Source organism: Mobula birostris, chromosome 4 (assembly GCF_030028105.1).
Source record: "Mobula birostris isolate sMobBir1 chromosome 4, sMobBir1.hap1, whole genome shotgun sequence".
NCBI classification, from domain to species: Eukaryota; Metazoa; Chordata; class Chondrichthyes; order Myliobatiformes; family Myliobatidae; genus Mobula; species Mobula birostris.
Genome location: NC_092373.1, coordinates 73,485,173 through 73,607,068, shown reverse-complemented (window position 1 = coordinate 73,607,068; position 121,896 = coordinate 73,485,173). Strand labels below are relative to the sequence as shown.

Here is a 121,896-nt window from a genome sequence, read left to right as displayed (position 1 = left end):
AGTTCGGGAACAATGTACTCCTTAGCTGTGCTGGCCAGTTTTTCTTTCTGCTGTAATCTCACTTGCTGCACGCACTTTCTGTATTCATGCAGTCGTTTACTCAGTCGCGCACGGCAACCATGTACTCTCCATGTTTAGACACAGAACACTTAACACTGAGCAGTAAAACACTAGAACATTGTATTCGGAACACTCCAGCACGTGCGACCAGCTCACTAACATCACTTCCGGTCTGGGGTGAACCAGCTGCATTGCCTACTGGGAACTGAAGTTCTTTGTTATGCACACACATTAATAACACACATAACTTTTTCAATTCGGCTCTCTGCTTCACTTGATCAAACCTTAGGTCTTCCCTTGCTCTTGCACCCGGGCTCCACGCAGACTCTGACTTGCCTCAGTGCAGCTGCATCAAGTTGCCTCCAAGTCTGCCCCAATAACGTCCATACGTTATTGCCGCTCATTCGCTGCTCTCTGGCCAGGCATGCGCAAACGTCTTGCTCTTCTGAGACTTCAGTCTGCACTGCAAAAATATCAGGTCGTACGGGTGGTTCAAAAGTTCATCTCCAACCAGAAAGATGCGGAGTATTGTTTGCAGTGATCACTTACCGGAAAAAGTGTGATTAACAATGTGTTGAGTTGCTTTCTTTGTTTTATTGGCCACCAGCAAGTAGACGCTGAACTTCACCAGTGCAGTCTTCAACTAACAGCAGTAGCACAAATGCAAAGATGGGCTCTGTTTGTTGGTGAACACAATTACAACATCAAATTTAAGAGAACAACTAATTGTGGAAATGCTGATGACTGTCCCATTTACTCCTGGATAAGGAAATACCTGAAACATTTATAAAAGAAGACACTGCTCTCCAGGTACATATTCTCCCTCATGCAAATCAAAAGTTGATTCAAAGGGAAACCAGAAAAGACTCCACACTGTCTCAGGTCTCTGTGGCCACCCAAAAAGCTGGAATGTGTAGCAGAAACTCAAGTTCTGCCATTTTTACCAGTGCCGAGTTGAACTTGCCCTATATGTGCGGTGCCTTATGTGGGCATTGACAGTTGTATCATCCAAGCTGAGAGGTAAGCTGTCGGAGGAGCTACATGCTAGGCATCTAGGTATTATCAAAATGAAAATGTTGTCTCAAAGCTTTGTCCGGTGGCATAGATCAGCAAATCCAGCAGTTTACCATGTTAAGGAAGCCAACACATCCAGAAGATGTCAAGATCATCTCAGAGAAGAAAGAAGAAAGGTGCCCAGGACTGTCAGAATCAATCCCTGCAGACCCACAGTCACCTCCTACAACCACCACAGAGAAGACCCCAGAACCTGAGATTGTTTCACAGCCACAAATAACCATCTAACCATATAACAATTACAGCATGGAAACAGGCCATCTCGGCCCTTCTAGTCCATGCCGAACTCCTACTCTCACCTAGTCCCACCGACCTGTACTCAGCCCATCACCCTCCATTCCTTTCCTGTCCATATAGCTATCCAATTTTACTTTAAATGACAATATTGAACCTGCCTCTACCACTTCTGCTGGAAGCCCTTTCCACACAGCTACCACTCTCTGAGTAAAGAAGTTCCCCCTCATGTTACCCCTAAACTTTTGCCCTTTAACTCTCAACTCATGTCCTCTTGTTTGAATCTCCCCCATTCTGAATGGAAAAAGCCTATCCACGTCAACTCTATCAATCCCCCTCATAATTTTAAACACCTCTATCAAGTCCCCCCTCCAACCTCTATGCTCCAAAGAATAAAGACCTAACTTGTTCAACCTTTCTCTGTAACTTAGGAGATGAAACCCAGACGATATTTTAGTAAACCTCCTCTGTACTCTCTCAATTTTATTGACATCTTTCCTATAATTCGGTAACGAGAACTGTACACAATACTCCAAATTTGGCCTTACCAATGCCTTATACAATTTCAACATTACATCCCAACTCCTATACTCAATGCTCTGATTTATAAAGGCCAGCATACCAAAAGCTTTCTTCACCATCCTATCCACATGAGATTCCACCATCAGGGAACTATGCACCATTATTCCTAGATCCCTCTGTTCTACAGCATTCTTCAATGCCCTACCATTTACCATGTATGTCCTATTTTGAATAGTCCTACCAAAATGTAGCACCTCACATTTTTCAGCATTAAACTCCATCTGCCATCTTTCAGCCCACTCTTCTAACTGGCCTAAATCTCTCTGCAAGCTTTGAAAACCTACTTCATTAGTCATAATGCCACCTACCTTAGTATCATCTGCATACTTACTAATCCAATTTACCACCCCATCATCCACATCATTAATATACATGACAAACAACATTGGACCCAGTACAGATCCCTGAGGCACACCGCTACACACCGTTCTCCAATCTGACAAACAGTTATCCACCACTATTCTCTGGCGTCTCCCATCCAGCCACTGCTGAATCCATTTTATTATTTCGATATTAATGCCTAACGATTGAACCTTCCTAAGTAACCTTCCATGTGGAACCTTGTCAAAGGCCTTACTGAAGTCCATATAGACAACATCCACTGCTTTACCCTCGTCAACTTTCCTAGTAACCTCATCAAAAAATTCAACAAGATTTGTCAAACATGACCTTCCACGCACAAATCCATGTTGACCATTCCTAATCCGACCCTGTCTATCCAGATAATTATATATACCATCTCTAAGAATACTTTCCATCAATTTACCTACCACTGACGTCAAACTCACAGATAATTGCTAGGTTTACTCTTAGAACCCTTTTTAAACAATGGAACCACATGAGCAATACGCCAATCCTCCGGCACCATCCCCGTTTCTAATGACATTTGAAATATTTCTGTCAGAGCCCCTGCTATTTCCACACTAACTTCCCTCAATGTCCTAGGGAATATCTTGTCAAGACCCGGAGACTTATCCACTTTTATATTCTTTAAAAGTGCCAGTACTTCTTCTTCTTTAATTGTCATACTTTCCATAACTATCCTTCTTGTTTCCTTTACCTTTCACAATTCAATATCCTTCTCCTTAGTGAATACCGAAGAAAAGAAATTGTTCAAAATCTGCCCCATCTCTTTTGGCTCCACACATAGCCATCCACTCTGATTCTCTAAAGGACCAATTTTATCCCTCACTATCCTTTTGCTATTAATATAACTGTAGAAACCCTTTGGATTTATTTTCACCTTACTTGCCAAAGCAGCCTCGTATCTTCTTTTAGCTTTTCTAATTTCTTTCTTAAGATTCTTTTTACATTCTTTATATTCCTCGAGCACCTCATTAATTCCAAGCTGCCTATATTTATTGTAGATCCCTCTCTTTTTCTGAACCAAGTTTCCAATATCCCTTGAAAACCATGGTTTTCTCAAACTTTTAACCTTTCCTTTCAACCTAACGGGAACCTATACCCTCAAAATTTCACCTTTAAATGACCTCCATTTCTCTATTACATCCTTCCCATAAAAAAAAATTGTCCCAATCCGCTCCTTCCAAATCCTTTTGCATCTCCTCAAAGTTACCCTTTCTCTAATCAAAAATCTCAACCCTGGGTCCAGTCCTATCTTTCTCCATAATTATATTGAACCTAATGGTATTGTGATCACTGGACCCGAAGTGCTCCCCAACACATACCTCTGTCACCTGCCCTATCTCATTCCCTAACAGGAGATCCAACACTGCCCCTTCTCTAGCTGGTACATCTATGTATTGCTGCAAAAAACTATCTTGCACACATTTGACAAACTCCAAATCATCCAGCCCTTTTACACAATGGGCTTCCCAGTTTATGTGTGGAAAATTAAAATCTCCCACAATCACAACCTTGTGCTTATTACATATATCTGCTATCTCCTTACAAATTTGCTCCTCCAGTTCTCGGTCCCCATTAGGTGGTCTATAATACACCCCTATAAGCGTCACTACACCTTTCCTATTCCTCAATTCCACCCAAATAACCTCCCTAGACCAGTCCACTAATCTATCCTGCCAGAGCACCACTGTTATATTTTCTCTGACAAGCAATGCAACACCTCCCCCTCTTGCCCCTCCTATTCTATCACACCTGAATTAATGAAATCCTGGAATATTTAGTTGCCAATCACACCCCTCCTGCAACCATGTTTCACTAATAGCTACAACATCATACTTCCAGGTATCAATCCAGCCTCTAAGCTCATCCACCTTTCTTACAATGCGCCTAGCATTAAAATAGATGCATTTAAGAAACTCTCCACCTTTTACTCTCTGTTTATCCTTAATGGAGCAAACAACTTTGTTATCTTTTTTCTTCCTTGTCCCCTACATCTTTGGTCTGAGTGCTCCTGATCTCTGTCACCTGCCTATCCTCCCTCACACACTGTCTACTAGCTTTCTCTATTTGTGAACTAACCTCCTCTCTCCTAGTCTCTTTAATTTGATTCTCATCCCCCAACTATTCCAGCTTAAAGTCACCTCAGTAGCCCTCGCAAATCTCCCCGCCAGGATATTGGATCCCCTAGGATTCAAGTGTAACCTGTCCTTTTTGTACAGGTCACACCTGTGCCAAAAGAGGTCCCGATGATCCAAAAACTTGAATCCCTGCCCCCTGCTCCAATCCCTCAGCCACACATTTATCCTCCATCTCAATTCCCAGCTACCAAGCAGAATGACCCCTTGACAGGAAAGACATAGTCCCACAAGAGTAAGAAATCATCCTCAGCAATTAAATCTTTAGGTCTGAATGTAACAATTTAAAATTTACGATGTGGTTTATGTCTGTATAGTAGTTGTTATATAGTAACTGTGTATATAGTTGAGATACTGAGTTGGAGATTACAGTTAAGCAGGGAGGAATGTTGTGTATTTAATATTTGTGCTGTATTGTAGATATGCTGTACTGCTTTCTTAAGCATCCTTTGTTGTTTACATAATTTATTATGGGTTAAATGTGACTGGCATACATCATTACACTACCGCCTTGTATGAGCACACCTCACTAAAGTAAGAATGAAGTAAATGCATTATCCCCGGCTCCGTGTTTTTCTTTAGCTTAGTTTGTGGAGTTGCAAAATGTAAGAGATACCCTCTCAGCCAGCATCACCACCTTTTATATTATTCAGTTTCTCTTTCATCTTCTTCCCAACACAGCCATTCTCTTTATTGTCTCTATTTTTCACCCTCCCAGCAAGCTAGAATGTACTTGGCCATGTTAAGTAAGCATCCCTTGCCACACGTACGGTCTGACCTAACATGTATCTCCGGCGCTTTTTGATCATCATTATGTTGAGTGTACTGGAACACACAGTTATTTTGAAAGCCCATTTCTCATGGGGCTGATTTATATTATGCATTGAGGAGACTCATATCTTATACCAGTTAAATGCTATAAAAATAATACTGTTTATAAAGTCACAATATACGAGGGGTCATTGATAACTTTGTGGCCTAAGGTAGAAGGAGTCAATTTTAGAAAACCTAGCACATTTATTTTTCAATAGTCCCCTCCTACTTGTACACACTTAGTCCAATGGTCGTGGAGCATACAGATCCCTTCTTTGTAGAAGTGGTCCACAGCAGGGGTGATTGATAAGTTCATGGCCTAAAGTAGAAGGGGATGAGTTATTAACCTTAAACTTTCTGCATTATCACTCAAAGAGTTGAACTGCATGTGCATGTAGCGAGAGCATCTTGGACCTCCAGGTGGTCCACAGCAGGGGTGATTGATAAGTTCATGGCCTAAGTTAAAAGATGAGTTATACAGCTCTCGTTACATGCACGTGCAAGTCTGATAGCTTGGGGGAAGAAACTGTTACACAGTCTGGTCGTGAGAGCCAGAATGCTTCAGTACCTTTTGCCAGATGGCAGGAGGGAGAAGAGTTTGTATGAGGGGTGCGTGGGGTCCTTCATAATGCTGTTGGCTTTACGGATGCAGCGTGGAGTGTAAATGTCTGTAATGGTGCGAAGAGAGACCCCAATGATCTTCTCAGCTGACCTCACTATCCGCTGCAGGGTCTTGCCATCTGAGACAGTGCAATTCCCAAACCAGGCAGTGATGCAGCTGCTCAGGATGCTCTCAATACAACCTCCGTAGAATGTGGTGAGGATGGGAGTGGGAGATGGACTTTTCTCAGCCTTCGCAGAAAGTAGAGACACTGCTGGGCTTTCTCGGCTATGGAGCTGGTGTTGAGGGACCAGGTGAGATTCTCTGCCAGGTGAACACCAAGAAATAAGTGGTTGCTGGGCAGTGTGTCTTGTTGGGCTGGAAGGGTCTATTTTGCACTGTATCTCTAAATAAAGAATGAATAAATAAAAAGCATTCATTAACTTGTAGAGAAAGGGTTCAAGATAACGTAGATGTACATAGAGGTGAGGAGAATTTCACCTGGTGACAGTTGAGCGTGAAATTAAGCAATCAAACTTACTACTGTATAAATTTGAACCCCCATCAATTTGAGTTCTCCATTTGAGAAGAAGGTCACACTTATCACTTCTGTTACTTAGCTATCCGTTAAGTTTGCTGAAGGGTTCTCAGTCAACTATATTGTTTGATTGAAGGAATAGATAATCTCAGCTCCTTGCCTTTTGTAACATCACAAGTCATGTTGTGTTGTTGTTGTGGCACCATTCAACCAGATTTTCAATCTCCCTCCTGTATGCTGATTCATCACCACCTTTGATTTGGCCAATAACTGTAGCATCATCAGCAAACATAAATATGTTACTGGAATTGTACTTAGTCACTCACTCATAAGTTTGAAGTGTGTAGAACAGGGGGCTGATCACACGGCTCTCTAGTACACCTGTGCTGATGGTGAATGTGGGGAAGATGTTGTTGCCAACCTGTACTGACTAGGTCTGCCAGTGAGGAAATCAAAGATCCAGTTGCACAGGGAGGTACTGAGGCCCAGGTCTTGCAGCTTATTGATGAGCTGGGGGATGATAGTGTTGAATACTGAGCTGTAGACAATGAAGAGCATCCCGATGTATGGGAGATGTAATAGCTGGAGAAAGTGTTACTGTGGAGAGGGGCCCATATTCACACTATGACCATTCCCACTCCCTGCCTGTGATCTAACCCTGCATTTGGTTCTAACTTCCAAATGGCTGCGCACCCCTGCGGTATAGCCATAAGGCAGTGATAAAACCAAAGGCATCTACAGTGAAGAGTTTTGTAGGCAGACAGGTGAAAGAAAAAAAAACAATTAAGCAGAGATCAGCACAAATGGGCAGCCAAAATATTGAAGTCATACTGTGAGTTTTTAAGATACATGGTTAGCAATTTAGTGCAAGGTTTGTTACTTGTTTTTATGTGAATGACAAAGACAAATTGTAGGCTTCATCATGCATGTTGATGACACCATTGCATGCACGCATGCTCAGGAAGTGACAACTGCTCTAAGTGAATTGTGTCCAGAGCTTTCAGTATGTCGAATTACCGGGTGAGCAAATAGTCTTTGGGGTACTGCAAGTTTGTGGCTTTATTGAGGCTTTGCTGCATGCTTGAGTGCTCGATGGGTTGGATGCCAATGCCTTTTTGCTGGTGGGGGTGGGTCATTGCTCTTTTGCTGCTTATGCGTAGTGGTGGAAGTTGGGGGGTGCGTTGGGGTTCCAACATTTAACTGTCATTTATTCTTTGGGGCACTCCTCTGTTTTCATGGATGTTTGCAAAGAAAAAGAATTTTAGGATGTATATTGTATAAATTTCTCTGACATTAAATTTACCTATTAAATGTACTTATTGAAGCACATGCTCCAGTTTCATGGTGGGTGAACTTACACCAGAAATGGACATAAACTTTTTTAAAACTTGAGGAAAATTATTTATGTATTTCACACATAGGTGCAAATAGGCACAATTTTTTGACAATGATCTTTAAACTATGAAGTCATTTATTGTTACAAACAATGAACTTGTTTGAATTTTTAACTATTATTATTGCAATGTCACCCAGTTGGGGAATATTGGGGACCTTGAGAATAGTAATCTACCATTCAATAGGTGAAGTAGAGTCAGAATAACAAGATATTCAGCTCAACTGGTCCATGCAATATCAGCCTCTTCCTTGTGATACCAGTTGCATATATTCATTCCATAACCCTCCAAATACTCTACTCCATCTACTAATCTATATGCAACATTTGAGAGCCAACTATACCTGCCTTGACCACTTCCTCTGTTAGCTTCTTTCAGGTACTCACTAGCTTCTGAGTAATGAAGTTGCCTCTCAAGTCTCTTAAATAACTTCTATTTTGCCTTCTATTTGTTTCTGCCAGGAATGGACTCTTATTACAGGTGAAAAGATTATGACTATCCATCTTAAACATACTGTACCTTATGAACTTGACATCCTTCATTCTCCCATTCTCCAAGGAATAAAGATCCAGTGTGGACGAACTTTTGCTATAACACAGACTCTCTAGTCCAGGTAGCACCCTCAAAAAAGTTTTCTGCGCCTTCTCCTGCTTGGCAATGTCTTTCCGATTATAGGTTGACCAAAATTGTATACATTATTCCAAGACTGGCCTCACCAATTTATATAGCTGCAGAATATGACTGCCTGACTGATAAAGGCCAGCATGATAAATTCCTTCACCACCCTGTCTAGTTGCATGGCTACTTTCAATGATCTGTGCATTTGTTCTTCCAGGTCCTACTGTTCGATAACATGTCAATGCTCTGCCACTCACTGTACAAGTGTAACTCTGGCTTGAATATCCAAAATGCATCACTTCACAGTTATCCATGTTGAAATCCATTTGTCATTCCTCTGCCCATTTCTCTAACTGATCAAGATCTAATTGTAATCCATTGTGACCTAGTTCACCATTAAGACCCCCTAATTTAATATCACCAGCAAACTTGCTAACCATGCCACGTTCATTCCTGTCCAAATCATTTACATAATGAATGCATAACACAGGACCCAACACTGGCCCCACTCTTCACAGGCCTCCATGTTAGAGTATTACCATCACTCTCCGCTTCCTATCAAGCCAATTCTGAATCCAGCTCATGAGCTCCAAATCTCATGCAACTTAACCTTCCAGATCAGCTTGCCTTGCAGGACCTTAAAAATGTCCAGATAGACAATATCTACTGTCTTTCCTTCATCTATGCCCTTAGCTATCTCTTCTATAAACTCCAAAATATTCATCAGACATGACCTTCTGCTCAAAACCATGTTGATTGTTCCTGATCACCTCTTGATTATCCAAGTGATAGTAGCTCTTGTTCCTCAGCATTCTCTCCAGTGACATTCCTACAACTGAAGTGAAGCTCACCAGCCTATTCCCTGTGTTTTCCTTGCTATACTTCTTGAACAGTGGAAAAATAATAGCTACCCTCCAGTCTCCTGGAACTTCGCTAGTGGATAACAATGAAGCAAAAATTTTCAAGGGCCTCTGTAATTTTTTTCTTGGCCTCACATAATGTCCGGTGGTGCACTTGGTCAGACACTAGGTATTTCCCACCTTAATGCCCTACAAAGCTGTAAATACCAAGTAGAGACATTGCCTTGCTTTCTTCGTAATTGCACTTACATGCTCAGCCCGGGACAGGTCCTCCAAAATAATAACAGAAAGGAAAAAAGTTGCTGACCCTCTCCACCTCTGATCCTCTGATGAAGATTGGCTCATGGGCCTCTGGTTTCCTTCTCCTGAAGTCTATTATCAGTGGTTCAAGAGGGCAGCTTATCACCGCCTTCTCAAGGGCAGCAAGGGATGGGCCATGAATGCTGACTTAGCTGGCAATGCTCACATTCCGTAAATGAATGAAAAACAGCTCCTTGGTATCACTGACATTGGGTGAGAGGTTGTTGTTATGGCACCACTCAGCCAGATTTTCAGTCTCCCTCCCAGATGCTGATTCATCACCACCTTTGATTGGGCCTTTTATAGTGGTGTTGTCAGAAAATTTACAATTAACTGACAACAACATGTAATTCTTCACCTATCTGCTCCTCAGTTCTTACTGACTATCGGAGGGGGGAGAGGGGACCTGAGGGGAGTCTATGGTACAGCCCTATCAAGGTGAAAATCCCTTTCTTATTTCTAAGTTCTACCTAAATGACTTAATTAGGTGATCCCTCTAGAATATCCTCTAAGCACTGTGTGATGTTGTTGTTTATCAAAAAGGCAACAACCCTTTCCACTTTTACCTGTTCCTGTGTCACGCCTGAAGCATTGGTATTCCAGAACATTGAGCTGCCAGTCCTGCCCTTCTCTCAATTATATTTCTGTTCTGGCCACAATATCCCAGGCCCTAGAGGCAATCCACAACCCCCTCCCCAGTTCATCTGCTTTTCTTGTTAAACTATGTGCATTGGACAGATGTAAATTAAACCTGTGGTCCTATCCACCCTTTTACACTCATTAGTTGTTGCATGTATCCTTGTCTTCTCACTGACTTTGTCCTTAGTCTGAACCCCACTTCTCTCCTGTTAATCAGTTAAACCTTCATCTGACCTATCTTCCTCTTCCAGGACTTGCTAGCATGTGGCAGCAGGAGAAATCCTGAGATCACTACCCTTAAGGGCCTGCATTTTAATTTCTTACCTAGTTCCCTATACTCATTTTGCAGGTCCTCATCACTTGTTCTGCTTTTGTCATTTGTACCAAGTGTACAACAACTTCTGGCTGTTCACCCTCCCCCACCCAAGAATTTTCAGCAGCTGCTCAGATGCATCCTAGAGCCTGGCAGCTGGGGTGGAAACACACCATCCTAACACTTCTTCTGCAGCCACAGAATCTCTTGTTTCCCCCTCACACTATTGAGTCTCCAGCCATTCTCACATGTCTGACTCTTCCTTTTCCCTGAGGCGCAGGGTAACGGTGCTAGAGACCTGATTTTTGCCATCAGCCCCTGATAAAAACATGCTCCTGAACAATGCCCAAAGAGGTATACCTGTTTGTGAGGGGAATAGCCATAGGGGAACACTGCACTAACTGCCTACTTTCCTTATTTCTGGTGGTCACTCACCTGTTTGTAGGCAATACCTTAGGTGCAACCACCTCACTAAAACACTTGTCAATGAAGCCTTCTGCCTTTCAGGTGCTCCTGAGAACATCTAGCTGCAGCTCCAGTTTCTTGACTTGGTCTGTCAGTAGCTGCAGCTCGGTGCGCTACCCCTAGATATAGTCATCAGGAAGACAATGAGGTGACAATGAAGAAGACAATGACTTCCCACATCTTGCAGGAAGAGCATTCCACTACACGAACTACCATTTCTGTCTGCACTGAATCAAGGTCTAAGGATCAACAACAAAATAAAAGCTTACCTGTTTATACCTGTGCCTTCTCTCTCAAGGGCTGCCCTCACTGCCAATTCCTGCGGCATTTACTACACCCTTGCAGTCTAAAGCCTCATCTTTCCACTCTTACATTGGCCCACTCTAACAATGAGCACTCAGCTTCTTCTTGCAGACCAACATAAGGTGCATTACCACCACCTACTAAGTTGGAATGTGAAGTAAAGATACAGGGTGTATATCCCCTAAATTCCCACCCCCCAAAAAAAACTCCTCAAATAATATCGAAAAGCCAAATATGCATTTATATATATTACATTGTCAGTGGTATCCTAACAAATGTTACATGTGAAACTTTATCATCAACTCTTGTTGAAGAGATTTACCATATAACTTGAGATCAATGGTGGGTGTAATGTTCCTTTTAGAAAAACAAATAACTTGAATCTTTGCAACAGAAAAGTTAATTGATGTCCCCATCGCTCTATTTCATTAATAGCTGCCTGCATTTTCCTAACTATGTAATTTATATTCCTGCCTCTCTTTAACACTGCACCATCATCAGCATATAACAATCTGGAAATGTTAAAGCAACATATATGAAAATATCATTAATCATAATATTAAAAAGGAGTGGGCTACGCGCACACTCTCCTGTGGAGTCCCATTCCCTATGTATCTCATACTTCTTAGAGAACATTGTTCCCACACTTGAGATCAATTGTGGGTGTAATGTTCCTTTTAGAAAAACAAATAACTTGAATCTTTGTAACAGAAAACTTAAATGATGTCCCCATTGCTCTATTTCATTAATAGCTGCCTGCATTTTCCTAACTATGTAATTTATATTCCTGCCTCTCTTCAACAGTGCACCATCATCAGCATATAACAATTTGGAAATGTCAAAGCAACATTTACGAAAATATCATTAATCATAGTATTAAAAAGGAGTGGGCTACACACACACTCTCCTGTGGAGTCCCATTCTCTACGTATCTCATACTGATTAGAAAACATTGTTCCCACACTAACTTGTATCTTTCTATCACATAAAAAATCTTGAATCAAATTGAACATTCTACCACCTATTCCCATCTTTTCCAGTTTAAGCAGCAATTCTTGTGTCCATAACACATCATAAGCTTTCTCTACATCAAAGATAACTGCTACCACTGATTATTAACATGGGTCTTACGAATATCAAATTCCGAACTTAACATGAATACATGGTCATTCTCTCTTAATGAAATCCAGATTGGTGAACAGCTAATTCTCCACTACTTTCCACAAAATACGAAAGCCTTGCTGTAACCATTCATTCCATTATCTTACGTACATGTAAAGTTAGCAAAGTAGTTCTATGACCGAAAGAATCTGATTGATCCTTACTAGGTTTCAATATAGGGATAACAACTGCTAATTCCAGGAAGGAGGAAGTCTCCCTTCAACACATATTTTATTAAAGAATCTCAAAACCAATATAAGTTTTCAATCCGATAACCATTTTAACATATTATAACAAATATCATCTTTCCCAGGTGATATCTGACCAACACCATTAATAGTCCTGACGAAGGGTCTCAGCCTGAAACGTCGACTGTACCTCTTCCTAGAGATGCTGCCTGGCCTGCTGTGTTCACCAGCAACTTTTATGTGTGTGCTTGAATTTCCAGCATCTGCAGAATTCCTGTTGTTTGTTACCATTAATAGCCCTTTTATTTCCAACAATGTAAACTCAACGTCCAAGCAGGAACTGGAATATTGTTTTTGCTCGATGATCTGAGGATTACTTGCCCAAACTACTTCTCTAAAGGACCTCTCTTCTTTACTCAAAATGGTCAAACTTCGAACACCGGCATATGTTTTTGCTAGTAATTCTGTTTTTTCAGAGTCAGTAGCTGCAGCACTGCCTAGCTTTCCAAAAGCTTTATTTCCCTCCTTCACAGCTCCTTTACATTCATCAGTCCACCAGGGAACAGCAGTCCTTTAATTATCTCCCAAAATTCTGGGAATTGATTCCTTACCTATTGAGCTGAGTACAGAGCACCAGGATTATGACTCAACTCAATACCATCCAAGACCAAATAAGCAGGAAATCTACTTTCACATAAATCATCAAATACATCCCAATTTGCCTTTTAAAATCTCATCTGGGGATATGAAAACCTTTCTTCTGATACATTGTACAGATAATGGGGAAATTATCACTCTCCACCGTTGTATCATTTTCCAGTTACTCACCCTTGATAAATCCTCAAACCTATAGCAGAAACAGTGTTATTAAATAGATTTATCCTTGTACATTTACCATCATCCAAGCACACAAACACTTTTCTTCAGATAGCCTTCCACCATTGTCCCATTCACATTTGTGTCACTACAAACCAACATTGTACAATGAGCATTAAAATCCGCACACCATTTAACCTTCCCATTTCCACACACACTTTCCGATATATCATGCATTAAACTTCTACAAAGGGTATAAAATTTGTTATCTATACCCAAGTTTCAACCACAATTGACTCATTAACAACCAGAAGCTTCAAAATTCTACGTGCTGTCTCACTTTTGACAAATGTAATCAGTCCTCCTCCATTATCCATTTTCCGATCGTGTCTTATATCAACATAACCTTGTATCTTAAAACTTCAAGAAATTTCAAACAGGTTTCCAGTACACATATAACATCACATTTATTTTTCAATAAATTTCTTGAACTATTGACCATTGGCTAGAAATCATTCCATTGTAAGATTAGAAAAAAAGCATTAACAAACCTCCTTTGAAGTCGAAACATTATTTACTCCTCTAAAGTTAAGTATTTAATCTATAGATGTTTTCTATATGAGGGCAGATTTCAGCAGTAAGCTACAGTTCTCCTCGGAAATTACCACCACAATCTCTGCCCAGACATGGTACTGTGATCCATGGCCACCAAGAAAGTCCTCCTCATTGAGTTAACCATCCCATGGGAGGATGGTTAACTCAAGGCTGCCCATGAGCAGAAGAGGTTGAAGTTGACTGGATGACCATCATCTGTCCTGTGGAGGTAGGATGCCAGGGCTTCATCAGCACATCACCAACAAGGTTACTCCATGATTTGGCGGTGACTGGAGCACCAGCCAGGAGGGCCCCCAGAGAGTTGGCTGAAGAGGCAGAAAAGGGCAGCTTTTGGCTGTGGCTGAGAAGGAATGACAGAAATTGGGGGACTGACTAACCCCATTGGAAGCTCCGGGGGTGACAGGGAGATGTCCCTACCATTGATCCGCCACCAGGAGATGTACCAGGGTGAAGGGAGCAAAACCTCAATGAGCGGTTCTCCCTGGCTGATGACCATGCACCTGACCTAAGAGTGCTGTTCAAGGTGGGGCAGGCAGCAATGGCAAGCAGGAAACAGCTTCCTGTAAATTTCATTAATTTTGTTTCTTCTCTGTCCTACCTTTAGTTTCTGCTGTACAATTTACCACATCTGCCATGAAAGTGACAAACTTTAGCTTATCAACAGCAAGCCTTCTATTATACAATTAAGCACTTTATACACTGTCTTTATACTAACTGCATTCTGAATATTAATAGATTGCATTGACACTGTATTGTGTAGAGCCTCTGCATTTGATATACCGATTTCCTCCCGAACACGTTCCACTTTCATGGCTGTCCTATAAGCAAGACATATTACATAAGTAGAGCTATGTTCCCCTGCTTTCCTTCATAGTTGCTACAAGTTATCCTAACGCCTGTTCCCCACCACATCTTTCACACCTCTTTTTATCGTTACACACACATGACCAAACTTGTGGAATTGAAAATATCTTAGAGGGGTGATACATAGATTTGAACCATATAACTCATACTGTATAACTTAAATTAATACTACCTGGCAAATTTCTCCATCAAATTTAATCAACGTTTTATAAGCTATCTGTTCTAAATCCACAATGAAACTCTTTCAAATTTTTAACATCCACAACTTTTCCCCTGACTAAATTATTTATAACTCGGTCCATGGATACATTTAGAGGTACTCCAGAGATTACTCACCAAAGCCACAGTTGTTCAATATAATTTCTTGGTGTAACTTTCCTTCTTCCCACAGCTTTTAACTCCAAATCTTTCTCACATTACTAACTATTTTTGCAAAGTACTAAGACTGCCCCATCTATTAAGATCTTGCACCCACAATATCACCTAATGCTTTTTTAAAATCCTTAGTTAATCTAATTGGATTGATATCAGAAGCAGGTACTCATTCAAAACTCAACAAATCCTTACCCTCTTCCTTCCTTCTTATATTTAAGTCCTGTCTACTGCCTTCGTCACTGAACAATAATCCACTACAATCCTCAATTGGTTGCTTATTTTTCCATTTCCCAGAGTTTGTCTTCCTCCATGCAACTCATTTCACTCAATACCAGCTCCCATTCGCTACTTCTGCCTTCCCTGTCACTTCCTATCATCTGTACACCCTCCCTTCCTGAGGGAGAACTCCCAACAGCTGGCTCAGTCCTTTTCTCCAACTCTAATCAATAGCCCCTTCAGCACCTTGCCACCAGCAACACCTGTCCACTCACAAGGGCGAGCTTGCAAGGCGGACAGTCAGATATGTGACATGCAGCTGATGAATCACTGATGTCACAAAGGGCCACTCACCAGAAAGTCCCGAGAAATACTTCTTTTAAACTTTTGCAACTCTCTCTTCAAGTCCCGGATCCTTTTAAAGGAAACTCGCCAACGAGCAGAGGACAGTTAAATATTAACAATGCATGTCTATTCACAGGTCACAGTCACAGGTCACTGATAGAGTTATCCAGTAAGCAAATTTGCTTTTTTTGTTCTGGATTCTTGCATCAGTAGCTTCTTGTGTCAACAAATTTAATTAACAAGGGAATTACTCAATAACCCCCATTCTATCTGGATATATAGGCCAATTCTTTGGGTATATTTCAGGCAGAGGTTTATAGATTCTTGGTTAGTCAGGGCATGAAGGGATACAGGGAGAAAGCAGGAGCTAGGGGCTACGGGGGGGAAAAGGATCAGCCGTGAATAAATGGTGGAGTAGACGCTGGGCCAAATGGCCTATTTCTGATCCTATATCTTAAGGTCTTATGATAAGGACCATTTTATTTCCACACTGATCTAAATTACGATGGCAAATTATCCAAAATGGAAGTTCGAAAAGCTAATAATTTTGACAAGTGGCTACAAAGAACTAATGCTAAACTCTGAAAAAAAATGAGAGATTTTGCTGGTTGTAACTTCTGACCATCTCCATACGTTAAAGCACAACAACTTATTTTCAGTGAGTGGGAGAGTGCATCTACTCACCATCAACAAACAGGATGGTACTTAATTCTGTGTTGTAGATGCTGCTCTGAATGATTTGATATACTGTATTTTAGTGAGGTGCTTCTTTAGGTGATTTAATGAACACTACAATGCAACTGTACTTACCAGTTGTCACACACAGTGCAGTATTTAAAAGAAAGGAATTGCTTCGGCCACTGATGTACAGTTTTGTATAAAATACTGATAACGTGGGCCAGCATTGATACCTACTTGAAGAATGGTACTTAGAGTGACCTTGGTAAAACAAGAAGCAACAACTAATTATTATGCAGTATCCTGTTACACTAAAGCATACACTTTGTTAACATTGTTTGTATCTACATGAGGATTGCTTACAAGCCCTTCATCTATTACCTAACTTGAATTGAGAAGGCGATGGTGGGTGACCTTCTTGGACAACTACTGTGTGTTTGGTAAAGCTATTTCTATGCTGCTGTTACATAGGGAATTCCAGTAATTGGACTCAAAATATTAAAATAATGACATTATATTTCTAACATGATGTTTAGATTGGTAGAGAAATTAGAAATGTTCTTATTTCCATGTGCACAGTGCCATTGATCTTCAAAATGGTAAAAGATGAGATTGGGCAAATGCTGTCAATCCTTGGTGAGTTACTGTCATTGTTGAAGGCACACCACCCAAGATCTATTTTCACAGGCAAGGGATGGCATCTGAATTCTTTTTATTATGAAGGAATATAGAAACAAGGGTTTGGCATCTTAGGAATTTATTAGGAGATTGGTGATGAAAGAATAAAAAATGATAATTGAAAATAGCTAACAAATATAAAAATGACACCCTTAGATTTTAAGGTAAACATACCTTTAATATGACTTTTTTGTTTATGTTCTTCAAATGCATTGAATTACTGTGCAACATTTTGTTATCATAATGAATTTTGGCATTGGTAGGAATCAGAATCAGAATCAGAATTGGACATATTATCACTGACTTATACTGTATAATGTGGAATTTGTTGTTTTGTGGCAGCAGTATAGTGCAAAGACATCAAATTATTATAGATAAATATAGTGCAGAAAAAAAGGAAGATGCAAACATCAGGATGCTCTTTATTGACTACAGCTCAGCATTCAACACAATCATCCCCTGGAAACTCAAAACTCCAAGACCTGGGTCTTGATACCTCCCTGTACAACTGATGCTTGATTTCTTCACATGCAGACTGTGCTTCTTCCTATAGATGCTGCCTGGCCTGCTGCATCCCACCAGCATTTTGTGTGTGTTCATGATGCACAGGCTGCTGTGCTCTTTCATGAGGATAGACTCTAACCTCCCAAATTTACAACTACAGTAGTGAAATTGCCTGTTCATTTTGTTCTCTTGTCAATCAGCATAGGCTGCTGGTCCCTTCTGGTGTGTAACTGGCAACAAGCAGGGGTTAAATTAATGTCCAGGCAGGGATAGTTTACAGACAGTGTGCAGTTAACTAAGGTAAGAGAAGCCTTTGAAGAGCATAGCTTCCCTTGCACAGCAGGGAGCCATTTGGCAGACTAAGGCACGATAAGTTTGTAAATAAGGGATGCAAGTCACATACCAACTAAGGGAAATTAGTAATGTCAAAGTGGTCAGTTGTTCACTTGTAGTTTATATTGACTATTGACTCCTGTATTGTTGCAGTATGAATTGTGATTGATTGTACAAATAAGAGATTTGAACAAACACAAGGTTACTCATTGGTCAATAACTGTACACAACGCGTCAATTTCTGTACAAAAACGCAATTTCTTTGTACAAACTATGGAACAGTGTGGTGGCTGGGGCTATGCTGTTCTCCTTGTGCACAAGTAAATAAAGTGTGATTGTGGAATGAATGTGAGTTTCCAAGAGTCCAATTAGTTGGTGACAGCCAGCACTTCTGGGTCTCAGGATAGTTGAGATCATCCTCTAAGGCCTTTTCAGCTCCCTCTCTGAAATTCATCAGACTTCCACCAAACACATGGCACATAGGGTCAGGCAAAGTCACACTGCAGAGAAGAAATCTGAGAACATATAGGGTGAAAAGATTTTTTTTTAGTGACTAAATACAGCTGCCATAGCAGACAGCTATAGATTGAAGGCATGCTGATTGTGTCGTGTTATTGGGTTTACTCTCCCAGTTATGTTGTATTCCAAAGGGAATGCTAATAACATACTCAGTTTATGGGACAATTTGTCTGTCCTGAAGGCTTTGTGTCTATTCGTTCACCACTTTCCTCACTGCATCTTATGGATTCCTGTAATTTAATATATTTTACAAAACATTAAACACTTGAAACATTTGAATAACACCTGAATAAGCTCACAAGGTACTAAAGAGTGGATGATCGTCTTAAAAGCACTAATGGAAGAAGAGGAGTGAATTGGAGGATGAAGGGAGGGTAGGGGTCTTTTTTATCTTGAATGTCTGTTCAGGAGGTTAAGAGGCAGCTTTGGCTAGATCACTGGTCCAAATCAGTGTTATACAATGATAGCAGAATCTGCCTGCTTCATATACATCTGGTGAAATTTCTTTACGGATCCAAATATCATGAATATGATATCTTTTTTGTTGGGGAGGCCAGAAATTTATAGTCCATCCCAAAATGCCCTGGAAAAGGTAGCGGTAGACAATCTTTTAACTATTAGAGTCATTTTGGTGAAGGTACATGAAGCTTTTGGGTAAGAAATTCCAAGATTTACATCCAGTGATGATAGAGAATGACAATCTATCATGAAGTCCAGTGTGATTCATCCTATGATTGTGGATGCACAGGTCAGGTGTCATATTAGACCTCCAAAGACAGTTTCGGAGGCCAGTCTATAGATTATAATATGTTGCATTTCTACAGAATAAGGTGCCACATTTTATGCATGTCATGCTTATGTCAAAATTCCATTCAACAACTTGATCATGAAATGTTATTCTTCAGAAAAACAAACTCTAGATTACAGAGCCAACATTTTTTTCACTGCATTTGAAAATGGGGAAAAGTTTGTGGAACAAAATTATTGCTTGTTTTTGCTGATTTGATTTATAATTCAACAACAACAGGCTTTGAGTTCAGTGAAATTTGTTAATAGTGGGTCCCATTGGAGTAATGTAAGAGGCAAATACACCTAACTAGGTTCTAGTTCAGTTTTCAAAATCCATCTTGACAATTTATACTAAACTGAAAAGATCGTATTTAGCTTGATTATATGTTATAGCTGAAGATCAAACAAGCCATGGAGAGCGGATTTTCCCTGAATACCAACTATGCTTTGCTGAATTAATATCTTTAAATCTGCCACAAGTAATTACTTGAATTTATTTGCAATGAAAATTTGCTTTAATATTTGCATCAGTTGATCACCTGTAATATCCTGGAGTTTTTTTTAAGGTAACAGTTGTATTCAAGAAATGTTGTTGCTGAAGTTTACTTCAGTAGCAACTCTACAGATTTAATTAAATGGATGAAATGGAATATTACTCTATTCTAATATTGTAGTTATGTGACTGTAACCCCAGCATTGTTCACTTTCTCTCATTCAGAATGTGAATTAGAGTTTTTGTTTTCAATACATTTAATTGAGTTGCCCAATTGCATGCATTAGCAGAATCAAGGAATCTGACATTGAGCCAAATGTATGCATCAAATTATATTTTAATACAATGTATTTAACATAGCTTTAGTTTAATTGACAAGGCAAAATATCCCATTACATATTAAAATACTGCAGTAAGTGAACAACTACTATATTAAACAAAATTCACACTGAAATAAATTACAATGTGCTCTGAATTTCAATGCATTTCTATGGAGTCTGCTGAAAATGAATCCATTCTCTACACATCAGCTTGAAATGCCAAGTATTCCAGCTACAAGTGCTAAAGCCAAATGAAAATCATTGCTTTACACTCTATCAAATTTGTTTGTTGGCTTCTTTCACTGGTTGTAATTGAGCCTTTGATTCAAGGATAATTGTTCCAAGATTAGCTCTTTTGATGGTAACACTAATAAAAGATCACACGTAACATTTAGCAAGCTTTTGGAAAACAAAATACGTTCAATGGTTTTCATTATACAACAAAAGTACTCTCAGCATTATCATTCAGAAACACCTGCAAAAAGCCAACAAACCAGCCTTAAGAATGAAATATAATGATTTTTTTTGATGATAGGTTTTTATCATATATATATATTCTAACAACATAATAAATCCATTTGTTTACTTTTCTTTCACTATAAGCCATTTAGTTTACAGAATGTTAATACTTCTTTTACAATTTATGGTCAACCTGAAAGATTAACTTTTTTTTCCCCATCCATAGACGCTACTTGACTGGCTGAGTGTTTCCAGCAATCTTTTTCATTTTAATTGCTGATACAAATTAATTGCTGACTAATTGCTGATTCTTAAGCTAACACATTTTGCAGTTTCCACGAGAACTTGAGAAGTTCCTTACAAAGTAGTGATGAAGTGCTTTGGACTTTCCAGCAGAAATAACTATATGCTGTCGTGTGGTATTCACTACAGCACATAGCTGAAGGTGTGAAACTTCACTGGGTAGGTTATTTACTTGTACTGTTTTAATTGCTGTCACAGTGATCTTCATTTGCAGTTGTTCGTAGAATTCTGGAGGTCTTTATGAAGCTTGTATTGTTGTAGTTCTTTCGATTGGTGCGGTGATTTTTTTATAGTCTTAGAGAGACTTTTGGAGTTTAAATCAAGAGGCAAATTCTGGCAGGTCAGAAGTGATTTAAAGCATTTGTAGAACTGGATTGGTTGAAATAAATGAGCAGAAAATCAAAGTAAACATTCAGAAATTTGATTATTGACAGAAACTACAGAATAATCAATTATACTTGTGAAGCCAGCTAGATTTATAATGAGCACATAATTCAATCCTTTAATTCTCGTAAGTACACATTTTACATTCACAAGAATGATTCTAGCGTTATCTTGATTTATCACTTTTTTTAGTCTTTATTTTATTCCCAATTGAAATCAGCCCAATACTGAAAGTCATCTCTTCTTCAAGCCTACGTAATCCAACTTTTGTGCCTGTAGCCAGGTCTATTCAAGGGTTGAATTTGCTGATCTTGCTTACTTCTCATAATGCAACTATTTGGATCCTTCTTACCACCATTAGGTATTGAGTTACTCCTTCTACGCTTTTCTCAACTTCTTCCATGCTAATCAGTCTCTACTTGGAAACTGAGTTTTGTTACATTGAAAGTGAATCTGCTACGTTTTCCATAAACACAAATACTGTACTGATATTTATATGATTATACTTAATTCAATGAAATTAAGTATTTGAAATTAAAGATACCTATTGACCCCAAGCTTCAAGCCCCCACTGGAGATAAGGTAAACCTAAGCAAAGAAAAATCAAATTCACTCCCCTCAAATGGAAGAACGATATCATATAAACTTTACTTTCATATTCAATTAGAAACTGAACCAAATATCAAAGAAAGTTTTCAAATAGTACAGTAATCACCTAAATATACTACTGTTAGACTGATCCTGTAAAGAATATTTTTGAACTGGAATAGGTACCCCAAAGTTGATATAATGAGTAAATAACTTAAAACATTAAAATGTTCAGCAAATAGATAACATTCCTCTTTTAATAGTAGTTCGCTATTCTCTTATCATCCCAGGAAAGCAGATAAAAATAGTTTTGTTAACAATGACTGAAATTTAAATATTGTGTTTAATCATAATATAAAGGAAAATAATTATTTTATTTGAATATCATAAATAGTGGAAAAAGAACTACAATATAACACAACATGGAAAAAGCCTTTAGTTTCATTAACTTTCTGGTTACTTTATGAAGAGTAATTCAGTTAATTTTGTTGTAGGTTTTGATTTATGTACCCCCCTCCACTCATGTTAAATTAACTGACCTGTAGTAACCACATATGACCTTCTCTGCTGCATTTTTCTGAACAATGGTGTAATACCTACAATTCTTTAGTTCTCTGTTTTCATCTCTGCAGTGAAGGACCAGAGGAGAGTAATCAGCACACCTGCCATTTTTGCCCTTATTTTCTTCAGCAATCCATCCTGTTTTTAAACTGCCCGATTTCTAGTGCCTTATGTTTATCTATTTTATCTCATGTTAGTATTCCAGTAACCTCATATCAATGGCAAACCCCTCTTCCTGGGTATAGAGCAAAATGTTAATTTAGGGCCTCAGCGATGTTGAAATCTCCTTCCACCAATTGATTCCTACATTAATTTGCCATGTTACTCCTTTGGCAACCCTAATATTTCCCTGGAATTGTCCATATATTGTTGTCAATCTAATCTCATACTGCTTGTTTGTTGCTAATATATATATATATATATATATGTACTTCTACCCTCCTAGGTCTCACAAAGCTGTTTTTCATAAGTAAGAACGATCACTCCAGCAAGCTTGTTCAGCTTTTTATAAGAACAATGCATTTTGTTTCATATCCCTACAATTTTCCTTCAAGAATTTAATTTTTGAACTTAATTTTTGGAAATCAGTGAGACACTCAAGTCATAATTATTCTTTGCATGTAAAAATTTTTCCTCATGCCACCTTTGGTATTCAATTGGTTTAGACCCTTCTTTATTTGGAACATTTCTCTTGAATCACCTCTCAATCTTCACAGTTCAGAGGATAACAGTCCTAGTTTTTATAATCTGTACTTCTAAGTGCAAAATTGACTTGTTGTCTGTTTCATTATATTCCAATGTCTTTGGCTGGGATATTCGGTTTTGATTGCTGTCCCCTGGTAACAATAAACCTGGACTTTATTGATCCTTAAGGACTATATATTGACCTACCATGTGTTTTCTTGGCAGTTATTTGACTACAGTTTTCTGTGGCTCAGAACCCTCCTCATTTTGTTTACTGAGGCTCAGAACCCTCCTCATTTTGTTGCAATGTGCCCTCTACCCCCTCCCCTTTTTTCTTTTCTTAGTCAATTATTCATAATTGAGGATGAGTGATTCTACTGCAGTCAACACCCTGTGAGTAATTTCTTTAAATGTGAGGTAGGGTACTTCATAAGATATGTAGGAGCAAAATTAGGCCATTTGGCCCATTGATTCTGTTCTGCTTCTTTTGAACCCTCTCCAGTCTCAGCACATCCTTCGCTAGATAAGGAACCTGAAACTGCTCACAATATTCTAAGTGAAGCCTCATCAGTGCCTTATAAAGCCCCAACATTACATTCTTGCTTTTATGTGCTAATCTGCTTGAAATTAATTTGCCTTCCTCACCAACTCAACCTGCAAATTAACCTTTATGGAATCCGGCATAAGGACTCCCAAGTTACTTCACACCTCAGATCTTCTGAATTTTCTCTCCATTTAGAAACTAGTCTATGCTTCTATTTCTTCTACCAAAGTGCATGGCCATACACTTCCTGACACTATATTCCACCTGCCGCTTCTTTGCCCATTCTCCCAATCTGTCTAAATCCTTCTGTAGTAATATTCCTCAACACTACCTGCCCTTCCACCTATCTTTGTATCGTCTGCAAATTCAGCCACAAAGCCATCCAAATCATCGATATATAAAGTAAAAAGATCCCTGTGGAACATCACTAGACACCAGTAGCCGACCAGAAGAAGCTCCCTTTATTGCCATTCTACCTCCTGCCAATTAGGCAGTGCTCTATCCATGCTAGTATCTTTCCTGTAATACCATAAACTCTTAACTTGTTAAGCAGGCTCATGTGTGGCACCTTGTCAAAGGCCTTCTGAAAATCTAAGTATTTAACATCCACCAGTTCTACTCTGTTTATGTTGCTTGTTATTTCTTCAAAGAATTCCAACAAAGTATTTTCCCATAAAGAACCATGCTGACTATGGCCTATTTATCATGTGCCTCCAAGTACCTCGAAACTGCATCCTTAATATTCGACTCCAACATCTACCCAACCACTGAGGTCTGACTAACTGGTCTATAATTTCCTTTCTTATGCCTCTCTCCCTTCTGTGGAGTGAATTGAACTGAATTGAAATTACTTCTATTAACTACATTCTTCATATACATGAGGAGTTAAAATCTTTAGGTTATGTCTCTGTCTAAATATGCAATGTGCAATTTATAGTAATTTGTAATAAATAGTATGTACAACAGGATAGTCAGTATAACATACAAATCCAATTGAATCAGCATGAATTAATCAGTCTGATGGTCTGGTGGAAAAAGCTGTCCTGGAGCCTGTTGTACCTGGCTTTCATGTTGCGGTACCATTTCCCAGATGGCAGCAGCTGGAACAGTTTATGGTTGGGGTGACTTGGGTCCCCAGTGATCCTTTGGGCCCTTTTTACACACCTGTCTTTGTAAATGTCTTGAATAGTGGGAAGTTCACATCTACAGATGCACTTGGCTGTCCGTACCACTCTCTGCAGAGTCCTGCGATTGAGGGAAGTACAGTTCCCATACCAGGCAGTGATGCAGCCAGTCAGGATGCTCTCAATTGTACCCCAGTAGAAAATTCTTAGGATTTGGTGGCCCGTACCAAACTTCTTCAACTGTCTGACGTGAAAGAGGCGCTTTTGTACCTTTTTCACCACACAACCGGTATGTACAGACCACATGAGATCCTCAGTGATGTTTATGCAGAGGAACTTAAAGTTGTTCACCCTGTCAATCCCAGATCCATTGATGCCTATAGAGCTAGCCTGTCTCAGTTCCTCTTGTAGTCCACAATCAGCTCCTTTGTTTTTGCGACATTGAGGGAGAGGTTGTTTTCTTGACACCACTGTGTCAGAGTGATGACTTATTTTCGGTAGGCTGCCTCATTATTATTTGAGATTAGACTAATCGATGTAGTGTTGTCAGCAAATTTAATTAGCAGATTGGAGCTGTGGGTGATGACACAATCAGGGTTATACAGGGAGTAAGTGGAATGACATTTATAATTTTCTAGTCCTCCAGAACCATGCCAGAATCCACTCACTGCAGGCATCTAGAAATTCTATTCCATTGAGTCACTTCTCAGCTTAATTGGCTATATGTCATTTTTCATAATTAATTTTAAATATGACGCTATATCTGTAATGGAACTGAAGCATATGATCCCCCAGTTCTATTTTAAGTTCACAAGGCCACTTAACCACTCCTCACATTAAAGACACCCTCCAAAGAAAATGGCTCTTCCACATGAGAGTTAATGCTTGACAGCTGAATCTACCTGAATTTATTATTAAGGAATATCAATTCCCTTATAACTCATTAATTCGCCTTGAAATCCCACCGACAGATAACAGAGAGCAGCAGTGAGAACAAGTGGGTGATTTTTAGGGTATTTTGAAGATCTGAATCCAACTTGATTCCTGTTCTACATTAAATGTACATTTATTTCTGTTCTACATTTATATTACGTATATTCTAACTAAAAATATATTCTCAGATTTAAAATTCTAATAAAAAGTAATTAGTTGATTGTTGAAAATGGTCCCAACGGCAGTTAAACATCAAACAATGCATTATTTTCCCTGAATCATTGACAATTTTCTGTTTCTTGAAAACCTGAAGAAAAAACTGAAAGCAGACGTTTTGTTCTATATCATGCTATCTGCCAGACGTACAAAAACCTTTATACCTCTAGTTGAATCTGTTCAATGTTACTCTTGTGATAACATAGAGCGGTGGATGTAGTATATATGGATATTAGTAAGGTATTTGTCAAGGTTCCCCATGATAGGCTCATTCAGAAAGTCAGGAGGCATTGGATCCAGGGAAACTTGGCTGTGTGGGTTCGGAATTGACTTGATCTTAGAAGACAGAGGGTTGTAGTAGATGGAGCATATTCTGCCTGGAGATTGGTGACCAGTGATCTGTTTCACAAAGATCTGTTCTGGGACCTTTCTTTCTTTGTGATTTTTATTAATGAAATGTATAAAGGAGTGGAAGGGTGGGTTAGTAAATTTCAGATGATACGAAGGTTTTGTGGTATCATAAGTAGTGTAGAGATTTGTCGTAGGTTAAAATGGAACATTGATGGGATGCAGAACTGTGCTGAGAAGTGGCAGAAAGACTGCAATCTGGAAAAGTATGAAGTGATTCACTGTGCAATGTTGAACTTTAAGGCAGAGTAGAAGGATACTCAACAGTATGGAGGAACAGGGGAATAATGGTGTCCACGTCCACAGTTCCTTCAAAGTTGTCATGCAACTGTGCAGGGTAGTTAAGAAGGTGTATGGTGAGTTGACCTTCATTAGTTGGGGGTTGAGTTTCAGAGACACAAAGTATTGTTGCAGCTCTATAAAGCCTGGAGTATCGTGTTCAGTTCTTGTCCCCTCTTTACACAAAGCACGTGCATGTTTTACAGAGGGTGCAAAGGAGATTTACCAGGATGCTGCCTATATTAGAGAGCATGTCTTATGAGGATAGGATTGGTGAGGCAGGGTTTTGCTCTTTGGAGCAAAGGAGGATGAGAGCTGATTCGATAGAGGTGTACAAGATGATAAGAGGCATAGAACGAGTGGACAGCCAGAGATTTTTACCAGGATGAAAATGGCTAATACAAGGGGGACATAATTTTAAGGTGATTGGAGGAAAGAAGGAGGGATGTCAGGGGTAGTTTTTTTTTACACAAAGAGTGATGGGTGCATGGAACGCACCACCGAGGGTTGCGTTAAAAGCAGATACATTAGGAACATTTGAGAGACTCTCAGACAGGCACGTGGATGAAAGAACAATTGAGGTCTATTTGGGAAGAAAGGATTAGCTAGTTAAATGTTTGGCACAACATCACGGGCTGAAAGGCCTGTATTGTGCTGTTCTGTTCTATGACCTATGTTTTATGATCCAGGCTCTGTGTACATGCCCCTTACCCATAATACTGCTAGTACTGAAATAAACACATTTCAGCCTATCAGTCCAACATGCTTATCACCCCTTGCAGACCCTCCTTTTTGTCTTGCCTGTCATACCATCTTTCTTGCACTCAATCCTGCCACCCATTGCCCTATTGCTATGGAGGGTTATGTGGGAGGGAAGGGTTAGATTGATCTTAGAGTATGTTAAAAGGTCGGCACTGCACCATGGGCCATAGAGCCTGTATAGTTCTACACTGTTCGATGCTGTATGTTCTATGTTTAAAAGTCAGGCAGTATTTGCGAAATCTAAGACCTCAAGTCAATAATTGTTTATCTGAACTGGAAAATAATTGGGACAGAGTAACAAACTGTGATGATGGTTTGAAGCCCTTTCTGATTTTCCTTAGCCAGTGCTCTAGTAAGAGCCAAGGGACCCTCTAATTAGTTATTTACCTAGCTTCTTCCCATGATCCACAAGCTACAGGTGAATTTATTCATACTTTTTGATATTATATTTCATTTATTCAACATTCTCTTTTCCTTCCCTTGAAATTTTAAGGATTTTATGGTGTTGCAGACAATTTAGTCGATCTTCCAGGTTATCCCATTGACACTTTGAAGAAAGAACTCAGTTTATTTCTGCTGGAGAGGCTGTTCACCTTCAGCTTCCCTTGAGTTGCTTTGTCCTGGATGGTGTTGAGCCTGCTGAGTTGTTGGAGTTATACTACTCATCCAGGCGAGTAACGGGTTGACTTCAGTGTTACTAGCACTGTTTGATGCCACATCCAACAGTGGCTGTCTGAACTGTCAAGGACAGTCTCTCTCACTTTACTTCTCGAAAACAATCCTTTGGTCCATATTTACAGGGAAAAAAACGTTTTGAAGTTTGTGGCCAAGAATTCCTAGTAAAATTCAAATTGGGCAACAGTGAAGAGATTTCTGATGACAGGATTCTCAACTCCTCCTTCTACCAGTTTGTTGATGATGAAGTATAGGTGATATCTCGGTTACATTTATCCTACTTGTGATGAACAGTTCACAACTGTTTCTATTAAAAGACTGAAGCCCAAAAATCAAAACAGATGGGAATATACAGAAAAACAGCACATTGATTCAGCAGTGTATCATTGAAAACATTCGTATTTAAAACTGAAAAATTGGTTAAATGTTGCAGCCCTCAGTGAAAACAGCGTGGGACATACTAAAGTGCTGGGACATAGTAGGATTAAGGAGGAGGCAATGCTGAGTCTCCTGAAAAGCCTTAAGGTGGATTAGTCCCCGAGGTTGATGACATATATCCCAGAATATTGAAGGAGCAAGTGAGGAGATTGTTGAGCCTTTGACAAGGATCTATGCATCCTCTCTTATAAGAGGTGAGGTTTCAGAGTACAAGAGAGCAGTAAATGTTGTCCCTTTAGTCAAGAAAGGAAATGGGGACAATCCAAGTAACTATACACCAACCAGCCTCAGGCTAGTAGCAGGGAAGATACTGGAGAAGATACTGAGGGATAGGATGTCGGCACATTTGGAAAGGCATGAGCTGTTAAGGGACAATCAGCATGGTTTGTTAGATGTCCGTGGCCAGTGTTGTTCCACAAGGATCTGTGCTGGGACTTCTGTTGTTTTTGGTATTTATCAGTGATTTGGATGAAAATGTAAATGAGTAGATTAGTAAAAATTTTTAGATGACACCCATATTGGTAGAGTGGATTGCTGGACAGTGTAAGGGACTATCAAAACTACAGTAGGATATAGATCAGTTACATATATGGGCAGAGAAGTGGCAGATGAAGTTTAATTCAGGCAAGTGTGAGATGTTGCACTTTGAGAGGTCATATCGAAAGAGAAAGTATATAGTTAATGACAGGCCTCTTAATAGCATTGACCTAAAGAGGGATCATGGGGCCTAGGTACAAAGTTCACTGAAAGTAACTACACAAGTGAATAATATTGCTAAGAAGGCATATGTAATGACTGCCTTCATCGAACGGGGTGTCAAATGTACAAGTAAAGAAGTCAACTATATAAAACTTTAGTCAGACCATACTTGTAGTATTGTTGTGCTGTTCTGATTGCCCCAGCATAGGAAGGATGTGGAGAATATGGAAAGAGTGGAGAAGAGTTTTACCAGCTTGCAGCCTGGATTAGAGGATACGAGCTATAAGGAAAGGTTGGAAAATCTTGAGTTGTTCTCCTTGGAGTGTTGGAAGCTGAGGGAAGATCTGATAGAGGTGTGTAAAATTATGGTAAGCATAGATGGGGTAAGTAGTCTGAATCTGTTCCTCAAGTAAAAAATGTCAAACACCAGAGGACATGTTTTTGAGGCTAGAGCAGGGAAACTAACAGCAACGAGTGGCAAGTTTTATATTTAGAGACAGGTAGATGCCTGGAAAGGGTTACCAGAGGTAGTAGAGAAATCAGGTAGTTTGGTGGAGTTTAAGAGGCTTTTAGATAGACACATGAATATGAAGGAAACGGAGGGATATGGATGATAAGGATGAGGCGATTAGGTATAAATTGGGATCGAGATATTGCAAAACATAATGGGTTGAATGGCCTGTTCAGAACTAGACTGTGCTATGTTCTATGTTCTAAAACAGAGTTATACCTTGGTCTACAGATTTCTGATGGCCACAGCAAGGAATCCTAATGAAATAAACTTTCCACACACTTAATGTCAAATATCAACTTCAAGCCTAGAAACATAGAAACATAGAAAATAGATGCAGGAGTAGGCCATTCGGCCCTTCGAGCCTGCACCGCCATTCAGTATGATCATGATTGATCATCCAACTCAGAACCCTGTACCAGCCTTCCCTCCATACCCCCTGATCCCTTTAGCCACAAGGGCCATATCTAACTCCCTCTTAAATATAGCCAATGAACTGGCCTCAACTGTTTCCTGTGGCAGAGAATTCCACAGATTCATCACTCTCTGTGTGAAGAATTTTTTCCTAATCTCGGTCCTAAAAGTCTTCCCCTTTATCCTCAAACTTTGAGCCCTCGTTCTGGACTTCCCCAACATCGGGAACAATCTTCCTGCATCTAGCCTGTCCAATTCCTTTAGGATTTTATACTTTTCGATAAGATCCCCACTCAATCTTCTAAATTCCAACGAGTATAAGCCTAGTTGATCCAGTCTTTCATCATATGAAAGTCCTGCCATCCCAGGAATCAATCTGGTGAACCTTCTTTGTACTCCCTCTATGGCAAGAATGTGGGGGACCAAAACTGCACACAATACTCCAGGTGTGGTCTCACCAAGGCCTTGTACAACTGCAGTAGTACCTCCCTGCTCCTGGTCTGGAATCCTCTTGCTATGAATGCCAGCATACCATTCGCCTTTTTCACCGCCTGCTGTATCTGCATGCCCACTTTCAATGACTGGTGTGTAATGACACCCAGGTCTCGTTGCACCTCCCCTTTTCCTAATCAGTCACCATTCAGATAATAATCTGTTTTCCTATTTTTGCCACCAAAGTGGATAACTTCACATTTATCCACATTAAATTGCATCTGCTATGAATTTGCCCACTCACCTAACCTATCCAAGTCACCCTGCATCCTCTTAGCATCCTCCTCACAGCTAACACTGCCGCCCAGCTTCGTGTCATCCGCAAACTTGGAGATGCTGCATTTAATTCCCTCATCTAGGTCATTAATATATATTGCAAACAACTGGGGTCCCAGCACTGAGCCTTGTGGTACTCCACTAGTCACTACCTGCCATTCTGAAAAGGTCCCGTTTATTCCCACTCTTTGCTTCCTGTCTGCCAACCAATTCTCTATCCACGTCAATACCTTACCCCCAATACCATGTGATTTAAGTTTGCACACTAATCTCCTGTGTGGGACCTTGTCAAAAGCCTTTTGAAAATCCAAATATACCACATCCACTGGTTCTCCCCTATCCACTCTACTAGTTACATCCTCAAAAAATTCTATGATATTCATCAGACATGATTTTCCTTTCACAAATCCATACTGACTTTGTCCGATGATTTCACCGCTTTCCAAATGTGCTGTTATCACATCTTTGATAACTGACTCTAGCATTTTCCCCACCACTGATGTTAGGCTAACCAGTCTATTACTCACCGATTTCTCTCTCCCTCCTTTTTTAAAAAGTGGGGTTACAAAGCCACCCTCCAATTCTCAGGAACTAGTCCAGAATCTAAACAGTTTTGAAAAATTATCACTAATGCATCCACTATTTCTTGGGCTACTTCCTTAAGCACTCTGGGATGCAGACCATCTGGCCCTGGGGATTTATCTGCCTTTAATCCCTTCAATTTACTTAACACCATTTCCCTACTAACATGTATTTCGCTCAGTTCCTCCATCTCACTGGACCCTCTGTCCCCTACTATTTCCGGAAGATTATTTATGTCCTCCTTAGTGAAGACAGAACCAAAGTAGTTATTCAATTGGTCTGCCATGTCCTTGCTCCCCATAATCAATTCACCTGTTTCTATCTGTAGGGGACCTACATTTGTGTTAACATGATTCAAGCGTAAGTCTACTCGTCTGTACTGCAGTAATGTGCCATCACCAAGTATTAAGAATTATCAAATATGTCTAGTTGAGGAATTGGGGATATAAAAAAAATAGTTTTGAACCTATGTAACCTCTGGCTAAAAGAATAATTGAGACTGAATAGGAATTTTTGAGCTGAAGTAAACTCTGTCTTCAGCACTTAGCTAAAACCGGCTTATACTAGTTATACCTTGGTTTGCAGAGAGACATTGAGAATTTGATAACATTGTACATTGTACCCTTGTTTGAGTAGGAGGAAGAGGACTCACCGATGAGGACAGGAATGAAGATCCATCTGTAATTAAGTCAGGGCCTAGCAAAGGGAATAACTGATAAGGACTGGACAGCACATCCATTTGTAATTAAGCCTTGATCTAGCAGACTCTCTTATCTGTCACTCTAAGTTTCGCACCAACAGGCTTGGTGGGTGTACCAGTTCAAATGACATCTTGCAACAGTAATGTATGGGGCTTACTATGTATAAATATACAGCTGTAACTGGAGAGAGTGGGTCCACTTGTAAGATGGTGGCAGTACTTAAGTGCCTTCCCTCTGACAACTGGGTCTGAAACTCCTGCAGGAGGGTGCGCAATAAACTGTGGTAACTGTAAGAAGCTGGTCTCCAGAGTTTTATTCAGATTCTACTTTAACATAGCTTGCCAGATTGATTAAATATGTTGCCTTCCTTAGAATAACAGTAGTGTAGTTTCATCCTCACAAGAGTACTGATATGCCCTGTCATCTTGTCAAGCCACTGTAATATAAATACATTTAAGATTGTATTAATTGCCTGTAATACAGAGGTTACTTAGCCAGATGTACTACCAATCACTGTTACACATTTGCACAGCATCACTGTAATGCAGTCTCCATCCTGCAGCTGGGAGCTCATTCCATAAATGATACTTTGCAGGCAGACTTCAAATACCGCCCAGCTAGTTATTCCTCATGTGTTGAATTGAGACTGTAAATGTCAGCAAACTATTTGCCTGCAGATTCAGCAGCTCAGTCAAAGTCAATCCTAATCTTATTCTGCTATAGCATTCAGGCTGCAATCATTGGGAAATGATCGGGAGAAGGAATCCTGTAGCCCAGCTGCATTTCTGATTTTTTTGGAGTCACTCTTCCTGTCCTTTCTCCAAAATGTTTTGCAACACCAAGATGCCACATATCAATGAATATTCAGACCTTACTAGTAAGTTGTCCACAGGACATTACAGTTTCCATCTTGCTTTTTTGATTCCCCCCTATTTTGAGCTTACGGTAATATTCTAACCTCATACCTGCTCCATCACAGATTTTGCCTGTTTGGATCATTGTTGCATTGCACATTTCTGCTTGCATAAACCATTCTTTGTCAATTCTTGGTCTGATTAGACTAATGCTCTCACAGGCAACCCTCATCCTGCACCTTTTGTAAATTTGAGCTCATCTGAAGGAATGTTGTTTAAATCCTAAAGCTCACCACATTTCGTCTGTGCATTACTCTTGTTAATACTGATTTATTGTCAAGCAACACTTTTTTCAAAAAATCCTTATTTTCATTGCCTTACTGGGCCTTCTCCTACCTTGTCTCCATTTGCTACTTCAACCCTACAATCCAGCAGGATTAATTCCTTAAACTCTAGCCTCCTACTTATCCCAATTTTAGTTGCTCTATAAATTGCATATTCCCTATGTTCTAGAATGCCTTCCCAAATCTCTCAGTTCTTTACTTCCCCTATCTCCTACATATGTTCCTGATAATGTAGGTCTTTGGTCAGGATGTTGCCCTTCTAAATACCACCTAAAGTGGATTTGTGTTAGAATTTAGCTCATAAGTGTCAAAGGCCATACAATTAAAAAAACAGTTATACAATTAAGAATAGTGTTGGCCTAAAACACAAATGCCATTAATACAACATGAGCTCAATCGTCATGAAGAATTGGCTAAAAAAGTATTGAATGGTTGTATCTTTAAACATGCAAATTATGATGAGACAATGGATAGCAAACAAAATTAGATCTTTGTTTCAGAAATTTAAATAAGTTAACTTGACACCTTAATACTAGTTATAGGCATTACTGAGGAGAAAAGAATGAGAAATACAGCTTATATCCATAGTATGAATGCCATTTCTTTGAAATTCATGCACACCCTGCCATACCCATTTTCAATAATGTGCCCGATACCATTTTAGCTGGGCAACCTTTTTGCTGCCCAGCCTCCTCACTTTCAACTACCAACATGCCAATCTGGTTCCTAATTCATTAAAATTTAATTAAACCTATCTTAATGAGATTACAAGAGTATTTTATGCAACTCTATTGTACCAGTGCTGACGTAATTATAAGATGAAACTTAAAATACAGTTTCCAGTAAGAGCTGAGAGAGCCTGTCAAATAGACATGAAAGATACAAACGGAAACTGAAGCGAAAAAAAAGCAAAATTCTAGAGCAGGCATTCTTTTGTGGACCCAGAATATAAAAGGTTGGGAACCCCTTTTCTAGTGGAATTCAGAAGATCAAGCAGCATTTGTGGAGATTGAAGGATAGCCAATATAATGGGTTGAGACAAATGCAGGGTTTCATCACGAAATGTCTCCACAGATGCTGCTGACCTATTAGGTTCCTTCAGCATTTTGTTTGTTCCATATTCCAGCATCTACTATTTCTTGTGTCTCCAAACAGAATTTAGGTTCATTTGGTTATGATTATACTTGATTTCTTACTTGTACAAAATTCCTTCTCTTTAAGACTGGTGGCCAAAATAAGCGAGGACTAATATAGATTGACGTAGGTTTAAGACTAGTTGGCTAACAGACAGAGAATAAATGATTTTTTTCTGCTTGACATGTTCGTAATAGGTAACAGAGTCTGTAACTGACCCTCAACTTTTTATAATTTACAATAATTATTTAGGTAAAGAGGCTGAAGATATGTTTTAATTTTCTGGTAACTCAAAGAAAGAAAGAAAAGTTATGAAAAAGATATAAGAAGATTATAAAATTATATACATGAGTTAATTCAGGGAGGCAAGGATCTGGCAAATGAGTATAAAGTGGGAAAATGTAAAAGTTCCATTTTGGCAGAATAAGTAAATAAAAGCATGTTATCTAAATTGTGATAAGTAATAATTCATAAATAGCTATTGTATAAATATAGCAAATATTTAGAAATATTAACAATATTATTGTTTATTGCTCAGGGAATTCAGTACAAAAGTAGGGAAGTTATGCATTCTGGTAGGACATTTGTTTAAGAATTGTAATAATGGTAGAAAATGTGAAAAGCAAGCTTAGAGTGCTGAGTGGCTGCAAGTTGTTACTTTATGAGGGATGGGCAGTGTGGTGCATGGAATACAATCTGTAGTATACCAGTTGTTGACTAATGGATTTTGCTGATGTGTTAACAGACACCGGCCACGTGGGTAGATCAATAAACATTTTTTACCGCACAAGCACCATGCCTTGAGAGTACCAGCTCTTTCATTCTTGGTCATCTCCTACTGCCACTGTTTTGTCTCAGAACTTGGTGGCATACTGGCCCCAAGCATTTCAGCGATCTTCTTTTGTGATCTATCTCTTCCACCCAATGAAATGGTGTGTCTTCTCTCATGTTTGTTTTAATATTTTTCAAACACTAAGGAGTACAAAAGATTCCAACAATTAAGAAGGATGTGGGGGCTTTGGAAAAGGCTTCCCAGGATGCTGCCTGGATCAGAGGGCATGTGCTCAGGGACCATTCGGACAAACCTGGGTTGTTTTCTCTGGAACACCGGAAGCTGAGGGGCGGCCTAATAGAAATCTTCAAGATTATGAAAGGTATAAATAGAGTAGAAAACTGGGATTTTTTTTTCGGGTTGTATTGTCTCAAACGAGAGGGCATGCATTTAAGATGAGAGGAAGTAAGTTCAAAGGAGATGTGCTGGACAATATGTTTTTACACAGAAAATGGTGGGTGTCTGGAATCTCTGCCAGGGTGGCAGTGGAGGCAAATACAACAGAGACATTTACGTAGGCATACAAAAGTGTAGAATGGAGGAATATGGACATTTATATAGGCAGCAGGGGTTAGTTTAGTTGGTATTTAATTTCTAGCTTAATTAGCTGGGCACACTTGTGGAGCAAAGGGCCTGTTCCTGTGCTTTTATATTCTACGTTGTAGTCAATAATCATCTATCCCTTAAGAGATGTAGTTAAGATATGAATAACCACACAACGGTTTCAACTGATGTGCAGAACTTATTTTTCTAGAATAATCATTAGTTGGTCTAATGGGGAAAACACTGGGTTTCATGCTACTTAAGCATTCAAGTCCATGTCTGATGGCATTTTGGAAAATCTTGCACTTGGGCAAGTAGAATTTTGTTGTTTTTTTTTTACATTTTAGTTATAATTAGTCAATACTAGAGTAAGAATCAAATGGATCAGCATCTTGCAACAACCATGAGACCTTCCCTGAAGGCAAAATCACAATATTACAAAAGAATAACCTGCAAGTTACTCAGTAATCCTACTTTTTAGTAAAGGCTACAAGAGATAATTGGAATATAAAATTCCAATAAATCCTTGCTTTTCAGTATGTTTTTTTATTCGCCTTGTAGCATCATTTCAAATAGCAAGTAGAAGTGTAAAGCATGGACACGAAACAGCACTGATACTCAAGATTACCGAAATTCCTTAGCATTTTATAAGTACTTTAGGTTCAAGATGGCAACCAGAGAAAGAATAGGGATCAAAATGGACCTGTCTGCATGGAATAAGAAGATGTGGATGAGGTTTTAAATGAATAGTTCTCAATAGTGTTCCTTATGGAAGGGACATTGCTGTTGGAAAATTCAGAATAAATTCTAAAAGAAATTATTACTGAAAAGGAAGAAGTATTAAACGTCTGAGGGTACCTCTACATGGACCATACTTGGAATGAAATCTTTCAACAATAGAGGCAATCCCATCTTGTAATTTAAGCAGTGAACTTTTTAAAACTTTCCCTTTTCTTGAAAGTAATGGAATGCATACTGTATACACTATATCATGCATATATCTACAATGACTCAGCCCTTTAAACCAACTCTGGAAAACTAGAATTACATTTGCCATTTCCAGACAATTCCGGTCTTGACTTAGTAAGTAATGAAAATATATAAAAATAGATTTCAGTCACAGGTACCTTTTAAACCTTGTTAAGCATTATCCTGTTTGTGTGTTTGTAATCAATTAAAAATTTGATACAAATTTAGAAAATCTGAATCAGCTTGAAAAATCATTTCTACCTTATTGAGTCGTACCGGACAGAAACAGACCCCTCAGGCCACTTTGTCCATGCTGCCCATCAAGTATATCAATATTCTAATTTATCAGCATTAACTAAGAATTAATGTCAGTGGTTTCTGCATTTGGCTGAAGGTTTAATAGTCCAGTTCCTTCCTTCATTTCTTTCGTTTTAACTTAGTCAAGGAATATTGCATGGATCTACTGGTGATGGTGAGAATATGAACATTACCCAGACGAATGAACAGAAAGATAAACTGACTCAGAATTTACACTTCTAAAGATTTTCCTCTTGCCTAACCTTCATTAATGAACAGCTTATTCAATAAATTTTCATATTGGGATGAGGACAGGGAGCAACTGTTTGACGTGGTAAGTGATCAAAATCTACAATCTGCTAGAAACGGAATTATGGGGAAAAGGCAGCATTAAAAGCAAGCAACACAAAAAAATGCTGGTGAGCACAGCAGGCTAGGCAGCATCTATAGGAAGAGGTACAGTCGACGTTTCGGGCCGAGACCCTTCATCAGGACTGTCCCTCTCACTATAACTTATTGCCCATCCCTTGGGTTTCTCCCCCCTCCCCCTTTCTTTCTTCCTAAGCGTCCTGTCCTATGATCCTCTCCCTTCTCCAGCCTTGTATCCCTTTTGTCAATCAACTTTCCAGCTCTCAGCTCCATCCCTCCCCCTCCTGTCATCTCCTATCATTTCAGATCTCCCCTCCCCCTCCCACTTTCAAATCTCTTACTATCTCTTCTTTCAGTTAGTCCTGATGAAGGGTCTCAGCCCGAAACATCGACTGTACCTCTTCCTATAGATGCTGCCTGGCTTGCTGTGTTCACCAGCACTTTTTGTGTGTTTTGCTTGAATTTCCAGCATCTGCAGATTTCCTTGTGTTTGAGCATTAAAAGCAAGCATACTAAAGAATACAAGGGACTGGAGATACATTGCTCTGGTTAGAAATTTGAATTGTTTTCGTTCTGAGCACCATACCTCAGCAAAGAAAGAATGGCTGAATTCAGTATGCATGCTAACGAGTTACATTATGACAATAGGTTGTCTGCACCAGATTTATACTTTCTTAAGCAAGAAGATTAAGGTGGATCTAAGTGAGCAACTTAAGGTAGGTTTGCTTTATTCTGAGGCTTTGACATCAGCCGCTAGATTAGCATTAATTTCCTATCCCCAATCTATGAAATTATTAGTTTCCTCAATCATTTTGTTAAGAGCAATGTGGTCCAGAATCAGCGCAGGGTACTCCAGGTAGGATCACCACATTTCCTTTCTCCGAGGCCCTGGTAAACCAGTTGACTTACTATTAACATCTCAGTTTTATGTGTAAACTTCTGACGCTACTTTTATGATTCCAAATGAGCAGCTGAGATTGAATTTGCAATGAAGCTCATGTCTCTCGATCAGCAGTCCAGGTTTCTAGTCATCTGAACTGTGACTTTCCACTGAGCTATCATTGTTCTTTGAAAAATGGAGGGAAATTATTTCTTCTCCTGGAAAACCAAAATTAAAAATCCCTAAAACTAAAATGAATGCTAATATTGCATTTGCCTTCCTCCCTGCAAGTTAACCCTCAGGGAATCCTGCATGAGCACCTCCAATTTGCTCCCCGTTTAGAAAATAGTCTACGCCTTTATTGCTTCTACTGATGTGCATCACCATACATTTCCCTACACTTTATTCCATCTACCACTTCTTTGTTGGTTCTCCTAATCTGCAGACACTGGGCTTCCTCAACACTGCCTACTCCTCCACCTATCTGGCATCATCAAACTTTGCAACAAAGCCATCAATTCCATCATGCAGATCATTGACATATAACATGAAAAGAAGGGGCCCAACTGCAGAATACCACTAGCTATGTCAACTAACCAGAAAATGCTGGTTTGGAGGAAATATAAGGACTCCTTTGTCCTGGTGAAAGCCAGTGATAACCTTGAACCAAGTTTCTCAAATACCTGTCAAGTTTAGGTCAATTGAAATGTAGAAACTGAGATTTTTGTTAGCCAAGTTGTACAAAACAAAGGCCTGCAATTGGAGTTATTTAGACACAATCCAGCCATGAACTTAACTGAGTTTCAGAACAGGTTCAAAGTACTAAATGGCTCTTCAGTTCTAATGTTGCTCTTGCCAATAATTAGCTGTTACCAGTCGGACATAGTCAGTATTGGTGCCATTTTCAGCTATTGGCCTAGAAGTCTTTTCAATTTACCCTGTGAACATGTTAGCACCTGGCCTGACAGACCATGCCTTTAAGGTGACACTAATAATCCATGTCTTACCATGATAAGAATAGTAACATGTATTATTAATGTTTCATAGGTTTACCTCAGGCAATCACAAAATACGATTGTTGCGAATTCATCGCCAAGATTACATCACATTCACGGATGGCTGGAGTGAAGGACCATCCCTTTGAGGATTTAAGACCATGTCTACAAATTGAGGAAGTTATAGGTAAAAGCTAACATGCCTGTGACTTGTTCCATGATACAAATTACAAAAGGGAAAACACATTCAAAAATATCTTACCCGTCTGTTCATAAATACATAGATAATGGGGTTGTAGACAGTGCTGCTCTTTGCAAAGATTGAAGGAATAATGCTGGCAGATGATGAGATCAGGCCAGGATGTCCTAAAGTAGCCACAAGAGCCACAATTCCATAGGGTAACCAGCAAAGCAGGAAACAAATTACCATACATGTCACCATGAACAGCACCTTGTACTCCTTCCGTCGTTGTATGGAGTTGTTTACTCTTATCTATAGAGACAAATGTAGCAAACATTTAGCAGAAGAGCAGAAATAGCATAGGCTTGGTCCAAAGAACTATATTCCAGAAGGTAGCTGCCTTAACATCTTTGATATTTGATGAAATACTGCATCGAGAATCCAGAGTAAAACTAACATCAATAGGATTCAAGGAGAAAACACTCTACTGGTTTTAGTCAAACCTCACACATAGGAAGAAAACTGGAAAATACTGGAAATATTTTGTATTCTGGAGATCAGAACAGTCAGTCAAATTTCATCAACACTCACACAGTGGACGTTGGTTGTGGTTCTTGATTAGCCAGGGCATCAAAGGGTATGGGGAGAAGACAGGGGAGTAGGGATGGCTGGAAGAATTGGATAAGCCCATGATTGAATGGTGGAGCAGACTCAATGGGCTGAATGGCCTACTTCTGCTCCCATATCTTATGGTCTTATGGCTGTTGGAGATCAATCATTCTGACCCCTGGACATCATTTTGAGAGTGCATCAGGGCACTGTGATAACTCTAGCCATCTTCAGCTGCTTTATCAATGTCATGCCTTTCATTATATTAAAAATGGGGTCACTGCTGACTGCACAATGTTAAATTACATTTGCATGTTCAGAAAATATAGCAGTCTATGTTTGCATTCAGCAACCAAATATGGTCTGAGAAGTGAGAGCAGAAAAAAAACTCACAAAAACTCAACACCATAACTACCCGTCTGACATTAATCCCCCACCCTAAAAATTCACTTCTACCATCACTGTTCCAGCATGGTGTAGCTGGTACCATAGATGAATTTCTCCACAGCAGCACTTCAAGGCAGAAGAAGCAACCAAGTGGAGTTTAGAGGAACAAGAGTAAGACTAGGCTATCAGGAAGTCAGGAATATGACTTACATAAATCTAAATAGGAATTAAAACTTCTAACTCATTTGTATTAACCAGAGGAGATTTATTTTAATTACTTTAAAATAATTATTTCAAAATCAGGTTAAATATCACCAGCATATGTCATGAAATTTTTTTTACTATATTTTTTGAAATATATGATAAATAAATATAGAGAAAAAAATCTGAATTACATTACACATATATATGTCTATTAATTCATTAAATTAAGTAGTGCAATAAAGTAAAAAGCAGTGTTCATGGGTTCAGTGAACATTTAGAAATCAGATGGCAGAGGGGAAGAAGCGGTCCCTGAATCACTGAGTGTGTGCTTTCAGAGTTCTGTACATCCATCCCGACATTAACAATGAGAAAAGGGCATGTCCTGGGTGGTGGGGTCCTTAACGATGGACACCACCTTCCTAAGGCATCGCTCCTTGAAGATATCTTGGATGCTATGGAGGCTAGCGTCCATGATGGAGCTGACTGATCTTACAAGTTTCTGCAACTACTGCACAAGTGTCTTGAGCAGTAGTCTACCCATACCAGATGGTGATGTAGCCAGTCAGAATGCTCTCCACATTTGTAGAAGTTTTCAAGTGTTTTAGTTGACAAACCGAATCTCCTCATACTCCTAATGAAAGAATAGCCATGGTCTTGCCTTCTTTATAGCTGCATCAATACATCGCGTCCAGGTTAGATCCTCAGAGATATATTGACACATAGGAGCATGAAGTTGCTCACTCTCTCCACTTCTGATCCCTCTATGATGATTAGTTTGTGTTCACATGTCTTACCCTTGCTGGAGTCCACAATCAGCTAATTGGACTTGCTTACGTTCAGTGCAAGGTTGGTGCTGCGACACCACTCAACTAACTGGTATATCTGGCTCCTGTGTGCCTTTTCATCACCATCTGAGATTCTGCTAACAATGGTTGTATCAACAGCAAATTTATAGATGGCATTTGAACTATGCTATTATTTAATTATTTTATTACAGTCTATCTATTGACATTGCATAGTTGTGAATCAGAATTCTGAATAAATAATTAGTACACCTAAATGTTGTTAAACATGCAAAATGTTTATTACAGGGTCTCAGACACCACCACTCCTCTATCTACAGTCCTCTATCTATATCTTATTTTCCATGTCTTCCACAAAGGATGAATCATAATGTAACCATAAAAATCTATGTTCATTGCTGATCCAAATATTATGGAACTAATGGCCATCTTCAGATATTTACTTGGCAACGCTTCATAATGTTGGTTTATTTAATATAACATCTCACCAGTTCATTTATTTATTTCTGCTTTGCTGCTATAAATAGGATGCCATCAAAACCAAACAGTTCTGGAAATACCTGCGAAATTTGACATTGTTAATTGGGCTATATTATAGAACACCCAACACTCTAAGGGATTTAGAGGAACAAATTTGTCAAGAGATCACAGACTTCTGCAAGAAACATAAGGTTGTTATAAAAGTTCAAAGTACATTTATTATCAAAGTATCTATACATTATACAACCCTGAGACTTGTGTCCTAACAGGCAGCCATGAAACTAAGAAAACCTAAAGAAATCATATTAAAAAGAGTCGACTGTGGTCGGGTGCTTCCAGGGTGCTGCATCGGCAAGTTTGCGGCATTGGAGGTTCGTGGCAGGGAGAGTTTTTCTCCCTTCTACCGTCTGCGTGAGATGATGGGACTTTCGGGAGACTTTGAGACTTTTTTTTTACCGTGCCCATGGTCTGTTCTTTATCAAATTACAGTATTACTTTGCACTGTTGTAACTATATGTTATAATTATGTGGTTTTTGTCAGTTTTTTAGTCTCGGTTTGTCTTGTGTTTCTGTGATATCATACTGGAGGAACATTGTATCATTTCTTAATGCATGCATTACTAAATGACAATAAAAGAGGACTGCACAGGGATTCTAACATCCTACGGTTTTATTCCACAACAAATGCCTTACTTAAGCCCACAGATCAGTGTCCACATGCTCAGTTGATTATAAAAGAACAATGCCTCACCACCAGTCATCCTGTTAACCCAGGCATTATTTTAGGACACCACAAACTGTCCCTCAGGTCTTTTGGGGCCGTTCTGCTGTCGACAAACTGATGTAACAGTTTGAGTGAAAATAAATGAAACTGTCTGGAATGCCTGTGTCTAGAATCCTGATCTTTAATGAGTTATAAACCAGCAGAGCATGTTAACTGAAGGGATTGTTTTGATTAGCCAAGCTAGCAATTGTTATACTGTTGGGGTCTGTGAATGGTGAACTCCCTAGAACTGCAGAACAGTAGGGCAAACTGTGTGAACTACTGGGGAAACTAGATCAGGGACAGAACAAGGAGGCGTGACTAACTAGGCAAATGGGCAATGTTAGTAGGAGAATTAGCATTGCCAACCTGTGCCGTCACAGTGTTGCACTTCGGTGGGACAAACCAGGGGAGGCCTTACACAGTGAACGGTAGAGCACTGAAGAGTATGGTAGAACAAAGGAATATGGGAATACAGATCCCTAATTCATTGAAAGTGGCATCTCAGGTAGATAGGGTTGTAAAGAAAGCTTTTGGCACATTGGCCTTCATAAATCGAAGTATTAAGTATAAGAGAGGAGATGTCATATTGAAATTGTATAAGACATTGGTGTGGCCTAATTTGGAGTATTGTGTGCAATTTTGGTCACCAACCTCTAGGATAGATGTAAATATGGTTGAAAAGTACAGAGAAAATTTACAAGAATGTTTCTGGGTCTGGAGGACTTAATATAGAACATAGAATAGTACAGCACAGTACAGGCCCTTCAGCTCACAATGTTGTGCTGACCCTCAAACCCTGCCTCCCATATAAGCCCCCACCTTAAATTCCTCCATGTACCTGTCTAGTAGTCTCTTAAACTTCACTAGTGTATCTGCCTCCACCACTGACTCAGGCATTGCATTCTACGCACCAACTACTCTCTGAGTAAAAAACTTTCCTCTAATATCCCCCTTGAACTTCCCACCCCTTACCTTAAAGCCATGTCCTCTTGTATTGAGCAGTGATGCCCTGGAGAAGAGGCGCTGGCTATCCACTCTATCTATTCCTCTTATTATCTTGTACACTTCTATCATGTCTCCTCTCATCCTCCTTCTCTCCAAAGAGTAAAGCCCTAGCTCCCTTAATCTCTGATCATAATGCATACTCTCTAAACCAGGCAGCATCCTGGTAAATCTCCTCTGTACCCTTTCCAATGCTTCCACATCCTTCTTATAGTGAGGCGACTAGAACTGGACATAGAACTTGAGATACATGGAAAGATAGAATAGGTTAGGAATTTATTCCATAGAACAGGGAAGATTGAGAGGAGATTTAATAGAGGTGTCAAAATTATGAGGGTATAAATAGGGTAAATGCAAGTATGTTTTTTTCCATGGAGGATGGGTGAGTCTTCAACTAAAGGTCATGAGTTAAGGGTGAAATGTGAAAAGTTTATTGGGAATGTAAGGGGAAATGTCTTCACTCTGAGGGTTGTGAGATTATGGGAATGAGCTGCCAGTTCAAGTGGTGCATGCGAGCTCAACTTCAATGTTCAAGAGATGTTTAGACAGGTGTACTGTATGGATGGTTTGTGTATGGAGGGCTATGGTCCCAGTGCAGGATGATGGGAGTTTAAATGTTTTCAGCATGGGCTAGATGAGCCGAAGGGCCTGCTTCTGTGTTGTACTTTTCTATGACTCACAACAGAGACTGTCTTTCACAACCTGGACTGTCCTTTACAGTATGGGTTACAGTGGTCAAGGACACTGAGGGTATGGTTAAGGGAGGCCAAAGTTAAAGGATTGCTTTGAATCAGTGGACTCGACCATATTCAGGAATTCATCTTCAGATGTGAATGAGTATTCCTCAGTTATCACTGATTTCAAGATGTGTGCATGAGTGTGTGTGCCTTCGAGACTATGCTGGACATTCCAAAACCAGAAGCCACGGATGAATCAGGAGATTCGCAGTCTGCTGAGGGCTACATCTGTGGTGCTCAAGACCAGCGATCCAGTACTGTCCAAGAAGTCCAGGAATAATCTGAGGAAGGCTAACTTAAGAGTGAAAAAGCATTTCTGGGAAGTTAGAGACAGAATCTGATACACGTTGGTTATAGCTTGGTTTGCAGGCCATTACTTCCTATAAGGTGAAACGTAACATCATGAATGGCTCTGAGGCTTCACGTCCCACTGAGCTGAGCGCCTCTTATGCATGCTTTGAAAGGGAGAAAAGTATACCTCTGTGAATCCCTGCAGCATCTGGCTACCCTGTGATGTCTGCCACAAAGGCCAGCATCACAACCCCTACTAGTCGGGCCCTGATGGCATACCCACCAGGGCACTGAAAACCTGTGCCAACCAACTGACTGCAGTGTTCGAGAGCATCTTCAATCTCTCACAGCTGCAGTCAGAGGTTCCCTCCTGCTTGAAAGCAATATCAATCATGCCCAGTAGCATTCACACCTACGATGATGAAGTTCTTTGAGAGTTTGGTCATGGCCAGGAGGAAATCATGCCACAATAAGTCTACAGTGGATGCAATCTCATTGGCTCTCCACCTGGCCTAGGACCACCTGGACAATATCAATACTTACACCAGGCTGCTGCTCATCGATTACAGCTCAGTGTTTAACACCATCATCCCTTCAGTACTAGTCAATAAGCTCCAAAGCTTGGGTCTCTGTACTTCCCACTGCAACCAGATCCTTGACTTCCTCAATGGGAGAGCACAGTCAATGCAGATCAGGAATCACATCTCCTCACTGACAATCAACACTGGTGACCCTCAAGGGTATGTACTTAGCCCACTGCTCTACTCTGTCTATGACTATGTGGCTAGGCTCAAAACAGCTCAAACAGCAGCTACAAATTCATTGAAAGAACAACTGTTATTGGCAGAATCTCATATGATGAGGAGAAGGCATACAGGAGTGAAATGGATCAGTTGGTTGAGTAGTGTTGCATTCAAAGTCAGTAAGACCAAAGAACTGATCTTGACTTCAGGAAGAGGACATCAGGAGAACACACATCAATCCTCATCAAGAGATCAGCATTGGACACTTTGAGCTTCAGTTTCCTGAAGATCTATCCTGGGCCCAATATATTTCATTAAAAGTTTGAGGAACTTTATTATGTTACCAAAGCCTCTAGCAAATTTCTATAGATGTACCATGGAGAGCATTCAAACTAGTTGCATCACCATTTGGTACAGAGGCGCCAATGCACAGGATGGAAAAAGCTGCAGAATGCGGCAAGCTCAGACTACTCCATCATGGTCACCAGCCTCCCCACCATCGCCATCTTCAATAGGCGATGCCTCAAGAAGGTGGAATCTGTAATTATGTCCTCACCTCCAGAACATGCCTTCTTCTCGTTGCTGGCATCAGGAAAGAGGTACAGGAGCCAGAAGCCACACACTCAACATTTCAAGAACAGTTTTTTTCCCTTCAGCATCAGATTTCTGAACAAACTGTGAACCTATCAACACTACCTCACCTTTTGCAACATCTATTTATGCCCCACCTCCCCCTCGTACCCCATCTGTTATTTATTTATATACATACATTCTTTTTCTCTCTCTCATTTTTCTCTCTCTATCGCTCTCACTATACCCCTTGCCCATCCTCTGGGCTTTCCCCCCTCCCCCTTGTCTTTCTTCCTAGGCCTCCTGTCCCGTGATCCTCTCATATCCCCTTTGCCAATCACCTGTCCAGCTCTTGGCTCCATCCCTCCCCCTCCTGTCTTCTCCTATCATTTTGGATCTCTCCCTCCCCCTCCCACTTTCAAATCTCTTATTAGCTCTTCTTTCAGTTAGTCCTGACGAAGGGTCTCAGCCCAAAACGTCGACTATACCTCTTCCTAGAGATGCTGCCTGGCCTGTTGCGTTCACCAGCAACTTTGATGTGTGTTGCTTGAAGTTCCAGCATCTGCAGATTTCCTCGTGTTTGCATCTATTTATTTTCATACATTTCTTATTGTAACGTAGTAATTTTTGGGTGTTTCACTGAACTGCTGCCACAAAGCAAAGAAATTCACAAATATATCAGTGATCATAAACCTGATTCTGATTTTGAAGATGATGACTCACTCCAATTTTTCAAGTGAATTGAGAATGGCTCATAATGCTGACCCTACTAGCAGCAGCATAAGTGAAAGATCAGCAGATAAAACAATAGCTTAGCTCTTTGCTTTGATCTGTGAAATTAATTTTAACTCACAGTGATTTATTTAATGAAACTTTTGGCTTAACAGATGTTAAGTTGTGTACACTTAAGGAAATGGACATTCTGATCTCCGGTTTGCAGATCTCTGTGCTCTTAGACTTGGTTCAATGCAAAACTTTGTACCTGTAGTAACATAGCAATGGGTGAATATGTCCCAAGGGGTGATGGGAGAAGTGAACAATGCAAAGACGAGTTGCTTTGCCACTAAAATATACATAAGAAGTTGACTGTGTCCGAAAGAAATCCTTGTCCAAGTGTAAGATTGGTTTGTGCTACATAGTTGTTAATGATCTATAAAATGAATTATGGATTTAACATGTGTAGCTGAAAAGTTCAAAAGCCTTTGAAGATTATACCAATTGTGCTGTCATTGATGTAATCAAAATTTCCTACTTCTTGCTACTTCTCACTGGAGACATAAATTCTGTCTGGTTAAAATTCATCTGTCAACATACAGATGTCAAACTGCCATAAATATTGACTTTAAATGTGCTGACAGCTGTAACTTTGTGTCCACTTGGTATAACACTTCAGGAAGATCATGAGCTCATGAAGGTTTTGGATTGAAGTGATTTTCTAGAATTGTTCTCAAGATAAAGGAATTACAGAAATAAGTGGAGAATTAGGAAACTGAGTTCTTCTGAAAGCCAAAAAGACTGAGTTGTGATTTGGTATGGATGTTTAAAATAATGAAGAATTTACCTAGAGTAAGCAAAGAAAAATAGTTTGTAGCACAATAGTACAATTAGAAAGGGGAAAGAAACAATTAAGGTTTTCACAAAAATAAAGGAACTGTGATGAAATATATTTTTATTCAATACTTGGTTCAAATTTGACCAGAGAGGAGAAATGGTATTGTTGTATTAGTTGTCTGGTGCAGACTCAGTGGGTAAAGTGGCACTGAGAACAGGAGAAACCACAGTCTCCAGATTTATCACTTACCCTGTGTCCTTCTCAGCTCCTGCCCCCTAGATGCCATCTTGTGTGGAATAAAACTGTTTAAAACTTCATCACACAATTCAAATTTGGGGTGAACTCCAAAGCCTGAAAGCCTATCAAAGGCTGCCTCATCAGATTCCCTTTCAGATTCCCTATCTCCCTTTGAAATCTATGTTAATATAATTGTGAAATACCTTGTAATTAATTGTTAATATAATCCATACATTTTCTAAATAATAAACATACCACAACCTTTACTTTTGCACATTTTAGAGCTTTGGCATATTTACATTGTCAGTGTTTAAAGTTACAGCACTCTTACAAATTGTAGCAATGAACACAGAATCGAAGTGAGTACCTCATTGTTAATAAACTGTCGGCCCATTGAATGCCAACACCATCTAGTCAAAGCATTTTACTTTTGCCATTGTGCTTGTCAGTTGTCTTGACTGCCTAACATCATTTACTTGTGTTGTGAGCTATGGTTTGTGTTTGTTTGATGTGAAAAATTCCATATTCTGACTTAATTTATTACAAAAATATTTTTAACTTGCCTCACAGTTTTCAGGTTATGTAAAAATTCCCTGCTGAGGGCAATGGTTGGGCTGTATGGCTATGAAGGAAAACAAATTAGAGGGAACATTGACCATGGTTGACAGCAGAAGTCTGGACATGGCTGAGAGATTGGGACTCTGCCTTGAGATCAGAGGAGTCAGGTCAACAACAGCTGCTCTTTCCATCAGAAAGGCAGGACAGGATTATTCATAGAGAATATACAGACATTTCTGTGATATCAGAGACATGAGGCACATGTGGCAGGACAACCAGCCCATAACTGACTACAAGTCCATCCTGTGTGTTATAAACAGTGACACTTCTCTTCCTGATGGGCTATATGTTTTCTCATGCTGTGTCCGACACACAGAACGGCATGGCGGTGATGAAAGCCCCCCTTCACCCCCCCACACCTTTCCCGAGGAGCAGGCACACTGTCTGGCCACAGTTGATCTGAAGAAGACCCTAGCCAGGGTCAAACCACATAAAGCTGCGGGGCCCGATGACATATTAGGTTGGGTGCTGAGGGAATGTGCAGCCCAGTAAACAGAGGTTCCAACAGGTATCTTCAACATCTCTTTGGAACAGTTCACTGTCCCCTCAGGCTTCAAGGTGACCACCATCACCCCAGTGCCCAAGAGGTCATCAGTAACCTGCCTCAGTGGTCATCATCCAGTGTCATTGACCTCAGCAATGATGATGTACCTGATGATGAGTAGCTGTTTATAGATTACATTAAATCCCAACTTCCTGCTGTATTGGACACTTTCCAGTTTGTTTGACACTCAAATCAGTCCATTGATGATGTTATAGCCTCTGCACTCTACTCCATCCTGTCCAATCTAGAAAAAGGTGTCTCATATGCTAGGATGTTTTTATTAGCTTCAGCTCGGCATTTAATATGATCACCATTCAGAAGCTGGTGGGTAAACTGTCCTCGTTGAGCCTCAGCCCCTCTCTCTGTAACAGGATTCAAGACTACTTGACAGAAAGGCCACAGTCAGTCCATGTTTGCAAAAACATGTTTGAGCTCACTGCTGTTCACACTACTAATGAACGCATGACTGCATTGCTAGATGCAGGTCAAACGGAATCATCAAGTTCACTGACCACACAGCAGTGCTTGGCCTCATCAACAATGACAAAGCAGCTTACAGAGAGGAGGTAGAGCAGCTGGTAGAATGGTGCAAGCACAGCAGCTTGACTCTCAGTGTGGAAAGGACCCCAGAGATGTCTGAACGTTAGGAAGGTGTAAGCTGACCACTCCTTACAGCTTATACCTGGCTCCTCTGTGGAGTGCACGTAACAGACAACATCACCTGTTCCCTCAACACCACCTCTTTGGCCAAGAATTCTCTGCCCTCTCCCTCCCCATTCCATCCAATTTTTACAGGAGCACCATTGAGAGTGTCCTGACCAGCTGCATCACGTCTGGTACGGGAATTGCGAGGTGTCTGACCGCAAGTCCCTACAAAGTGTTCTGAGGACTGCTGAGGGGATCATTGGGGTCTCTCTTACACCTATTAGAGATGAAAACACCCAGTAGAAAAGGAAATGTGTTAGTAGGATCTTCTACACGTAGTGCCTGACCCCTGGCCTAATGAGTGTTTCTGTTTTCATTCCTGATCTTATAGCCTGGGATTAATCATGTGCCTGATTGTCTGTTATCTGAAAATTATCACTTATTAGCTCACAATAGTTTCGATTGTTTTAGTACAACTGCTCTCCTGTTATAACAACTCTTCATTGCCTCTTTAGAAGTACTGCATACCGACAACTCACACTGTACAATTTAATCCTATATACTTGAAGTAACCTTAGATCCATTACTTGAAACTGATAATGATCATCCATATTTCTGGCAGGGAAAAATAATTCTTGACAGCATGTGGAATAAATGTGACTTCCTTGCACATCACAGAATCATAGAAAAGAACAGCACAGAAACAGGCCCTTTGGCCCATCTAGTCTGTGCTAAACCATTTCAACTGCATACTCCCATCAACCTGCACTGAGATCACAGCCCTCCATATCCCTACCCTCAATGTACCTATCCAAACTTCTCTTACATGTTAAAATCAAGCTCGTATGACCTCAGGTTGTAGTCCCTCTCAATCTCAGTGGAAAGAGCCTGCTTGTGTTTACCCTATCTATATAACTCAGGTCTCCAGTCCCAGAAACATCCTTGTAACTTTCCTAAGTACTCCTTCAACCTTATTTGCATCTTTTCTGTAGGTAGGTAACCAAAACTGCACACGATTCTCAAAATTAGGCCTCACTAATGTCTTGTACAAATACATAACTTCCTATCTCCTGACTCAATACTTTAAGGTCATTGCTCCAAAAATATAGAACATAGAATAGTACAGAACAGTACAGGGCCTTTGGTCCACAATGTTGTGCCAACCCTTAAACCCTGCCCCACCTTAAATTCCTCCATATACCTGTCTAGCAGTCTCTTAAATTTCACTAGTGTATCACCACTGACTCAGGCACTGCATTCCATGCACCAACCACTCTCTGAGTAAAAACCCTTCCTCTAATATCCCCCTTGAACTTGCTGCCCCTTACCTTACAGCCATGTCCTCTTGTACAGAACAGTGGTGCCCTGGGGAAGGGGCGCTTGTTGTCCACTCTATCTATTCCTCTTAATATCTTGTATACTTCTATCATGTCTCTTCTCATCCTCCTTCTCTCCAAAGAGTAAAGCACTAGCTCTCTTAATCTCTGATCATAATGCATACTCTCTAAACCAGGCAGCATCCTGGTAAATCTCCTCTGTACCCTTTCCAATGCTTCCACATCCTTCCTATAGTGAAGCGACCAGAAATGGACACAGTACTCCAAGTGTAGCCTAACCAGAGTTTTACAGAGCTGTATCATTATCTCGCGACTCTTAAACTCTGTCCCTCGACTTATGAAAACTAACATCCCATAAGCTTTCTTAACTACCCTATCTACCCGTGAGGCAACTTTCAGGGATCTGTGGACATGTGCCCCCAGATCCCTCTGCTCCTCCACACTACCAAGTATCCTGCCATTTACTTTGTACTCTGCCTTGGACTTTGTCCTTCCAAAGTGTACCACCTCATACTTGTCCGGGTTGAACTCCATCTGGCAATTCTCAGCCCACTTCTGCATCCTATCAATATCTCTCTTCAATCTTTGACAATCCTCTACACTATCTACAACACCACCAACCTTTGTGTTGTCTGCAAACTTGCCAACCCACCCTACCACCCCACATTCAGGTCATTAATAAAAATCACAAAAAGTAGGGGTCCCAGAACAGATCCTTGTGGGACACCACTAGTCACAACCCTCCAATCCGAATGTACTCCCTCCACCACGACCCTCTGCTTTCTGCAGGCAAGCCAATTCTGAATCCACCTGGCCAAACTTCCCTGGATCTCATGCCTTCTGACTTTCTGAATAAGCCTACTGTGTGGAACCTTGTCAAATGCCTTACTAAAATCCATGTAGATCACATCCACCGCACTACCTTCATCTATATGCCTGGTCACCTCCTCAAAGAACTCTATCAGGATTGTTAGACACGATCTGCCCTTCACAAAGCCATGTTGACTGTCCCTGATCAGGCCGTGATTCTCTAAATGCCCATAGATCCTATCTCTAAGAATCTTTTCCAACAGCTTTCCCACCGCAGACGTAAGGCTCACTGGTCTATAATTACCCGGACTATCCCTACTACCTTTTTTGAACAAGGGGACAACTTTTGGCTCCCTCCAATCCTCCGGTACCATTCCTGTGGACAACGAGGACATAAAAATCCTAGCCAGAGGCTCAGCAATCTCTTCCCTCGCCTCGTGGAGCAACCTGGGGAATATTCCGAAAGGTCCCGGGGATTTATCCGTCCTAATGTATTTAACAACTCCAACACCTCCTCTCCCTTAATATCAAAATGCTCCAGAACATCAACCTCACTCATATTGTCCTCATCATCATCAAGGTCCCTCTTATTGGTGAATACCAAAGGGAAGTATTCATTGAGGATCTCACTCACTTCCACAGCCTCCAGGCACATCTTCCCACCTTTATCTCTAATCAGTCCTACCTTCACTCCTGTCATCCTTTTGTTCTTCACATAATTGAAGAATGCCTTGGGGTCTTCCTTTACCCTACTCGTCAAGGCCTTCTCATGCCCCCTTCTTGCTCTTCTCAGCCCCTTCTTAAGCTCCTTTCTTGCTACCCTATATTCCTCAATAGAGCCATCTGATCCTTGCTTCCTAAACCTCATGTATGCTGCCTTCTTCCACCTGACTAGATTTTCCACCTCACTTGTCACCCATGGTTCCTTCACCCTCCCATTCTTTATCTTCCTCACCTATGATCTCAGCACAAAATTGCTTCAGCTTGATATTGTTCATACTTCAGTTCATGAAAAGTATAGTTTTTCCTTTGATTAAACTTATATCTGGCCCTATTTCACTGGTATAAGGTGTCATTTTTGTGAGTAAGAACAGAACCATTTGCAGTTTAAATGTCAACCTCATTATTGGGGATATGACTCAAACCAAAATAATTGCAAATCATTAGGTCAGATCAAACATCAGATAAAATAAAATAACATAATATGCAATTCTCATCTGGATCAAGGTTCTTTCAAGGTAATGATATGCAGTAACATTTGAATGAAAAATAAGTAGCATATTTATCTAGAACAGTGATTTCCAACAGGGTCAGTTATGAGTCCTAAGGGAGAGATAGGGGAAATAGAAGTTGTCGGGGTGGAGGGGGCCTTCAAAATTCTTTGCGGGTGTGGTAAGCGGCATTCTAACTTGAGGCATGAAACCTGACCCACCTTTTCAACTCACTGCCATCATCAACATCCAATAGGCGTTCCCAGTTTGTGTTAGTTTTTTATTTTAATTTAGCCTTGTTAATGATGGATACATACATATGGCATGACGTCTATGATTCTGAAGGCAGTGAAGCTTTGAACTCTAATCCTCATAAGAAACAGAGACTACAGAAAGTGAGTCAATACAATGTTACATACCTGGCATGTGGTTTTATTCCATTCCCGTCAGATTAGTGACGCCTTATGTGTCTTATTTGTAATACTGTACTGTCTAATGAGGCCATCCAGATTGCAGGAACACTTCCATAAAAGACACCTTGAAAAATCTCCTTAGATATTGCTCAGTTCCAGAAGATGAAAGAAGTATTTGAGAAATGTTGCACGCTCGAGTCATTTGCCAGGGAAGCTAAAAATGACCTTGATAGTGCTCTCATTGCTTCTTATAACATTTCCAAAATTATAACAAAGTGTGGAAAATCTCATACAATTGATGAAAGATTAATAATGCCTGCTGTATCAGAAGTGCTCACCGCTCTTCTCAAAATGGATGCCAGTATTTTAAAATCAATTCCTCTGAGTAATAACTCTGCAGCTCATCATATTGATGAAATGAGTGAAGACAAAGAGCATCAACCATGCACAAAGCTACAAAGAACAGAATTTGGGATACAATTGGATGAATCAACTGTGTGAGACAATGAGGCATTGTTAATGACATATGGAGGGTTTATCAAAAGTGGAAAAGTTTATGAAGAGATTGTCTTTTGTAAAGAGTTAAAAGCAAACATCAGTGGAAAATCAATCAGTGAAGAGCTCAAAATATATATTGAGGATAGAAGTATTCCGATTAGGAACATGATTTCTTGTGCAACAGATAGAGCACCAAATACAACAGGTTGCCATGTGGTTTAGTGGCATTTATGAAAAAAGAAATTCCAAGTCATTGTGTAATTCATTCTCAACATCTCACAGCCAAAAACCTCAGCCAGCAACTTTTTTCAAGCATGACTCTTGTAATATCTATTATCAACAAAATTAAAGCTCAACCATTAAATAGCATAATTTTTCACCAGTTATGCCAAGATAACGATGAAGAGTTTGAATGCTTGCTTTATCACACTGAAGTGCGTTGGCTGTCAAAAGGCTTAAAACGTTTCTTTGATCTTTTTGATACTGTGATTGAATTTTTGTTCAAAGTTGACAAGAGCTTGGGAAACAAGATTGAACTTCTTCTTGGAGTTGTGGCATTTCTACCCGATCTGTATGACAGAATGAACATTCTAAACGTGAAACTGCAGGGTGAGAATTTCAATTTAATCTAGACAAAATGTGCAGTATTTTATCAATTTTATCAGAAAATTAGAAATATATAAGCAAAATATTGGAAGCAGAATGTTCTCACAGTTTCCCTGCTTTGGAAGTATGGCACTCTCTTTCACAGATGGTGATTTGCAAGAGTATTGCTTACACCTGCAGAAGGATTTTCAGAATTGATTCAAGGATTTGAATGATCTGGAAATTCCAGATTGGGTAATTAACCAATCTGTTTGCAAGAAACAGGAAGAGAGCTTGTAAGAGGGAATTATTGAAGTTCAGAATGATGAAGAAGCAAAACTGCTTTTCAAAAATGTGAATTTTGTGGTATGTGGCTACACAACAGTGTTTTTAGACAGGAACTGCTTGGACATTGTTACACATGGAGACTTAAGGCTTTTGCTGTCACAACTTGAAGCAGATATTTCAACACTTGCTAAAAACCATCAAGCTCAAGGATTAGATTTATATCAAAGCTGCTATACATCGCACAGGTACTGTGTAAGCCAGGTTTAAAGACAAATAAAAATTTAAAGCAGAATCAATTTTCTCATATTAACATATGGTAGACATGTTTTTACATTATGGGGATGCTGGAAAATATATTATGCCTGAGAGGGGTGTTGGCAGGTATGATGGTGTTTTAGGGAGACATTGAGCTAAAAAAGGCTGGGAAACACTGATCTAGAAGTTTACCTGCACTGTTTTCTGAATGAAAATGTTATACTTTTCAGGGACAGAAGGTGTTAATGGGGCAAATTTCTTGCTGCTGCTGTTAACGAGACACACAGATGACAGCTCATCTTCCATTGCTTAAAGACATATCCACATAACACCATCACTAGTTATCAGAAAACTTACTTTTCCATGGCTGCAGCAGAGATTACTGAGGGCAGGAAAAGAGCTCTTAGGTTTATTGAAAGGAATTTCAAAAGTCTTTCTCATCACATAACCTGCCAGAGAGGTGTTCTTACCTTAAAAGGTAGGACAGGTGATTAGAGACCAGAGTTGCAAATATTATATTCAACAAATCAGATAGTTTTCTTAACATCCTGCTCAATTATTTCTCTGCAATAGTTGTTGACCAAAATAGTTAGTACACTGATATGTTTCTCAGGAGACTTGGGGTGGCATGGTAGCATAATGGTTAGCACAATGCTTTACAGTACCAGAGGCTCAGGTTCAATTCTGTTTATGAGTTGGTCCATTCTCCCTGTGACCGCGTGAGTTTCTTCCTGGTACTCCTGTTTTCTCCCACAGTCCAAAGACCGACTATTTGGTAAATTAATTGGTCATTATAAATTGTCCCATGATTAGGCTCGGATTAAATCAGGGGGTTGCTAGGAGGCATGGCTCAAAGGGTCGGAGGAGCCTATTCTGCACTGAATCTCAATAACTAAATAACTAAGAATTTGCTGAAGTATCTTGCAATACTCTACCAGTTTCAACATTCTCCTACAGAGGAAAATAAATAATTTAAGGATACAGGTTAGAACAGAAGCAGACAACTTCCCTTTAACAAATGAGATTTCCTTTCGAATAGGAAATTTTTGGCTAACCTCATTAAGCTTACAGAGCCATCCAGGGTCAGAGTCAAGTGTTCCCTGCAGGACATGGATATAGTCAATGCCTGCCTGCAATGTAAGCAAATGTCTGTGCCCATTCTGCCTGCTCCTATGGGCTAAAGGAAAAGTGGATGAAATCTTCTCTGAGGAAGGATTTAAGGTGATCTCCTGAATGCAGCAATATATGGTCAGTTCTGAAATTCTGCAGAAAACTGTAGTAGCAACCTGGAAAAATCCCAACAGTGGAAACTTGTAAATGAAGGTGAGCTGGTCCCATGAATGCTTGCAGCGTCTGGGGGGTGCTTTTTGCATGGCCATGAAGGAGAGTGATAGCTTAAGACAAATGCCATGGGGAGGAGGGGTCAGTTTTGGTTGCAATAAAATGTTGAGGGTCGGTCTTCAGTCCAAACGATGTGCAGAGTAAACTGGATGTGCAGTGTGCAGCAGCCTGACTTTGGATGTATGCTTATCACGGTTGGCCCTTTAAATAACATTGTTTGTGACTCTTCAGCATTAGTCAACTCATTGAGTATCAAAGTTGGGATGTCATGTTGCAGTTGTACAAGACACTGATGAGGCTGCATTTGCTATATTATCTTCAGTTTTGGTCACTCTGCTCCAGGAAAGATGCCATTAAGTTGAAAAGTGTACAGAGGAGATTGCCAGGAACCAAGGGATTGAATTATAGAGAGAGGTACAGCAGGTTGTGACATTTTTGCATATGAACCTAGGAAAATGTGAGGTAATTTTGTAATAGTATATCAAATTATGAGGGGTAGAAATAAAGTGCACACAGTCCTTTCCTCCTGGTTGGGAAATCAGGAACTAGAAGGCATAGGTTTAAGATGAGAGGGGAGAGACTTATTAGGAAACTGAGGGATAGTTTATTTTTACCCAGAAAGTGGTAAATATATGGAATAAGCTGTCAGTGAAAGTGAGTGAGGCAAGTACATTAACAGCACTTCAGAAGGTACTTAGTCAGGTACATGGATATCAAAGGGTTAGGAGGATCTGGACTAAACACAGGCAAGTGAGACTACTGTAGGTGTGAATCTTGTTTGGCACAAACCAGTTGAGCCAAAGGGTCTGCTTCCATACTGTTTAACTCTATAATTATTCAGCCAAATATAGTTACATATCTTACAACTGATAAATTTTGTAAGTTGCACTACTGCTGATGCAATTTGGTAAGATTGGCACTGGGGAAACAGCTCCAGGAAATAAGAAAATATTGTACAATAGTGATCATATGATATTAAAGTGATTTTCAAATGCTAGTTCAGGAAGATATGAACTATCATGGATGATCTAAGCCAAAGGGCCTCTTCATCTATGCCATATAACTCTATGTCTTCATGTGATACCATCATAAAGAAAATACCTTCAGCAGCCATCTTGTTCATTTCCTTCAGAATTTTATGTTTCAATTAAATCACCTCACATTCTTCTAAGTTTTCATGAGTATCAGCCCAAACTATCAAACTTCCCTGTGTAGAACAATCCTGTCATCCTAGGAATTAACCTACCAGTTCTTCTCCACATTGCTTCCAATGCATGGATATCCTTCCATGAAAAGGAGAACAAAACTGCTTCCATGACCCTTATTCTTCATGAACTGATGATAAAGGCTTTCGTAATTCCAAGCTGTACCTGCGTACCAAGTTTTATGTTTCAGACGCTAGCAATTCCTAGACTCTTGATACCACAGCATTTTATAACGTAATACGTTTTAAATAACAATTTGCTTTACATGCTTTCTTTGAAAGTGGATAACTTCTTATTTTCCTCTCATCTGCAACAACGATGGCAGAGGCTGCTCTAGCATTTTGGATCTCCAGAGCAGTACCTGATGATGTTAAACTAAGTGATAACCAAAAAGCTGCAAACATTCATAGTGCCACTCACAACACGCTGGAGGAACTCCGCAGGTCGGGCAGCATCCGGGGAAACGATCAGTCAACGTTTCGGGCCGGAGCCCTTCGTCAGGACTGAAGAGGGAGGGGGCAGGGGCCCTATAAAGAAGGTGGGGTGAGGGTGGGAAGGAGAAGACTGGTAGGTTCCAGGTGAAAAACCAGTAAGGGGAAAGATAAATGGGTGGGGGAGAGGAAGCAGGGAGGGGATAGGCAGGAAAGGTGAAGAAAGAATAGGGGAAAACACAATGGGTAGTAGAAGGAGGTGGAACCATGAGGGGGTAGTAGGCAGCTGGGGGAGGGGGCAGAGTGAAATAGGGATAGGGGAAGGGAGGAGGAGAGAATTACCGGAAGTTGGAGAATTCAATGTTCAAATTTGAACACTGAACGTTTGAATATTTGAACATTGAGTTCTCCAACTTTCGGTGAGTGTTGCTTTGACCCCAGCATCTGCAGAGTATTTTGTGTTTACGATTCATAGTGCCATAATGAAAACTTATATGTCCTGGTGTCTTACAAAATCGATTAACCAGTTTAAACAAATAGAAGAAATTATACAAAATTGAAATTTTATTAAATTTTTAATTCAATTTATATTTTGGAGTAATGAACATGGCCTTGAAACATGAGGTCTCAAGTTATAAATTTAAAGTAATTGAAGCATATCTTTTCTAAAGAGCAATTTAGCAGATATTAATTGTGTTAAAAATCAGAATCAGAATCGGGCTTAATATCACTGGCATATGTTGTGTAATTTGTTGTCTTTGTGGCAGCAATACAATGAAATACATGATAATCGAAAAAACATAAATTACAGTAATTATATATATGAAAAATATGAAAAAGAAAAGTAGTGAGATAGTGTTCATGGATTCAATGTCCATTCCTTAATTGGATAGCAGAGGGAAAGAAACTGTTCCTGAATCGTGGAGTGTGTGTCTTCAGGCCTCTGTACCTCCTTCCTGATGGTGACAGTGAGAGCAAGACATGACCTGTGTGCTGGGGTCCTTATCGCTAGATGCCGCCTTTTTAAGACATCGCTCATTGAAGATGCCCTGGATACTATGAGGCTTGCGTCCATGATGGAGCTGACTAAAATTCCAGCCCTACAGCTTATTTTGATCCTGTGCAATCTCTCAGACTGCAACGAAACTGACAGAAATTGAACTGGTTTATTATTGGCACATGTAGTGAGATACAGTGAAAAGCTTGTCTTGCATACTGCTTATACAGATCAATTCATTATACAGTTCTTGATATAGTTCACAGTAAAACAATATTAAAATAAAGCAAAGCAGCTACAGAGCAAGCATAATGCAGGAAGACATTAAGCTGCAAGTTCATAACAAGATTGTTAAAATCAAGATTGTGAGGTCAAGAGTCCATCTTGTCACAGAAGGAAAACTATTCAACTGTTTTGTAACAGTGGTGGAGAAGCGATCCTTGAGCCTCATTGTAAGAGCTTTCAGATTTTGTATCTTCTGCCTGAATGAAGGGAGTATATCTGGGTTGGGTGGGGTCTTTGATTATACGGACTGCTTTACTGAGGCAATGAGAACTATAAACAGAGTCTATGGAAAGGAGACTTGTTTTCATGATGTGCTGAGCTGCGTCTACAACTCTCTGCGTTCTGTTGCGGTCACGGTCAGATCCGTTAGCATACCAAGCCATGATGCAGAAAATAAAAACTGGTAAGAGGAGGCAGGAGCATGTCAAATTTCTTTAGCCTCCTGAGGAAGTAGAGGCATTGATGAGCTTTCTTGTCCTTGGCATCTGCGTGATTCGATCAGGTTGGGCTGTTGATAATTCCGAGGAATATGAAACTCTAAACCCTCATAAACTCAACACCGTTGATGTAGACAGGAGCATATGCACCACTACACATTCTAAAGTCAATGACCAGCTCTTTTGCTTTGCTGGTATTGAGTTTATTGCCTTAACATCATGTTCTCTATCACCTTCTTGTTCTCTGACTCATTGCCATTTGAGATGCGGCCCAGTACGGTGATACCATCTGCAGACTTGGAAATGGAGTTAGAACAGAATCTGGCCACACAGTCATAAGTGTATAGGGAACGAAATACAGGGCTAAAGACACAGCCTTGTGGGGCCCCAGTGTTGAGGATAGCCATGGAAGAGGACAGAGGTGTTGCTGCCTATTCTTACTGATTGCAGTTTGTTGTCCTGAAAGTCAAGAATGCAGTTGCAAAGAGAAATGTTGAATCCCGGGTTTAGAAGTTTGGAGATTTGTTTGCTTGGAATTACAGTATTGAAGGCCAAGTTGTAGTCAACAAGCAATAGTCTAATATAGGCACCATTACTGTCCAGATCTTTCGGATATAAGTGTAGGGCCAAAGAGGTGGTGTCTACTATAGGTCTCCTTGGGTGTTGGGTGAACTGCAGTGGGTCGAGGTTGGCTGGAAGGCTGTAGTTAGCATTCTGCACTTGAAAATCTCAAATATATACAGTATTTGCTAAACAACCTTTCAGTGTACGTTAGTAAACCTTTCAAACTACTAATTGTACATTGGTAACACATTTGCCATTCTGTGATTAAATATACAATTACATTTAAAAAGAGACTTGGGATGACCTCAGAATATCCTTCTAAAGAAGTGTTCTGGTGAAGTAGCTATGAACTGAATTTATGGTTACAATGTAAAAGAAAGTATGGCAGATGTGGACACCATGGTCTTCCACAAGGGTAAATTAGATATCTGATAACATAATCCATTTTAAGGACTGATTGAGGAATAAATACCCTCCATGACATCACAACAAACTTGTATCCTGTTCAAATATTCCTGCTGGATCATCTCCACCTAAGAGGGCAATTGGTTTTGAAGAATTGTATAAACACATAAATATATTTGTGTGTTTAAATATAAATGCGTGGGTACGTGGCCAAGTGGCTAAGGCATTGGACTAGCTACCTGAAGGTCGTGAGTTCGAGCCCCAGCCGAGGCAACGTATTTTGTCCTTGAGCAAGGAACTTAATCAAACATTGCTCTGCGACGACTCTGGTACCAAGCTGTATGGGTCCTAATGCCCTTCCTTTGAACAACATTGGTGTCATGCAGAGGGGAGACTTGCAGCATGGGCAACTGCTGGTCTTCCATACAACCTTGCCCAGGCCAGCGCCCTGGAGGGTGAAGACTTTCGAGGCAGAGATCCATGGTCTCACAAGACTAACGGATGCCTTAAACATAAATATGTTTTAGTGGACTTTATCAATCATTCACTATGAGGGATCAATCCAGATCTCAATTCCCAGCATCGTCGACATTTTACTGTTGTACACCGAAGTCATGCAGTATTAGTTCAAATAGTCTCTCAAGCTGTGTCAGCAGCTATTGCATCTTTTGATGCGCTGTTTCTTTGTTGAGAAATAAAATTAATCCACAGCCATATGCCTATGGACAAACAAATCAAGCAGGAAACCTGAAGTGCATGCCAGTATGGATTTAATCAAAAGAATACCTTTTTTTCCTATCTACCATATGTCTGCCTCTGCAGACTTACTCTAGGCCAAGTAAATTCCAAGTCTTTAATCTATCCGGTCAATATAGAATGCTCAGACAAAAGGTAAACCTTATGTTCTATTTATAATTTTTTGCATGATCTCCAGTCACAGCAATATGTAACGTTACTTCATTCATAAGCCAATGATTTCAACATGAATTACATTATTTTAGGCATCTCTATAAAATATCCAGAAGACCATTCTCTCTTTGGAACAGCACAACTGTAAATGAAGCACCCACTGCCTGGCAATTGCACAGTTTGGTTAAATATTTGTGTATGAATTCCTTGGCATTCTATCAGTGGATCTGTCCTGGGACCAACTTGGAAGTGCCATCTCAAAGATAACAAGGCAGGACCTCTACTTTCTTAGAAGCTTGCATAGACTCAACATGTCACCAAAACCTTTGACAAACTTTTATAGATACATAGCAGAAAGTATCTTGATTGGTTACACCATGGCCTGGAATGGAAACACCAATGCCCAGGAATAGAAAAGACTACAGAAAGCCCAGTGCATCACAAACAAAGCTCTCCCCACTATTGAGCACATCTACATGGAACACTGCCACAAGAAAGCAGCATACATTAAAGAAACCCACCATCCAGGCCATGTTCCCTTCTTCCTAGTGACATCAGGAGATACAGGAAGCTCGAGGTCACATATTACCAAATTCAAGAACAGTTATTACCCTACAACCAAGAGGCTTCTGAATCAGCATGGATAACTTAATTCACCACAATTCACCACTACTCTAACATACAGCCTACATACTCACCTTCAGGGATTCTTACAACTTGTGTACTCAGTATTCTCTTTCTTTGCATGGTTTCTTTTCTTTCGCATAATGGTTATCATGTATTTTATGTATAGATTTTCTTAAAATTCAAATGTTTCATTTTCCCTGTAAATACCTGCAAGAAAATGCATCCTAAGGTAGCACAACACTATTACAGTTAGAGTTCAGAGTTCAATTCTGGCGTCCTCTATAAGAAAGTTTGTATGCCCTTCCCGTGATGTGCGTGGGTTTCCTCTGGGTGCTCCAATTTCCTCCCACAGTCCAAAGTTGTACCAGTTAGTAAGTTAATTAGTCATTGTAAATTGTCCTGTGATTAGGTTAGGGTTAAATTGGTTGGTTGCTGGGCGGCCCAGGTGGGTAGCCCAGAGGAGCCTGTTCCATGCTGTATCTCTAAGTAAAATCAATAAAAAATTTATATAGGAATCCCCATGTCATCATGTCATTTAACTATATTGTATTGTTAGAAATATGGCATTTAATTTCTACAAAATGATCAGTTTGCCTGATTTGGAGCACTATGGTATAAATATTGCCTAGGACATGTGGGATTATTGCTTTATTATACTGCAGTATAGTGCCATGTGTTTTTTCTTTGAGAGGATTTTTCCTTATGGCTCATATGAAAGAACGTAAGCCTAATTTACTAAAGCTGGACTTTAAAACATAACTATCCAAACCAGAGCCAACAGTAATACTTACTGAGCCAATGCTGACATGAAAAATTATATTCAGATTAGATGATTATGAAATGTATGATGAGCATAGATGGGCATATAGCTACTGTATGTTGTCAATGGGTAGGGGAGTCTAAAACTAGAGGACATGATTTTAAATTGAGAGAAGTGAGGTAAAGTATTTAAAGGAGATCTGAAGAGTATTTTTTTCACACTGCAGTGGCAGGTATAATCTAAGCATTCAAGTAGATATTTGCACAGGGGCTTGGATTGGAAAGGAATAAAGGGATATGGGCCACGTGCAGGAAAATGGGATTAGTATACACAGGCATCTCGGTCAGCATTGACAAGTTGAGCCAAAGTGTGTGTTTCCATGCTGTACCACATTCCAATGCTTATAATAGTCAGTAAACTGAGAGTGGATCTTTGCCAGCTATGGAAACTCTCAATGAAAACAACTGTTTTTAAATGCCCCTTACATTCGAAATGGTGAAAAAGAAAATCATAGTAAATCATTTTTAAAATTTACTAAGTTATATTAACTACAATTAAAGCAGTAAAGTCAAACTATTTCAGATTTCTTCCTTGCTTCCTATTCAAAACTTTGCAAGCTCCCTAGAAACCAGTGGGATTCAGATCTGGCCTGGATCCTAGAAGAATTATCTAGTGTAATGCTCAGAAGTTTAGAGTGTATTTCAGCAACAGTAGTTGAATAATGGCAGTAACAAATGAAATATGCGAAAGGCAGCATCCTCAGTCTCAAGGTGGATGGTGCAGGTATTTATAAATGGGCTCTGAATTTTCATGGGGTTTTCTGAGCTTCTTTGGAGCATAGATTCCTTGAAGTCTGATGAAGACCACCATTCTCTATTTGGCCTATGCAGTTCCTCCTGTTTGTCCACATGGAAATTCTAAGCCATCCAGTTTAATCTTCATTAATACTTAGCCTTAAAAAACAACATGCATATGCTCCTCAGACTTTTACTTAATGGTACTATAGCAGAGCATTTTCCAGTAAAACTCTGATAATCTACTATCTAACCATTCAGAAATCCTAATGGTTCAGCGTCTTGTTCACCTGGCTATGTTTGTTGTGCTCCATTCTACTCACCTGGTCACGCAGCACCTGCACTCCATTCAGACTTGCCAGGTCCCTGGTTTCTACGTCCCTTTCCCTTCACCAGGTCGCAGTTTCTGCACTCATTTTCAACTTGCCAGCTTCTCTGTAAACATCCCAGAGTCCCTTTCCCCATTTCCTTTCAAACTTAATGGCATATCTATTAAAATACTGCATAACATCTCAAAAAAGTGAATGAAAAAACACGTTGTATTAACAGAAGTATCATCTAATTGGCTGAAAAAATATTCCAAGTTGGCACCAAAGTCCCTAGCACATCAGACTATTAAGTTTTGTCAGTATATGGTAGCTTACTTATCATATGCTAGTTTATTCTTCATTATACTTCTCTTATAAAAAAATTCTGCAGTACTTTAATGGCTGGATTCTAGGAACAAAGAAAATAGCAAGTCAGCATTTAATTTTCATCTATGCTGTCTCCACAGCCAATAGCAAATGACAAAGGCTGCAATTTTGCTGCTGATCATCTAATACGTTTTGAAAACAACTCCAATCTTTTAAAAAGCAATGCAGGTCAGCAGTAAATTACTCCTGCCAATGAACCTTCAAATGCCACCACTTTGTCAGCATTGGGGTTAGCAAGTCAGGTATTGTTTTTCTGGTCATTAATGGAGTGCAAATAGAATCCTGTGGTTCACTGTCAGAAATTTGACAATGATAATGTTGGCTGTGTAAGGCTGATTCAAATTTCAAGTTCTTCCCCTCACAGTGACTCCTTTCATGTCACATGATCACACTGACAGAAAGATCAAAATACTCCATCAGTTGCAACACAAAAATGTAATTAGTAACATATTCCTTTCTGTTGTTTCAAAAAGCTCATTTGGAAACTTTCCACTTTAAGAGATCTGCCAATATATGTATATCTTACTTGCTCCACATAGATCTAGAATTGCAGACAGTCAAATTAAGTAATCTCACCACCAAGCTAACTTCAGGTTATAATTATAATTCCGCAGCAAGAAATGAGGAGCAGATTGCTGACTTGTTACCGGTAGTTATAGATTGAAGTACGAAGTCATAATTTCCTCACTCTGTCTAAAAGATACAAACCTTCGCCTGGCAAACTCATTGTTCATATCAAATTTGAATATAGATGGGCTAGAATTTACAGGAAACTGCAGACAGTTCTGCACTTTTTCCTTTAAGAATTGACTCAATTACCTTCTGAAAGCTAAACTACCTGCACCAGTATGAGAAGATATTCCAGATGCTTACCACTCCCCATTCATTCCATTGCACAACATCGGCATTGCTGCCAAGGTTAATGTCTACCTCTATTCCACATTCTCAACTAAACCCCATTTCTCCAATTTCTTTACAGTCCAAAAATTCATGGAACTCAGCTTTGAACATGCTGAATATTCACAACTCTTCAGCTATAGAACAACCTGAATGACCGATTTCTTATTCTCAGTCTAGTTTCTTAACTTTTAACGTACTCTTAGGCTGGTATGGCCTGCTTTATTTTATGTGGAATTGCAAATGGATTTGGGCACCTTGCAATCACAAGAACGTGTTCCCTTGTGATGTAAGAATGATCGTTGATGGAGCAGCTAAGGATAGTTGAGCCTAACCACTGCCTTGTTCAAATATTCTGGGATTGAGATAATTGGACTCCAGCCACCTTTCTTTGTACGAGGTATGGCTCAAATCAGTGGAGTGTTTTACCCAGCTACGCCTATTGACTTCAGTTTCACCAGATTCACCAAGCCACATTCCCAAAGCAATTGCTGCCTTGATGTTAAAGGCTGGCATTCTCAGCTCACCTTGCTGAATAATGTTTTCTTTTCTCTCTCACCAGCTTATTAGTTTCTCCAAGTTTATACAGTGTTTTTACAGAAATCATTTGTGTTGTTTGACAAAACTACAATGCCATTTTCACCAAACCACTGACTTAAGCCACTCCGAAGTGTTAGCACTTTGCTGAAACTGTGTAATAGAAATGCCATTTACCTTCTTCACTGCCAGCAGCATTTTTCCATAACAGCAGGTTATCACCAGAAAGGGGATGACCAGACAGAAGATGAAGAGACACATAATGTAAGACACATTGGCAATGTCTTTTGAATACCAGTTCACAGAGCATGTTGTCCCTGGTCCCTCAAGACTGTAGCTACTCCATCCAAATAGAGGTGGCACCGTCCACATCAAAGAATAGATCCAGGATACTGAAATTCCAACAAAGGCACTCTGGTAGTTTGTCCTGTCCGCTTCTGCAACCCCGGTAATTGTAATGTAACGGTCATATGAAAGTACAGCCAAAGATATTAGCGATACAGTTCCTGGTAATAAAAACAAGCAGATTATTCATATGTTCAAAATTAAATATTAATGTGATATTATTCAAGTGAATAGTCCTCACCAAAATTGATTAATATTCAATTATAAATATTTGGAATATTCTAAATTAGATATAATTTTGGATACATTTCTTTTTTATTCCGATATTGATGATGAAAATGGTTTACCGTCTCTGGAAAATTGTGTTTTAGTTTGTGTTGCATATCAAAATATTTGGATCAGGTTCAATATCACCAGTGTATGTGTTGAAATTTGTTAACTTTACAACAACAGTGCAATACATGAAAAATAAATATTTTTAAAACTGAGTTACATTAAAAATATATATATTAAATAGTTAAGTCAAAATAAATAGTGTAAACAAAAAGAATTATAACTTCGTGAGGTAGTGTTCATGGGTTCAATGTCCATTTAGAAATCAAATGGTAGAAAGGATTAAGCTGTTTCTGAATCACTGAGTGTACCTTCCCAATGTTCACAATGTGAAGAGGGTACGTCCTGAGTGGTGAGGTTCCAGGCTGCTAATCTTTTCTATATTTTCTGTAAGATGATTGTTTTTCTGATAGGAAAGGAATTTTCAGGAAAATTACCCTTGCAAATGTGAACTGTTCCACGATTATTCTCAAGACTGTTTACAATCAACACTGCCTTTTCCATGAGTCCACTTAAGTGTGGAGAACTTGGACAAGAAGCTGTGCAATAAAACTTAATCCTTCTGAGCCACTTCCAAACACATTTCCAAATCAAGCCTCATCATATACAGTAACCTACCTACAGAGCAAGTACAGGTACTATGTGCTGATGAGTCATAATCCTTGTCCAGTTACATGGGTTTCTGTGGACTGTCTGAATGAAGTGAGAAACAGAAGAGGAAGGTGTTGCTTGTAATAGCAAGTTAATAAAGTTACACGCATGGCTTCATTACTAATTGAGAGCACTGAGTTCAAAAGGAGTCAGGGAATTTGGGAACGGCTGAAGTCTCTCTAGTAATTTTTTGAGGTAGAGTACTTACATCAGACAAAAGTGAACTCTCCAGCTTGAAGTACAGCAATTTAACTTGTGGTCACAGGACTAATTTAGTTCTGAATGTTGTCAAGATTGTATGCTATTGTTGCAATTTCACGTTCTTGTTTTTATTTACAAAAAAGTACAGATTTGAGAAATAGAGAACAATAAATTAACTTTCTTGGAAATAATTCTGATTTCATTAAACAAATTAAAGTATTGCAGATATTCAAAATCTAAAATAAAAACAGAAAATTTCAGATGTCCTCCTTCTTCAAAGAGAGGGGCTTCCTTTCCTCCACTATCAACACTGTCCTCAACCACATCTCTTCCATTTCACATACATGTGCCTTTATCCCATCCTCCCGCCACACCACCAGGAATAGGGTTCCTCTTGTCCTCACCTACCACCCCACCAGCTTCTGCAACCAGCGCATAATTCTCCATAACTTCCACCATCTTCAATGGGATCCCACCACCAAGCACATCTTTCCCTCCCCCCACCCCCACGCTTCCTGCTTTCCACAGGGATCACTCCCAATGCAATTCCCTTGTCCATCCATCCTTACCCGCTGATCTCCCTCCTGGCACTTATCCTTGCAAGTGGAACAAGGGCAACACCTGCCACTACACCTCCTCCCTGCCTATCATTCAGGGCCCCAAACAGTCCTTCCAGGTGAAGCGAAGCGACAGTTCATCTGTGAGTCTGTTGGGGTCATATGCTGTGTCCTATGCTTCCGGTGTGGCCTCCTGTATATCGGTGAGACCTGACGTAGTTTGGGAGACTGTTTCACTGAGCACATATGTTCTGTCTGCCAGAAGAAGCAGGATCTCCCAATGGCTACCTATTTTAATTCCACCTCCCATTCCCATTCCGATATGTCAATCCATGGCCTCCTCTACTGTTGTGATGAGGCCACAATCAGGTTAGAGGAACAACACATTAAATTCCGTTTGGGTAGCCTACAACCTGATAGCATGAACATTGATTTCTCAAACTTCCAGTAATGCTCCCCACCTTCTCTATTCCACATCCCCTTTTCCCTCTCTCACCTTATCTGCTTGCCTGCTTATCGCCTCCCTCTGGTGTTCCTCCCCCTTTGCTTTCTTCCATGGCCTTCTGTCCTCTCCTACCAGATTCCCCCTTCTCCAGCTCTGTATCTCTTTCACCAATCAACTTCCCAGCTCTTTACTTCACCCCTCCCCCACCCCACGGTTTCACCTATTACTTTGTGTTTCTCTCTCCCCTCGCGCCACTCTCCAACTCTCACTCCTCATCTTTTTTCCTCCAGTCCTGCTGAAGGGTCTCAACCCAAAACTTTGACTGTTAGCTCTTTTCCATAGATGCTGCCTGGCCTGCTGATTTCCTCCAGCAGCTTGTGTGTGTTACTTGGATTTCCAGCATCCGCAGATTTTGTCTTGATTGTCAGAAGATTCCAGCAATCAGGCAGGTATTGCTCCTTCAATTGGAGTACAGCCTCTTCTGGTGTGATGAAGCCACACGCAGGTTGGAAGAGCAACACCTTAAATTCCATCTGGGTACCTTTGACTGTTTGAAGATTTCCTAAACTTCCGGTAATTGTCCACCCACCTTCACTATTCCCCATTCCCATTTCCGCCTCTCACGTTATTTCCTTCCCTGCCCATTATCTCCCTCTGGTGCTCCTCCCCCTCCCCTTTCTTTCATGATCCTCTACCCTCTCTTATCAGATTCCCCCCCCAGCTCTTTACCTCTTTCACCAATCAACTTCCCAGCTCTTTATTTCACCCCCTGCCCCGCTCCCATTTGCACCTATCTTCATGTCCTTGTGATTCACTGGCCTGGCGAAGGACCACAAAAGCCTTCTTTATGACCATGGTTTTGGCACTTGTTGCAATTATGTTTCCTGTAGAGCCGTTTCTTGCATAATACTATGCATTATATTTCTAACAAGCTGTGTTTGGCTGCCCAGAGACTTGCTGAGTGACGCTGGGGCCAGTGGAAACGGCTCTGACAGGGTTCTGTTTGACCAGGTTGGAATCATATTTCAGGCTCATCAAATGCCGACATTCTTCAGTGATAGCTTGCAGAGTCATATCAGGATCTTGTTTCAGTCTGGCCAGGAGCCGTTTGTGAATGCCAGCATGACCTGGTGCCTGAAGCCCGCAAATAAAAATCAGACATTTGAATTGTGATTCAGTCATGTTGCTCAGCTTGAATTGTTCACATACAGAGCTGATGACACCAGCGTATGCGATGAAGTCATTGGCGTCGTGCTTTTATGTTCTGGTTAAGATTTCTATGCTATGCTGTGAGGTATGTTATTTTAGCAATCATCTTTAAAAGCACTGTGTCCTGCTGGAAAGAACGTTTTGGCTTTGGCTAAAGATAGGGGGCCATGTTGTGCCAGCCAATTGTGTCTGCCCAGTGGAAGACTCAAGAGAGCTGAGTGGGATCAGATTTCTGAAGGACTGTAGTCTGGTTTGGGGTCTTTTGGTGAGAGCTGCAGAGAGGGGCACAAGGAAAGAGGCTGCAGAATGCCATTGGAAGGACGGTCCCCATTGCAAGAAGTGCTTTGTGCAGCTGAATATCTCCAAGGAGGAAGGGCCAATAAGCATGAGAGTGCCAGTTTGTTCAAAGGAAGTTTGGAATGTGGAGGGTGCTTTCATGCAGACTGTGGGTCCAGCACAAGAGTAAAGCAATACACCTCCGACTAATCCAGAAATGAGCTCCAACACTTATGTGCACATTGGACTGGTTTTACTGTAATGGGCCCTTTTATTTTTCTATTTGTTTTCTGTGACTGTTAGTTAAAGTTGAAAATTTTGCAAATGTACTTCCTTTATAATCTTATGCTGCTGTATGATCTCTCATTTCTGAGCTACTGATAACTGTGTTTACACAACATTCGCTACAACCTGTGTTCCTTAATAGGAACATCTTAACTTTCCTGTTTGGTTGAACCCAAATCATACTGATCCTAGACGTATATTGTTTATGAAATGTGGCCTTCTCGTCCCGAGTCATGTGGCTATTAGCAGAGTTACCTAGTGATTCAAGTTTGTATACAGGCTTGGTGAAAGGGTTACACGAGTTTTAGGCAATGGTATTGAACAGCGAAGAGAGATACTACTCTACAAACTGCTCAGATAGTCTCGTCAAATGATCTCTCACATGTTCTAAGGCAGAATGCAGATGAAATAGCCCTCAAGTTCAGCATTTTTTGCAGAAAAGTGCTTGTCTTCTATGAGTTATCTTTACTGGCGAACTTGACCCAAAATACATCTTCATAGCGTTTGAACCATGATGCAAACATAACTCCTAAAGAGCATTGAAATGGAAAGCGGTAATGGATGCGACAACTGACGCACATAAGTTTTGTTCAGTGTCTGATATCAACATCGTTGAACTCACTGGTAACCTGCTGGTCAAGGTTTCAATTAACCTCAGCTGGGCTGCCTCAAATTGAGCTTGTTGCTGTTGTATAACTGTGCGCAGGTCTTCTACTGAAGTTGCCAAGTCAGTACAGCACCTCAAAGTCACTTTGTTGTGTTGCTTGCCTGTAACTACTGATGAGACCCAAAGCCAAGAGATAGAACAAAGCCAGAACTGGAATTAAGCTTTTATTCTGAAAAATCATGCAACTACAGAATTCACAAAAGCTCAATAGTACATCCCAAAGCATAACTATTTAAATGCTTTACCCAAAGACATTTGAGATGCTGATAGGAAAATGACCAATCAGTGAAAATCAGCCTGGGAACTGATCAATAGGCATTGGCTGTTTCGGTTCACTGTAACACTTCAGTAGTAAACCAAACGAAACAAATTTACTCCAGGGCCAAGGTACAAAATGCAGTGCTAACATTCATACAATGCACAAGGCACATATAAGATATCAGTAAAATACAGTCATGTAAAAAAATGTAGTCCACAACCCTGAGTCCATGAATATTGCAGCAATCTGCAGTCGAACACAATATGGCTTGCCTTCTGCTGAGCAAACACTGGGGAGCAACGCCAACTCTAGCTTGGATGCTGTGCCACACCACGCCCGGCACTTCAGTGGAGCACCTCGACTCCACTGCTTCTCTTCTGGGCAGCTGTAAACAGGTGACATCGCAGCTTGAGGTCTTGTCCTTGCTACAGCCGTGGCCTCACAGCTACCTCACCGCCAATAAATCAGTGAATTGGACTTGTAGCATTCATACTCAACATCAAAGTACATGTATGTCACCATATGCACCATATACAAAAGAAAAGATTCATTTTCCTGCAGGCATATTCAATAAATCAGTTATAGATTAATAACCATAATGGAATCAATGAAAGACTGCACCAACGTAGGTGTTCAACCAATATGCAAGAGACAACAAGCTGTGCAATTACAAAAAAAATAATAGTGATAAATAAATGAGCAATAAATATGGAGAACAATAGATGAAGAGCCCTAGAAAGTGAGTCCATAAGTTATGGGAACAGTTCAGTGATAGCGCAAGTGAATTGAATGAAGTTAGCCCCTTAGCTCAAGAACCTGATGGTTGAGGGGTAATAACTGTTCCTGAACACGGTGGTGTGAGTCCTGAGGCTCCTGTACCTTCTTCCTGAGTGCAGCAATGAGATGAGAGCAAATCCTGGCTGACGATGAATGCTGCTTTCCTGTGACAATGTTTCATGCCAATGTGCTCAATTGTGGGGAGGGCCATATTCATTACTTTTTGTAGGATCTTCCATTCAAGGGCATTGGAGTTTCCATACCAGGCTGTGATGCAGCCGGTCAATATACTCACCGCTAGAGAAGTTTGCCAAATTTTTAGGTGTCATGCCAAATCTTTGCAAACTCCGAAGTACAGACGTTGTGTGCTTTCTTCGTAATTGCAATTACGTGCTGGGGCCAGGACAGATCCTCTGAAATAATAAGGCAGAGGAATTTAAAGTTGGTGATCCTCTCGGCCTTTGATCTTCCAATGAGGACTGGCTCATGGACCTCTGGTTTTCTCCTTTTTGAAGTCAATAATCAGCTCCTTGGTCTTGCTGACATTGAGTGAGAGGTTGTTGTTGTGGTAGCACTCAGTCAGATTTTCAATCTCCCTCTTATATGCTGACTTGTTACCTCCTTTGATTCAGCCAATGACAGTGGTGTCATTAACAAACTTAAATATGGCATTGGAGCTGTGGCTAGCCACTCATTCATAAGTGTAAGGCAAGTAGAGCAGGGGGCTAAGCACACAGTCTTGTGGTGCACCTGTGCTGATGGAGATCATAAAGGAGATGTTGTTGCCAATGCAAACTGACTGGGGTCTACAAGTGAGGAAATCAAGGATACAATTGCACAGGAGATATTGAGGCCAATGTCATGAAGCTTATTGATTAGTTTTGAGGGGATGATGGTATTGAATGCTGAACTGTAGTCAATAAGGAGCTTTCGGATTTATGCACCTTTGCTGTCCATATGTTCCAGGGTTGAGTGAAGAGCTAATGAGATGGCACCTGCTGTAGACCTGTTGCGCTGGTAGGCAAATTGGAGTGGATCTAAGTCCAACAGGGCCTTGCAATCACAAGAAAAGCAACTAAGATAATGACTTGCTGTTAGATTGCATACTGTTTCTGCACAGTCACCCCTCCCGGACACAGGCAGCAATTTGAGCCACACTAAGTCCAGCTCCTTCAGTTTCTCCACCAAAGGTAATTTTTAAGAAAACTATTAACAGAAAACAGTCACGGTTTATTGCTAGGGGAATTGAATGCAATAGTATTGCAGTTATTCTGCAATTATATCGGGTGCCTGTGAGACCATATTTGGAGTACTATGTTCAGTTTAGGTCTCCTAATTTAAGGAAGCATGTTAATATTTTGGAAGCAGGTCACAGAAGTTTCCTCGACTGGCTGTCTTATGAAGAACGTTTGACAGTCTTGGCTTATACAGGTGGGTATTTAGAAGATGAGGGGGGACTACTTTGAAATATACAAGATCCTGAGGGGATCTTATTGTGTCCAGATGAAGGGTCTCAGCCAGAAACGTCTACTGTTTACTTTTTTCCATAGATGCTGCTTAGGCTGCTGGGTTCCTCCAGAATTTTGCATGTGTTGCAAATGGATTTCTAGCATCTACAGATTTTCCCTTGTTTGAAGATCCTGAGGGCTCTTGATAGAGTGGTGTGGAGTGGACCTATTCTTTCACCAAAGGATCTACAACTAGGAATATAAAAATAAGGAAATGCCCATATTTCTTGGTCATTCAGAAGGAGGGAAACTCTTTTTCACAGAGGTTTATGCATCTTTGGAACAAAGGGCAGCAGAAGCAGAGTTTTTGAATATGTTTAAGTGATAGGTAGATCCTTGATATGCAAAATGGTGGAAAGTCACGTATGGAAGGTGGGAATGTGGAATTGAGGATACAGTCAAATCAGCCAATAATTTTATTGAATAGCAGGACATTATCTGAGGGGCCAACTCACCTCTACTGCTGATATAATTTATATCTACCCAAGAACATACTGGAGGAACTCTCTTTACAGTTTCAGTATTATCAATCCCGTAGAGAACTTTCCAGAATAATCAGCCGTCTTAATCTCCTGTTTGTTGCCTGATACCAGAATGATTATTCTGTGATCCCTCTCTCTTCGTAACACAGTGATTCCATATTTCCATTAAGAACAATGCTTACAGGAATTTCATATCAGTGGATGTGCCAAATTAAGCATGTACATATTTGTTCAATATGAATGCTTTACAACACCTTCAGGACAGGATTATCTCCCATATTTCCTGTTGGTCAGACTTAAGCAGAGACATTGGCCATATGTTTGTTGGAAGTGTCATATTATGGAAGACATTCCAGGAAATGAGGGCAGGACACTTCTCCAACAATTTGCTTTAGATTTTCCACTGAAATCACAGCTCTAATCTATTGAAAAATCAATGGCCAGATAGAATTTGTTCAATTAATTCTTTGTGAGCACTATGGCCACTTGTACAATTATAGAATAATATCAAAAAAAATGCAGCAAAGGTAAAGCATTTTTTTCTGAATTCGAACAAAGCATCTCAACTTGAAACATCAAGTCTCTTTCTCTTCCGACCTGCCGAGTATTTCCAGCATTTTTGTGTCTTGGTTATTATTTGTTAAACTTTATTTCATTTACCAAGTTGCTGGTGAGTAACGTTTTTAATGATTCATTCCAAGAAGCTCATTTAAGTCTTTAAGCTCGATTAATTAAGTGTTTTTGATTGAGAGGTTTGCTTTTGATGTTTCCTGACTCACGTATCAAGCAGAGATAATAGTGGAACATCACTGAGGATTACTGATGCCAGATAATGAAAGACCAGAGATGGACTCTAGGAACTTGCCCTCTGGTCTGCACCCTCCAATCTCCAATAGGTTAATACAAATATATATATATATAGGCATTTGTTAGTCTCATGAGACCATGGATTTGTGCCTTGGAAGGTTTCCAGGGTGCAGGCCTGGGCAAGGTTGTATGGAAGACAGGCAGTTGCCCATGCTGCAAGTCTCCCCTCTCCACGCCACCGATGTTGTCCAAGGGAAGGGCACTAGGGCCGATACAACTTCGCACTGGTGTCGTCGCAGAGCAATGTATGGTTAAGTGCCTTGCTCAAGAACACAACACGCAGCCTCAGCTGAGGCTTGAACTAGCGACCTTCAGATCACTAGACCAATGCCTTAATGTCTTAACTATTTGGCCACGCGCCAACACTAATACAAATATATGCAACATATAATATACAAGGTTACAAGAAGGCTTTGTTTCTACTATAATAATATGCCAATTATTCCAATGTGCTATTTCATATTTTGGTTATTAATTCTTCCACTGCTAGCCTTCTGAATACTTTTACACTTTGATTTAAGAGTTTCGATAACATCCTATTCTGTGTCTCAATCTTGAACAGCTGAGGTTTAGGATTCCCTGGGACTGAAAAGAATTTTCAAAGTTTTCAAAAAATCCTTGAATCTTTTCTTCTGCTGCCTATTAATCTCTTATTATGACAGAGCTCAGAAAACAGTATTTATTTCAGGAAACTTACCTTGTGTATGTGAAAAATACAGCCTATCCATTGCTTTGTTGTAAAGTTATTGACCTGGGAGAGGACACTTACTTATAGTTTGCTTATCCTACCAATGGATCCTCCAAATCCCAATGTCCTATAGCATTATAATGAAAGCTTACATAGCCTTGAGGAGCAGCAACTCATCTTTTTTCTAAGAAGATTAAGTCAATTGCAGCTTTCCAAACTCAATGTGTCCACTATATGTTGGATAGTGCTATCAATTCCATGGTAATCTGCCAGCATAAAACTCTATAAATGCAAGAGGGTCTAAAGCATGTGTACCTTCAAACACATAAGTACAAACTTGCTAAGAGGCTTCAGCCACTGAATCAACAGCCAAATACGAATCTCCTATAACTCCCTCAAATTTGACATCATGTTGGATTTCGCCTGAAAGGAGATTTCAGAATCGTGTATAGAATAATGCATGAAAGGGTTGGTTGCACTTTCCTTAGTTATTCTTATTTACAGCCACACTGATTTTACTTTCTTAGATTTTAAGTGATGCTATTACTTCTACTTTTAATAAATTTAATAAGTTTATTTCACTGTTTTTTCTATTTTTGAATGTTGGATTATTCAGAAGAATTTAAGCTTAATAACAATTGATTAATGACAAAGCTGAGAAAATGGATTATCCATCTATCAGAAGTTTACCAGGGTGTTTATTTTTATTGGATACAGAGCATTCTCTACTTGCAAGTCCAGATTTCTGGAACTAAACTTGGCAAGTATGAGGCAATCAGGAATCAGAACTGTAACTGAGAATTACAAACTACAAAATCCAGGCCAATGCACCACAGCCTATGATATGCTTGTTATTTGTTCACAGAAGAACAAGGGTGCAGTTTTTTTTTTACAAAGTTTTTCAAAATGAGTCAACACAGTGGCATAGCTAGTATTATGAAAGACTATTTTGTACTATTGGGTCCAATACACTTTTTCTAAAATGTTTTATCGTTTAAAAGACATTATCTACCATTCGCGGTTCTACTAACAGCTGAAAACCATCAAGGGATTATTGCCACTGCTGCAAACTGTTGGACTTTACTGTTGAAGTTATTGACTATTTTGTTTTTGTTTCTAGTTTTATTCATCTACTGACCAACAATGATAGTTTCAAATTAATCATCGATTATACTGTTAGATGACCAACTGAGTGCAGTGGTGACAGTCCCATTATTCTGTTAACAAGATGGATGATCTTCAATTAAAATGCCAAGCAGACTATCTTTTGCTGTCATCCCCACCAATAAGGGCAAGAATATAAAACTCTTTTTTTTACAGTCTATGCAAAACTAAGGCCATGAGATGATTGTTGGTGCTAGATGGGGTGGTTTAAGAATCTCAGAAACTGCTGATCTTCTGGGATTTTCATGCAAAAAAGTCTCTAGAGTTTACAGAGAATGGTGCAAAAAAAAGCTAAAAATATCCAGTGAGTGGCAATTCTGTGGGCAAAAGTGCTTTATTAAAGAGAGAAGTCAGAGCAAAATGGCCAGTCTGGTTCAAGCTGACTGGAAGGTGACAGTAACTCATATAACCATACATTACAACAGTAGTGTGCAGGAGAGCATCTCTGAACACACATGTTGATCCTTGAAGCAGATGGGCTACAGCAACAGAGGACCATACAGGATTTTATTAAAAAAGTGGCCACTGAGTGTATATAGACACACTTAATGGTGTGAACTCAGAAAATATCAGCAGTGCAGGACCCTGAGTAGCTGAGTTTGCCCACTTTTTACTAAGCTGTTCCAGTAAAACTGTGGCATTGGGTTATACTTACGAAGGATGATTGATAAGTTTGTGGCCTAAGGTAGAAGGAGTCAATTTTAAAAAACTTAGCACATATATTTTTCAACATAGTCCCCTCCTGCATGCACATAGTTAATCCAGCGGTCATGGAGCATACAGATCCCTTCTTTGTAGAAGTGGTCGACAGCAGGGGTGATTGATAAGTTTGTGACCTAGGGTAGAAGGAGATGAGTTATACAGCTCTTGTTACATGCACGTGCAGTTCAACTCTTTGAGTGAAAATGTAGAAAGTTTGAAGTTAATAACTCATCTCCTTCTACCTTAGGCCATCAACTTATCAATCATCCCTGCTGTGGACCACTTTCTGGAGGTCCAAGATGGCGACTTCTACAAAGAAGGGATCTGTATGTTCCACGACTGCTGGACTAAGTGTGTAAATGTAGGAAAAATAAATGTGCTAGGTTTTCTAAAATTGAGTCCTTCTACCCTAGGCCACGAACTTATCAATCACCCCTTGTATTACATTATTATATTAATAAGTATAACCCAAGAAGGATTACACTCATCAGTTACTACTTTATCATCCTCCCATCAACAGTTAGTAAAGCAAATGGCAAATAAATGAAATCAATGTCTGTTCATTGATAATCTATTCACCAGGGTTCAGTTTTGTTGTTTTTGTTCTCTTCATCCAAACAGAGCTGCTTAAATTTAATAGGAGAGAAGGGTCAGAAAGACTGCTTTTGCAACTCTATGGCACACTGGACATTAATTCCACAGATTGCAGTGGAACCAAATGTAGAATAGATAACCAAGTTGCAGAACACCTATGCTCTGATTGCAAAGGTCATCTTGAGCTCCCAGTGGTATGACATTTCATTCAGAATCAGAATCAGGTTTACTATCACCAGCAGGTGTTGTGAAATTTGTTAAGGGAACAGCAGTACAACGCAATGTTTGATAATATAGAAAGAAAAAAAAGATATTGCATTGACATGTATATCCTCAGCGTTTTTTACTCGCAGAGTGACACCAAATGCGATTGAGAAGAACAATACTTCCTATTCCACCTAGATAGTCTACAACCCAACAATATGAACACCAAATTTCCTAATTTCAGGTACTCTGTGTTCCATTCTCATTTTGATTCACTTAGATTCTAACAGCCCCCAGGCCTCCATTACCCAGATACGGTTGCCTTCCCATCTGTTTCTACCTGTATATAACTCATATACAAAATCTACTGAGTCTCCTGTCCTTTCCTTCCACTGGTTCCAGCTTGTCTATCATCCATCCCTTATCTAATTCCTTCTCACCTTCCTTACTTATCAGATTCCTGCATATGAAGCCTTTTTTTCTCCACTTATGTGTCTTTACCTCCATCTCTCAACTCTTCCACAACCTGGCTCCATCTGTCCCTTTTATCTCTGTGACGAGAATACACATAGATTAAGATGTTAGCTATCCTGTGCTGGCACCAGTGGGATCAGCAGTTGGTCTGCCACCTGTCTTCAGGAGAAAGAGAGATAAGGAAAACAATGGAGCAGCATTTGGAGATGTTAATGAAGGGACGGGAGAGTTTAACGGAAGGAGAGCTGTCAAGATCGGCTCCCCCTTTGAACCCTGAACTGTTTGAAGTGATGGACAGGCGATACCCCAGCAAGGGGATAAAAAGGGATAGGTTCGCTAAGGCAGGACACACACAACACCCCGAGGTAACAAGACCCTGGAAGCGGTGCGTCTCCCACAAGTCGGTGGGAAGTTTTGGACGGCTGATCGCGAGATCAAGCCATAGACGCACACGGTGGAAAGGCATGATCGGCAGGAACCTGATGTGTGTCCACCCTTGCCTGGGTGCCAGGTTCACCGCAGAGAAACGATCATATCTGGAAATGGAGGGGTCACGGTCAGTGACCTCAGATGACATCACAAAGGGCTCGCACGAAAGCTGACTGCGAAGAATATCGAAGATCTGTGTGGAAGCCGTTTGAATATTCATTCGTTTTGCTCTCTCTCTCCTTCCCCCCACTGTCCATCTCCCATGGCAGCGATTACTGCGAACTGAACTGAACTAAATTGAACTGAACTTTACGTCACTTTGAAACTGGTCATTTACCCCTAGACAATGATAGAGCTTGATTGATCCTGTTATCTTAATTCTGTGTACATGTGTGTTTATCATTGCTGAACTGTTGCATTTATTATCCTTTTGATTAGAGTATTGTGTTGCTTGTTTCTTTAATAAAACTTTCTTAGTTCTAGTAATCCAGACTCCAACTGAGTGATCCATTTCTGCTGGTTTGGCAACCCAGTTACGGGGTACGTAACATCTCTCATCTGATTCTACCTATCATCGATCAGTCACTGTTGACAAACTGTAACCCCCCCCGCCCCCCACGGCCCTATCCATCCATCAGTGCCTTCCTTATCTGACTCTCCTTAATGCCTTCCAGACCCTGCTTCATTCCTTCCTCTCACCTCTTTCTACTCACTATCTCCCCTCTACATTCTCTGTCCTGAAGCACCGTTTTGACATGAAACATCCCTTTGTCTCTAAAGATGCTGCTAAACCTGCTAGATTCCTCCAGCAGTTTGTATCTCACTTAGATGTTTGCACTAAGCAAGCAATGCTCTGTTTCATATAAGCATCCATGCAACAAAGTTAAAATTCACTCCTTAGCAGTGACCTGAAACAGGAGAACACCTAAATGCCAATTAACTCTTATGCCATTTCCTGATAAAATGTCCTGAAACTTAGTTTACTTTACAACAATTAGACTTTGTGTTTCAAAAGAATAATAGTTAGGATAAACCCAGCAGAACAATATGTTTTCAAACCATATTCCAAGACAATCCTCTTCTTTGGAAATTATGTAATAGCTTACCACTTGTGATGCTCTGGGATGCTTTGTAAATCTGTTTAAAAATGGGGGCTAACTTCATTGGCATTTCTTCTGAGGGGTCAATATGAAATATTACTATTAATTCTCTTTATTTGCTGGGTCACCTACTGAGTATTTTGAGCATTTTTTGTTCTCTCAGCTTTTCACCACCTGCAATAGTTTCTGATTTTCACTGAAAATACTGTGTTTATTTGTGGCTTTCTTCCATATTAAGACAAGATATCCATACTGTATTAAGACAAGAAATACTAACAAGATATCATTAGGCTCCCAAAATATTCAGAAAAAGGTGAGAACAGCTACTTTGCACAACAGTAAGTACAGCAAATAGAATGGCAATTGTTTCTTTATCATCCTCAAGTTGCCAGAGATACCATTAAATCATTTCTATATACTTGAAGGCTGACTTCTGAATACTAATATCCATTACCTGCTATAAAAACCTTATTGCTTTCATGTGGTAAATAGCACCTGTTTGGATAAATGTAATATCCTTGCTCTCATATTTCAGTATGTCTTTGGTCATTCACAAAAATATAAATGCTAGCACCAAAAATGCTATTTTTAACCTGTATTTATCCTAACCATTTAATTTCAGTGCCCGGCACTTTAATTCAGATTTTATTTGAGTAAACAGTAGTGTTTGAATTGCTTTTGACAAACAACATTAGAGTGAGCGGTACTTATTGTTGGAACATCTACATTAGAAATAAAAACCTTAAGTATCTAAGAAATCATGTTCATGCAACAATTCATTTAGACTTCTGACCTATGTACTTTTGACTGCCAACGCAGTGCAAAAACCACTGTTCAGGAAATCGGAACTGTGAAGACATTTGAACAATTGATTTCAAGGTGTACTTCAAAGTCATTTTTTTAAAACCTGTGGTATGATTAAAGTGCCTGTGAGACAATTTGACATGTCAAGTACACATGTGCTACTTTCTTAAGGGTTTAAGAATTGAAGTCTACACAAATATGTGCAGAATCTTGGTCAATTTGACTAAATCTGCACAAACTTACAGCCATGTACAGATTTCATTTGTACTAATAAGAAGCAGTAACTCTCTGGAAAAAGCAAGTTTTAAACCACCATGTTTGCTTGCACAATCTGCCAAGCAGCTTGTTGCTTAGATCAGAAATTTTAATTTTCTAGACTACTTTCAAAGAGGTATGGATGTCAGCTTGTTGAAATGAACTCAAAGGACTTCGCCATGTAACATTTTACAAGGCATCATCAGTCTGCTGAAGGTAACTGACATAATGCATTCACAGTATTCAATGTACCAAGGCGCGATGATAGAGGATGTTCTGCCTTATTCAAAATGATACACTCAATCACTGTTTCCTGAATCAGAAATCCAGCATAAAAACGTGGAAAGTTATTTAATGGCTTGAACTTTTTGGATCAGGAAAATATCTACATGAATTTAAATTTTGGTACCTTTTTTTTTACTTTTGGAGCCTATAGTATGAAAAACAGATTTTAATAGATCATCTCAGGCTGAATAATTAAAACCATAAGACACAAGAGCAGAATTAGGCCATTTGGTCCATCAAGTCTCCTCCACCATTCAGTTATGGCTGAATCTTTTTGTCCCCTCCTCAGCCCCACTCTCTGGCCTTCTCCCCATAACCTTTGATGCTGTGACCAATCAAGAACCCATCAATCTCCACCTTAAATACACCGAATGACCCACCTCTACAGCTGCCCGTGATAATAAACTCCACAAATTCACTACCCTCCGGCTGAAGAAATTTCTCAGCATCTCTGTTTTAAATGGACGCTCCTCTATCCTGAGGCTGTGCTCTCTTGGCCTAGATTTCCCCACCATGGGAAACATCCTTTCCACATCTACTCTGTCTAGGCCTTACAACATTCAAAAGGTTTCAATGACATTCCCCCCCTAACCCTACTAAATTCCAGCGAGTACCAGCCCAAAGCCATCAAATGTTCCTCCTTTGATAACCCTTTCATTTCCAGAATCATCTTCGTGAACCTCCTCTGAACCCTCTCCAATGCCAGCACATCTTTTCTTAGATAAGGAGCCCAAAACTGTTCACAATACTCAAGCTGAGGCCTCACATCCCTACTCTTATATTCTTGACCTCTTGAAATGAATGCTAACATTGCATATGCCTTCCTCACTACTGTCTCAACCCACAAGTTAACCTTTAGGGTGTTCTGCACAAGAACTCCCAAGTCCCTTTGCATCTTCAATTTTTGGATTATCCCCAAATTTTTAGAAAATAGTCTGCACATTTATTTTTTCGACCAAAGTGCATAACCATGCATTTTCCAACATTGTATTTCATTTGCCACATTCTTGCTCACTCTCCTAAACTGCCTAAGTCCTTCTGCAGCCTTCCTGTTTCCTCAACACTACCTGTCCCTCCACCAATCTTTGTATCATCTGCAAACTTGGCAACAAAGCCATCTATTTCATCATCTAAATCATTAATTTACAGCATAAAAAGAAGTGGTCCCAACACTGACCCCCGCGGAACACCACTAGTCACTAGTAGCCAACCAGAGAAGGATCCTTTTATTCCCACTAGCTGCCTCCTGCCAATCAGCCAATGCTCTAACCATGCTAGTAACTATCCTGTAATATGATAGACTCTTAACTTGGTAAGCAGCCTCACATGTGGCAGCTTGTTAAAGGCCTTCTGAAAATCCAAATATACAACATCCTCTGTATCCCCTTTATCCATCCTATTTGTAATCTCCCCCAAAGAATTAAAACAGATTCATTAGGCAAGATTTCCCTTTAAGGAAACCATGATGACTTTGTCTTATTTTGTCCACTACTTCATCCTTAACAATTGACTTCAACATCTTCTCAACTACTGAGGTCAGGCTAATCAGTCTAATTTTTTTTTTTCTGCTGCCTCCCCCCTTTCTTAAAGAGTGGAGTGACATTTGTAATTTTCCAGTCCTCCGGAACCATGCTAGAGTCCAAGATTCTAGAAGGATCATTACTAATATCTCTGGAATCTCTATCGCTACCATTTTTAGAACCCTAGGGTGCAGTTCATCTGGTCCAGGTGATTTATGCACTTTAGGTCTTTCAGCTTTTTGAGCTTGTAATAGTAACTGCACTCACCTCTCTTCCTTCACAGCTTTCAACACCTGGCAGTGAAGGCTGATGCAAAACATTCATTTTAGTTCATCTACTATCTCCTTGTCCTTCATTATTATTTCTCTGGCTTCATTTTCTAGGGGTCATCTCTCATCTCTCTTTTATTTTCTATCCAGCTTGATATTGTTTGCTAGCTTGCTTTCATATTTCATTTTTCCCCCAATGATTCTTTTAGTTGCTATCTATAGGTTTTTAAAAGTTTCCCATCTTCTGTCTGCTGCTAAGTTTTGTTTTGTTGTATGCCCTCTCTTTTGCTTTTACAGTAGCTTTGACTTCCCTGTCAGCCATGGTTGTACTATTTTGCCATTTGAGTATTTCTTCATTCTTGGAATACATCTATCCTGCACCTTCCTCATTTTTCTCAGAAAATCAAGCCATTGCTGCTCTGCTGTCATCCCTGCCAGCATCTCCTTCCAATTTACTTCCAACTCCTCTCTCATGCCACTGTAATTTCCTTTACTCCCCTGAAATATTGCTATGTCAGACTTTACTTTCTCCCTATCAAATTTCAAGTTGAACTCAATCATATTGTGATCACTGTCTCCTAAGGGTTCTTTCACCTTAAGCTCCCTAATCGCCTCCAGTTCATTACATAACACCCAATCCAGTATAGCTGATCCCCTCGTAGGCTCAATGAAAACTGCTCTAAAAAGCCATCTCACAGGCATTCAACAAACTTACTCTCTTGAGTTCCATTACCAACCTGATTTTCCCAATCGACCTGCATGTTAAAATCTCCTATGACTATCATAACATTGCCTGTTTGAAAACGCAAACAACAGGAATTCTGCAGATGCTGGAAATTCAAGCAACACACATCAAAGTTGCTGGTGAATGCAGCAGGCCAGGCAGCATCTCTAGGAAGAGGTACAGTCGATGTTTCAGGCCGAGACCCTTCGTCAGGACTAACTGAAGGAAGAGTTAGTAAGAGATTTGAAAGTGAGAGGGGGAGGCGGAGGAGGAGATCCAAAATGATAGGAGAAGGCAGGAGGGGGAGGGATGGAGCCAAGAGCTGGACAGGTGAATGGCAAAGGGGATACGAGAGGATCATGGGACAGGAGGTCCGGTAAGAGAGAGACAAGTGGGGGGGGGAACCCAGAGGATGGGCAAGGGGTATAGTCAGAGGGACAGAGGGAGAAAAAGGAGAGTGAGAGAATTCCTCTTCCTCTTCTCACCCTGTCTCTTGCAAAAACGCCATCCCCTTCTTGCAATTCCTCCGTCTCCGCCGCATCTGCTCTCAAGATGAGGCTTTTCATTCTAGGACGAGGGAGATGTCCTTTTTTAAAGAAAGGGGCTTCCCTTCCTCCACTATCAACTCTGCTCTCAAACGCATCTCCCCCATTTCACGTACATCTGCTCTCACTCCATTCTCCCGCCACCCCACTAGGAATAGGGTACCCTGGTCCTCACCTACCAACCCACCAGCCTCCGGGTCCAACATATTATTCTCCGTAACTGCCGCCACCTCCAACGGGATCCCACCACTAAGCACATCTTTCCTTCCCCCCCTCTCTCTGCTTTCCGCAGGGATCACTCCCTACACAACTCCCTTGTCCATTCGTCCCCCCCCATCCCTCCCCACTGATCTCCCTCCTGGCACTTATCCTTGTAAGCGGAACAAGTGCTACACATGTCCTTACACTTCCTCCCTCACCACCAATCAGGGCCGCAAACAGTCCTTCCAGGTGAGGCGAAACTTCACTTGTGAGTCGACTGGGGTGATATACTGCGTCCGGTGCTCCCGATGTGGCCTTCTATATATTGGCGAGACCCGATGCAGACTGGGAGACCGCTTTGCTGAACACCTGCGCTCTGACCGCCAGAGAAAGCAGGATCTCCCAGTGGCCACACATTTTAATTCCACATCCCATTCCCATTCTGACATGTCTATCCACAGCCTCCTCTACTGTAAAGATAAAGCCACACTCACGTTGGAGGAACAACACCTTATATTCCGTCCGGGTAGCCTCCAACCTGATGGCATGAACATCGACTTCTCTAACTTCCGCTAATGCCCCACCTCCCCCTCGTACCCCATCTGTTATTTATTTCTATACACACATTATTTCTCTCACTCTCCTTTTTCTCCCTCTGTCCCTCTGACTATACCCCTTGCCCATCCTCTGGGTTCCCCCCCCCACCTTGTCTTTCTTCCCAGACCTCCTGTCCCATGATCCTCTCGTATCCCCTTTGCCAATCACCTGTCCAGCTCTTGGCTCCATCCCTCCCCCTCCTGTCTTCTCCTTTCATTTTGGATCTCCCCCTCCCCCTCCCCTTCCCACTTTCAAATCTCTTACTAACTCTTCCTTCAGTTAGTCCTGATGAAGGGTCTCGGCCTGAAACATCGACTGTACCTCTTCCTAGAGATGCTGCCTGGCCTGCTGCGTTCACCAGCAACTTTGATGTGTATTGCCTGTTTGACATGCCTTTTCTATTTCCTGTTGTATTCTGTAGTCTACATCCTAGCTACTGTTGGAAGGTCTGTATATAACTGCCATCAGGGTCCTTTTACCTTTCCAGTTACTTAACTTAAACCAGAAGGATTCAACATCTTCCAGTCCTATGTCACATCTTTCTAATAATTTGATGCTATTCTTCATCAGCAGAGCCACACCACCCCCTCTGCCTACCTTCCTATCCCTCCGATACAATGTGTAACCTTGGACATTCAGCTCCCAACTACAACCATCCTTCAGCCACGAGTCAGTGATGGCCACAACATCATACCCAACAATCTGTAAATGTGCAACAAGATCATTCACATTATTTCTTTACTCCGTGCATTGAGATATTACACATGGAGTACTGTATTTGCTGCCCTTTATGAATCTGCATCCCTAATACTCTGATACTCACCCTGCTGGCAGCAATTTTGTCCTATCATCTGCCTGCCTTTCCTGACAGTCTGACTGCATGCTATCTTTGCTTTTTTACCATCCGTCCTATCCTGAGTCCCTTCACTCCAGTTCCCATCCCCCGTCAAATTAACTTAAACCCTCCCCAACAATTCTAACAAATGTACCCATGAGAATATTGGTCCTCCTTGGGTTCAAGTGCAAACCGTCCCTTTTCTACAAGTCATACCTGCCCCAGAAGAGACGCCAATGATCCAAGAACCTGAAGCCCTGTCCCCATGCACCAGCTTCTCAGCCACGCATTTATCTGCCAAATCATCCTGTCTCTACTCTCACTATTTACACACTAACTGCAAATTTAAGATGCTTAGATTTATATTTTATGTGTTTACTACATCGATTGATACGCACGTGATCAAAGTATCACATAGCTGCCACCTTACAGGTCAAATAGGATAAATCTCAAAGTTTAAGCACAGGCTTACATTCCATTGTGGTACTTTTGGCGGGGGGGGGAATATGATGTCAAAGCTACCATCATTCATATGGGAAGTCTCTCAATTGAATGTTGAAGATCCCATGCAACTATTTGAAAGATCAATGAAATTTACCCTGTTCTCAGTCTGTATCCAGCGTCACTAAAACTGATAGCCCTCTCCTTAATGCAACGGCTTTGTGACAGCCTGTTCGCCCGCTGCAACCTCTCCATCAACACTGCAACTACAACTCTGACTAGAACTTTGACAACTTTGACTAGAAAGAGCTCTGGAAAGTTCTGAACGATGGCAAACAATAACTGATTATACAATATTTCTCACTAACAGAACGACGACAGGCACAATCATGGGATTTCTTATCTAGTTGCACATCGCACTACTATTCACTGAGTTAGATATGACGTATAAATTAAAGCTTTCCCTCATTCATGGATCCAATTCCCTTTTGGGATTTACAGCTTAACGAGATATTCTGCTGAAGCTCACCGAAAAGGGTATTCGCGAATCCGTACCAAACGCAGCCCGCTTTCCCGATTAGCCAGCGCCCTTGGGTGCTGGCAGCGAAGCTGAAAGGGGTGCCCAGGATGCAGACGAGCAGGTCGCTGAGCGAGATGTTAACGAGCAGGAGGTTAACGGGCGAGCGCAGTGCCTTGAAACGGCAGAAAAGCAGCAACACCAGGAAATTGTTGATGAAGCCCAACAGTCCGATGATGCCCAGGAACACGGCGGAGACCAGATGGCCAGTGGGGCCGAGCGAGAAGGGACCGGTTGCCTCCCGGTCATAGAAAGCCCCTTTCTCGCCGCCGCTATAGTTCATGACACTCTGGTTAGGTGAAAGCATCTCCCGCCGTCTACACTGAATTAGTAAGCGGGGAAGAAAGTTTGAAGCCACATTCTTTGAAGAGCACCCACTGCCCACCGACTCACGTAGGTGTCTACACGTAACGGAGCAGAGCTGAAGCAGGAGGTTGGGATCGAATGCTCAATCGCTTATCAGCTCTCCCTCCTTGTGGGATGGCGCGCTTTTTATTAACTCTCTATTTATCCTGAGCGTAGATGAGGCGAGGATGGTCGGGAAAATCTTGCCCCGCCCCAAACCATACACTTCACAGATGTGCAAACCGCTGGAAACAGCTGGGCGCATCAGCCGAGGACACCTGACTCTTCTCGTCAGGTCGTCCGCGGCGCTTGCCAGGCTCTGCCTCAGCGGTGTCTGCGGATTCTTTGCTGAAACTTCGCTCTTTAATGCAGGTGGCTGTTGAGACACTGAACCATGGCTTTTATTTTTCGTTTTGCAGCGAATGTCAAGACTTTTTTGTGTGTTTGCATGGCGACCCTCCTCTTCGGTGCCACAGATCAAAGTAAATTTATTATCGAAGTACATGCCACCATTTCTGAGATTCATTTTCTTCCAGACATCTACAAGAAAATAAAAAAGTAGTATAGCATTTATGGGGAAAAAAACTATAAATAACAAAGACTGACATACAGCCAATGTGCAAAAGAAGACAAATCCTATAAATAAAATAATAAATAAATAAATATTACTGAGAACTCAAGTTGTAGAGACCTTGAAAGCCAGTCTATAGGTTTTGGAGTCAGTTCAGGATTGAGATGAGAGAATTTACCCACGCTGGTTCAGGGTAATAACTGTTCCTGAACTTGATGGTGTGGGACCAAAGACCCCTGTACCTCCTGCCCAATGGTAGCAGCAAGAAGAGAGCGTGGCCTGGATGATGGGTCTTTGATGATGGAAGCTGCCAGATGTGCTCAATGATGCAGAGGGTTTTGCCTGTGATGGACTGGGCTATATCCACCAATTTTTGTAGCCTTTTCCGTCCCTGAGCAGTGAAGATTCCATACCAACCCATGATGCAATGAATCACGAGTCTCTCCTTTGTGCATCTATAGAAGTTTGTCAAAGTTTTAGATGACATGCCAAATCTCCACAAAGATCTAAGAAAGTAGAATTGCTGTTGTGCCTCCTTTGTGATGGTACTTATGTAGGTGCTGGTCCCTGTACAAATCCACTGAGATGGTAAAGCATGAAATTTAAAGTTACTGAGTCTCTGCATCTCCAATCCATTAAAGGGGACTGGCCCACGGATCTCTCATTTCCCCCTCTAGTTGTCAATTATCAGCTCTTTGTTCCTGCCGATGTTCAGCGAGAAGTGTTGTCATGGCACCATTTTCAATCTCTGTCCTGTATGCTGATTTGTCACCACCTTTGATTTGACTAACAGCAGTAGTGTTGTCAGCAAACTTAAATATGCTACCGGAATTATGCTTAGCCACACATTCATAGGCTTAAATTGAGTAGAGCACAAGGCTAAGCATACAGCCTTGTGGTACACCTGTACTGATGGTGACTGTGGAGGAATACCAATCTGAACTGACTGTGATCTCCAAGTGAGGAAATCAGGGAGGTATTGAGGCCCAGGTCCTGGAGTTTAGTCATGAGTTTGAGAGGATGATATTGGTGAACGCTGAGCTGTAGTCAATGAAGAGCATCCTGACATATGAATCTCCATTGGCCAAATATCCTACAAACTGAATGAAGGGTCAATTAAATGGCATTTGCTGGTGACCTGTTGTGACAGTAGATAGATTAGAGTGGATACAAGTCACTCCTCAGGCAGGAGTTGATATGGTTCATGACTAATCTCTCAAAGCATTTCATCACAGTGGATGGAAGTGCTACTGGACAATGGTCATTGAGGTATGTTACCATGTTCTTCTTAGATACCGGTATGACTGAAGCTTGCTTGAAGCAGGTGGGTACAGTATGTCAGACTGCTGAAGGGAGAGGTTGAAGATTCAAGTCCTCCCACAGCTGCTGAGCATCCTTGTGTGATTCCAGTTTGATCTGGAATTGCCCCATCACATGTGAGATAGTGGGCCCTGAATGCCACTGATCTAGCTCTCAGAAGATTCCGGATTTTTTGGTTCATTCAGAGCTTCTGGTTGGAGAAGACTCTGTATGATATTATGGGTACAAATTCATCCATGAAAGTGTTTATAAAGTCTGTAACAACAGGTCCTCTGATGAGTGCTTAAATATGGCCATATCCACTCCTTTACCTCCCATGACCACCTCTTTGTTGTCCTTACCTGTGGTGCCTTGCTCTTTTGCCTTTACCTATATGCAGCTAGAAGGAGGATAGCCAGTTGATCAGATTTCCCAAAAAGAGTTTGAGGGTTAGAATGATAAGTATCCTTTATGGTGGTGTGACATTAGCAAGTGTGTTGGGTCCTTTAGTGCTGCAGGTGTTGTGCTAATGGAAGATGGGCAGAAATATCCTCGAGCTAGCTTGAATGATGTCCCAAGCAATGATGTGGAAGGTGTCAGGGTAGGCGGTTTCTTGTTTGTTGATCATGGCACTCAATAAATTGAGTGTTTGCTTCGCATTTTCCTTTCACCTTCCAATGTTCTTACAACATCAGTCATCCTCTGAAGAGCTGAGGCTTTGGCTACAAGCATCATTGGCTACTCTTAGTTCCTACTGGACTGAAGCCCACTCCTAACCAAAATGATACATGGAGTGCCTTCTTCATATGTAATGAGATTCAGTCGAAGGTCTTTGGTCGCATGCCATCTGATCACACCTGATTGAACATTTAAGTAGTAAAAGGGAAAACAGTATGTAGGACATACGGTTACAATTACAGAGAAAGCACAGTGCAGGTAGACAAATGAAGTCCAAGGGTCACAAAGAGGGACATGAGGAGTTCATCTCTAGCCTCTTGGAGATCCTTTCAAGAGTCTCCTAAAAGTGGGATAGAAGCTGTTCTTGAATCTAATGGTAACTATTCTCAAGGTTTTGTATTTTCTGCCTGGCAGGTGAGGGAAGATGGGAGAGTAGCCATGATGGGTGTGAACCCTGATTATATTACTCCTTTCCAGGGGCAATGGGAGGTGTAGACAGAGTTACTGGATGGGAAACTGGCTTGTATGGAGGACTGGGCTGCTTTTACAACTTGGCAGCTCTTTGCCTTCCACTGAGCAGCCTGCCAACACCCAACCAGAGGCTATCTCAAGAAAGGAAGGAGCAAGGAGAGGGACATGGTGAAGGAAGATAGAAGTAGCAGGGCATGCTTGCACCACTTGTACCCTGAAGATTAAAATAGATTAGCAAAGAGTTGCACGCCTTGCTGCCTCTGGCAGCTACTCCAGCACTGCCCTCTCTTCCTCAGGCAGCTGAACCAGCAAGCAGGTACAACCCTGTCAGTCTGTTGCTGCTGTTAATCGTGTACAGTCGTCTTCTAGAAGAGGAAAGGAAATTCATCTGGTTGTGGTCTGTCTTTAGCTAGGAGAACTGGACTGCTGTAGATTATGAGGGGTCTGTGAAGATTATGTAGCTGCGACAATTGAAAGATTGTTGGGAGTTGAGGGATAGGATGTGACGCAAGGAGCAATGTGTGAAGCAGAAGATTTAGTTGCTGCTCAGTGATCTTCATCACTGTCTGGTATGGAGGGGCTACTGCACAGGACCGAAAGAAGCTGCAGAGGGTTAAAAATCTAGTTGGCTCCATCTTGGGTACTAGCCTACAAAGCACCGAGGACATCTTCAGGGAGCAGTGTCTCAGAAAGGCAGCGTCCATTATTAAGGACCTCCAGCACCCAGGGAATGCCCTTTTCTCACTGTTACCATCAGGGAGGAGGTACAGAAGCCTGAAGGCACATACTCTGTGATTCAGCAACAGCTTCTTCCCCTTTGCCATCCGATTCCTAAATGGACATTGAACCCTTGGACACGACCTCACTTTTTTAATATACATTTTTAATATAGGAGATGTCAGGGGTAAATTTTCTATGCAGAGTAGTGAGTGCGTGGAATGGGCTGCCGGTGACGGCGATGGAGGTGGATACAATCGGGTCTTTTAAGAGACTCCTGGATAAGTACAATGAGCTTAGAAAAATAGAGGGCTGTGGGTAAGCCTAGGTAGTTCTAAGGTAAGGGCATGTTCGACACAGTTTTGTGGGCCGAAGGGCCCATATTGTGCTGCAGGTTTTCTATGTTTCTTTTCAGTATTTCTGATTTTTGCACGTGTTTTAATCTATTCAATATTGACATACTGTAACTAAATTACTTATTTATTATAATTATTATTTTATTATGTTTATTTTTCTCTCTTCTATATTAAGTATTGCATTGAGCTGCTGCTGCTAAGTTAACAGATTTCACGTCACATGCCAGTGATAATAAACCTGATTCTGATTTCTGATTTCTGAAGTTAGCAATGTATATGAAGACATTGGTCCAAAAATTGAAGTTTTCTCATAGGCTGCCATGTTTTCTGTCAGAAACTGTGTTGTAAGAGTGCACTTTCACTCAGTAAAACTAGGAGTAAATTTGCAGAACATGTCATAACAATCTGCTCTTGGTCTCTGCCAGACTAATTTTTCTATGCTCTACTTTTGTCTGCAAGTATTACTGCTAATACTACTAGCTTCCTTTATTGGTGTAGATGCTGCTATCACTGGCTACTGATAAGCCGGCGATTCATAATGGCTTAGGGCGCACAAACTCAAAACATGTCATGTCACACTCTATCTCATTTTCCTCTTACCCACTCATCACCTCTTATGCTGCTGTAATGTAGCTGTTATGAAGCATATTTTTTTCCTTAGTGCAACAATGATACAGCAGCTGCAATATCTGGAGGCACTGCTTCCATACAGAGATATGCTGATAAAGTTTTACCAAATTGTTTAGGGTGAAAATAATGATTTATGCAACTAATGCTTTCACCAATTTTGTCATGTATAATGAATTACTGGATTGGTTGCTTATACTGTCATGTCTGTTTAGTACAGTAAAAAAGGTGAGCCTCAATCTCTCGGCAACTTTTTCCAGCACTGCATCCATGCTTGAGTGCTTCATTCCTGGCGTAAACCTTCAGTCCGACCTGCCGGTTCGCTATGAGTCTATCTGGCATCTAGGACCATATGATGGCTTCCTTAATGGAATATGTAGAGGAGTTTTCCTCTCCTTTCAGACTGACCTATCCAGTCACCCAGACCCTGAACATTCAAAGTCAAGTTCATTGTCATGTGCACAAGTATACGTATGCACAGGTACATGAATAATTTCCTTGTGCAGCATCATAGGCACATAGTATCTGCTATGCATCATTCACAAGAAAAATATAAACATAAATTGTACAAAATTATACAAGAAGGAACACAATTAGAATAAAAAAAATCCCTTCTGTGCTCAATTATTGCTCCCTTCAAGTTAACTAAACAGAATTACTTTTACAAGTTGTAGTTACGAATTACCTCCCCCATCTGCCCTACTGCCTTTTAAGTCCTACATGCAAGGTTCCAATCAGCGTTAGGTAGCTTTAGCTGGTATTCACTACATGAGATAAGTAAGATAGGTGGCGTTGTGGATAATAAAGTAGGTTTTCAAAGCTTGCAGAGAGATTTAGGCCAGTTAGAAGAATGGGCTGAAAGATGGCAGATGGAGTTTAATGCTGAAAAATATGAGGTGCTACATTTTGGTAGGACTATTCAAAATAGGACATACATGGTAAATGGTAGGGCATTGAAGAATGCAGTAGAACAGAGGGATCTAGGAATAATGGTGCATAGTTCCCTGAAGGTGGAATCTCATGTGGATAGGGTGTTGAAGAAAGCTTTTGGTATGCTGGCCTTTATTAATCAGAGCATTGAGTATAGAAGTTGGGATGTAATGTTGAATTTGTATAATGCATTAGTAAGGCCAAATTTGGAGTATTGTGTACAGTTCTGGTCACCGAATTATAGGAAAAATGTCAATAAAACCGAGAGAATACAGAGGAGATTTACTAAAATGTTGCCTGGGTTTCATCTCCTAAGTTACAGAGAAAGGTTGAACAAGTTAGGTCTTTATTCTTTGGAGTGTAGAAGGTTGAGAGGGGACTTGATAGAGGTGTTTAAAATTATGAGGGGGATTGATAGACTTGACATGGATAGGCTTTTTCCATTGAGAGTGGGGGAGATTCAAACAAGAGGACATGAGTTGAGAGTTAAAGTGCAAAAGTTTAGGGGTAACATGAGGGGGAACTTCTTTACTCAGAGAGTGGTGGCTGTGTGGAACGAACTTCCAGCAGTAGTTGTTGAGGCAGGTTCAATGTTATCGTTTAAAGTTAAATTGGATAGATAAATGGACAAGAAGGGAATGGAGGGTGATGGACTGAGTACAGGTTGGTGGGACTAGGTGAGAGTAGGAGTTCGGCATGGACTAGAAGGGCCGAGATGGCCTGTTTCCATGCTGTAATTGTTATATGGTTATATATGAAATTACCCACAAGAAAAAGAATCTCTGGGTTGTATGCGGTGATATATGATAAAAATTACTTTAAACTTTGAACGTTAGTACAATAAATGATTTAGTCTGTGCTGACTGGAAATGACAATTGAATCAGACCACAATCAATAATATGTTGCACGTTTTTCTCCAACGGCGTTCTGAGAGGCGGGACTGCGCAGGCGTGTGACGTCGGGCAGTGCAGCACGGCAGATTTAAAAGGGCAGACATCCTGCTTCGGATTTGATTCGAAGAAGGAGTCTGAGAGTCTGAGTGGGAGTGCCGAGAAAGACATTTTTGAAATTTTCGTTATTTTTTTTTCCCAACGGCGTTCTGAGAGGCGGGACTGCGCAGGCGTGTGACGTCGGGCAGTGCAGCGCGGCAGATTTAAAAGGAACAGAGCCTCATAGAGTGGGCAGCGTAGTTTGTGGGCTGCGGAGTGAGCCGGGAGCAGAGTGAAGACTTAAGGGCTTCGGCTCAACGGGCTTAGGCGGAAACAGGCGAGGGAGGTTTGGCATTCATTTTCTGTTGTTATTTGAGGAGAGGGGCAGTATGAGTGTGAGGGCAGTTTGCTGTTCTCGGTGTCGGATGTGGGAGGCCCGGAGTCTCCAAGCCTCCCGGACGTCTACATCTGCGCCAAGTGCATCGAGATGCAGCTCATAAGGGACCGCGGTACGGAACTGGAGCTGCAGCTCGATGACCTTCGTCTGGTCAGGGAGAGTGAGGAAGTGATAGAGAGGAGTTGCAGGCAGGTGGTCACGCCAGGGCCACGGGAGGCAGACAACTGGGTCACGGTTAGGAGGGGGAAGGGGAAAGGTCAGGTAATAGGGAGTACCCCGGTGGCTGTGCCCCTTAACAACAGGTACTCATGTTTGAGTACTGTTGGGGGGTCAGCTTACCCGGGGGAAGCGACAGTGGCCGTGCCTCCGGCACAGAGCTCGGCCCTGTAGCTCAGAAGGGTAGGGCAAGGAAGAGGAGGGCAGTTGTGATAGGGGACTCGATAGTAAGGGGGTCAGATAGACGATTCTGTGGACGCAGTCCAGAGACCTGGATGGTAGTTTGCCTCCCTGGTGCCAGGGTCCGGGATATTTCTGATCGTGTCCAAGATATCCTGAAGTGGGAGGGTGAGGAGCCAGAGGTCGTGGTACATATAGGTACCAATGACATAGGTAGGAAAAGGGATGAGGTCCTGAAAGGAGAATATAGGGAGCTAGGAAGGGAGTTGAGAAAAAGGACCGCAAAGGTAGTAATCTCGGGATTACTGCCTGTGCCACGCGACAGTGAGAGTAGGAATGTGATGAGGTGGAGGATAAATGCGTGGCTGAGGGATTGGAGCAGGGGGCAGGGATTCAAGTTTTTGGATCATTGGGACCTCTTTTGGCGCAGGCGTGACCTGTACAAAAAGGACGGGTTGCACTTGAATCTTAGGGGGACCAATATCCTGGCAGGGAGATTAGCGGGGGCTACTGAGGTGACTTTAAACTAGAATGATTGGGGGGTGGGAATCAAATTAAAGAGGCTAGGCGTGAGGAGGTTAGTTCACTACAGGGGGATGGGAACCAGTGCAGAGAGACAGAGGGGTGTAAAGTGAGGGTAGAAACAAAAAGTACTATGGAGAAAAGTAAAAGTGGCAGGCCGACAAATCCAGGGCAAGCATTAAAAAGGGCCACTTTTCAGCATAATTGTATAAGGGCTAAGAGAGTTGTAAAAGAGCGCCTGAAGGCTTTGTGTGTCAATGCAAGGAGTATTCGTAATAAGGTGGATGAATTGAAAGTGCAGATTGTTATTAATGATTATGATATAGTTGGGATCACAGAGACATGGCTCCAGGGTGACCAGGGATGGGAGCTCAACGTTCAGGGATATTCAATATTCAGGAGGGATAGACATGAAGGAAGGGGAGGTGGGGTGGCGTTGCTGGTTAAAGAAGAGATTAACGCAATAGAAAGGAAGGACATAAAGGAAGATGTGGAATCGATATGGGTAGAGCTGTGTAACACTAAGGGGCAGAAGACGCTGGTGGGAGTTGTGTACAGGCCACCTAACAGTAGTAGTGAGGTCGGAGATGGTATTAAACAGGAAATTAGAAATGTGTGCAATAAAGGAACAGCAGTTATAATGGGTGACTTCAATCTACATGTAGATTGGGTGAACCAAATTGGTAAAGGTGCTGAGGAAGAGGATTTCTTGGAACGTATGCGGGATGGTTTTTTGAACCAACATGTCGAGGAACCGACTAGAGAGCGGGCTATTCTGGACTGGGTTTTGAGCAATGAGGAAGGGTTAATTAGCGATCTTGTCGTGAGAGGCCCCTTGGGTAAGAGTGACCATAATATGGTGGAATTCTTCATTAAGATGGAGAGTGACATAGTTAATTCAGAAACAAAGGTTCTGAACTTGAAGAGGGGTAACTTTGAAGGAATGAGACGTGAATTAGCTAAGATAGACTGGCAAATGACACTTAAAGGATTGACGGTGGATATGCAATGGCAAGCATTTAAAGGTTGCATGGATGAACTACAACAATTGTTCATCCCAGTTTGGCAAAAGAATAAATCAAGGAAGGTAATGCACCCGTGGCTGACAAGAGAAATTAGGGATCGTATCAATTCCAAAGAAGAAGCATACAAATTAGCCAGAGAAAGTGGATCACCTGAGGACTGGGAGAAATTCAGAGTTCAGCAGAGGAGGACAAAGGGCTTAATTAGGAAGGGGAAAAAAGATTATGAGAGAAAACTGGCAGGAAACATAAAAACGGACTGTAAAAGCTTTTATAGATATGTGAAAAGGAAAAGACTGGTAAAGACAAATGTAGGTCCCCTGCAGACAGAAACAGGTGAATTGATTATGGGGAGCAAGGACATGGCAGACCAATTGAATAATTACTTTGGTTCTATCTTCACAAAGGAGGACATAAATAATCTTCCAGAAATAGTAGGGGACAGAGGGTCCAGTGAGATGGAGGAACTGAGCGAAATACATGTTAGTAGGGAAGTGGTGTTAGGTAAATTGAAGGGATTGAAGGCAGATAAATCCCCAGGGCCAGATGGTCTGCATCCCAGAGTGCTTAAGGAAGTAGCCCAAGAAATAGTGGATGCATTAGTGATAATTTTTCAAAACTCGTTAGATTCTGGACTAGTTCCTGAGGATTGGAGGGTGGCTAATGTAACTCCACTTTTTAAAAAAGGAGGGAGAGAGAAACCGGGGAATTATAGACCGGTTAGCCTAACGTCGGTGGTGGGGAAACTGCTGGAGTCAGTTATCAAGGATGTGATAACAGCACATTTGGAAAGCGGTGAAATGATCGGACAAAGTCAGCATGGATTTGTGAAAGGAAAATCATGTCTGACGAATCTCATAGAATTTTTTGAGGATGTAACTAGTAGAGTGGATAGGGGAGAACCAGCGGATGTGGTATATTTGGATTTTCAGAAGGCTTTTGACAAGGTCCCACACAGGAGATTAGTGTGCAAACTTAAAGCACACGGTATTGCGGGTAAGGTATTGATGTGGGTGGAGAGTTGGTTAGCAGACAGGAAGCAAAGAGTGGGAATAAACGGGACCTTTTCAGAATGGCAGGCGGTGACTAGTGGGGTACCGCAAGGCTCAGTGCTGGGACCTCAGTTGTTTACAATATATATAATGACTTGGATGAGGGAATTAAATGCAGCATCTCCAAGTTTGCGGATGACACGAAGCTAGGCGGCAGTGTTAGCTGTGAGGAGGATGCTAAGAGGATGCAGGGTGACTTGGATAGGTTGGGTGAGTGGGCAAATTCATGGTAGATGCAATTTAATGTGGATAAATGTGAAGTTATCCACTTTGGTGGCAAAAATAGGAAAACAGATTATTATCTGAATGGTGGCCGATTAGGAAAAGGGGAGGTGCAACGAGACCTGGGTGTCATTATACACCAGTCATTGAAAGTGGGCATGCAGGTACAGCAGGTGGTGAAAAAGGCGAATGGTATGCTGGCATTTATAGCGAGAGGATTCGAGTACAGGAGCAGGGAGGTATTACTGCAGTTGTACAAGGCCTTGGTGAGACCACACCTGGAGTATTGTGTGCAGTTTTGGTCCCCTAATCTGAGGAAAGACATCCTTGCCATAGAGGGAGTACAAAGAAGGTTCACCAGATTGATTCCTGGGATGGCAGGACTTTCATATGAAGAAAGACTGGATGAACTGGGCTTGTACTCGTTGGAATTTAGAAGATTGAGGGGGGATCTGATTGAAACGTATAAGATCCTAAAGGGATTGGACAGGCTAGATGCAGGAAGATTGTTCCCGATGTTGGGGAAGTCCAGAACGAGGGGCCACAGTTTGAGGATAGAGGGGAAGCCTTTTAGGACCGAGATTAGGAAAAACTTCTTCACACAGAGAGTGGTGAATCTGTGGAATTCTCTGCCACAGGAAACAGTTGAAGCCAGTTCATTGGCTATATTTAAGAGGGAGTTAGATATGGCCCTTGTGGCTACGGGGGTCAGGGGGTATGGAGGGAAGGCTGTGGCGGGGTTCTGAGTTGGATGATCAGCCATGATCATAATAAATGGCGGTGCAGGCTCGAAGGGCCGAATGGCCTACTCCTGCACCTATTTTCTATGTTTCTATTTTCTATGTTTTTAGAGAGCCGCTCAATTTTTCCACCATGCTTTTGGCAAAAATCTCAAAAATATTGGTTATATTCCCTCTGATGTTAGATCACTGATTTATATAGAAACTTATTTTCAAGTCGGAAAGGGAAGATTATAAAAGTTACCCTTTTTTTAAAGAAAGATCACAGGATTGAAAAATATTATTGGAATTTATTGTGGTAAGCATTGGTAATATTAAAATAGTAACTAAAAACATAGTCTGTCACATGAATGCATTAGGTTTGCTGATTGCATAATCTGTTTTATGCTTGTGAAATTACTTCATCTTTTGAATGTTTCCATTGGAATATCTCCTATTAACTGGACAGTAAACCAACATGGGGCAGATGTCAACATTATAAATTTAAACCCTGGCACTTACAGGGTCTTAGCAGTGGCATTCCAATGATAATGATTGTTATCTTCCCCCAAGATGGTGAAGTGATGTAGCCACTCTTATGACAATGGAAAATAGAAGATTACAGCACAATACAAACCCTTCATCCCACGATGTTGTGACGACCTTTTAAACTACTCAAAGATCAATCTAATCCTTCCCTTCAACTTTTCTGTCATCCATGAGCCTATGTTATGTTATATATATATATTACAAATTAGTTCTTCTCAGGCTTCCAGCCATGTACAGGTGTCAATTTTAACCGACGTTTCTGTGGCAAACTCCTCCATCTTCAACAAGGATGATACCTGAGCATGGTGGTATTTATACACCACCGTCCTTCCTTCCTGATTGGTTTGTCCTCAGCCAATCAAGTTTTTGCTGTCCCAACTTGTTTACAATCGAATTCCAGTTCTTACTTAGAGCCATACCTTTGTTAAATTATTTTTCCTCAAATTTTATTTCAATGACTTCCTTCACCAGGCAGTCCCAAAAGCCACTAGAACAGTACAGTAGTTTATATATATTATATAGTAGCTTTTCCTGAAAGAGAGAGGGGGAGTTGTTGTGAATGTATGCAGTGTGTTCTGGTGAAGTGCATAGCATGATACATTAACTGGTATTATATACAAATGTGATTATAAGGCTTCAAGGTAGGGCAGTTTTTTGAGGGTGCAGATGTTGGGGAAGGAGCATTTGAAAGTCCATCTGTATAAGAGGCACAGTGACCCGTTCCAGACAGTTTTACTGTATGTGTTGCAGGACACTCATGGGCCCAGTTTAACTGGCTGAAAGGTAGCCAGATGTGTGGGCAATTGCCTGAATTGCTCACCTTCTGACCTGCCTCCCGGTTAGAAAATTGGGCCCATCACTTATTCCTTGCTATACTGCGAGGAGTTTGATCTCCCGGACTGTGTGTCAATGGGAAAAATCTAGTCAGTGATCAAGTTTCTGTGAGAGCATTAAGCTGCAAGACATCTCAGCTGAGTGAGCCCCTGGCTTAGTTCAGAACTAAAGTGGTTGTGGTGGCAGAGTGTGAATTTGCCTGACGTGAGGCACTGAGGGAAGTAAGTCAGGTAACTTTAATCTCACAGGGGGGAGGAGGAACACTGTCGCATGTTAAAAGAGTTAAAGAAGCCTGCATTATTTTTTTTTAAAAGGTATGTCCCATGTCATCTGCTCCTATCCCTCTCTGACATGGTAAATGTCAGAGTTGTGGTTTCTTTCTCTGAAATGTTCACCTACTGAGAGAACTGTCGTCTGACCAGGTTCAATGCCAAGGACCAGATCCAGAATGCTCTCTCCTCTAGTCAGTCTGTGTACGTATTGTGTCTAAAATCCTTCCTGGACACACCTAACAAATTCTTGTGTCAATGAGTCATGTACTGTTCAGCTAGGTCTTCAAAATATATAGTAACAGCTACAACAAACTCAGAGTGGATCAAATTATAAGTGTTTATTACTTGCAAGGAAAGACTACCTCTGTATGTTAAAGGTACTTCAATCTTACAGCTCAAATCAGGTTATTTTTATATATTTACAGAGGCCGGTAATTCAAGTCTTTGATGTTGTTCCATGCCTTAACTGAATTCCTGACTTATCTTGCGTCCTTCTTGAATGAGCTGTGTTTGTCTTTAATGAAACTTTCTGCTTTGAGGCTTGCACCCCACCCCACAACTATGACTTGATTTTCTCTGCTTTCAATCATGGAATGCCAAAACACTCCCTGCTATAAATCACATACTTCCCATCCAACCACATCAACAAACCAGCTAAGCACTCTGGGATCACACAGATTCCATCTTATCATGTTATATTTTACAGAAGTTATAAATTCAAAATGGCTTCAGGGTTACAGATGTATTTCCACAGGTTCACGGAATTGCAATGTTGTTACGATTACAGAGACCTGATTGTGTGAGGGACAGTACTGACAGCTCAATGTTCCTGGTCTCTGTTGTTTTCAACATTTTAGAAAGAAGTATAAAGAAAGTGAAGGGATGCACTACTGAGAAAGGAAAATGTCAGAGGACTGACAGAGGACACACCAAAGTATCGTCCACAGACAATTTGGGTGGAGCTCTGAGATAAGAAAGCTCCATTGAGCTAATGAGATTAGATCTTCAGGCCCCCAAAAGCCACCAAGAGGTGAGGAACAGATATGTAGATAGATTATAGAAAGATGCAGAAACATAGGGTTGCCATAGTAAGGGGCTTTGACTTCCTAATATTAATTGGAATTTGCTTAACACAGAGGTTTAGATGTGTTGGAATTTCTTTTGTGCATCCAAGAAGGGTTCCTGAAACAGTTTATGGAGAGCACGACTATAGGAGAAAACATATTGGACCTGGTTTTGGGAAATGAGCCAGGGCAACTGAAAATTCTGGTCGTGAGTGAACATTTTGAGAATAGTAACCACACTCATTATGCTTAAAATAGTGATAAGTAAGGATAAAATCAGATCTTGCATTAATGTATTAAATTGAGACAGGACAAATTACGACAGCATAAGACCACAGCTAAAAGCTGTTGATTGAAAGCATCTGCTACCAGACAAGCCCAAATCTGACATATGGGAATTGTTTAAAGCAGGGGTCCCTGACCTTTTTTGCACCGCGGACCGGTTTATTATTGACAATATTCTTGCAGATCGGCCGACCTGGGGGAGGGGTGGGGTAAGGTTGCCAACGGACAAGAGTACCAGTCAAATACGTTGTGTTTACCCCGAGAAAGACTATCATGATCATGAAGCCTTGCACGGGCACCTGTGTGCCCATGCGTAACTTGCGCATGCGTGTACGTGCCTATTTTTTTCTACAAATCGTTTTTGGCGATTCTGTTCGGGGGGAGTGTTAATCACAACCAGGTGATAAGTGGCTAATACACTCAATTTCGTTTCTAAAAGGGTTTATCTAACAAATTTAATATTAAACACACAGCGCATATTTTCCTCACGTGAATATAGTGATAAGTCAATTATCAGGGGAGGACAGGGGAGCTTGAAGTAAGTGTTGAACGAACTTCCAGTAGAAGTGGTAGAGGCAGGTTCGATATTATCATTTAACGAAAAATTGGATAGGTATATGGACAGGAAAGGAATGGAGGGTTATAGGCTGAGTGCAGGTTGGTGGGACTAGGCGAGAGTAGCGTTTGGCATGGACTAGAAGGGCTAAGATGGCCTGTTTCCGTTCTGTAATTGTTCTATGTTTATATAAATCACTTATAAGTCAATAGCATCATAACATTTTAAGTAACGCTTGGATATTGAACACACAGCACATATTTTCCCTCTATTAACATATAAAGTCATTGCAACACGCCAATATCACTGAATCAGTGGGAGTCCTAGGCTTGTTTCCCTTCAACAAGACGGTCCCATCGAAGGGTGATGGGAGATAGCGATACTCGAAGGGGGTTCCTTATGTCCAGTCTATTCCGCAATTTAATTTTCATTGCATTCATTGCAGAGATATGTTGGAAATGGAAGCAATGTTTTCAGTGCTTTCATGGCTGTCTCAGGATATTTAGCCTTGACTTTGACATAACATCTCTGCTGGCATTCTGGATCAAACATACTTTTCAGCTCGCCGTCAGTTTTGCAAGCTCAAGGAGTTGATCTCCTTCCCGCGCTGACATGGATGATGCGCGGGTAATGACCTCGCAAGCATAATGACCTTGCTTACATTCAATCTCAACAGTGGCCATGACAGGGAATGAGGAAAGGTGCAGCTGACTCATATCGCCAAATCATATCATTTCCTCGCCGCCCGGTAGCACATGCTTTGCGGCCCGGTACCGGTCCGCGGCCCGTTGTTTGGGGACCGTTGGTATAAAGACCAACTGATCAGAAATTCGGATCAGCATGTTCTGGCAATGAGTAAGGACAAGGAAGGTAAGGTATATGAATGTCGGATGACCCAAGGTGTCCTAAATTTAGTCAGAAAGAGAAAGGGAGGATTTGTAAGGTTTAGGAAGCTAAAATCAGTTTGAGTTCTTGTAGAGTATAATGATCATTGGAAAGTGCTCAAGCAAAATGTGGCATAAAATTTCCTCGGTGAGCAGGATAAAGAAGAATCACAAGACATGTTCTAAAAAGAAAAAGAAGATGACTCAGGAGAGGAAACATGAGAAAATCTGCAGATGCTGGAAATCCAAAGCAACACACACAAAATGCTAAAGGACCTTAACAGGTCAGGTAGCATCTCTGGAATAGAGTAAGCAGTCAACGCTTTGGGCCAAAATCCTTCTTCATGTCTAAGGAGAGGGTTGGTTCACTCTACTTTAAGGAAAGGAATTGGAGTGAGAGAAAGTGGCTGAGGTACTAAATGATTATTTTGAGTCAGTATTAACCAAGGAGGAAGAATTGGAGGACGAGTGTAAGGGGCCTGTTATTAGAGCATGACATCTTGAGAATAAGGACAACTTAGTGCTGTGTCTTCTGAAAAGCACTGAAGTGGGTTTGTCCTCAGGGCCTGATGACAAATATGCCAGAATATTGAAAGAAGCAATTGAGATCATTGCTGAGGTTTTGATAAAGATCTTTATATCCTCACTAGCGTCAGGTGAGGTTCTAGAGGACTAAAGAGTAGTAAATGTTGTGCCTTCGTTCAATAAGAGAATTAAGGATGATCAGTGTAATTGTAGGATAGTGAACCTCACATCAGTGGTAGGGAAACTATAAGAGTGGACACTGAGGGGTAAGATCTTTGCACATTTGGAAAGGCATAGCCCGCTTAGGGACAGTCAGCATGGTTTTGTACAGAGCAGGTCATACTTTACATATTGATTGAGGAGGTAGCAAAGGAACTTGATGAGGGTACGGCAGAAGGAGTTATCTACATGGACTTTAGTATGGCAATTGATGAGGCTGTTGATTCACAAGATGAAGATGCATGGAATCCAGGCTGAATTGCAAGCTTGGATTCAGAACTGCACTGTTCATTAGATGACGGAGAGTAGCAATGGAAAACCGTTCTTTTGGCTAGAGGTCTGTAACCAATGGTGTTCCACAAAGACCTTTGCTGGAACCTCTGTCGTTTGTGATATACTATATTCACATGGACAACCTTTCATGCTATAGTGTGCGAATCTGATATCAGAATCAGAATCAAGTTTAATATCACAGGCAGACGTTATGAAATATATTGTTTTGTGGTAGCAGTACATCACAATACATAATAAAAAATTATAAATTACAGTAAGGAACATATTTTTTAAAAAGTGAATTAAATAAGTGCAAAGAGAGAGCAGAAAAGAAAATGAAAAGTGAGGGAATGTACATGGGTTCATTGTCCATTCAGAAATCTGATGGCAGAGGGGTGAAGCTCTTCCTAAAACATTGAGTGTGTGTCTTCAGGCTCCTGTATCTCCTCTAGACCCTAGACACTAGAATACTACAGCACAGTACAGGCCCTTCGGCCCTCGATGTTGTGCTGACCCATATATTCCTTAAAAAAAACATACTAAACCCGCACTACCCCGTTACCCTCGATATTTCTTTCATCCATGTGCCTGTCCAAGAGGTTCTTAAATACCCCTAATGTTTTAGCCTCCACCACCATCCCTGGCAAGTCATTCCAGGCACCCACAACCCTCTGTGTCAAAAACTTACCCCTGATGTCTCCCCTAAACTTCCCTCCCTTAACTTTGTACATATGCCCTCTGGTGTTTGCTATTCATGCCCTGGGAAACAAGTACTGGCTATCCACCCTATCTATGCCTCTCATAATCTTGTAGACCTCTATCAAATCCCCTGTCATCCTTCTACACTTCCAAGAGAAAAGTCCCAGCTCTGATAACCTTGCCTCATAAGACTTGTTTTCCAATCCAGGCCACATCCTGGTAAATCTCCTCTGCACCCTCTCCATAGCTTCCATATCCTTCCTATTATGAGGTGACCAGAATCGAACACAATTCTCTAAGTGTGGTCTCACCAGAGATTTGTAGAGTTGCAACATGACCTCTCTACTCTTGAACTCAATCCCCCTATTAATGAAGCCTAGCATCCCATAGGCCTTCTTAACTATCCCATCAACCTGTGCAGTGACCTTGAGGGATGTATGGATTTGAACCCCAAGGTCCCTCTGTTCATCCACACTCTTAAGTAACCGACCATTAACTCTGTACTCAGCCTTCTGGTTTGTCCTTCCAAAATGCATCACCTCACACTTATCCGGATCGAACTCCACGTGCCACTTTTCTGCCCAACCCTGCATCCTGTCTATATCCTCTTGTAACTCTTGACAACTTACAGCTCCATCCACAACTCCTCCAACCTTCGTGTCATCCACAAACTTACTCACACATCCTTCCGCCTCTTCATCCAGGTCACTTATAAAAATCACAAAGAGCAGGGGTCCCAGGACAGATCCTTGCGACACTCCACTAGTCACCAACCTCCAGGCAGAATACTTTCCTTCCACTACTACACTCTGTTTTCTTCCTTTAAGCCAATTTTTTATCCAAACAGCCAAGGTTCCACTGATCCCATGCCTCATGACTTTCTGGATGAGTCTCTCGTGGGGGACCTTGTCAAATGCCTTGCTAAAATCCATGTAGACCACATCTATCGCCCTACCCTCATCAATTTCTTTTGTTCCCTCTTCAAAAAACTCAGTTAGGCTCGTGAGGCACGACCTTCCCTTCACAAAGCAATGTTGACTATCCTTGAGTAGACTGTATTCTCCAAGTGCTTGTAGATCCTTTTCTTAAGATCCTTTCCAATAGTTTGCAGACCCCCGATGTAAGACTCACCGGTCTATAGTTCCCAGGATTCTCCCTATTACCCTTTTTAAACAAGGGAACTATATTTGCTGTTCTCCAATCCTCCGGCACCTCCCCTGCAGCCAAAGAGGATTCAAAGATCATAGCTACTGCTCCAACAATCTCTTCTCTCACTTCCCACAGCAACCTGGGATATATCTGGGGCCCTGGGGACTTATCAATCTTGATGTATTTAAGAAAATCCAACAGTTCTTCCTGAACTCCACATTGTACAGCACACCAGCCTGTTCCATTTTGATCTCACCCTGATCAAGGTCCTTTTCACTTGTGAATACTGAAGCAAAGTATTCATTTAGGACCTTCCCAACCTCCTCCGCCTCCAGGTACATGTTACCTTCTTTATCCTTTAGTGGCTGCACCTTCATTCTTGTCATCCTTCTGTTCTTCACATACGCATAGAACGCCTTGGGGTTCTCCTTAATCCTACATGCCAAGGCCTTCTCATGCCCCCTTCAAGCTTTCCTAAGTCCTTTCTTAAGCTCCTTCCTGGCTACCCTATATTTCTCATGAGCCCCTCCTGCTTCCTGCTTCTTATATCTAACATATGCTTCCTTCTTCCTCTTGATAAGTTGTCTCACTTGCTTCATCAGCCACGGTTCCCTTTTCCTACCATTTTTCCTTGTCTCAGTGGGGCAAACCTATCCTGAACCCAGCACAAGTGGTCCCTAAACTTCCTCCACATTACTTCTGTGGTTTCACCCTTGAACATCTGTTTCCAATTTACTCTCGCTAATTCCTGCCTCATCCCTCCATAGTTAGCCCTTCCCCAGTTAAGCACTTTCCCATTTTGTCTGTTTTTATAATTTTCCATAGCTAGGCTGAAGCTAAGGGAATTGTGGTCACTCTCACCAAAATGCTCCCCCGCCAAGAGGTCTGCCACCTGACCAGGTTCATTACCCAGAACTAGATCCAGTCTGGCCTCTCCTCTCGTCGGCCGGTCCACATACTGTGTCAGGAATCCTTCTTGAACACACCTGACAAATTCAGCCCCATCTATCCCCCTTGTAGTCAGGAGGTGCCAGTCAATATGAGGGAAGTTGAAATCACCCATAACTATAACCCTGTATTTCCTGCACCATTCTAAAATCTGCCTGCTTATCTGATCCTCAGTGTCCCGAGGGCTGTATGGGGGCCTATAGACTACTCCCAGCACAGTGATTGATCCCTTCCTGCTTCTGACTTCCACCCACACCAGCTCAGTGGACACTCCCTCTGCAGCATCCTCCCTTTCTATAGCAGTGATACTATCCCTGACCAGTAATGCTACTCCCCTCCCCCCCCCCCCCCCCCCCCCATTTTCTACCTCCCATCCTATTCCTTTTAAAACTCCTAAACCTCGGTATCTGCATCAGCCAGTCCTGCCCTTCCTCCAGCCAAGTTTTAGTAACAGCCACAACATCGTAGTTCCACGTATTGATCCATGCTCTAAGTTCATCCCCTTTATTCCTAATATTCCTAGTGTTGAAATAGACACATTTCAAGCCCTCTAACTGGCTACATTTATGTTTTGTCCCCTGCCTGTCCTTCCTCACTAACTCAGAACACAAAGCATCATGCCCTAGTCCTTCTACCCTGATCTCTGCTCTCACATTCTGATTCCCACTTTCCTGCCAAACTAGTTTAAAACCTCCCCGACAGGTCGAACAAACCTGTCCCCCAGGATATTGGTCCCTTTCTAGTTCAGGTGCAGCCCGTCCTTTTTGTACAGTTCAGACCTTTCTCAGAAGAGATCTCAATGATCCAGAAATCTGAACCCCTGCCCCCTGCACCAACTCTTCAGCCACGCATTCATCTGCCATAACTTCCTGTTCCTACCCTCTCTGCCTTGTGGCACAGGCAGCAATCCTGAGATTACCACCTTTGAGGTCCTGCTTTTTAACTTCCTTCCTAACTCCTTATATTCCTTCATCAGGACCTCATCCCTACTCCTATCTATGTCACTGGTCACGACATCTGGCTGCTCACCCTCTCTCCTGAGAATACCAAGAACTCGATCCGAGATATCGCAGACCCTGGCACCAGGGAGGCAACAGACCATCCGGGATTCTCAATCTCTTCCACAGAACCTCTTATCTGTCCCCCTAACTATCGAATCCCCTATCACTACTGCTCTCCTCTTTTCCCTCCTTCCCTTCTGAGCTGAGGGTCCAGTCTCGGTGCCAGAGACATGACCACTACAACTTGTCCCTGGTAGGTCATCCCCACCAACAGCATACTTATTGTTGATGGGAACGGCCACAAAGGTGCTGTGCTCCTTCTGTCTATTCCCCTTCCCTCTCCTGACAGTCACTCAGTTACCTGTCTCCTGACTTTTAGGGGTAACTGTCTCCCTGAATCTCCGATCTATTACTGCCTCTGCCTCCTGAATGATCCGAAGTTCATCCAGCTCCAGCTCCCTAACTCGGTTTGTCAGGAGCTGCAGCTGAATGCACCTTTTGCAGGTGTAGTCATCAGAGACAATTGTGCTGTCCCTGACTTCCCACATCCTACAATCAGAGCACTGGACTGCCCTATTTACTGCCGCCATTACCAATTCCTAAGTTAATTAAATTAATTAAAGAATCTTACCTGGCCTTACCTCTCTGGGAGCGAGCTCATCCTCAGCCTCTTCTCGCCGAAGCCCTCAATTTCCTGCAGCTTTTTCTGATCCTGTGCAATGGCCCCTCCATACCAGACTGTGAGGCAACCAGTTAGAACGCTCTCCACATTACACCTAGAGAAATTTGCCAAAGCCTTTGGTGACATATCGTCTCCTCAAACTCCTAATGAAATATAACTGCCGCTGTACCTTCTTTGTAATTGCGTCACTATGTTGTGGCCCAGGATAGATCTTCAGAGATGCTGTTTACTCAGGAACTTGAAACTACTCACTTCTTCTACTGCTGATCCCCTGGTGGGGACTGGTGTGTGTTCTTTCCACTTCCCTTTCCATTTCCTTGGTCTTACTGATGTAGAGCACTAGGCTGCTGTTTCGACCTGCTGATCCACCTCACTGCTGTATGCCTCCTCATCACCACTTACATACTGCATTAAATTAATTCTTTTATACTGCCTTCAGACATTTATAAAGATATCACACAAAATATCTTAAAGATGTCTTAAAATTTGAATTGAATAGTTAAATATCTTTCATCAATCAAATTTATGGTTTATTTTTACATGAATAGCCTTTATACTTAATGATGCTTTTTATTGACTATAGTTCGGCATTCAGTACTATCATCCCCTCAAAACTATTCAATAAGCTTCTTGACCTTGAGTTTGTTGTGGATTAGGATCCTCAATTTCCTCACTTGCAGACACCAGTCAGTTCGGATTGGCAACAACATCTCCTCCACAATCTCCATCAGCACGGGTGCACTCCAAGGCTGTGTGCTTAGTCCCCTGCTCTACTTGATTTACACTTATGACTGAATGATTAAGCACAGCTCCAACACTACATTCAAGTTTGCAGATGACACCACTGTTGTCAGCTGAATCAAAGGTGGTGATGAATCAGCATACAGGAGGGTGTCACAACGGGGACCCAAATACAAGACACAGACACTGAAGTACAAGGAACAGGACTGGACTAGAGTAAGGACGTGACAGGATACGGACAAGGAGCAGGGACAAGAACGCAGACTTGGGCTTGGACCCCGAGCCAGAGACTGGACAAGGACCCAGAACCTGGGTCTTGCCTCAGGCTCAGGCCCCAGAACCAGGCATGGACATGACATGACTGCAGGACTGGACGTGGCTGGGGTCTTGAGGCTGGAGGCTTGGAGACAGGCTTGGGGACTTGAGGCTTCGTGACAGGCTTGGGGCCTTCAGGCTTCGTGACAGGCTTGGGGTCTTGAGGCTTGGAGACAGGCTAGGGGTCTTGAGGCTTGGAGACAGGCTTGGGGTCTTGAAGCTGCAGGCTGGGGTCTTGGGTCTTGGAATGCGGAGGCTGATAACTCAGAGGCTGGAGATCGGAGACAGACTGGGAACTGTACATCAACATGGAGCCGGGACTTATCCTTCGAAAAGTCGTGACTCATCTTCATCACGACACCAACATGAGACATGACAGTACATAGACATAGAGCCGGGACCTATACAAGCTGGGACTCAACTTCTTCTCCACACCAAGGTGGGACAGGACCATCCGTCAGGTAACGGCAGAATGGCCGGACTTACCCAACAGAGGCAAAGACAAGACAAGACAAGACAGGTCCTCCCCCATAGGGCAATGGTAGAATGGCCTGATTTACCCCACAGAGGCGAGGACAAGACAAGACAGATTCCCCCACAAGGCCTGACTTACCCCAATGGCAGAACGGCCTGACTTACCCCATGGAGGCAAGGACAAGAAGAGACAAACACCGAAGAACGACAGACAGTTCCATCTCTGCATTGGCAATTGAACTTGACAGTGGTGCAGGCAAGGTATCCAGGCAGAGAGTCAGGCGAGGCGGGAAAAGACAGGGAGGGGAACGGGACAGTCCAGCAGGGAATCCCTGGTTTGCAGAGGTATTTGGCCTGAAATACCAAATTTACCAAAGCCCCAAAACAAGCATCGTGTGCCTACAACAACAACTGGGGAAAACCAGAAACCCCGGAACAAGTAACCACGGACCGGACCGTGAACCAGAACATGGACCCCATGGACCGGACCATGACAGAGGGAGGATGAAAATCTGACTGAATGGTGCTGGAAAAACAAAATCTTACTCAATGTTAGCATGATTAAGGAGCTGATTATTGACTTCAGGAGTAAGAAACCAGAGGTCCATTAGTCAGTCCTAATAGGAGGATCAGAGGTAGAGAGGGTAAGTAATTTTAAATTCCTTGGTATTATCATTTCAGAGGACCTGTGCTTGTACTTAAGTACAATTACAAAGAAAGTACTGCAGCACCTCCACTTCCTTAGGAGTTTGCAAAGATTTCTCATTCCATCTGAAATGTTTATAAACTTCTATAGATGTGTGGTGGACAGTATATTCACAGCCTGGTATGGAAACACTAATGCCCCTGGAAAATCCTACCAAAAGCAATGGATATGGCCCAGTCCATCATGGGTAAAACCCTCCCCACAATTGAGCACGTCAACATGAAACGTTGTCACAAGAAAGCAGTATCTATCGTCAGGGACCCATACCACACAGGACATGCTCTCTTCTCACTGTTGCCATCAGGAAGAAGGTACAGGAGCCTTAGGATTCTCACCACCAGGTTCAGTAACAGTTATTACCCCTCAACCATCAGGTTCTTTAACGAAATAGGATAACTTCACTCAACTTCACTTGAATGATCTCACAACTATGGACTCACTTTCACGGACTCTTTATCTCATGTTCTCGATATCTATTGCTTATTATTTATCATTACTATTTCTTTGTTTGTATTTGCACAGTTTGTTGCATTTTACCTATTGGTTGAACACCCAGTTGGTGTGGTCTATCATTGATTCTATTATAGTTATTATTCTATTATGGATTTATTGAGAATGTCCACGAGAAAATAAATCTCAGTGTTGAATACAGTGACATATATGTACTTTGATAATGAATTTATTCTGAACTTTGAACTTTGAAAAGCTGTTTCTTGATTTACAAGCCATCTTTTATTTAATTTCTGTCAGAATTTGGAATTTCTAGGCTTTGGTTTCGAAGGGACGTATTCCTTTGAGAGGCTGTTAATCCCTCAAGAGTGAAGTTGATCCATGGTATGACACATTCTCTGTTTGTATCTAACATGGGATGTGGGCTGGGGGTGGGGTGGGGTGGTGGTTGAGGTGAGAGGAGGACCAATCAGCACTCCTGCCTTGATCACTGTTAAAGTCTGGATTCTGTCGTGTTACTGCATATGTGAAGGTAGACAATTCTTGGGTTTCTGATGCCTCTGTGCTAATTGCTTTAACTTTGTCTTGGTTCCATCAAATAACTCAAGTATTGCTGTATTAACATAACTTCTCTAATCTCTGACAATATAGGTAGAGAGCTGCTTAAACAGGTTTTGGCAATTCTCTGTGCCATTGCACCCAATACATTTACACTGACTACGTCAGGACAAGTAATGCATTTGTATATTACACAAGTAAATTACTTTTAAAGTCCAAAAATCTAAAAAGATAAAATCTTACATTTATAAGATAAAACAGAGACCTCCAACCATGAAGTCATAAAAATAAGAACAATTATTAATAATAAAAGTCTAAGCATTGACGTATATGTCATGTCATAAAGATGTTATAAAGTTTATAACTTCTAACCGAATTGCAAGACCTTGAGCACATAAATCTAGTGCATTAATATGGGGTGATACAATGTTGATTACATGTGTTATTAAACCAGTTGCTCTTTGAAATGGTTGTAAACATCCCTGTGGCATTATATTGACAAAGGGAAGGGCAGTCTTCCTGAGTCTCAGCCAACAATTAACATACATAGCATGTCAAATCTGAATGATGTATTTGCTTAGTCAATCTAAAAGGAAAGAAATATCATTACAATATGATAAGGTCAAGATTTTTCTCAATACTTCACAGTCACTGACACAAAATTATTTTTGTTTAGTTTAACTGATTTGCATGCATCATAATCCTATGAAGTGGAAATGGCTGAACGAACTGTCCCCAAGATTTTGTGGAGTGACAACTGTTGATGACAAAGGAGATGACAAAGTTACATGATGAGGTAAGGCAGTAGATGTTATTTACATGGATTTTAGTAAGATAGTTGATAAAGTCTCTCATGGTAGATTGATTTAGAAACTAAAAATGCATGGGATACAGGAAAAATTGCAAGTTTGGATTCTAAACTGACTTGCCGATAGAACGCAGAGGGTAGAGGTGGAACTATGTTATTCTGGTTAAACATTTGTGACCAATGGTGTTTCCAGAAAGATTAGCGCTGGGACCTCTGTTATTTGTGATATACATAAATGATTTTGATGAAAATGTAGATGGGTGTATAAGCAAGGTTGCTGATGACACCAAGTATTTTGGTCAGTATCAAGGACGATCAAGGAATACAACAGGACATAGATCAGTCACAAATATGGGCAAAGAAAGAGCAGATGGAGTTTAATCCAGTCAAATGTGAGGGGGTTGCACTTTGGGAGGTCAAATGAAAGGAGAAAGTTTACAGTTAATGGTTGACACCTTAAAACCATTAAGATACCAAGGGTTCTTGGGGACCAGGAGCATAGTTCACAGAAAGTGGCTACACATGTGGGTAAGGTGGTAAAAAGTACGTAGGGAATACTTGCCTTCATTGGTAGGTGTATTGAGCGTAAGAGTAAACAAGTAATGCTGCAACAGTATATAATTTTAGTCAGACCACACTTGGAGTATTGTGTGCAGTTCTGGTTGCTCCATTATAAAAAGGTTGGTGAGACTGTGGAAAGAGTACAGAAGTGGTTAACTGGATTAGAAATTGTAAACTATAAGGATAACTTGGACAAACTCCTTACAGTGTTGGAGGCTGCCAGGGGATATGATAGAGGTTTTAAAATTATGAAAGACATAGATAATCTACAATGCAGTAAGAGAAAGGGAGATGGCTGTGCTTGCGAACAACAGACGCTGTAATCCCGGACACATTTCTGCAAGGAGTTTGCATCCGTTTTATCTGACGTGCAAGGCCAGCCATTCCATTCTACTCATTGTCTACATTCTGCCTTCCTGATGCTGTGTGTGATGCTCTAAACACTGCCATCGTGAGACTCCAGACTCAACAGCCCAATGTGTTCATTGCAGTATCAAGAGACTTCAACCATGTTTCTCTTTCGACAACCCTAACCACCTTCAATCACTTTGTCACGTGTCATACAAGAGAAAATAAAACACCACTTGTATACAGCCGGCTGGTGGCGTAGTGGCATCAGCGCCGGACTTCGGTGCAAAGGCTCCTGAGTTCGAATCCAGCTGGCTCCCTTGCACGCTTTCCATTTGTGCTGGGTTGAGTATCGAGCTAGCAACTCGCCCTCGCAGAAATAAGAAAGCCTGCTAAAAAACGCCATCATGACGGCATCCCAATGATTCAACTCGGAGTTAAGGGCTTTCTTCCTCTTCTTCCTCTTGTATGCAAATATTAAAGATGGATACAGCTCCACAGCACTCCCCCAACTTGGAAGATCAGATCACAACCTGATTCACCCCATGCCTGTTCATAAGCCCAAAGTACAGCAACAGCTAACTACCACCAAGATAGTAAAGAAATGGTCTCCGGAGGCCAACTAGGCCTTGAAGGGCTGCTTTGAGGTTACTGAATGGAATGTGCTTTGTTAACCATTTGGGAAGGATATTAACAGACTTACTGATTGCATCACTGGTTGCATCAGCTTCTGTGTGGATACTGTAATACCATCAAGGACTGTCTGATGCTTCCTTAACAACAAACCATGAGTCATCAGTGATCAGAAGGCTCTTCTCAACCACAAAAACAAGAGCTTCTAGATCAGGAGACAGCTCAGAATTGAAACATGCAGAGGGAGCCAAAGGAGAAGATCAGGGTGACTAAAGAGGAATGCAGGAGGGAACTGGAGAACAAGCTTGGGTAGAGGAGCACACACGTGGGGAGAGGCATGAGGAACATCACTGGCTTCATCAGCCTAGAGTAAAGCCCTGGAATGTAGCCGTGAATGGGCTAATGAGTTAAACCAAATGGATTGGCAATTGCCCTCTTGTTCATGGTCCCCTTAGCACAGTGGTCCCCAACCACCAGGCTGCGGACCGGTGCTGAAAGCATGCGCTATCAGGCGGAGCAAATGATATGATTTGATGATAGGAGTCAGCTGCACCTTTCCTCATTCCCTGTCACGCCCACTGTTGAGCTTGAACGCACACGAGGTCATTACTCGCGCATCATCCATGTCAGCGCAAGAAGGAGATCAACTCCTCGAGCTTGCAAATGACAGCGGGCTGAAAAGTACGTTTGACATAACATCTCTGCCGGCATTCTCGATCAAAGTCAAGGCTAAATATCCTGAGATAGCCATGAAAGCACTGAAAATGTTGCTTCCATTTCTAACATATCTCTGCAATGAATGCAATGAAAATTAAATTGCGGAATAGACTGGACATAAGGAACTCCCTTCGAGTATCGCTATCTCCCATCACCCCTTGATAGGACCGTCTTGTTGCAGGAAAACAAGCCCAGGGCTCCCACTGATTCAGCGATATTGGTGTGTTGCAATGATTTTATATGTTCATACGGGGGAAATATGTGCTGTGTGTTTAATATCCAAACGTCACTTAAAATGTTATGATGCTATTGACTTATAAGTGACTTATATAACCATATAACAATTACAGCATGGAAACAGACCATCTCAACCCTTCTAGTCCATGCCAAACGCTACTCTCACCTAGTCCCACCGACCTGCACTCAGCCCATAACCCTCCATTCCTTTCCTGTCCATATACCTATCCAATTTTTCTTTAAATGATAATATCAAACCTGCCTCTACCACTTCTACTGGAAGTTCGTTCAATACTTACTTCAAGTTCCCCTGTCCTCCCCTGATAATTGACTTAACACGATATTCATGCGAGGAATATTTGTGCTGTGTGTTTAATATTAAATTCGTTAGATAAACTCTTTCAGAAACGAAATTGAGTGTATTAGCCACTTATCACCTATATTCCGGTCATGGTTAACACCCCCCCCCACCCCGAACAGAATCGCCAAAAACGATTTGTAGAAAAAAATCGTCACGTACACACATGCGCACACAGGTGCCTGCGCAAGGCTTCATGGTCAATGTAGTCTTTCTCGGGGTAAACACAACGTATTTGACTGCTACTCTTGTTTGTTGGCAACCCTACCACCCCACCCCCACCCCCGGGTCGGCTGGTCTGCAAGAATATTGTCAATAATAAACCAGACCGCAGTGCAAAAAAGGTTGGGGACCCCTGCCTTGGCACACCAGTCCAGGTGCCAAGGCATGCAATGCTTCCTCAGCAACAATGCCTCCCCTCCTCCCGCCACCCCCCTCCAATTCAACACATGGTTGAACAACACAGACTACCACTATCTAATCCCCTCCCTGTCCTGCATCTACCATCCACAACTCCACATATCAACTGCTATCATCCTGATCTTCATCTCACCCTGTCCCCACCTTCCACCAACTCTCCAGTCATCATGGACTCACTTTCAATTCTGAGCAGGTGAGAAGTGCTCTGGGGAAACTCTGACACGGCAAAGCATTGGGATTGGATGGTGTGAACCCCAAGGTCCTGGAGGACTGTGCTGAGCAGCAGTGTGGAGTTCTCAGTCTGAGTCTCAGCCCGGAAAGCTGATTGTGTGGAAAACATCATGCGTGGTCTCAGTATCCAAGAAGGTCAAACCAAAAGTCTTGAATGACCACTGTTCAGTTGCCCTGACCTCACACATCATGAAAACCCTAGGGAGATTGGTCCTGTCTCACCTCCGACCCCTGGTCAGATCAGCCCTCTGTCCCCTGCAGTTTCCTTACCAGGAGCACATTGCACTTGACGATGCTGTCATCTACCTGCTGAACAGAGCCTGCTCCTACTTGGATAAGCAGGCCAGCACTGTGCGAATCATGCTTTTTGATTTCTCAAGTTTCTTCAATACCATACAGCCCTCATTGCTGGGGGAAAAGCTCTGTTCAATGCAGATTGGTTCTTCCATTGTATCCTGACTGGCAGACCACAGTTTATGCTGCTTCAGAGCTATGTGTCAGACATCTATAAGGAACACTGGGGCCCCACAGGGGACTGTATTGGCTCCCTTCCTGTTTACCCTGTATACCTCGGACCTCAGATACAACACTGAGTCATGGCATCTGCAGATATTCTCTGGTGACTCAACAATAGTTGGGTGTAGAAAAGGAGGATGGGAGGATGAATACAGGGCCCTGGTGGAGGACTTTGTCAAATGGTGCAAGCTGAATCATCTGCAGCTCAACATCAGTAAGAGAAAGGAGATGGTGATGGTCCGTAGGAAGGCTAAGCCTGAACTGCTCCCTGTTTCTATTGATGGTGAGGACATGGATGTGGTGAAGACCTACAAGTACTTGGGGGTGCACCTGAATGACAGACTTGAGTGGAACACCAACACAGAGGCTGTGTACAAGAAGGGCCAGAGTCGCCTCTGCTTCCTGAGGATACTGAGGTCCATTGGCGTATGCAGGCCTCTCCTTCACATGTTCTACCAATCTGCTGTTGCCAGCACAATCTTCTATGTGGTGGTGTATTGGGACAATGATGTCATCATGGGTGATGCCAACAGACTAAATAAACTGATTAGAAAGGGTGGCTATGTTATAAGAGTCAAACTGGACATACTGGTGGCTGTGATAGAACAAAGAACCCTTTGGAAAATCCTGGCAATTCTGGACAATTTTTCACATCCTCTGCGTGTCACCTTGGCTGAAGAGGGAAGCACTTTTAGTAAATAGATTAAGACAACTGCACTGCTCCAAAGAGTACTATATGAGGTCATTCTTACCTTCGGCCATTAGGCTCTATAATGAATCAACTTGTAGCCGGGGAAGTGATGACCCCCTTCTGTTAGAATGTTTGTTGTAACATTTTTTATTCTTTCTTACTTCTCTAATATTTGTATATTTCTATATCTGTGCACTTGTAATGCTACTGTGTCACTGTAATTTCCTTTGGGATCAATATAGTATTTATCTAACTATCTATCTACATATAAGGTTTATAGTCAGAATCTGTCCTCCAAGGTAGATATATCAACTACCAGAGCACATGCTTTGAAGGTTAGAGGGGTGTATAAAAGTAATGTAAGCAGCAATTTCTTTGCATAGAGAGTGGTGGGTGCCTGGAATAAGTTACCAGGGTAGTAGTGGAGGCAGGCAGTCTGGTGGAATTTAACAGGATTGTAGATAGACACGTTAATTTGAAAGGAATGGAGGGATATGGATGATACACAGCAGGTGGACAGCGTTGAGGTCATATAACATATACAAAGTACAGAAATAGAAATGTTACCTAACTTGAGGAATATTAGGGTGGATAAGTCTCCAGGGCCTGACAAGGTATCTGCTTGGACCTTGTGAGAGGCTAACTCAGAAATTGCAGGGAATCTAGCAGAGTTATTTAAGATGTACTTAGAAAAGGTGAGGTGCCAGAGGACTGGAAGATAACTTACGCTCTGTTGTTGAAGTAAGGGTCTAAGAATAAGGTGATTATTTATTTATTGTTTGCTTGTTTATTTATTTAGAGATACATTACAGAACCGGCCCTGCTGGACCAACAAGCCTCACTGCCCAGCAACCCATCTATTTAACCCTCACCTAATGACAGGACAATTTAAAATGACCAATTAATCTACTAACTGGTACGCCTTTGGATTCCGGGGGGAAACTGGACCAACTGGAGAAGTTTGGATCAGTACATGGATGGGAGGTGTATGGAGAGCTACAATCCAGGTGTGGGCTGATGAGACTAGACCGAATAACAATTCAGCACAGAGTAAATAGGCAGTAAAGCCTGTTTCAGTGCTGTAGGGCTTGATGACTCTGTGAATATATTTTGCATCAAGACTGGCACAACATTGTGGACCACATGGTGTATCCAGTGCTATACAGCTACAATGGCAAGAGCAGCTAAAATTGAAGATGGATATGTAATTAAACTTAAAAATCCGAAAGTTATTGCCTAGGTATACAGACCAGTCCTGATGAAGGGACCTGACCCAAGATGTCAACTATTTACTCTTTTCCATAGATGCTGCCCCACCTACTGAGTTCCTCCAGCAATTTGTGTGTGTTGCTTTTTATTTCCAGAATCTGCAGGCTTTCTCGTGTCTTTGATCAGCTATCGCTGTCCGTTTCTCATCCACAGAAAGTTGCTCCACTAACAGCAGCACAAATGCGCTCTGTTTCTTGGAGGACATAACTACAAGATCAAATTCAAGAGTATGACTAATCATGGAAATACTGATCAATTGTCCCATTTACTCTTGGAAAAGGAAGAATTGGAAAAATTCACAGAAAAAGACACTCCTCTTATGTATTCACCCTAATGCAAATCAAATGTCTCCCTATTACGGCAGAGATGATCCAAAAGGAAATCAAAAAAGATCCGATACTGTCTCAGGTCTACATGGCCACCCAAAATGACTGGAATGTGCAGCAGAAACTCTAGTTCCCCCTTTTTAACTAGTGTTGAGCTGAACATGCTCTTCACAGATTATGCCTTATGTGGAGATTGTGAGTTGTTGTACCATCCAAGCTGAGAACTAAACTATTGGAGGAGCTACATGCCAGTCATCTAGGCATGGTTAAAATGAAAGTGTGGGCTTGAAGCTTTGTCTGGTGGCCTGGGATATATCAGCAGATCAAGCAGCTTGCCATACACTCTACAGGATGCCAACATGTCTGAAAGATGCCAAGTGCAGCACGTCTCTGTGCCTGGGAATGGCCTACGTTGCCCTGGCAGAGGATTCATGTGGATTTTACCGGACCGTTCATGGGCACAAATTTCTTAGTAGTAGTGGATGCAGCTACAAAGTGGCCAGAAGTGTTGCCAATACACTCCACTACAGCCTTGAACACTTTTGATGTATTGAGAAGCCAGTGGCAATAGACCACATTTTGTTGCAGAACAGTTTCATTCATTCCTGAAAGTGAGTGGAATAAGATATATTCCATCTGCACCATACCACCCAGTTACTCTATCTCTGATCCAGAATCTCAACCAATTTCCTTCTTGCATATTGTAATGCAACTAATGCAGCACATTCCACAACTAACAACTCACCAGCCATGCTGTTCCTGCATCGTCCCTTACACTCAAGCTTGGTGTATGTAAGATAAATAGCTGAAACAAATTGAAGTCTCCTCAAGCAAGGAGGTTCAATGTTTCACTCTTAGAAAAGCAGTCATGGTGAGGAACTACAGAAGCAATCAAAAATGGGTACTCATAAAGAATAAGGACAGAACTGGATCACTCTCTTACACAATGAAGATTGTGTCTGATATCACTTGGAGGAGACACATCCATCAGTTGAGGAAAGCAGAGTAAATTGTTAGAGAAGAACGCTAGCTATTGCTGTCAGTACCACCTCCTGCACTCCCAGAGTCAGTTCCTATAACCACCATGGAGGAGGCCCCAGAACCTGAAATGGTTTGACAGCCACATGTCTCACCTGCCAAGTAGAGTGATCCCCCTTATTAGGAATGATGTTATTCCACAGAAGTAAGAAATGCTCCACAGCGATTAAATCTTTAGGACTAAATGGGACAATTTAAAAGTTGACTATGCTATGGGGATGTCTGTATGGTAGCTGTATTTTACAGTATACTGTGTATACAGTTGAGATGCATTCTCTATTGAGTTGGAGTTTATAGCTAAGCAGGGAGACCCACATTCCCACATTCCCATGTCTTAATTTGAGTTAGCTTGATGATTTGAAGTTACAAAACATAACATTTATGCACCTTGATAATAAATTTACTTTGAACTTTGAAAGGCCTTTTCTTGATTTATCAGGCAACTTTTATTTAATTTCAGTCAGAACTTGACATTTGGTTTGAAAATGGGCGTATCCCTTTGAGAGGCTGTTTTTCCCTCAAGAGTGAAGTTGATCCATGGTATGACACATTCTCTGTTTGTGAGAATGGGATGTAAGTTGCAGGGGTGAGGTGAGAGGGGGACCAGTTAGCACCCCCGCCTTGTTCACTGTTAACGTATGGATTTTGTTACGTTACTGGGTATGAGACATTAGAAAATTCTCAGGTTTCTGATTCCTCTGTGCAAATTGCTTTAACTTCACTTTGGTTCTGTCAAGTAACTCAAGTATAGTCGTAATAACATAGCCCCTCTAATCTCTTACAATATAAGAAAAGAGTTGCTTAAACAAGATGCATAGGTTTTAGCAATTCTCTGTGCCATAATTCCCATCGTCTTTTACACTAAGTATGTTAGGGTAAGTGATATATGTATACATTACCACAAGAAATTTATCTTCAAAGTCCAAAAATTCATAAAGGTAAAATCTTACATTTATAAAAAGAACTGGAACCTCCAGACACAACGGCATAAAAATAGGCACATTTATTAACAATAGAAACCTAAGCTTTGAAGTATATGTCATGACATAAACAAGTTATAATGCTTATTACTTATAATCAAATTGCAAAATCTAATGCATTAATATGTGTGCTACAATGTTGAACCAGTTGCTCTTTGAAATGGTTGTAAATATCCCTGTGGCATTACATCGACAAAGAGAAGGGCAGTCTTCCTGAATCTTAGCCAACAGTTAACATAACTAGCCTGTTAAATCTGAATGATGTATTTGTTTACTCAACCTCAAATCATTTTCTAAAGGGAAATAAATATCATTAAAATATCATAAAGTCAAGATTTTTCTCAATACTTCACAGTCACTGCACAAATTATTTTTGTTAGAATAATTTAGCAGATTTGCATGCATTATAGTCCTACGCAGTGGAAATGGCTGAACGAACTGTCCCTAGGATTTTGTGGAGTGACAACTGTTGATGACAGAAAGGAGATGACAAAGCTGCATGATGAGGTAAGGCAGTAGATGTTATTTACATGGATTTTAGTAAGGTACTTGATAAAGTCCCTCATGGTAGGTTGATTCAGAAAATAAAGATGCATAGGATCCAAGAAAAATTGGACGTTTGGATTCCAAACTGGCTTGCTGATAAAACACAGAGAGCAGAGGTGGAATAATGGTATTCTGTGACCAGTGGTGTTTCTAGAAAGATTGGTGCTGGGACCTCTGTTGATTATGATATAAATAAATGAGTTTGATGGAAGTGTAGTTGGGTGGATAAGCAAGTTTGCAGAAGACACTGACAATCTTGGACAGTGTAAAATACTGTCAAGGAATACAGCAGGACATTTTATCAGTCACAAATATGGGAAAGAAATAGCAAACGTTTAGGGACTGATTAGCGATAGTCAGCATGGCTTTGTGCATGGTAGGTCATGTCTAAACGATCTTATAGTTTTTTGCAGAAATTAC

At 41.2% G+C, this 121,896-nt stretch overlaps 1 protein-coding gene across 1 annotated transcript; it reads right to left on the bottom strand.

Annotated features, from left to right (window-relative positions):
- Positions 1–20,263: 20,263 nt before the first annotated feature.
- LOC140197034 (opsin-3-like) lies at positions 20,264–87,666 on the bottom strand. The gene is made up of 4 exons (XM_072256967.1): positions 87,312–87,666; positions 66,267–66,595; positions 39,702–39,932; positions 20,264–21,320 (listed from the first exon to the last, which is right to left on the bottom strand). The coding sequence occupies exons 1-4, from the start codon at positions 87,664–87,666 to the stop codon at positions 21,156–21,158; spliced, it is 1,080 nt and encodes a 359-aa protein (XP_072113068.1). The 3' UTR covers positions 20,264–21,155.
- Positions 87,667–121,896: the final 34,230 nt, after the last annotated feature.

Coding starts and splice junctions, on each gene's coding strand:
- LOC140197034 (XM_072256967.1), bottom strand. CDS start 87,666: ATGCTTTCACCTAACCAGAGTGTCATGAACTATAGCGGCGGCGAGAAA. Junction 66,596..87,311: donor ATTCGCGAATACCCTTTTCG/GTGAGCTTCAGC, acceptor TTTTATTACCAG/GAACTGTATCGCTAATATCT. Junction 21,321..39,701: donor ATGTATTTATGAACAGACGG/GTAAGATATTTT, acceptor CAACCAATCCAG/TTCTACAAATGCTTTAAATC.